At 44.0% G+C, this 108107-nt stretch overlaps 5 protein-coding genes across 12 annotated transcripts; 3 read left to right on the top strand and 2 right to left on the bottom strand.

Moving 5' to 3' along the window:
• Window positions 1-11460: 11460 nt before the first annotated feature.
• SETDB2 (SET domain bifurcated histone lysine methyltransferase 2) lies at window positions 11461-32377 on the top strand. 5 transcript variants are annotated; one of them, XM_061994468.1, is made up of 15 exons: window positions 11461-11795; window positions 11897-12120; window positions 14200-14322; window positions 15520-15642; window positions 17181-17246; window positions 17978-18080; window positions 19969-20541; window positions 22389-22508; window positions 23694-23863; window positions 24297-24516; window positions 26470-26554; window positions 27513-27621; window positions 28380-28711; window positions 30231-30319; window positions 32092-32377. In XM_061994468.1, exons 2-15 carry the CDS (start codon window positions 12087-12089, stop codon window positions 32207-32209), a joined length of 2265 nt encoding a protein of 754 aa, XP_061850452.1. In that variant the 5' UTR covers window positions 11461-11795; window positions 11897-12086; the 3' UTR covers window positions 32210-32377. The 5 variants fall into 5 exon arrangements, with proteins under 5 accessions (XP_061850452.1, XP_061850461.1, XP_061850469.1 ...); XM_061994477.1 differs by having other exon boundaries at window positions 11461-12120; window positions 19972-20541; XM_061994485.1 differs by having other exon boundaries at window positions 11461-12120; window positions 23721-23863.
• A 3230-nt stretch (window positions 32378-35607) lies between these two features.
• On the bottom strand, window positions 35608-37589 carry LOC133625299 (uncharacterized). Its single transcript, XM_061994968.1, has 2 exons — window positions 36980-37589; window positions 35608-36035 (listed from the first exon to the last, which is right to left on the bottom strand). The coding sequence occupies exons 1-2, from the start codon at window positions 37290-37292 to the stop codon at window positions 35608-35610; spliced, it is 741 nt and encodes a 246-aa protein (XP_061850952.1). The 5' UTR covers window positions 37293-37589.
• A 185-nt stretch (window positions 37590-37774) lies between these two features.
• PHF11 (PHD finger protein 11) lies at window positions 37775-65118 on the top strand. 2 transcript variants are annotated; one of them, XM_061994508.1, is made up of 12 exons: window positions 37775-37871; window positions 40820-40951; window positions 41516-41634; window positions 42505-42640; window positions 45360-45467; window positions 46889-47022; window positions 50049-50095; window positions 53215-53273; window positions 55011-55077; window positions 57204-57326; window positions 58458-58529; window positions 64255-65118. In XM_061994508.1, exons 4-12 carry the CDS (start codon window positions 42533-42535, stop codon window positions 64392-64394), a joined length of 858 nt encoding a protein of 285 aa, XP_061850492.1. In that variant the 5' UTR covers window positions 37775-37871; window positions 40820-40951; window positions 41516-41634; window positions 42505-42532; the 3' UTR covers window positions 64395-65118. The 2 variants fall into 2 exon arrangements, with proteins under 2 accessions (XP_061850492.1, XP_061850501.1); XM_061994517.1 differs by lacking the exon at window positions 37775-37871 and adding an exon at window positions 38053-38244.
• Window positions 65119-66215: 1097 nt separating this feature from the next.
• RCBTB1 (RCC1 and BTB domain containing protein 1) lies at window positions 66216-91760 on the bottom strand. Of its 3 annotated transcripts, XR_009818576.1 has the most exons (13): window positions 91636-91760; window positions 85584-85754; window positions 84942-85092; window positions 84296-84462; window positions 81504-81662; window positions 79684-79791; window positions 78746-78888; window positions 74840-75030; window positions 71314-71440; window positions 70692-70843; window positions 70061-70191; window positions 69840-69939; window positions 66975-67063 (listed from the first exon to the last, which is right to left on the bottom strand). XR_009818576.1 is itself a non-coding variant. In XM_061994434.1 (12 exons), exons 2-12 carry the CDS (start codon window positions 85725-85727, stop codon window positions 66923-66925), a joined length of 1614 nt encoding a protein of 537 aa, XP_061850418.1. In that variant the 5' UTR covers window positions 85728-85754; window positions 91636-91760; the 3' UTR covers window positions 66216-66922. The 3 variants fall into 3 exon arrangements, 2 of the variants coding, with proteins under 2 accessions (XP_061850418.1, XP_061850432.1); XM_061994434.1 differs by lacking the exon at window positions 69840-69939 and having other exon boundaries at window positions 66216-67063; XM_061994448.1 differs by lacking the exons at window positions 69840-69939; window positions 84942-85092; window positions 91636-91760 and having other exon boundaries at window positions 66216-67063; window positions 85584-85665.
• Window positions 91761-100689: 8929 nt separating this feature from the next.
• Window positions 100690-102082, top strand: ARL11 (ADP ribosylation factor like GTPase 11). The gene has a single exon (XM_010209624.2). It carries the CDS (start codon window positions 100930-100932, stop codon window positions 101464-101466), a length of 537 nt encoding a protein of 178 aa, XP_010207926.1. The 5' UTR covers window positions 100690-100929; the 3' UTR covers window positions 101467-102082.
• Window positions 102083-108107: the final 6025 nt, after the last annotated feature.

Below are 108107 nucleotides of genomic sequence, written 5' to 3'. Positions count from 1 at the left end.
ACAATGTGTGCGGTAGCAATAAATTACAGCAGCAGATGATAAACACGCAGTACATGTATATTAATTCTGCTCATTTAATCGCCCACTTCCAGTCTGTCTACCTCCTCCAAGATGACTTCCCGCATTCCAAAGCCCTAAGTAAACAAAAACAATTTCCCCCAAATTGCTCAACGTCAAGGTCCCAGGCCATCAAAATTCAGTTCTCCAGTGACAGGTTTAGTTGTGCAATACTGGATATCAAGGGGAAAAACTTCACAGTAATGAAAAGATTCCCTTACCCTCCAAAACCTGAAAACTAAAGAACAATGCCTCCCCCTAAGACTTAATCCTTACAGATGCCAAGATATCAATATTACGGCAGTTTATCAGGGTGAAGGAGGAACTAAAAACAAATTACTTACGTTATCTACATCATAAAGCTGTTACACTTTAACTCAAGGTATGTAGCTTTACGACGAAGCAATATCAAAAACTGTGACCAAAACCACTTCTAAAACTTCATAAGAGACTTTACGGTAACTTTGTGCTTCTGTGTTATTGTACGAGCCCGCAGATGCTCATTCTCCTCAGATCCCCTGCAAAAGTAGTGTAGCCAATCCAAATTAATGCCATTAAAACTCTTCTTCATCTAATCAATCATCAATACAGACATACACCAAAACCCTCACTTTCTCTCTTTCTCCCCCACATAATCTCAGAGGAGACTATCTCAGAACTGAGCATACACACCAGTCTCCCCACCAGCTTGGAAAGGCAAATTAACATTTGGCTGCTCATCAAAATAAAAAACAAACAAAAAAAAAAAAAAAGAAGAGCAAAAGGTACAGTCTACAGAGGGGCAGGTTGTTTTTCCTACAGCCATGTAAAAGGCAGCAAAGCTCCTGTCCTCTCTTGGGACTAGAAAATTGAAATTTCTTCAGTGAAGTGTGAGGGAACAGAGCAGTCAGAGGCAGCAGCTGGTCTGTAGCTGCATTTTAGCCGAAAGAAGCAGGAGGATTTAAATATATGCTCTGTGTAAGCTATTCCTAAAAACGCAAACACATCTTCAATGGTTTTCCCCTCTTCTTCCTCCTGGCTCCCTCTAGTGCTTTTAAGCACATACTACCTTTTCCTTCCTGTTTCATTTCATACAAATAAAACCAGTTTTAAAGAGCTGCCCTAACTCTTATAAATTGCTCAGGAGTTTTTACCGAACGTGTTATTCATACATACAACATTCCCACAGTCATGCACCAACACTGGCCCTTCTACCAGAAATCTTTTTGTATTAAATACTTTATGTACAGCATATTTAAAATTTTACTAATTTTAAAGGCATCAGTCCATCCTTAGAGAAAGCAAGCTAAACTGAATCCCTTTCCCTGCATGTTCCCACCCCTAAACAGGAATTACATCTGAATGGAAGGTTACTAAAGCCTGACAGTTGAAAAATAAAACAGATTAAAATTTTATGCCTTTATAGGAGTCACTTATAAAATGCATCCCTTACCTGCTGTGTCTCAACATAATACACAATTAAGAACCATACCTGCACTCCCAGTTTTATGAGTGGAGGAATAAAAACTCATGACATCATGCTTTTTAACTATGGACACAAGTGAACAGAAACTAATCCTCCAAAATCACTAACTCCCTGAAGAGCTGAGCAGGTGTTTTTAATATAATTAAAGCCTTTACCTCTCCAAACTGCTTCTATCCCAGGCTCTGTATAGTCAGACACTTCAGTCGCCATATTTTTTGTTTAAGATCTGTCCACAGAATTAAAAATATGAAAATGAAAGCTACTTTTAGAAGGAGCAACAAAAAGAACGTTGCTGAAAATCTAGAATTTAGCTTCTCATCACACATGTACCATAGGAGGCCCAATCTTACAGTACATAAAAAAAGTTCTTTACAGTAGCAACAAACAAAAGTTATACACAGAGAAATAAGCCCTCACTGTCTAACATGGTGGAAGATAGCCCCTCCATCACTGTAAGCACTTCTCTTCACCAGATTACAAAATTCTTTCACACATATAATAGCAGTGGCACAGGCTGCCCAGAGAAGGTGTGGCGTCTCCTTCCTTGGAGGTCTTCAAGACCTGCCGGGACGTGTTCCTGTGCGACCTGATCTCGGTGAACCTGCTTCTGCAGGGGGGTTGGACTAGATGATCTCTAAAGGTCCCTTCCAACCCCTACCATTCTATGATTCTATGATCTGCCACCTCCCATTTCTAAAATTATTCAAACAATATTAATGTATACTGTTTAAGTTTCCTTGCAAATATTGGATTTAGTTGGTGGTTTCCACATAACTCCAGCAAACAATTTTCTTAATGTTAGGCACAAATTAGTAGGACAGCATGGGGTACTGCAATGTGAACACATCCTCTTCCAACGTGCTTGCACATGCAATAGATCCTACATATGTTTCCCTACAACTTCGCTGGTGGTAAAAGGCAGCAGAGCACCTCTAACCAGAACTTTAAACTTAAAGTTCTGTAGCAGAACTTTAAACTTAAAGTTCTGTAGAACATTAGTTCATATTCATCTCACTAATGGTGATATGCAATGAAAATATTAGGTAGATCAACTGCCTTTCAATGACAGTAATTCATTTCTGCAGAATGTGTGGCCCTGCTTCTGAGAATGTGGAAGGCAGTTCAGGATTAAGATTTTCACTCTCTCAACTACTACTATAGATCAGCAGGATACACTGCTGATAGTCAGATCAGTACACAAGTACCCCAAAGTCATTCCCCCGACAAGAAATTAAGTGGAATCATAGAATCATTTCAGCTAGAAGAGACTTCTAAGATCATCGATTCCAGCTTTTGTCCCAGCCACTAGACCATTTCCCTAAGTGTAACATCCAACCACCTTTTAAACACCTCCAGGGATGGTGACTCTACCACCTCCCTCAGCAGGCCATTCCAATGCCTGACAACCTTTCCAGTAAAGAAATTCCTCCTCATATCCAGCCTGAACCTCCCCTGGTACAACCTGAGGCCATATATTCATCACTTGTCAGATGGCAAATACATTTGCCTTCCCATGACGGATACATGGTCAGTCAATGCAACAGTGGATGCTTGCACTTTCTGTCCAATGTAAGGATCAGAACATGACTTTAATGCAATCATTCTATCTGATGAGTGATGAATTGTCACCGTAGCCATGAATCCTCTACCACAAATTTTAGTCACATATTCTTCCAGTCCCAGGATGGAGCCTCCCGTTCCCTGAAGAGCTATATAGTCCATCCTGGTGAAAACTTGACTATATTGAGACAATTAACCTGGATGGTATTCTATGAAGTTCAATACTGTTATTCCCCGAGGTAACCATGTGCATTCCCATCCAATTAAAAAGCCATCCACTGTTTTCCCTATCTGTGTTGCCCAACAACCAACATCAAAAATTATTATATCACACACATACGATCACAAGGTGTCCGATTAAGGGCTCAGTTCCTTTTGTTTTAATTAATAAACCAGGTCATTCCTTGAATTCCCTAAATGGTAGCAGCTACACTGCAGGATGGCAGTTTTTAGCACAGGAAGTGTGTCCCGAACAAGGATAGCAATGTGCTTGTCTCTAGGACAATCTCTGTTTTGGAGGGAGAGCAGCTGAGGCACCTAGGTGTGCTTTGATCTAACTCTGCTCTCGCATAGCCTCAACAGCAAGGACCACTGATAGGCTCTGGATACCTAGAAGAAAATAATTTTCCATGTGACATAAATGGCAAGCTCTAGGTCAAATATACGGATGGAAATTTTCCTGGCACACATCACTCTTCTACACATCTTTCAATGGAATCTGACAACTCCTTTATTACACAGCATACAAATCTATATTTACATTGTAATGTTCTCTGGAAACAGTCCCAAGAAACAACAGCTTTTTCCTGCTAATCGTAGTTTACATATCTGCTCTCTTCCTATGGAAGTTAATGACAATTTTTCTATGTGTGTGGTTTTGCTAACAAAATCTACCCTTCTGAAGGGTAAAAGACTGTTCCTATACTCTTCCCAAGAAGCCAGCCCGTTTCCACCTCTCATAGATGGCTGCTTCCTGCCTGAGTTGTCCCAGCAGATCCTTGCTCATCCATAGAGGCCTTCTACCTCCTTTTCCTCCTTTCTTGCGCATTGGGACACACTGATCCTGGGCTTGGAGGAAGAGGTGCTTGAAGACTGACCAGCTCTCATGGGCACTTCTGTCTTCTAAAATCATATCCCATGAGATTCGTCCAAGTAGATCTATGAAGAGGCCAAAGTCATCTTGCCTGAAATCCAGGGTCATGGTCCTGCTTTGTGTTCTGCCCCTTCCACACAGGATCTTGAACTCTACCATCTCATGGTCACTGCAGCTGAGGTTGCCTCCAACCTTCATATCCCCAACCAGGCCCTCTCTATTCATCAGTACCAGGTTCATCAGCACACCCCTCCTTGTTGGTTCCTTGATCATGTGTGACAGGAAGGTGTTGTCAACAATCTGTAGGAACCTCCTGGACTGCGTGTGCTTGGCTGTGTGTAGAAGTGCCTTTGTACTAGATTGATATGGGGTCTTTAAAAAAGATAACCCAATGCAATAGTTGGCGTTCAACTATCCCCACATTTCAAAGTCCAGATACGCACCAGTACTTTCTTCCATCTTAATTACCATGTCTTGCAATAGGAAACAAAAGACCCAAATGTTACTGAGGTTTGGAGAGATTTTTTAAAACTCATGCTGTAAAATAATTTACAAATGCTGTTTCACAATTGATTAAGTTGCTCAAAAATTACAGTGCTGACAAAAAAAGGAAGTGATGGTCCTTACTGCCATCACCCCCCCTCCCGCCCCCCCCCCCCCCCCCGCATTCTAGGAATGGCATAACTGCAGAGGAAGACAGATCAACCTGCCAGGCAGCCTGAAAATTTCACAGTTGGAAAAAACCCAAGTCCCTCTTACTTCCCTTTAAAATCCAGCTTTTGGACAAGTGAGTGGAACAGTGGGCTTACTTAATGTAACTTGTGTGAAAATTTCTGAATGACCTTTATCATTCATTTCTAAAATGGACAATCCAGGCCACAATACTAAAAGAACAAAGGAAAAGAAAAATATCCCATGAGCACTTTTTTGGGGTGAAGGGGGTGTAACTTTAAAATATTTCTACAATATGTGGTGGCATAAAAAAAAGGAAAAAAACCTCTCATGCTACAAAACCACAACTCGTGTAACTGGTTCATCATAAACTAAGCTAACCAGCAGTATCTGGTGGACATTTTGGTTTTGGCAGATACACATGGAATCTACTTGTCTAGCAGCACTCAATCTTACCGAAGCTTTTGGTTGGTGTTTTTTTAATTAATGTCAAGTCTACATACAATCTAAATTTGTTTTGGTTTTACTTTGTAACAAATAGCATTTGAATCCACTTCTGTGAACAGAGTGCCAAATTCATACATTAGCATCACTTAAGCAATACTTCTGATGAAAAGGGGTTGCAAAGGTTTGGGCCCACGGCTCACTATGTTTATTCAGTACTGCTGAAAGGCTGTCTCTCACATTTTCAATATAGCTTCTTTGGTTTGAGTAATTCAAGAATTTTAAGGGGAAAAAAAATAACAAATTTAAATTCAGTCACCCCAAAAAGAAACTCATTCATATCCAATATCTGTAAAAAGCAGGAGGGGTTTTTGGTCTAGTACAACTGAGAACACAGAGAGGTCAAGGCTTAGGACAGCTCTGCTGTGCAATGAAGACCATCTACAATAGTCCAGATACAGTGTTCTGGTCATACTATCACTTTGCTTATACTTAAGAAGTAGTTGCAGAAACACTTATAAATGGCATAAATGAGACTGCCAAAATTAGAAAGCAATCCATCTATCTCTGGATGCTCAATTTTGTCCCTAGGCCACTCCTAGATTCCCCAAGAGAATCAGAAATACCAAGTGGCTGCACAGCAAATTAGATGAGGAAAGTTATTCAGATAAAATTAGTTCAGCCAAATGACACAAATGAACAGGGAAGTGCTATGAAGCACGAGGAGAACAGAACTGTTTCTTTCCTTGCCAATGTCAATTTTAAATGTTCAGGGGACTGTGGTTTCCCTGACCCTTCATAATGTTTACTAACAAAACAAAAGACAATAAATATTAATAGGACAATACTCCTTCACATCCTTGCACCTTCACTCCTTACTGTCGGTTTCCACATTTCTGCAGAGTTAGGCCAAAACAACTGTTGATGCAGCACAGTGAACTGGATCAGAAAAAACAACCCACTACAAAAATAAGGTTTTCTTCATCTAAGTTAGTTTCACCACAGGAGGCTGTGACTAAGGACTGTTTAGCCCAGAATATACTTTTAAGAGCCCTGTTGTTGAGCCTCTACACCACAACATGTATTTTTCCTATTTTCTATGGTTATAGTCAGATTCCTTTTAGTATATTTGAAACCTTATGAGTTTTGGTTTTACTTGACAGTGGTTATTTCATCTACACATAATAATGACTTCAAGATTTTGGCATATGCCTCCTTCTGATGGAGGAGGTCCAATTCTATGCCAGGCAATCACTCCCTTGCCTTCATACAACTTCTACCAAGAGCAGCACTAACTGATCAGCCTTACATGGGCTGGCATCACAAGTACAGCTTCCTTTGCACTTTGAGTTAAAAAAATAAAAGGTAATAAAAAAGAAGCTGTGAGCACCCCACAGAACATCTCTTTGAGAGTGGGAACACTGCAAATTCACTAAGTCCTGAAGACTGCCTAGGAATTTTTGTCTGTTACATCTTCATTTAATGAAAATACTTTGTGCACATACTTTATTCTGCATGCAAACCCACAAATAGAGCCCATCAAAAGAGTTAGAATACTTTACAGCCTCCAGCTTTACCTTAGGAGGTATCACTGCAAATTTATTTCCTACAAATACATAATTATGTTCACATGGAGAAATGAAGATAAAAGAGGGGTTTAGGCATCCATTTTTTGGGGTTCCTTTCATCATATAGACCTGCCTCAGGCCCTTTCAAGTTCAACTGTAATCACAGGCTTTCAGATCTTGTTAGTTCATCTGAGTCACCCAAAATTAGAGGACGTAGTTTCAGGTCTTGATCAGTGTATTGTGGGGCTGTGGCACAGCAAAGACAACACATGCTGCTCAACTTGGTCCGATATTATCTGACATTTAAACCAGTCCTTGCTTTCTGTGTTCATGCAACTGCCTGGAGTCTCATTGGCAATGAATACTGAGACTGTAAGACCCAAATACAGTTAAAATTGAAAACATAACAATCTATAAAGATGAAATCTGTTACATTACCAGTCTAAAAATGTCGATCGTGAAGGATATGCCAATTAGTGGATGGTTAAGAGTTTCTGCATATCAGGCCAGGCTCCAAAACCCTCAAGCCTGTTGGTAATTAACAGACATCTAGGTTCTCCACATGAAAGAAGTCTATTGTTTCAACAGTGACACAAATTTTTCCTTTCCTTTTCATAGCCAGTCTCTGCCTGTGTTTTAAGATTCCCTTAGGACCGTAACAGCCTATGATTTTAGAAGCTCCATTTCTCAAACAGACCATTTGTTTGACTTTTAGTTGTCAGGAATGCAAATGTGCTTACATCACAAGTATAACAAAATAATTTTACAGGCTTCTCAGAGATCTCAAACCTCTCCTTTATTTGATTAATTTGCTGGAAAAAATAATATCCAAATAACCCAATTAAAACCTAACATATCTAAAATAGCAACAGAATTACAGAACATACTGGGAGCCTGTAAATAGTGTGTGATCAGCCCAATTAGTAAGCAACATACCTATAGGCAATATTAGTCTGTCTTCATGAATAAGGATGTGTTACAGCAAAATTTCTACGATAAACCAAAAGGTGCTCCATTGAACACATTTTGTAAAGAAGCAGTAATCTATGATCTGTATAAAATCATCTGTTCTCTGATCTGTTATCTTACTCAAGATAGACTGGATATGTGAACTACAACTACTGCGTATCAACTAGACTTAAACTGATCAATGTAATAAAGGAGAACTTGATGTTAAAGTTTCACTTCAAAAGAATGCGGTATTAACACTTATGTATAAGGGAGCAAGTTAAATCACCAAGCTAAGATATTTAAGAAGAAAAGAGTCAACAAAACAGATCCAATCTTGTCAGAAAAGGACAAAAAGCTAAATGAGAATTATAAAGCATTTTCCAAATGCCCAAATAGCTTTCCAAAGTCTATGGCTTTGACTGCTTTGCTATTTCCTGGAAACTGACTAGTGTCTCTGTACCTCACCAAAGCCTGTCTGGCCATATGAGGAAACACACAAATTCCTACCCCATTTCAAAATGATAAAAATATCCCTTGAGAAAAGAACTGGATGAGATAGTTCCTTTTGAACCAGCTTCATCTCCTCCCACTCAAAGAAGCCATTTGCAGTCAGCCTGTCTATGCCATCGTTCATCGAAGGCTCTATATACGACCAGAACTGTAACACAAAAGCGTAATTCAGCAACATCACCATTTACTAGGACAGTCGACCCTTTTATTGTCACCCTAACAAAGGTGCTAACACATAAGTATGTGGAAGGGGCTATCCCCACCTCTAGATGCAGTTAGTCAAAGTCGAGATCCCCAAGAAGCTTCTGCTTCCAGAGGGTGCTGCAGGCAGGTTACCAGGATGTCAGATCACTTGTGAGCTTCTGCCACCTAACAAGTTTGGGAAGAACTGAGCTTACTGGCTCACTGGAAGAATTTGCTGTTACATTGCAGAAAGCCTGTCTGACAGTTCTAGATAAAAGCAAAACTGAAGAGACTCAGGTATGTTTCAAAACTGCCTCCTTGTAGTCATTATGTTTTGAGAAAGATTTATTTCCCATTCCTTCTGCTTCAAATAACAAGCAACATATATTACTAATTTCTTTTGTCTGAGGGGCATGCAGTCATGTGCTTCCAGCTTCTTCCATCACTCCCAGTTGCTAATAAAAGCTTTTGAGTGCTACTAGGGAATAACACTGATTACACCAGCGTTACCTCTTCACTGTGTCGCATTGACATGATGCACATTTATATATGTGTGAACACAACACTGATTTCAATCAGTTCTAGATTACATTTCAGAAGATTCCTTGCATTTAGCCTCCATAGATAGCCTTGGCAGCTATCACTGACCAGGGCCAAGCAAAAGACCCTGCTATGGCAGATGGAATAAGCCCCAGAACTTGCTCAGGGCACAGGGACACTTTCCTCAGTGTTGTGGGATAAGACCACTGACTGCTTCCAAGTAAAACCATCATGGTGGGCAGATTCCTAATACTTACATTTCACAGAATCATAGAATGGTAGGGGTTAGAAGGGACCTTTAGAGATCATCCAGTCCAAGCCCTTGCTAAACCAAGTTCACCTCAATTAGGCTGGACAAGAATGAGTCCAGGTAGGTTTTGAAAACCTCATTTCACAATGAATTTTCAATGAATTACTGCTGGCAAAAGACTTGAGCCCATTTGCTGCTCATGACCATGAAAGCATATGGCAATTTTTTCATCAAAAAAACCACAAGCAACCCATCACCCTAACCATATCAGGTAGGCAAACATATACAGCCCTATTACCCAATCATAAACATAATTAATTAAAAACACTCATTGTTTATTTGAGGTTGCTATATCATCTCAATACTGCTGATTAATACCTACCACATAGTTTCAAAGCCTGCAGGCAAACACAGGAGGCCATTTAGGAGGCACTGAGGGAAGGAAAACTTTCTGAGGAAATCATCTTTTAAAATAATTCCTAAAAAATCATGATGCTAGGCTCTCCTCTCCTCTGTATTTGGTATATTCCTCATATACAGTTTCTAACATCACAAGTGTTTCATAAAACTCAGTATACACTTCTATATCCTCATCTACAATCATCATCTCATGACGCAGATTTCAAGAGCAAGAAAAGCTTGTACTTAATTTTAAAATAACCAATTACAGGAGAGAAGCATCTCTTTTTAAAAACATAAACTACTATTTTTATTGGAAGATTTGTCAGCACTTTCCTAATGTGGAGCCACCCAGCTTCCAGCAATGTTACTGCTAGTTGCCTTATTTCCGTCTGTAGTTAGGCAGTGCTAATCAGGGAACTTCAAACACGGGCACAGATGTAGGCATGCCTATGTAAACATTCAGAAGGCTTTATAAAACTACAAAGCAGATGCTAGACATCATCATCTTCTGGAGGATCCTGGGTCTGTCCAGAGTGCCAAGTCATGTAAACATAGCATTCCCCCAAAAATAAATTTCTATCCCTCCCAACTAAAGGAACACTCCTAATAACAGCCACCAGAGTGGAAGTGCTTCGACAGTATCTTCACAGTTCAAAGTGGTGGTAAAAAAAGAAGTGACAGAAAAAGTGATGACAAACCACTCTCCACACTTTTTAACAGTGGGTTGATTTTTGCCTATCTGAAACTTCCCTTTACGTAGCCACAACGCAAACACTTGAAATGCTGCTAAAATTTTATAAGGTCAATGTAAGCGTCTTGCATTTTCACACTCTGAATTATGCAGGCTGTAATAATTTTACACTTCAGAGAGTGCAGTTGAAACTGGCAAAGGCAAATGTCAGGGGCTGGCAGTTAAAGCAGCTCATTCACTTGCCAAATTTGGCAAACTGGAGCCAACGGCCCCAACACCCCTCAGTCACTCGGTTTTACCCGCCCCTGCTTCCCAAACAGCCAGCTCAGCCTGCCGTCAGTACCCCTTGGGCCAAGGCCAGGGGGACCAGTCTCAGGCGGCTGCTGAGCCTCTCCCTGGGCGGGGGAAGGCCCTGGGGCTGGGCGGGAGCACGGCGAGCTACCTCACCCCGCACCACACGCGGAGAGAGGCGCGACATGCCCCCAGAACCTCGCGCCCCACCAGGCCCAAAACGGCGCCTGGGACCATCGCTGCAGCCTCACGCTCAGTCAAGCCGATCGGCTCCCTGACACAACCCTTCACCCTCCCTACCCGGATGGCGCTGTGCGTTGCCAAGATGGCAGCACTCCTACAACACCCACCCGACCCCGCCACCAAGGGGTTACGGCCCGGGCCGGCCCCGGCTCCGCCCCCGGCGCAGGGTCTCCCCACCCCAAGATGGCGGCCGCACCTCCCGCCTGCGGCGCCGCGCGCACGGTCTCCCCCGCCGCAGCCAATAGCGGCAAGCAGAGGCGCGCGCCCTGACGTGCCCGCCCACCCCCCGCGCGCAGCCGCTCGCTCGCGCGGCCCGGCCCCGCGCATGCCCAGTAGCGAGGAGCCCGGCAAGTTAGGCGCCCAATCACGGAGCAGCTTCCTGCCCCGCCCTGCGCCGCAGGGGAGGAAGAGGGGAGCTGTGGGCTCTGCGCATGCGCCCTGGCCTCTGCGCGGTGGCGGGGCGCTTACACGCACGCGCAATAGCCGCCGTGGGCGAGGCCGCTCTGGCGGGACGGCGCCCCCTAGCGGAAGGTCGCTGCGGCGCGGCGCGCGCTGCCGGCGTGCGGGAGAGCGCGAGTTGCGGCGGCCCGCGCGCTGCCCGTAGGTACCATTAAGCGAGACCGCGCTTAGGGGCGAATGCGGAGGAAGAGGAGCGCTGATCCTGAGCAAAGCCCCGGGAGGCCTGCCCCAGCCCCTGCCAGCGCTGAGGCGGTGGCAGGTAGCGTCGGGTGCGCCAGGCGGAGCTGCGTGGGATCCGGCACCCTGCTCCGCACAGGCCGGGGAACGCGTCCCTGAAGGAGGGCAGGGCGTGGAAACCGCATGACTTTAATCCTTCCCTCTCCATCCCCAGATGGGCTGAGAGAAGCGGTCCCGAGGTGTGTGGAAGGTGCTGGGACGAGGCCCCAAGGGGTTTACCAGTGGCCCGGGTCCGGCCTCTGGAGGTCCCGCCCTCACGAGAGTGTCTGCCCCGCCGCAGGTTCACCCCTAGTGAGCCGCGACAAGGTCTGGCGGAGCGCTCCCAGCTTAACAGGCAGCCCAGCTCCTGTCTACAGGCCTCTCCGCTGACTTGGCCAGCGCTGGCAGAGGACAGCAAGAACAACGGAACGCTCTCCTGCCTGAGCTGGCCCCTGCGCGGACGATACCCAAAGCCAGTCTAACAGCCCTCCATGCAGCTGCCCCAGAAGATGGAAGAGAAAAGGAGTAAGCCTTAAAAAAACCCACATGGTTTGAGTAGTCATTAGACAGGTTCTGTGAGGAACTGTTCTAGGTATCAACAGTCTTACCTTTAACCTCTTTCACCAATTGACCAAACAAAATTTGTGTGCCAGAATGAATGGAAATGAGGGGGGTTTTCTTCAGTTATAGCATAGAAAAAAAAAAATGAAGTAGCTGGCTTTAAGGTGTATTTCATGTTCTTTGTGTCATTGATGATGATAGTCAGAAATTTGATGTGGCCAACGTAGCTGAAGGATGCTGCCTTCCCTCTCCTTGATGTTATTACAGTGGAAATGTTTTGCTTTACCTTGCATCTGTCAAACAGATTCAGAAATATTTTACCTAAAAAGGCCTTGATTTTTTTTTCCTAAATAAATTAGTTTAGTTGTGTCCTGGTTTCAGATGGGATAGAGTTCATTTTCTTCCTAATAGCTGCTCCAGGGCTATATTTTGGGTTTATGCTGAAGAGAATGTTGGTAACACAGGGACATTTTGATTATTGCTGAACAGTGCTTGCAAGCAGCAAGGCCATTTCTGCTTCTCACCCTGCCCCAGCAGCAAGTGGACTAGGAGTAGGGGGAGTCTGATGTGTATATAAGAAGCTGAGAGGGAACATGTCTAGAACAGCTGACCCCAAGTAGCCAAAGGGCTATTAAAAAAAAAAAAGAAGCAGAAAGAAAAATGTGAGCTAACAGGAAGTGAGAATTATGTAGACAGCTGAATATGACACAAAGTATGGATTATCTCATGACAGCTTCATGCTTGAGGGATAGTAAGAAATTACTTGTGTAAAGCAATTTCCTCACAAAGCTTGTTTGAGTATTCTTCAGCTAGGTCTTGACAAGACATGGGATGCTTTCTGGAAAGGGGGATTATGATTTCACCACAATGTTTTCTCACACAGTGCTCCTACTGATACTGTAGTATTTACTCGTTTTAAAGTTAGAAAAGCTAAGTAGCTACAACTGTTTTAATTTCTTACCTGATCTCTCCCTTACTTGTCCATTCTGCACCTCTTGCAGTGCTCTGCGATTACTTTGAAGGGGACAATCTTACCAGTTCCAGGGAGGAAAGTACTGAAGGTAGCATGATTTGGATTTATGGAAAGAAAGAGGAAGGTAGTGTACAGAGGCAGGCTCCCAAGCTAGTAAAGGATTTGGAGCATGTCTCCTATAAGGAGCAGCTGAGGGATCTGGGGCTGTTTAGCCTGGAGAAAAGAAGGCTTGGGGGAGACCTTATCACTCTCTACAGTTACCTGAAAGGAAGTTGTTGCAAAGCAGGGGTCAGTCTGTTCTCCCTAGTAACAAACAACAGGACAAGAGGAAATGGCCTCAAGTTGTACCAGGGGAGGCTCAGGCTGGATATGAGGAGGAATCTCCTTACTGAAAGGTTTGTCAGGCATTGGAACAGGCTGCCCAGGGAGATAGTGGAGTCACCGTCCCTGGAGGTGTTTAGGAGATGGGTGGATGATGCACTTAGGGAAATGGTCTAATGGTTGATAGGGTTGGGAAAAAGGCTGAACTCTTCTTCCAGCCAAAACTATTCTATAGATTCTGAAGAGGGAAAAGAAGATCCTTGCAGAGATAATGGTCTCAGGCAGATTGTCACCAGAGAGCAGTCTGCACCATGAGTCATCAGCTAGTGAGATTGTTTTGAATGCTGACAAGGTAGATGCATAGAATCAGAGACTTATAGAAGGGCTTGAATTGGAAGGGACCTTAAAGATCATTGAGTTTCAATCCCCTGTCATGGGCAGGGACACCTTCCACTAGACCAAGTTGCTCCAAACCCCATCCAACCTGGCCTTGAACACTGACAGGGATGGGGCATCCACCACCTCTCTGAGCAACCTGTGGCAATTCTTCACCACCATCATAGGAAATAACTTATTCCTAATATGTAGTCTAAATCTCCCCTCTTTCAGTTTAAAGCCTTTATCCCTGTCCTATCACTACAGGCCCTTGTAAAAAGTCCCTCTGCGGCTTTCTCATCGTCCGCTTTAGGTACTGGGAGGCTGCTCTGGAGCCTTCTCTTCTCCAGGCTAAACAACCTCAACTCTCTCAGCCTGTCTTCATAGGAGAGGTGTTCGAGCCCTCTGGTCATCTCTGTGGCCCTCATCTGGACTTTCTCCAACAGCCCCATGTCCTTCTTATGTTGGAGGCCCCAGAGCTGGATGCAGTATTTCAGGTGAGGTCTCACCAGAGCGGAGTAGAGGGGAAGAATCAGCTCTCTACCTGCTGCACATGTTCCTTTTGATGCAGCCCACGATACAGTTGGCTTTCTGGACTGCAAGCACACATTGCTGGGTCATCCGCTGCTAAGTCATAAATGAGGAAATACTCTTCTAGCAGCTTTACATGGGCACAATATTTCACAACTGCTGGGGAGGTGTCACCTCAGCACTTTGGCCAACCAAGATTTGCTGTCTGAAAGCGGAATATGAACCTAGCATGATGACACTGGACTCTACCTCTAGAAATGGAGTAGGAAAACAGATTTACTTATTTGTGCTTGATCATTGAAGAAAAGAAATGTTAACCATGTGAGAGATTGTTCCTTTTTCATCTTTTCTGGAATTGTCTGTTGACACACTGAACCATACTCCCTTTTCTGAATCCTTGCCAAAGTTGCACTGCTAATCTTTTCACAAGAGCTTCCATGAATGGACTTATTAACTCAAAGGCACATACACTTGGAAGAGAAAAGGTTCTGAACCAACAGTTTAAAAAACATTTCTTTAAACAAAATGTGCTTTATTTATAGTGGAGAAGGGAGTCACGGTATAAGGAGTCTATTAATTATTGCAATTGATATCACTTGGTGAACAACATTTATCAAACTGCTTTTATCTAAAACTATTGAACATTTTTTCCTGACAAAACATACCAAAAATATTGATATTACAGGACAGTCAACTTTGTAGCTAAGGTTACAGCTATAAAAAAAATTGCCAAATATCTTTTGTTTAATAATACATTCAGTTCATTCAGGTGAAAGTATTCTCCTGTGTCACTTCTGTGAGTTTCAGTGGTGATTAATTTATAGCGAGACTAACTTGCTAGGGTTTGGAGAAAGGCTTCCACACCATCTTTGTAGATGTCCTTGAAAACTTACTTGAAGGAGCATCAGAAACAAGTCCAGGTTGTCATTTGGCTTCTATTTCACTTTCATGATAAGGTTTAGGAGTAGACTTCTGAAGATTTAAGTTTCTGGCTTGGGTTAAACCATGACAGGCTACAAAATAAGATGGCTGTCCTGACTAGTTCTTCAGAAGTGCCTCACGAGGAAATAGTGGGAGCCTTTAAAAAGTCGACCAGGAAACACTTGTGCTTTTAGATTTTTTTGGGAGCTGTACAGTCTTGTAAACAGAAATTTGCATTTCAGGTGATTTCAAGACTTTTTGGAAACAATTGGGAGGTAGAAGAGTGGACGTTATATTTGAGCAGGTGCAAAATGTGCTGCTGTTGCTAAAGCAAAAGATCAAGAATGGAACTGCCACAAACCAAGGTTAGAAATCCTTGTAATTTTAAGCTGGGATGCAGGAGAGCTGTGACCTGCTTTGTGTAGGGCTGTGTGATATCTGCCACAATGCAGCTATCTCTGACTGTAAAGTACATATTAGTTGGCATTTTAAAGCACCTGTTTAAATATATCAGCATTTTAAACAGACTTAATACTTTCAGGTGCATTTTGCAATTTTAGCCTTTTATCTGTATACTTTTACAAACAACAGGAAACTGAAACATTTGTTCTTGAAAAGTAATGTCTGCAGTGCCTTTTGTTTTGTCTGTCATGAGAAGTTTTAGCCTTTGAAGCTGATTTCAGTGAGGTGAATGGTGTTGAGATACGAATTATAGTCATATAAGGATTATTATTCCATGTTGGATACACCACTATAACTTGAAACATTAGTAGAAATATGTGACAGCAATGCACTTATTCCTATGCGATCTGATTTAGGTGAACCTGCTTCTGCAGGGGGGTTGGACTAGATGATCTCTAAAGGTCCCTTCCAACCCTGCCATTCTGTGATTCTATGACTTAAGGTTGTTCCTGATTTTCATGGAAATAGGTTTCTTTTATCTACGTCAAAATCGGAAGTCTGATAAGCCTGGAGCTGTATGCAGCTTTCTTTTTACTGGTTTATTTAATTGAGAAAAAAAAATCTTTTTTATTGTCACCCATGTAAATTTAATTTATGTATCTTATTGCTTTTTTGTGTGAGAAAATGTACAGTAGTGTGAGATGCTTCGCAACCTGATCTAGGTTGACCTGCTTCTGCAGAGGGATTGGACTAGATGATCTCTAAAGATCCCTTTCAACTCTACATTCTATGATTCTATGCTTTTAAACTGGTATAGCCACACACTCTGCATTGTACTACTTGCTCTAAATTGATAACACGATTTTTTTGTGTACTTGAGTTCCCATATCTTGATTTTTATGACGAACTGTCATAGCAGTACATAGATAAAAGTGGAACTTGAATCCCCAGATGATGCAATGAATGTGACATAGTTAAATTTGAATTTTTCTGTGCATTGTTCTGTAAAGATTTCCAACTAGAATATTCATGTGGATTTTTGCTGACATTTATCTTCCACCTTGTAATACTTACTGCATGAGGTAAGAGGTTGAGACAGAACTAGTCTCTCTTTTGTGTTCTTACTATCTGAAGGCTATTTCCACCAGCTTAGGAGTAGCATTAATTTGGTCTGATGAGATCCATCCCTTCTTAGAAGAAAGATGACTAGCCTGGTGAGAAAGTAATGAGAAAAACTTATAAATTGTGCTTATGTATATTATCCAGTGCTGGTTCATAACTACTAATATGAGCTGTAATTTTCTTGTAATTCATAGATGTGTCTGTTAAGGACTGTGGTGCAAACGTTTTCTAATAATATCAGTCTTGCAGTGCTCTAGATTAACATACTGAAGAAACAAGTGTCTCTGGAGGACTTAAACTTTGTTTTCCCTTTTAGTAATCCCCGGCACCATCGTTCCTCTTATAATTACTAAAATTACCTGTTTTGGTTCTTGCACAGAATGCTGGCAGGCTTGGGCACTGGTCAATGAAGCTAATCTAGGTGACCTCTTAACCTTGACAAAAGGTATGTGCATCTTGATTGTATTTATATGATATGTGGGTTTAATTTGTCTTGTTTTATTTGCCTGGAGCTTATTTCCCTTTGTTGAAATGAACAGAAGAGAACTGAGAAAGCTGTTAGCATTGCAAGGGAAAAAAAAAGTATTAGTTTCCTCAGGTACTGGACTGTGGACTCTAACCTGGGTTTATACTTTTGTATGTATGTACCAAGTGAAGAATTGGAACTAGTAAGACCTGATGATCCTGAGCTGGCTGCAAGAGGAATCATCTTGTGCATGGCTCCAGTAACTGTACTTTCCCAGCATCCTTTTACGTCTAATAACGAAGAGAGATCTGTATATGTGTTTCATATGTGTGTTATCTCCATGCACTTTGAAGGCCACATGGAAGATTTTAATGTGCAAGTCACCTTATGGTCTGTAAAAAAGGACACTTCTACCTCAAGTTCATCAATGCACACCTAAGTTTTTTCCCTTTTGGGAAAGGCAAGAAGAGAAAATGAGGGGGGGAAGGAGCAGGAGAGAAAATGTGAGAGTGAGTCATGTGTCAGCTCTTTACTCACTTGTACAGCTTCTTTTTTTAGTAGGATGCTTGCTGACATGCCTTTCATTAGCTCTTGTTCATAGCAATGCATTGTTTTTAATGCATTTTGGCAACTATCTCTGTGATAACTAAGTTTGATGATAAATTGAAATGTGGATTGCTCAAGTTTTTCTTGCATTCATTTTTTTTCAGTAAGTGATGTCTTTGAAGGAGATGGCATACAGGAAACCAAACCCAAATTGCAACGTCTTCCCACAGACGATAACACTGCAAACTCTGCAGAAGGTTCTCACAGGTTGGTGTATTTAATAGTTTATTCCCCTTCCTTATTTGACGTATTCTTTAGTGTATTTGAGGGGGATTTTAATCTCTCACTTATATTTCTGAATCCAATGTTTTGAATAGTACCAGTTTTCAAAGTGAAAGTGTTCTTAACTCGGGCCACATGAAAAACTTGAGGTTTTGAGCAGACTCGTCTAATTTACCATGTGAGAGTGTTGCAGAATAAAACAGAGCATTTCATAGAATCACAGAATAGTAGGGGTTGGAAAGGAACCTTTAGAGATCATCTAGTCCAACTCCCCTGCAGAAGCAAGTCCACATAGAGCAGGTCACACCGGAACATGTCCAGGCAGGTCCTGAAGACCTCCAAGGAGACTCCACACCCTTCCTGGGCAGCCTGTGACAGGGCTCCCTCACCTAAACAGTGAAATAGTTTTATGATTGATCCATGAGTATTAGTAGGATCATCAGGGTTAGGACTTAAAAATTTTTGAGTTCTCAGGCTTTCACACACCGTGCAGATTGTCAGGCATGTGACTTACTCTCCATATTTAGCTTCAGATGATGATTTGAAAGATGGGGTAAATATATCAATTCTTTTGTTTTGTTTCTAATGTCTTTTCTGTGTTTTAGCATGTACATTCTTTCTGTGAAGCTATTGCCCTTTTTTTTTTTTTTGAATGCTACCGAACATGTCTTGACATGATGTGAGGACAATCATACAATACAAACAGTGATACAGTGAAACCTTCGAACTTCTAGTTTTACTGAAATCTGTAACAGTAACACTCTCCAAACTGGTTCTATAGTTTAGAAAGCTGCCGTTAGTTTATTGGACTGCTGGGTGTGTGAGGGATCTCTCCTCCAGATGCATGCAACACCAAAAGATGAACAAACACTCCTTATATACATTACAGAAGAATGAACTACCCACCTCCCCATTATGCATGCAATGCAACAGATGTTTAGCATGATTTGGGGATCTTAATAATATTTACAAATATCTAAATGCTGGGTGTCAAGAGGTTGGGGCATCACTTTTTTTTATCTAGCAACAGGACAAGGGGTAATGGGATGAAGCTGGAACACAAAAAGTTCCACTTAAATATAAGAAAAGCCTATTTGACTGTTCAGGTGAGGGAGCCCTGGCACAGGCTGCCCAGAGGTCTCCTTCCTTGGAGGTCTTCAAGACCCACCTGGACGTGTTCCTATGCAACCTGATCTAGGTGGACCTGCTTCTGCAGGGGGGTTGGACTAGATGATCTCTAAATGTCCCTTCCAACCCCTACCATTCTATGATTCTATGATTTGGGTGAGAGTTGACGAACAGTCATGTATGTTTGGTGCTTGCTTTTTTTAGCTCATTATCATATTTAGGGGTGTCAAAGGAGTGTTAACTGCAATATTAATTTCATGGTTAATCACAGAATCTTAAGGACTGGAAGGGACCTTGAAAGATCATCGCTTTGGGCACTGTGGCCTTGCTGAAACTGTTTTGAAGTTGTTTGTCTGCTCGGTCCCACGGTCTATAGCCAAAACAGAACTGTTTTGCTGCCTTAAGGTGCCCTTAAGGCTCCCTCCCTCACCTGCTTCTCAGGCTGATTTCAAAGCCCTTCCTGTCACAGGTGTCTGCACTAAAGATAAGCAGGTACTGGCACTTTTAAATACTTTCAATCCTATGCTTGCAATTCTCTCCTCATGTAAATGAGGATAGGGATTTGGAGGGGTCTATAAATGAGGAGGCATCTATAAATGAGAAATCTCTGGAATCTGAAATCACTAGCAGTTGCCTATTTCTTTCCTGTGTTAACCACTGAAAAACCTGTGTGTTTTGCTGGTTGTCTAAGATGCTGCTCTTTTTTTATTTCTCCTTTTTTTTTTTGTTTTTGTTTAATTTCAAGTAGCAAAAACAAGGAGACAGAAAAAACAAGTTCAGAAACTAAAGAAGCATCTAGTAAAATTCAAGATTTACCTTTAAACCTGCAGTATCAGAACCACAAGTGCTCTAGTGCATGTCTTGCCAACAGAACAGCGGGCTCTGTCTACAAGGGTGAAAATCCTCTGAAGATACCAATCCTGTTTCACTTTCAGCGCCGACATGCAAAAGCAGACTGCCTTTCAAAATCCCTGGACGTCAACTACAAAGCTCCTTGTGGCCGAAGCCTGAGAAGCTTTCAGGACGTGCAAAACTATTTGTTTGAAACAGAGTGCAATTTCTTATTTGTCGATCACTTCTCCTTCAACACATACGTACTGTTGGGCAGGAACACCGTAAACCCCGAACCCCTCGTGTTTGATTTTGATATTAGCAATGGGGCCGAATCTGTGCCCGTTTCCTTCTGTAATGATCTGGACCGTGCCAGGTTACCTTATTTCAAATACCGGAGGGCGTCGTGGCCTCGTGGGTATTATCTCAACAATCTCTCCAGCATGTTTGTTGATTCATGTGACTGCACAGATGGCTGCATTGATAGGTAGGTAGAACAATTGAATCTTGGACAAGCAAGGCATGATGCCTCAGGAGTAGGATGGTCACGTGAGCGTGAAGGCGTGCAATACCTAACAGTGCTGAATAGCAAAGGACCAACAGTGCTGGAATATCTGTGGTAGTTTTCTTGTGCTGTGCTCTGTATTGTCTGATACCAATGTGTCTTTGCCTTCTCTAAAACTTGGGTGCTTCTAACAGTCCAGCCTCTGTTGCAGGGGAGGAAGCAATCAGCAAGTGCATTATTGTATTTCTTTCCCTTTCTTCCCAAATTATCAGCGCTTCTGTTCCAGATGGAGCTGGCAAGCAGATCTCTTGGCGGAAGGTTTGTTTTCCTGGCAGGCAGGGAAGCATCCTCCGTGACAACTTCTGCTGAAGCTCCTGCTGTGGGCTGGTATCGTAGAGATGGGGTGGGACCACCTGGAGACATTCAGATCACTCTCTACAATTACTTGAAGGGGAGTTGTAGTGAAGTGAGGGTTGATCTCTCCAGTAATGTATAATAGAACATGAGGAAATGGATTTAAGTTGCACCAGGGGAGGTTTAGATTGGACATTAGGAAGAACTTTTTCACGGAGAGGATTATTAAGCATCGGAACAGGCTGCCCAGTGAGATGGTGGAGTCACCATCCCTGGAGATATTTAAAAGACTTGTAGATGAAGTATTGAGAGATATGGTTTAGTGATGGGCTTGGCAGTGTGAGGTGACTGGTTGGACTTGATGATCTTGAAGGTCTTTTCCAACCATAATGATTCTATGATTTGGAACTTAGAAGGTTACTGAGGGCAGAGGAAGAAACATCCCTGTTACCAATCTCTACATCCCATCCTTCCCCTTGTCCAAACAGTAACTATGAAACCCTTTGGTCACAGAACACATTTATGTTCTGAACAGTTCAAATGGCGTTGCCCATTTCCGTGTTCTTCTAAAGCCCAGTAAACCTGGGCAGCATATTCCTCTGTGGGAACCCACTGTAGTGAACATGCGCGAGTTTGCTGATATTTTTTCACACTTCCTTGAAGGGTGTTTGTCTTTGATCTCTATTTGTAGGTGTTATTTGATGTTGAATTCATTTTGTATTATTGTAGCTGGGGCAATTGCATGTACTGGTATGCAGCATAATTGTCTGTGACCCAAAAAAAAGCTTGAAATCACAGCCTCGTATGATGAAGCTTCAGCAATAAAAGTGATTTAGTTTCAGCCGAGCGGTGGGGAGCACCAAGCACATAGCATGCTGCTTCTATGCACTGAACTCCCCTGAGAGCTGAGATGCTTTTGATGTGGAGTTTGAGGATTCAGGATTTGGACTCTTGCTGTGTGCACAAACACAGTGGGTGCGTGGAGACCGTAAAGACTAGCGTTATTGCTTGAGTTCTCCCCTCTGCATAGTGAAATTCTTTTCTTCCTGGGGGTGAGGGTGGGAGGAAAGTAAAAAAGTAGCAGCTAGCAGACTGGGGTGCTGCACCAGACCAGGTGATTTTCATTCCTTCCATCAATCCATTTGTCTGTGTCCTGTTTATAATAAATTTCTGTTGTGTTTCAGCTGTTTACATGTGCCTTCTAAGGAGCTTGGCAGAAGAATAGGCTTGGGGTGAAGAGAACATAATTATTGTAAAGCAGTTAGAGAGACAAAATTGTAAACCAGGCAAGAGACAAAGAGAAGGGTAGGGTGCCTGAAATAGCCTTGAAGAATAAAAGGGCTAGGGGAAGTACAAGTATATATAAATAAAGTGTGTGTGCCTGTATAGTCAAGTAGATTTTAAGTTATCTAGAATTATGTTTGGTTTATGCTGCGCCAAATACATTCTGAGATATTTTACTGTTATTTTTTTAGGTCAAAATGTGCATGCCTACAGTTAACTGCAAGAGGCTGTAGTAGAATTTCTCTATCTCCAGGTAGAAAAACATCCTATGGATACAGTTACAAAAGACTGGAGGGACCTGTTCCTAGTGGGTAAGAAAGGCCTAACTATTTGTATGCTTTTATTTTACTCCTGTAGTGTGCTACAGGACTAAAACAACTGCCCTTTCTGGGTTACTGAAACCTTTCATTTTTGTCAAAATTTTACTGACACGTGAGGATAATAAAAAATTATTAATGTGTCTTGACTAACAGGAGGAGAAGACCACATCTTTACTGCAGATAGTACCATTTTCACACCTTAGTTCAAGATCATGGAAGGCTGTGAGGAGTAACACAGTATAAGCTGGTCCCAGAGCTCCGGCTGTATCTGGCTTATGTGCCATTTCATTCCAGTATGCCAAGGAGAGAAGGGAGAGGGAAAGGAAGCCTGGCACAAGGGAAGGAGGTCTGTCACAAGATAGTTACAGCATACATCAGCCAAAGAAGTGGGAAGCAGTACTCACCCTTGGTTATTGCCCTGTATCTTGTCCACCCATTTGCTCTGTAGAACCAGAATCCTGAAGAGTTACCAGACAGCTGCTGTTGCCAAACTTGGTTATGTGTGACTATTCCAAGAGTCTCCAAAGCCATCCTGGCACTGAAAGTGTTCATCCTTTCTCTTATTCATCTCTCATGGATTAATATGTGTCCTGAGGAAGGTATCAGTAACCTCAGGTGTTCAGGAGATGACTTGTGCAAGGTAGCCTTCTGCAAGAGCCAAAGGCTGAAACCACAAGATTAAGGAACTCCTTTCCTTCCTTTGCTGCTGTGTAGTGTTACTTTATGGCTGGTGTGCAGAATTAAAGCTGCCAGTGAACCCAGAAACAAATGCCAAAACAAAAGCACAGTTGTGAATTCTTTTCGAAAGACTTTGTTACATCTTTAAACTCGTGACATCTAGATTGAGGTCCAGGCAGACAGGTTGTCTTTGCTAAAATCTGTCCCAATATAGAACGAGATTCTTCATTTCTGCTTCTGTGTGGTTTTCTCCTACGAAGTCAAAAAGTAGTATTTATCTTTCTTGGTTGCTTATATGGTGTTTGGCTGACAGTCCTAAAATTGATGAATCGAGAAAGTCATGAACTTCAGAGCACTGCTGCACAATCATATTTAGTCAGAGTCCTTGTCATTTTGGTCAACTGTCTTATTAATGCTCAGAATGATATTTAATAATAGGAACTCTCTTTTGGTAATGCAGCCTTTTATATTGTGTTTTGTTTTGCTTCCTCCTGACAGAATTTATGAGTGTAGTGTGTTGTGCAGGTGTGACAAGATGATGTGTCAGAACAGAGTTGTACAACATGGCATTCAAGTCAGGTTGCAAGTCTTCAACACGGAGAAGAAAGGCTGGGGCGTCCGCTGCCTGGATGATATCGACAAAGGGACATTTGTTTGTACTTACTCAGGTAACAGAAGGTGACCTGTGGAAGATGTGTTCCATGATTCTTCCTCTCCTGTGGCCTGTGCCCTGGAATATTTTTAAAAAGAAGAAAACAGGGAAATATGGAGTTGGAAGTGAGTCAATGTAATCTTAACTTGCAAGACGATCAAATAGACAGAGGAACCTTGAAGAGCTCTGCAATGTGATGGTGGTAGAGAAACAATCATTCTAGAGGAAAGTCTATTTCAGACTGTTGTTTTTTCCCTCACAGATCTGTGCATCCTGTGCCCAGGCTAGTTTTTCTTTGGTATAAATGTATTCATATTTTGCTTTCCCAAGTAATGAATGTTCTTGTCTTGTTTTTTTTTAATGTAAGTTTGAGCTGCTATAGTGAGTGTGACCCATCTTAGCAAACGATCAATTTTGAAAAAAATAATAAAAAAATGATTTTCTTCCAGGCAGATTGATGAGCAGAGCTGAAGTTCAAGTATTGGGAGATGCTAGTCAAGAGCAGAATGAGAAGAGTGACGGAAGCCAGGGATATTTTTCAAAAAAAAGAAAACTTGACACTGATTCTTCAGACTCTGGAATTGAACTAGTGCAGTGTGGCAAAAATGATGTTCTTGAGAAGCAGGAATCTTCATCTCAGACTGTGGATAATGAAAATAAATCAACCCTGTAAGCAAACTTAAGCATAACAAAACAAATATTCTGCTATTCTAGAAAGTCTTCGTAAAACTTAGAGAAGAGCTAAATGTCCTCAGATAAGGGTGGCTTGTTTTTTTTCCTTTCTCATCTTTTTAATTCCTGAGTATTTCTTCTAGTGGGATGGAATTTTTCCTCTGTATTAACTTTACTTACTCTGTGTGTATCTGGCATTTTCTAGAAATGCAGGTCATTCCCTGAGTGTACTTGATCTGTTTAGGGCATTAATCACTATACTAATCTGAAATTATTAAGAAAATATACTTTGGATAAACTGAAGGGTTTGATAACAAATAAGCAGCTAACTATCCTGTCCTTTGCTCCCAGTCTCTAAACCTCTTGTTCTTTGTAACATAACCTTTCCTGCTAGGGGTCCTAGCCTTTCCCATTAGGAGTCTGACAACACCTCTCTTTTGCAGCAAATTATGCAAAATGTTTTTGTTTTCATTTTACAGTCAGATTTTCATAACCTACCATGATTCCTAAAATAAAATTGCTGCAGAATAACCACATGGCTTTGTGAATAGCATGCTGTAGTCTTTTTGGAAGGAAGGTGGGAACTTGTTTCCTTAAAACTTTATTCCTTGCTCTCCCACACTACTTTGTAAGTACTGTCTTTGTACTACTCATGAATGAATGCAACTTTGTGCTCATTTTATAGCAGAAGATTATTGTGGATCTTTGGGAAGCACCATGAAATTGCAAATGGAAACTTTTTAAAAATACCTGCCAATATATTCTCACTTGCATTTCAGTATCTTGGAAACCCAATGAATTCATAGTTTTGTAAATTACAGAAGTATCAGCAATCACCTAGATTTGACTTTAATAAGTGCTGTTAGTAAAAATTGCAGGGCAGCACAGTTTTAAAGTTGTGTTTACTGCTCTGCTGCCTTAAATGTCATAAATCTCCTTTCCTGAGGATAAAAATGTTTCATGTGTGGGCTGTATAAAAAAATATGAGAGACAAAAAGGCTTTGTTGTTTTGCCTCTTAAGAAGTGACAGTTCAGCCAAGCTGAGAAACCTTTGAAGAAGTGTTCATGTGCTAAGTTTCACATGTTATTGACACAAACAGGTTGCCTTTAAAAGGACAAACAATGTAATCATGTAATAATGACACAGCTTGTTGTGGCTCCTGCAGCTTTTGAATTTGCAGAGGGGTTTAAATCTTAAGAAGCCTTAAAGAGTAGCATTTGTTGCCCTTATCAGTAACCCATTAAAGTACCATGATGTGTTGTGTCAAGAAAACACATAAAAATGTTTCACATTGAGAGTTCTCTTGAGCAAGAGCTGTTACTGCTAGACATTGTACAGATAGTAAGGTTAATTTTGAAACTGGTGTTTTCTGCTTTACTCCAAGTGTCAACGAAAGGAATGTCATTTTAGATGTTTTAAATGTATATGCCAGATACTGCTTCCCATCCTTCCCCAACCTTCTCCTGGTGTGCAGGAGTGAAATTCTTTCATGGGATAGTATTTTCTATATCTGCCATCTATTACCTGTCACTGTTCTTTGTCCCTGCAATGTCTTTACTTTCCTGTTTGAAAGCTGTATTGTCAAAACTCTTGCAAGTGGTAGGGGGAAAGAGGCAAAACTCTGTCTGTAGGTCCTCTGTTTTGAGATGATCTAATATAATAGTAAAGCAACAGAAAATTTGGTTCTCTGTAGGGGAACTGGGAAAGGATGTAAAAGCAGCTGCAGATCTCTCAAAAGAATATGAACAATTGGGTTTTTTACAAATACTATGGAGAACTAACCTAGGTCCTCTATTCTTAAAGGCAAAACAGTCGCAGAAATAGTCACAGAGCTTGAGGTATGGCCAGACTGCAGGCTCTGGTGTAGTTCTTTATGAACTAGAGACTGTTAGAGAAATATGTCGTGTGAGAGTTACTTACGGGTCTTTTTGTCTTTTATTTCTGTACAGGGTTCATCCAAGGAATTTAAGTATTGCAGCTACAAGAAGGCCTGGAACTAGAACAGTTGTTTTTCATAATCACCATCTGGAAATGGTAATAAGTGCCTTTAATAGATCCCATTTTCACTGTGCTAAATACATGTTAATTTTGACCTTTTCATCTTATACATTTAATAGTTCTAATAAGCTTACTTCATGAGATTGTGTCACACTGTGAGCTAAGCTGGCATGCTGGAAGCTATACCTCTTCCCTTCTCCGTTAGCAGTCCTCCAATGTGTTCCCACTAACTACTCTAACAACCTTCCCTCCTTCACCCTTCACTTCCATTCTATCTGTGAGTCTCTCACAAAACCATTCTCTCCTTCCACCCTCTCTTGTAACTAACTGCAGGGTTAAGGGGCCAGAGTGATGTCACTTTTGTGATGTCTCCCCAAAGAATGAGAGAGAAGGGAGAGAAGAAAATCTCAAGAGTTGGATACAGTTTTCTCATGGAGTGGCACAGTTGGGAGAATTTGATCTGACATAAGTGTGAAGCATTGCCTGCAAATACGTGCAAAGGAGGGAAACTGGGGTAAACTTACTCTGTAGGTTTCATTGCACTTGAGAAATGCATGTAAGATTTTCCTGCTGATGTTTGGCAGAGCTGTCCCTTCTGGAGTTCCCATGACTAATTACCGTTTTGTGGTGGGAAAGGAGAAATCCTGCCACATCCATTCATTTTATTGAAACTGTAAAAAGTACATTTGGGCTTTGGTTCAGCAACTTACACTAACATGTTTAAATTCTGGTGAAATTATTGTGATTAAGCACTTATTTAAATGTTTTATTGAGTGAGGAGCTCCTTCCAGGTTATTCTGAAGAATAATTTGAAATTAAGTTAAATGTTGCATTGCAGTAAACTTTTGAAACTCAGCTATGGCTGTGTATTACAGTAAGTTTGAACCTTCCAACCACAGAGTCCTAAAAGCCCCTTGCCATCTTGTGTTGACCCAGAGTTGCACACAGCAACAATACATCACAGCCTTTTTATTATCTTTTATTCTGTTTAAAGGAAATTGATACACTGGTGCACAGTGCCACCTCAGATGAAGATAATAGTTCTCAGATTCATCAGTCAAGCAAAACAAAACTAACCAGTGGGACAAAGAAAGGAAAAGAAAGTAGGTTTGCAGAGCTATAAATACTGCACTCTTAGTACACTTGTGCTCCATCAGGTGACTTAACGTGTAAAAAGTGATGGTTGGATGTGGGGATGGCCAATTCTCAGACAGAACGTTGTCTGTGTCATGCTTAGTCTGAACAGAACTCAGCTGGTACAGAAATTATTGCTGCCATGCATAATACAGTACAGGGCAGTCTTTAACCTGTAAAGCTGATCTTGGGACATGTCAAATAGTCCTGACAGCAGCTTTTCAAGTATAGTGCAATTGTGGGAAAGTCTGTCTTGCAAATCTTGTTGTGTCACACCCAATACATGTTCCAGTCAACAAAAATTGAACAGGATGTAATGCAGGGGCCTCAAGCTGAAGAGGCAGTGTGAAACTGGTGTTACTTGGGTGTGCATCTTCTTTCTGTCTTACTTTCAGTTTGTGATTCTCTCAGAAATTAAGGTGAAGAATTATGATAACATGCTATGTGGAAGAAATCCATCAGGAGTGGGAATTGAGAAGAATGAGAGACCAGGTCACTTGAGAGACTTGAGCAAGTGCTTTAGGCACTACAGCTGGAAACAGTCATTGCAGGAGGATTGATGAGAGGCATGGGAAAGAGCAGTTAAGTTATAGATTGGTAAATAGCAAGGAAGCTGCATACATTTTGGAGAACAAAGGGTGTGAATGGATAAGAGTTCAGGGCCAAATGAGGGAAAGGCTTTGCCTTTAATCTGGCATTGAAAAATAACTTATATATCCATTCACAGAATCCACTCAGCAGCAGAAGAAAGAACATCCAATGAAAACTGGACAGAATGAGTCTGCTGACATGGACAGGTCAGAATGCAAAAGAAAGAGTCTGTCTCTGCAGGGTGCTGATCGTGGCCAGTCAGGTGTGCTGGATGACATGTTTATTGTGAGGCCGTCCAAAAATGTACCACTAAAAGCTGACTGCAAAGAGGAAAATCACAGACAGTCAAAACAAGGCTCAGTTTGTGAGGAAGCTGATGGTGACAGGATGCTTCTGAAGAATGCTAATGAAGAAAATATTTATGTACTGGATGCAACAAAAGAAGGAAATGTGGGTCGTTTTCTTAACGTAAGTAAAAGGTTGTATGTGTTCTCTTAGTTGTCGTAGCTTAAATAAATAAATGATGGATTTGAATAAACTAGAAAGCTTTAGCACAGAAACCACATTTGTGGTAAGTGCACGACAAGGAAGGTTCTGTGGTGCTTCCTGCACTCTGAAGTGACAGAGCAAGCTGGGTCACAGGCTGTTAGTGCCTCCATAAGATGATGTGTGCCATGTCCTAGCTGTAGTTTTTAGCACTGCTGGGTTCCTGAGAGAAATATCCCCCAGCAATGAGTGATGTTTTTCTTCTAAATTTCTGAACAGCATTTTTTAAGATTCTGGAGAGCAAGTGGCACATTTTCTTGAGGCACATGCCTTCTCCCAGCCTCATTTTTTTATTGTTCCCCAACCATTGTAAATTCTACCTTGTGCTGATTTAGTAGAAAGTGTAGGATGTAGGATACTGTAGTAAATTTCTCTACTGTTAGGCCAAGACAGTGGTCAGTCACACTGTGTTAAATGTCTGCTAAATAGATTTCTCGATTTTGACTTGTCAAGAAACAGGAGTGAATTACCAGGTACCTCCAACTAAGACAAGTGTTTCATAGACACATCTGTATGTACTCTGCAAACTTATTTCTCTTCATTGCCATGAATATGTGTCTTACAGCAAAATCTTTGCATTTATTTAAGCTGTTCCTCATTACAGAAATAATACAATGTTAAGGTTAGTAATATGTCTTGCTTAAACCTTTCCTGCATCCACGACCACACACGTGTTCCCACGTACACCTGAATGGCCTTACACATCTCCTATCTCTTTGCCAACACAGGCAATCATTTAGTCTGACTCTTACTCTCTGGCACTGTTCCTCTGGCTGACAAGAAGATACATGGCACATAACTGATCATTTGTGGTGAATCCTGAATCGAAGATGAATTCTCACCACAAATTTTCTGGAGCTTGATATAAGATTTAGGCTTTCCTAGGCAAAAGCACTTTCATAATAGGACAGAAATAATACTTTAGAGATATAGTCACTGCAGAAATAAGTGTCAATGGCCCTGAGTAACAGACATTCTATGTGGGTTGGAGAAGAGAAGGAAGAAGCTTCCTTTAGTAGTGACAGATATCTGATACAAAGTACGTTCTTAAGCCAACAGGGAGTGTTTCACAGAATCACAGAATGGTAGGGGTTGGAATGGACGTCTAGAGATCATCCAGTCCAACCTCTCTGCTCAAGCAGATTCATCTTGATCAGGTCACACAGGAACATGTCCAGGTGGGTTTTGAAAACCTCCAGAGAAGAAGACTCCACACCCTGCCTGGGCAGCCTGTGCCAAGCCTCCCTCACCCTCATGGGAAAGAAGTTTTTCCTTAAATTTAAGTGGAACTTTTTGTGTTCCAGCTTTTGATCATTACCTCTTGTCCCATCACTGGATACTACAGATCAAGTGCCACCCCATCCTCTTGACAAACACCTTTTAGATACCTGTAAGTATTTAACAGTTTCATAGTTTCTAATTCAAATACTCTGTTTTACAGCACAGCTGCTGCCCAAATCTATTTGCTCAGAGCGTATTTGTAGAGACTCACAACAGAAGCTTCCCATGGGTGGCATTCTTCACAAACAGGTGAGTTTTCAAAAGTTTAGTGTTGTTCATTCAAGGCACTGGGTTAAAAGCAGTGCTTAGTTAGTAGGAAGTAATTAGGGTAAGGCGAGCAGGTGCTTAGATCATGAAACTATAAAGCTACCATCTTTTTGGTGACTTATATTGTGCCCTAAAGATTGAAGGAGTACAGCTGCTGATTATCAATAATGAATTTTTCTTCAGTTTGCACTGAAATACAAAGTGGAGAAGAGTAATTTTGAGGCATCCATTTTCATGATCTTCATTGGAAAAGTGGGGTTAACAGAGCATGGTCCTTTTGAAAGCCAAGATTCATTGATGTTGTGTCTAAAAGAATGGCTGGCAGATCTGGGTTCCTGTAGTGGTTTAGCCCTGGCTGGGTGCCAGGTGCCCAGCAAGTTGTAATATCACTCCCCCTCCTAAACTGGACAGAGGAGAGAGAAATGTAACAAGAGGTTTGTGAGTCAAGATAAGGACAGGGACATGGTTTAGCAATTAGGAGGGAAAATATTAATTGTATTAATTAAATTAGCTGATACATGTGCCAGTGGGAGTACTAGGTGAGAACTTTCAACAGGAGAGAATTCATTCCAGACAACGCCCCCCCAGGGAATGCTGACTATCTGTGGAGCCCTGCAATCCAGGCCCATACTGACACAAGTGCTGTGGCTTGTGCTGTGAGGAGGGCTTCTGGGAATTGTGAAGACAATGCTTTGAAATGTGCTTAGAAAAAAAAAAAAAGAGTTGGTTTAGTTGGAGTCTTTCTTGCTCAGGCACTTGGTAAAGAAGTGTGTACTGGGGACTGAGGCCAGTGGGGAGAGGTAATAGTTGTCAGCAGAAAACAACAAAGAAGAATTTTGAAGAAAAATTCTCCTGGCTGGCCCTTCTGTTTTCTGGCAATCACACCGTGCAACTTCTCTGCATTAAGGACTGCTTCTGAGTTATTGTATTTATTTTACATTTCTGGCCTCCAGAGCATTCTAAAGGAGCAAGTCCTAGGCTGCAATTATGTGCTGTTTGAAAAGTCCTCATTGTTCTCAGCCTGCTGCCTGGTAATTCACGGCATGTCCCTTATGTCACATCCAGCGAGAGACAGCAGAGAACTAGTTTCTTCTTTATAATACTCATGTTGTATTGTATTTTCCCTCAGTTGTCCCTTAGCATTTTAGCCTCAGGTATTTAATTTGGCATTCATTTTAGGCAATGAATTTCCTACCTTAGAAATGTCTTCTCTTTCATGTACTGTCATAGTGGCTGATTCAGGAGTTTAATTCTGAGCCTTAGGGTTTCTGCACAGAGATAGTGCAATTGCGTTAAAACATAGCTTGTTGGACCAAAGATAATAGTCTTCATCACCAGTGTTATCAAGAGATCTCTTCAAACCTCGGTGATGCGCTGTAAATAGAAAAATGTGTTCTCATTTCTATATATGCACTTATGTGTTTTTTCCCTTTTGTTTTTGTGGTTGATCTTTCTTTCCCAGAATTTGCCTCAAAGTTAGAGCAGCTTGTTTAGACTCCGACCCTATCATACTGCTTGATAAACTTTTTTCCCCTAGATGTGGGTATTTGCACTTTCTATAGCTGTGGTAGGCAAAGCAGCATGCATGTGCCAAAGACTCCTTCTATCTCTTGGTTCCTCCTGACAAGGTGCCCGTGTCATGTTCCCGGCTACCTACCATTTTGGGGTTTGCATGTGAGTCATAGGTGACAAATTGGAAGAACAATACTGTTTCACTTAGTTCAAACAAATTGACCAGGTGTTTTACTTCATAGGCATGTGAAAGCTGGAACTGAACTCACGTGGGATTATGGTTACAAAGCTGGAAGCATGCCAGAGACAGAGATTTCCTGTCAGTGTGGAGTTCAGAAGTGCAGGAAGAAAACCTTGTAGGAAGAGCTTTCCTACTGTCACCACATCAAGTACCTGGAGACTTACATGCTGGATGGGACTATAACACAGCCAACAGTACGCTTCAGTCTGTGGTGCTAATTCCATTCGAATAAAATGCCTTTCACCTGATCATTTTTTAAATTTACATTTAAATATCACTTTTGTATTTTACAGAGTTAACTGTTTGCCATAAGAACAGGCATCAAACTTCTGTAGTAATTTCTGTGTTCCTAGTCTTTTTTTCCTCCCTCTCTCTTTGAATTTACAAGCCAAGTTCACAGTGCACTTGAAGAACTCATGCTTCTGTGCCAGCTGCACCAGAGATATGGCTGATGAGGAACAACTGCTAAGTTGATGTTTTCTGTGCCCTTTCACAATGCTGAGTTAACAAAACTTGGTTTTCCAAAACTCAGTATGAATGCAAGTCTGTCTCTTTGAAGGCTAAGAATTGTTGAAATATACCTAAGCCTAATGGATACAGTGAGACAATCTTGAACAGAAGTGAGATAAATCAGAACAGTTTTGCAGAGCTGTGTTTATGCTAAAGTGAGCTGGGCAAGTCCTTGTGCTGCAGGGGAGAAGTGACTGGGTTCTGTTGGATTGCATCTCACTGTGTTTGTGAGAGAAATCCTTCAGAAATCCCATGTGCCTCATTCCCGTGCCTTATTGTAGTGTGAGACAGGTGGGCCACAGAAGTCTTTGCCATGTGATTTGTTGGTAGGAGAGAAACAAGCTATACTGGGTGACAGTATAAGCAGGAGGCAGCTCTGAAATGGAGGAAGGGATGGGTGTCCAGGTGTGTAGTTTTTGAATGTGTTGGAGCCTTGTGCAAGGAAGGTGGTGTCACAGAAGGGTGATTTAGACCTCTTGGAGAACTACTGCCAAAGATAACAGCAAAAGAGGCTTTATTGAGAAAGATGTTGTTAAAGTGAGACTTAAAAGTTCAGTGACAAGGTTCCGTCTGTTACTTACTGCATAGGATACAACAATGATTCAAAGTTACCAATACAAAAATCTAGTAGGCTATAATAGAGTTATGCGTGATCCCAGTCACTTACTAAAAATCTGCAGTGGTGTGGAGTCTCTCAGCCTTGAGGAGTAACCTGAGAGGAGTCCCAGCTCAAGGGGATATAACCACTGTGCAGCTGCTTAGCAGGGAGAGCTCACAGGTGTCTCTGTCAGGCTGTCATACTTACACAGTGAAGTGGTTGGGTCATGGTCAAATTAACTGTGATGGAAAAGGAAAGCCTGAGACTCCTGGTCATGGTCAAATTAACTGTGATGGAAAAGGAAAGCCTGAGACTCCTGGTACCCACAGATTTCTTTGTTCTTTGATAAATGAGTCTTGGAAGAACCAGCTGCTATTCATGTGTGAATGGCATAGCAGTGTTCCAGTTTGCAAGCCCTTATGCACCAATGCTCACTCTGTTCTACGGGGGTGTGATGGGCATGGTCAGAGAATGGGTTGGAACTTGAGAAGTTTTTGGCTTGGGTATGGCTAAGGCCTTTGCTTTTCCTTTGGATACTGAAGCAAACCACAGATAGTGTGGCCAAGAAGTTGAGCACATCCGTCACAGATGGATTTAAAGCTAGCCTTGTAGTTTACCTTACCTTACCTTCCTCAATTTGTGGGAGGCTGCACAAGGCAGATCATGTAGAATTATCTATTGGCATTTTCTCAGCCATTAGCAGATTTTGTTCTTGGATCCCGTTTTACAGAGCAGCAAGTTATTTGCAAGAGTTAGTAATGGTTTAGACAATTGTAAATGGGAATGAAACATACCTGTGAGAGTGTTCCATGGGCAGGGAGTAATGATTTCAAGCCTTACAACTATACTGCAAAATGAAAGAGAATCAGGATCCAGTTCTCGGCCCTGTGGCTTTTGTTTTCCTGTCTTAGGGTTAGTATTGTTTTAATTGGGTTGCATCTCTACTGTGTAACTGTGGACAAATGTGATATCTCTGTCCTTGTGTGTGCTTTCACCATACCTCTTCAAGGCTAAATGCAGAACAGTGGGGTCACCCCCAGTGCTGGTGCAGGATCCTTCAAAGGGTCAGAATCACCCATGACTGCCCTGATCAGTCCCCTTCTGCCCCTCTGTCACTGAGGAGCACCTCCTTGTTAGCAGCAGTCAACATTCAGCTCTGTTGCTGCTTGCTTCATTGAAGATCTGTCTCATCTCAGAGGGAATATGCGTGAAGATAACATCATGCAATGTAAAAGGCAAGTGAGGATGCAGAAAATACCTACCCCTAAGCTCAACTTGAATGTGGAAAAGCTGATGGGACTGTCATTAAAGCATCAAGGCAGGCAAAAAAAGGGCATGACAGTGCTGCTGAACATATTTCCCAACTTAGTGGTAGGAGTTACAGTACTAGGCAGGTAGGTGATGAAAAGCTCTGTTTCTTGCTGCAGAAAACAGACCTGATGTTTCAAAAGAAAAAGCAAGCACTTGCTCTGTGTGGTCTGCAAGCATCTGTGAGCCTGCTGTCAGCATGGATGTTACAGTGGGTATGTATATGAGAAGGGGGGTTTTTGGCTAGCTATGTTTATCAGATCTATCTTCAGGCTGGTGCTGGTTCATTCTTCTCTTCCATGTGAGAATACGCTAGATACAGTGGCTACAGCTTGGCTTCTAGTTCCTTCACAGTCTGATGCTCTCACTGCATCATAACCTGTCCTCTTGCAATCTTACCTGTGTTTTCCACTTGTTTTTGTAATTTTATTAGAATGGGTCCTGCTGAAGGTGGCTGGCAAGCATCCTCTGAAGGTCATGGCTGTTCCAGTTAAACAGACATTGTGAGAGTGCTCATCTGAACCTGCTCTCTGCTCAGTTATCCCTTTGCTTGCCCTTGCACAGGTCTGAGTTGGGTGTATTCCTGCACATAGCCCCTCATGCCACCCGTGCTTTAGTAAAGCATCATGTATAAGCACTGATAAAGGGCAGGTGGAAATGTTCCAAGCGAAACACTGAAGAGCACCTGTGGCATGACACCTTTTAGACTTGTCAGCCTATCAGGAGTATCAAAAAGGAGAGTGCCTAATGGGAATTAGTTGAATTGAGACATGAAGCCGAGCTCTGGAGATGCCTCAAAATAACTGTTTCTGTTGACCTGCAGAGGAGAGTATGTTTTACAGCATGTATGGAGGACCAGTAGAGGGGAATCCTGAAACCCATTTAGGCTTTTTCAGAGTGGTGCCTTGTTCCTGTGAAATGGTGTCATCCAGCCACGCAGTGTGGAAATTGCTGACTCTCTTACGGTGAGTGTGACAGTGAGCAAGACTGTCCCAAGGGAGGGACTGTAGGGATGTGAGGAGTTACTAAAGGCTTCATGACCCACAAGGAAAGAAATATTGGCACCAAAAGTGAACATACAAATGCAAAGACAGCTGAAGGTCACTTATGGCATAGGTGAAAAGAAACTGGACTGGTGCACATTACACTGGTTTGGGTTGGCTTTGTTTCCTGCTGATGCCGTGAAGAAGCCAGTAAGGACTCAATAGCCAATGTAACTATTAAGCAGATGTTCTTTATGGCAGCACTGGTGAACATGGGGGATTTCTCCACCAAACGTGCCCATCTCAGCCTTTGGATCTTCAGCTTATATTTACAGCAAACATGAATATTCATCACATTTCCAAAAAAGGGCCTGTCCGTAGTCCCAATTTGATCTGCCCAAGTTACACCTCCGTCAAGTTTCTTGCGGTGTCCTCTTGCTTCCTTCAAGTGGTCATTAGGGGTTGCTGTTGGATTAAGATCCGAATTTTCCTTTCCTTGTATCTTTACCCCTGGGTCCTTGGACAGGATGAAAACCAACCTAAAAGCTGTCATCCCAGATAACAGTTCTGTTTAGGGCTAGGCAGGCAGGCCTTATCAATGGGATACAATGACCAAATGTCCAAGTGTAGCACTAACGTAATTGCTTTGCCATCCTTAATAATTTTGTTTAGGAACATACCAGCCTTGGAACTATCAGCGCTAAGCAATAGTTATGTTACAAGGAGTAGCTGTGTCTTTCTAATAGGTCTGTTTGTGGGCTTACAAGGCTAGCAAGTTCATAAAACTATATGTGTCATTTTCTAACTAATATTGTAAGTCTTAATAAGCAAGCTTCCATAATCTAAACTTATCTATCTACCTATGAATCACTGCCAAAAAATACTAAGCACTAAATTCCAGCAGAACTGTATGGTTCTGTAGAGCACAGGTTTGGAAGAAGAGATCACAAGGGATTTACAGTTGGTTTTCCTACAGAGAATTAGTTTTCCTGTGTTGAAGAAAACACTTGTATTAGGAAAATTTTCCTAGTTTTAAGACTTACACACTTGTGAGGGTGCTAGAATCCAGTTGACTAATTCAAGTACCATCTAGATAATAAATTTGGGAATCAATGTTGTGTAGCAGTATCTGGCTAATAGATGCAACCTAATTGCAACCCTGGACACATGGACTAACCTTAGCTCTGAAATGCTGAGCAGGCACGGAGGGATTTGGGAAACCAGCTGGAATAATGCCACCAGTGCTGAAAACCCAAAGCTGTTAAAGCTGGTAAAGGGAACTCATATTAAAAAGGTGCGGCCTCTAGATGGGCCAGAATGGTTCTGTCACATTGTGACTGGTGAGCTGTACGGGGGTGGAGACCTAGGATTTATTTAACTATCCCTCACAGCACAGAGAAACTTCAGAGGCCTAAGGGTTGGTCTCGCTGGTACAATTTACCTTAAGCTGTGAGTCACTGATGTTCAAAGAGGTTGAAGAAACCCCATACCTGTGTGAAGCAGGAAATCCAGCAGTAGTGTGTGTTTTGTTGAGACTTGCAGAGCCACGAGCTTCTCCTCGTACTGCTTATAGCTTGTGGTTAGCAGGTGCAGGCTCGGCAGGTGCAGCCAGAGGGGATCAGCTTCTCTAAGAACCTTCCCGCTCAGAGGCGGCCAAGCACCAGCAAAGCCCAGCCACGAGCAACTGACACCACAGGACGTCGTACATCCCGGTTGCCGGAAGACAGGCCTGTCTTTAACCCTCTGACCAAGGAAAAGTGCTGTGCAGCGGCACTGGTCCTTCATGCGCTGGGAGAACGCCATGATGGCCAGGTACGAAGCCAGTGCCCTGCAGCCGCCTCCTCCTCCACTGCCTCGAGGAAGCGCCCGCTGGCTGCGGGAGGCCCTTTCCTGCCTACGTCCTGAGAACCAGCTGTCTGGTCAGATGCCGCCCTGCCAGCCCCGCACCGGCCACCACCCCAGGCCCCTCGCGTGCCGTCCTGCTTAAAGGCCGAGCAGAGACGAAGGGGGCGGCGACGAGCGGTTGCAGGCTGTCCCGTTCCCCTGGGTAAGCGCCTTGGGAAGCGGCTGCCCGGCGCCGGCGCCGGGAGACGGGCCGAGCGCCCCTCCTCGCCACGTGACCGGAGGGGCCGTGTCGCGACATCCGTCGCCACGCCCCGCCGGAGCCGCAGCCAATCAGCGCCGGGAGCGCTGCCCCGCGCGGCGCGCCGCTCCCCGCGGGCCCCGGCGCGCGCCACGGAGCATGCTCGCCCCGCGGCCGGGCACGCCCATTTCCGCGCGGGAACGCTGGCGGGGGAGGCGGGCGCCGCGGAGGAGCGCGGAAGCGGCCGCTGCAGCGGGCGGGCTGTGATGCTGCGGGTGAATGGTTCTCGCCGTCCCGCGGTAAGTCGCACTGCGAGGAAGGGGAACTCGGGCCGTTCCGTGTTCGGCGCTCCCTCGGTGCCTGACACACCTTCAGAGACTGCTTCCCCCCTCCCAGTCTCAGCGAGTGGGCCCGCCTGGAGGTCGGGGCAGAGCGCGGCTGCGGGAGGGGCTGTGAGGGCGACCCCGGGCCTCCCTCGGCGGCGGGGCGTGTGGTCTTGGAGACCGCCACTGCGGGGCCCGTCTCGGCCCTGAGCGGCCCGGGGCGTTCCAGGCGGCTCCTGCTGCATGACACCTCGCTTCGCTAGGCCTCGAAGCGCTGGGGCATGAGGGAAGGCAGCGCCTCCGCAGGCCCCAGCCCAGCCCTGCCTCAGCGCCCAAGCGGCCCACGGTGGTGAGTCCGTCTGTATCCTTCCTCTAGTGCTGCCGTGTGGCGCTTAGTAGTCTTATCAAGGTGGTAACCGTTAGTCTCTTAACAACGACACCCCTGTGGTTAGGGTCCTGGACGCGGCATGTCAGTAGATGATAAGGTGTTTCTCCATGAAGCTCATCAGGGAGCGGTTGGGGACCTCTAACAGCAGAAGTCCAAACGTCACCCACCTGGAGTGCCGTGTCCAACTCTGGGGTCCCACTTACCAGACAGGTGGGGGGACCTGTCAGGCGGGTCCAGAGGAAGGGCACAAATATGATCAGAGGGCTGGAGCAGCTCTCCTATGAAGACAGGCTGAGAAAGTTGGGAGTTGTGCAGCCTGGGGAAGAGAAGGCTCTGGGGAGGCCTTATTGCAGCCTTTCAATGTGTAAAAGGGGGTTATAAGAAAGACTGAGACTTTTTCTCAGGCCCCGTTCTGATAAGACAAGAGTTTTGAATTGAAAGAGTAGATTTAGACTGGACATAAGAGATTTTTTATATTAAGGGTGGTGAGGCAGTGGACAGGTTGCCCAGAGAGATTGTGGATGTCCTGTCCCTGGAAGTGTTGAAAGCCAGATTGGATGGGGCTTGGAGCAACTTTGTCAAGTAGAAGGTGTCCCTGTCCATGGCAGGGAGGTTGGGACTTTGGTGATCTTTGAGGTCTCTTCCAACCCAAACCATCCTGTGATCTTGTGAACAGGTGAGATTCTAGGTCTAATGAGGAGCCCTCTATTGACCCCTATCACTTGGGTCAGGTATGTTTACGTATACCTTTTTAAAGATTTTTTTTATATACATTCTTAAAAGTATTTCCCCTGTACAAAGTGAAAGGTGATCAGAAAGATAGGTTTCTTTGGTTTTGGTTCTAAAGCCTAACAAAGGCTGAAATGTATTTGTGTTGCATAATGACTTGGAGGAGAATTGAGAGGGGTGCTTCTATACGTGATGCCCACTAATCTAAGACCAGTGGTGCTTCTTTCCTCACAAAGTGCAAATAGAGGACACAGTGAGTGTGGGGTAATAGATGTGTAATTTCTTTCTTTATATCTGCTTCAATAGATTAAATCCTTCACTATACTGCATGAAGAGGAGAGTGGAGCAGGAGCTAGGCCAGTGGGTTTTGGTAGTGTGCCTGAAGTCAGGGGACTTGCGTTCTTTTCCTTCGTCCCCTACACATATGCTGAGTGACATTCTGTACCGTAGTTTCCTCCTGTGTAAAATATGCCTATTTATATGCAAGAATGCTTTCAGATTGGGTTCTGGAGAGGAAATATTTAGACAAACTGCTAATGTTTCAACAAGATGTAGTTGGAAGTGGCACAATGCCTGTGCAGTAGCCAGAAACGTTCCTGTCTCTTTTTACTTTCTGTTTCATTTCCCGTGTTCTTCTTCTTTACCACTGTTTCGAAAAACAAAACCAAAACAAACCTACTTGTAGGAAGCAGCACAGTACCAGAGAAGCAGCCAGAGGCACATCAATGTTTCTTTCCCTCAACTGCTTCTCCTGTCTTCTGTTCTGCAGCTGTTTGCTCTGTCCTTAATGGAAGGGCCTCCAGCTATTATAGTAGTTTTACTTTAGTCTCCTGAGGTTCCCACATTCAGCTTCTGTGGCAGTGAAACTGAAAGCTGGCTGTGAAGAGTTGCAGAAGGGCTTTGTGACAGCAAAGTGATTTGACTATGAAATAGCAGGTGAATGTCCAATGTTGACAGGTACAAAATGATGCATGTGTCAGAGCAGCAGTCATAACACCAATGCTATTCATTCTATCAGTGCCACTCAGGAAGGAGATCTGGGGAACTACAATATGTAGTTCCATGAGAGTGTCAGCTCCATGGTCAGTGGTCTAGGATAGGATTGAAATATTAAAAATCATTAAGAAGAGAAAATGCAGAGCGCTGTGGTGTCTTGGTACTGACTGTAAATGGTAGCCCACCCTTTTGAGGGTCGTTTTCTCCTCTTGGAACACAGCAGCAGTAGAGAGGAGGTTGAGAAGGGACAGGCACGATCCAAGGTGTGGAGTAGTTTCTGTACAAGGAACAGCTAAATACTTTCAGGTTCTTCAACTTGAAAAAGAGACAGGAGGAGAAAGTAACAGATCTGTGCTGTCACAAGTGTTACTGGAGGAGCAGAGTAAGGAAGAACAATTTCTTTCCTTTTCAAATGGGTTCTGGGGTGTCAAATGGAATCTGTGAGCAACAGGCTTAAGACCCGTGAAAGCAAGGGGTTGTTCAGGTGAAATGTAATTAAACTGTGGAACTGGAACTGTGCCCTTAACCACTCCCTTCTCACCTGGCAGCAGTCAGCCAGACCCATTGTCCTGTTTAGCTCAGGATCAGCTCCCTGGCAGTAACCTGGAGAAAGCTGGGGAAGAGCACAGGGCTGAAGCAGCGCTCTAGTGGCAGATGGGATACTGAGCTAAACGGGGCAGCGAGTGCAGGCTGGCTGCTTCTGCAGGGAGGGATGGCCAAGAGCTGCCCTTTCACCACTTCAGGACTCCTGCGAAGGTGCTGGAGTCACCCCAAAGCTGACCTTGCCTCAATGTCTTCTGTTCTCTTGCAGCACCAGGATTTCTCCTGAGCCTATAAGAACACCAGGGACTCCAGACTTCACCTTTAGCCTCTTCCCAGAACCCCTGGAGCTGGATTGTCTGACTAGGCCTGCGCAGGGCCTATGTATCTGTACCAATTCCAGGTACCAGCTTGCTGCAGAGAATGTATTCCTGAGTTCTAGACCATTCAAACTCTAGCTTGTTCTTCTTTTTAATTTCTTTCTGTCTTCTTTTTCTATTCTAGTTCTAATACATCTATTTCTGTTTGTTTCTATTGTATTTATTTAATGCTTCAGTTCTGAGACTGATGTGATTGTCACTGTATAAATGGACATTGGAAATCAGTCTCAACCTTGCTTACAAGAGGTAGAGGGATGAGGGGAAAAAACCTCCAGATGTGTGTGGAGATGAAGTGACTTACCTGTGATTACATAAATTCTCTGTCAGAGCCTGAGGTGAAAAACTACTCTGATGGTGTTCTCACTTGAGACCATCCCCTCTGTTTTCTGGGAAGGAGGTGAGAACTAATGAAAACAGAGATTGGCTCTTGAAGGCCACAGGAAGGTGTGCAAGATTTCCTGGACTGTGAGATTTCCTGCCTGCTTTGTACTTGGACCTTACTGCTTCTCTCTCACTAGAATAATTTACCTTCAGATCTTCTTATTTCTTAAAAGTAAACCCAAGCTTTTCTTACCTTTATCCTCCAGGAGTTTGTGCTGGCAGAGGTGACGTCCCTAGCAACGGGCAGTTTGGAGTATCTCACCTAGTAGGAGTTGGAAATCCTTGGAGATTTCTGCAGTGGAACTGCACAGAAACCACAGACAAAGTAAAACTTCTACTAATGTGTGTCGGGATGCTCTAAAACTACTGGTGGGGCACATGGGTAAATGCTTATCCAGAAGATTTAGACTGTTTTATGGCCCTAAAATTTTGCAGCTGCCGAAAGAAAAGAAAGAAAGAAGAAAAACAGTTAAGACTTGGGTGGATATGGCCAGAAAGAGAATGGATGTCTATGGGGCAAACCCCAGGGTATAGAGAACAGTTTGTTGCTCATGTTAGTGCTCCACCTCTTTGAGAGAGAACGTTCAAATCTGTCGTTTCTGACTCTTTGTATTCTGCCTGCTTTTATGTGCAAGCCTCTCCATCCTTCTTTGTTACATCCTTTTTAAAGTAAGGAATTGGTGTTTCTTTCCTGTTTTCTGCAAACTCTTGGAAGGCACTGGAAAAGTTTGGAGACAGCTTTTTCCCTCCTTGGTTGACCTGCAGACCCATATGTGGTACAACTAGCTTAAGAAAAGTAAAGCATTGCTATCAATTATTGTCCTTCTTCAAATAAGAAGGGTTTCACAGCTGAGGCATGATTTACTGTTCTGCTCTTGGGCCTATTGTTGGAGCAGATATTGCTGAGCAAGTTTGAAAAGTCTTGTATTACCCCTTATGACTTGTTAGTTACTTTCCAAGAGGAAGTAAACCAGTTTTCCTCCTCCTCTAACTGCTGAGGCACCTGGGAGCTGGTTTCCCTGCCACTGCTGTTCCGAGAGTGGGTTTTGCCTGTTGCTGGAAGAGGAAAGCACCAAGGTTCAGGAGATTTAGGTGAAGAAACGGTTAGAGGGCAAGTGCTAGCAAGCTCTTCTTTCCTCCCTTGGTCCTGTTTGGCATGTGGTAGTTGCATCAATTGCTTTGTGTTTTGTCCCAGTTTGCCCGCTCTAGGTGTTTTCTGGATAATGGCGAAGATGGTGAGAAGAACGTGTGCATTTTGTTCAGAAGGGGAGGCTGGTTCTGTAATGTATATTGCCAAAGAGAGAAATATTGCAGCTCATCAGGATTGTCTGGTGAGTGGCTTTTAGTTGTTTGGTACATAAAAGGAATGGAGAAGCAGGGACAAAGGGGAAGTTTCAACTGCTTGCTTATGTTGACTCTACAATGGTGTCTGAATTAAAAGGATGGTTACCCAAGCCAGAAAGCTTTTATTAGATTGAAAAGCTATGAAAACCAACACAGATTGGCCAGAATTTTGGAGAGGGGGAGGACACAGCTGCAAAGCTGGACATGTTGACTTGTGGTGTTTTCATGCATGTCTGTTCCTGATCAAGGATTCTGGACACACTTGTCAGTAGGAATAGGTCTTCTTGAGACATTGAATTGGATGGAGTTTCTCTGACCACAGAAAATCGTGTACTTAAACCTCTGCAGGAAAATATTGCCATGTTTTCATATGTTAAGGTGTGGTGGTTTAGCTCTGGCTGGGTGCCAGGTGCCCACCAAGTCTTAATATCACTCCCCCTCCTAAACTGAAGAGGGGGTGAGAAGAGGTTTGTGAGTCGAGATAAGGACAGGGAGATCACTCAGCAATTAGTGTTACTGGCAAAACAGACTCAGCTTGAGGAGAAAGGGTTTGAGTTATTAATGAACCATCAGAACAGGGAGATGAGAAATAAAACTGAATCTTGAAACACCTCCCCCCACCCCTCCCTCTTCCCAGGACTCTCCTTCCTTCCCCCTCAGATGGCATAAGGGATGGGGGTTGCGGTCAGTTCATTAGTTCATTACAGATGGACTTTGCTGCTGCTTCCTCTTAGGGGGAGGCCTCCTCACACTTCCCACTGCTACACTGTAGGGTCCCTCCCTACGGGAGACAGTCCCTCATGAACTTCTCCAGTGTGGGTCCTTCCCATCGGCTGCAGCTCCTCACGAACTGCTCCAGCATGGGGCCTCCCACAGGGGCAGCTCCTCACACCCTGCCCCAGTGTGGGTCACCCACCAGGAGAACAGTCCTTCAGGTACCAACTGCTCCGGCCTGAGTCCCTCATGGGATCATAAGCCCTGACAGCAAACCTGCTCTGGCATGGGCTCCTCTCTCCCCACAGACTCCCAGGTCCAGCCAGGAGCTTGCTCCAGGGTGAGCTTCCCACAGAGTCACAGCCTCCTTCAGGCATCCACCCGCACCAGTGTGGGCTCCTCCATGGGCTGCGAGTGGATCTCTGCTATGCCATGCTTCTCCATGGGCTGCAGGGGCACAGCTGCCTCACCATGGGCTGCACCACAGGTCACAGGGGAGTCTTTCCTTCAGGGCCCAAGCACCCTCCTCCCCCTCCTTCTCCACTGACCTTGGTGTCTGTGGAGATGTTTTCACATTCTCACTCCCTGTTGCTGCTGCAGTTTAGCAACTGCCCAGCAACTTCTTCTCCTTCTCAGATACGTTATTCATAGAGGTGTTACCTCAGTTACTAATTGGCCAGGCCTCAATCAGGTGTGGGGTCCATCTTAAAATTGACTGGTCCTAGCTCTGTCAGCTACAGGAGAAACTTGTGGCAGCTCTTTGTTTAAAGAAACCACCGCTGTAACCCCCTGCTACCAAAAACCTGGCCCAGGCAAAACCACTACACACAGTAAAAAGCTTCCCAGTCTGTGCCTTGACTAAAATAAGGAATAAAAATATCAGAATTTGAATATAAAAAAAGTATCTGTGAAGCCCTAAGGGTGCTGTGATCCTAGAGTATTTACTCTTTTTACTGTTAAAACGCCTCCCCTTTGTTCTGGAATCTGAGTTGAGCTGGTTCTTGGGGTGCAGAATCAATTCCAGGTGCTGTACTCTTCCCTCTGGTGGGGGTCGCTTGCTGCAGGAGCTGTGTCTGCTGCTGGAACAACTTTCTGGCTCTTGCTGTTCCACCTGCCAGCTTCTCACACGTTTTAACTTTATATCTTTATTTTTCTACTACTTTTTTTGTTTTCCTGAGACATTGTGCTACTTATTTTACAGCGTTACAGTGTTTTGTTAAGGCTATAATGTCATTTCAGTCTTGAAACTTTTTCTCTCTCTTTTGAATTCATGTCTCTGCCTTAAGCTTCTCCATTTGTTTTTTTTGTAGTTAGCTCTCACATGAGCAGGCAGACTGTGCCTGCCAGCTGACATATGGGTAGTTCACTTTTGTTTAGAATTAGTTGTATATAGTGGTTAGGAAGAAGTTGCTAAGATCTTTCCCTCTCGCTTACTGTCATGGCTCAGCACTTCCACAGGACTTAAAGTGGCCTGAATGTGCATGTGTACGATGTTTTTGAGGGTTTCTCCCAGGCTTTGCACAATGTTCCTGTGTTCCTTGTGCAATCAGCTGTTGTCAGCATTAGACTATGTGTAAATGTTGTTATAGAGAAACGTCGCATTCAGCTGTAAGGCAGGACAAACTGGGCAGATAACGGGATGTTCAAGGTGTGGAGGTCTGTCAGCCAAAGAGCTTCTGCTCCTTACTCTGGACAGGCTGCAGAAAGTCTTTTCGTCGTTCACACTTCTCACGAAGTTCACTTTCCCACCTTGTTAGCATTTCTTAGGTCACCTTCAGGCCGTGTGAAATCTATATATACAGAGGAACTTTTGACTGGGAAAAAGTTTAAGCATAGCAATTTGTTCAATGTAGATGAAACCTCTTAAAAACACAGAGAAAAATCAGCCTTCTTAGGTGGGGTGAGAAGAAGAGATGTACCCTTCCTCTCTTTTCTGCACTGGTGACTGAGTCCCTCTAGTAATTCTTAATATCATCTCTTTTGCCTTTATAGTTATTTTCCTCAGGATTTGTGGAATCTGAAGAGTATAACCCAGAAAATCTGGATATAAGATTTGATGTGGCATCGGTGCTGAAAGAACTGAAGAGAGGAAAGCGGCTGGTAAGGGGTTTCTTTCTGAACCTGCTCTTAGTCCCATCTCATAATACTGAAGGTTTTATGCTTGGGAGAAAAAAGTGCAGAAAAGTACTTCATCCTTCTGATCTACTAAGAGAGAAATTACATATTTAGAAGCATTGATTTGACATTATATGTGGTGAAATTTAGCTTATTTTATAATAAAATGTGTTGTTTTTCCTGGCCTTTAAGTCTTCAATCTGAGTTTCCTAAGAGACTTTGGGAAAGGACTAAGCCAGTGCCTGAAACAAACTTATATGATCAGAAAGTACAAAGGGGGACACCCTCTGGTTTTAGCAGGAGAAAGGTTATTTATATGAGATTTTCTTACTAGCTTTGTCTTCAGCTGCCCTTCTCCATTACATCCTGACTGTAACTCTTTTCGTTACAAAAGTTAGCCTATAAAACTTTAAAAGAACCAACACCAACAGGTGTTGAAAGAACTTGGGCAAGATTTAGGGGAGATGGGGAGGTTGCCTACTGTCCTTATGTGGCTCTTTGCATCATTTTTCAAATTCATCATTATGAAGTAGAGGTAAGAGAGCAAAAAGGTGTCTGAAGTAATGACTAAAGAGTAGTACAGGGGAACGGGACCTGGGGGTCCTGGTGAGCAGCAGGATGACCATGACCCAGCAATGTGCCCTGCTGGCCAAGAAGGTCAATGGCATCCTGGGGTGTATTAGAAGGACTGAGGGCAGTAGGTCAAGAGAGGTTCTCCTGCCCCTCTACTCTGCCCTCGTGAGACCACACCTGGAATATTGTGTCCAGTTCTGGGCCCCTCAGTTCAAGAAGAACAGGGAGCTTCTGGAGAGAGTTCAGCGCAGGGACAGCAAGATGATGAAGGGAGTGGAGCCATCTCCCTTCTGATGAAAGGCTGGGAGCTGGGGCTCCTTAGCTTGGAGGAGACTGAGGGGTGACCTCATTAATGTTTCCAGATATGTGAAGGCTGGGTGTCAGGAGGATGGAGCCAGGCTGTTCTCTGTGATGCCCAGTGATGGGACAAGGGGCAATGGGTACAAGGTGGAAGATAAGAGGTTCCAAAAAATACAAGGAGTTTCTTCACTGTGAGGGTAACACAGCACTGGAACAAACTGCCCAGATGGGTTGTTGAGTCTCCTCTCTGGAGACATTCAAAACTCACCTGGATGAGTTCCTGTGTGACCTACTCTAGGAGGTCCTGCACTGGCAGGGAGATTGGACTAGGTGATCTTTCAAGATCCCTTCCAGCCCTTGAGATTCTGTGATTCTGTGAGTTTGGAGGACTGAGATTGCCCAAGGAATTACATGAAGGTGACTTGCACCGAAAGCTTTGCTTTTCCTGCAGAGGGGAACATGTGCCTCATGTGGCAGGGTCTCCAGCAGCTGTCTGCAGCACTCACCCCCCACTCTCCCTCACCCTGTTGTAGGTGTGCAATTTCTGTCGCAAGAAGGGAGCCACAGTGGGCTGCGAGGAGCGAGCCTGCCGCAGGAGCTACCACTACTTCTGTGCCCTCTGCGATGATGCAGCCATCGAGACAGATGAAGTAAATGGAGTCTACCGGTACTTAACCCAGTGTTTACTAACTAGTCAGTGTTGAGCTTTTGGTGTTGGTGTCAGGAAGAAAAACTTAACAATTGTGTCGAGTTTTAAGTGTTTTGTTTTTTAAAAAAGGAAGTACATTGTCCTCTTCAAGTGAATGCTTGTTCCTCTATTCACAAGTAACAGGGGAAATGTTTTCCTTTCACAGGAAAACATCACAACTGTGGAAAGGAATCTAGTCAGTGTTTGAGACTGAAATATCCCTAGAAGATCAGTAGGCCAAAACTGAGGAAGCCAATCCTTACTGACTGTTGAACTTGTCTTCAGGGACCAAGTGTTTTATTCATGTCGCTCAAATTGGTTCAGAAGCTTCAGTAAAAGTGGTGTGAGCACAGAGCAGACTGTAGCACTTCTGGGGCAGTTCACCCTAAGAAATTTTCAGTAATTTTCCCTCCATATGCTAGCAGAGAACTTTGTGTTCCTGCTGAAGACCTTGTATTTCAAGTACTTTGCTAACGTTAACATAACTAAACAGATTTAAAGTTTTCTGTCCTAATCACACTAGTCCCAGTGTCCCCTGACCTTGGGCTGCCTGCATTGATACTAGTAGATGGAACAAGTTGTTTAGAGGATGCAGATGGATTGGTTTAGAAATTGGGACTTTAGGGGCCTTTTGAAGTGCTGAATTTAAAGTCTGAGGCACGTAAAAACCTCCCCTGTCCATTTTGGTGCCAGGCCAGAGAGCTCACATGCCTTGTTAGTCTTAGATTAATCTATTAGACCATCTCATCACTACTTGTTTCCAGAAGAGGTGGACTAGTGGGTCTTCTTGTGTCATCCTGGCTGCTTCACCAGGCTACTAAGTCCAAACTAAACACATCTTTCTGCAAGACTGTAAGCCAAGCAGTATAGCAAAGATAATATGTTTGGTTTATGCTTATGAAGCCTTTGGAAGTCTGAAAAGCTCGTGAAAGAGTGTAGCTAGGGAGGTGGAAGCTTTCTGTGATCACAGAATAAATGGCTTTCATAATACAGCTTTAGAAAGGATATCTCAGACTGGAAAAGATTGAACTTCTGAAGATGTTGAGAAATGAACAGGACTACCACATTCTAGATGCAGACTGGTGAAGAAGTGGTTGAATATATAGTTGGATTTGGTGAGCTGGTGACTTGAGATGTTTGGAAGGAAGGACCCTTGAAAATGCCTTGTATTGAGTCAGTCTATTAAACTAATTGCTTTTCCTATATAGAAATTTAGGAAACTAGGCTATAGCAATGTGAGAGATGATAAAGGAGTGGCTTAGAGAGAGACAGTGAGACAGACTTCAGGGATTTGATCCCAAAGACTTCTGCACAGTATTGGTGGCACAAAATTTGTAGCTAGCCTGAAATTATTAGAAAGAAGATGAACAAGACTAGACAAACAATGGATGTGGATTGTCAGCCCCCTGCATTTTTTCATGGTGAAATATAACACACTGAAAAACACATCAAAAGAGAAGAGTCCTTCAAGAGAGAGCAAGCTGGGGCTTTTAAATTCCAAGTTGCTGCTGTTGTGACGATGAGCAATGATTATCAAAACAAATAGATCAGAACAAAAAAAGAAGTCATTCAGTGCTATGGAAGTGGCTAATAAGAATAGGGGTGGGGAAAGAAGTGTAATCTATACTGCCAATGGGAGGGAAGTGCTTCCAAATAAAGCAGCCTGAGTAGTAAAAAATATTGTCTGTTCTTTAAAAGACATTCTTGTACTTAGGAAGGTTGTTTTTAACTGGGAGAGAATAGAATTAAAAGGAGAGGAGGTAAAAACCAACTTCCAAAGGTATTAGAAATTCAGGGATGCAAATGAAGTGCCTCCAGTATTTAGCATTCTGATTAAACTGCTAGGTGTTCATAAATCTGGGGGTTTGTGCAGCAGAATGAACTTCTGGCAAAAAAGCTGGCTTGTGAAGGAAACAGACTGCATTTCTAAGGTCAGTGCTTCTGTTTTGTTAAAATAAAAGAACAACCATAATTGGAAAACTTCCTGGTAAATGCAATTCCCTTTAAAAATTGCTCCCAAACACTTGAGCATTAGTCTTGGCAAAGAGATTTGTAATGAAGAGATCAGCTAAACCACGCTCTTGACAAGGCAGTTTTACTTAAAAAGTGATTTGGGATCCTTCTGTAAGAAAGGCTTATTATAGAAGCTGACTCATGTTGTCTCCACATTATTGTATCCAGAAGACAAGGACTATTTCCAGCAATACTTGTTGTGTTTTGCCTCTTCTGAGGAATTCACATTGCTCTCCTAGAACCAGAGAAAATATTCCCATCTCTCATGTTACCAAAGTCTTTAAGGAACAAATGGCTTTGGCTTGAGCAGCTGTAAGCTACTGGATCTTGAAGAGGGTGCCCTGCTTGCTCAGGATTTGGGGACAAGCTTGTGAGCCATGCGCAGCAGGGAGAGAGGGACACAGAGGCCTCTAAACTGGTGGCAGGTACTGTGCATGGTGGCACGGTGCTGCTGGCTCTGCCAGGGCTCAAGGACAAGCTGGCTGCTGAGCAGGTGTGTCTAAAGAGGTTCTGGCTCTGGTCTGAGTGGCACATGGCAAAGTGGGCAGAACTGCAGTAGCTGTGATTGAGCAGTATTAGTGCTGTGGTATTTCATCTTGATAGCATTCATCTCAAAGCTGTTCTGAGGCATTTCAGTAAGAGTACCTGTGCCACAGTGATTGCCACAGCAGCTGAAATGTGTCTGACTCGGGATCTGAACAGAGTGAGTCCGAACACAGTGGGTTAATGTGACTTGTAATTGAAGGTTTCGGTGTGCAGAGTCCACTGAGGCTCTGAAAGTACAAATACAAGCTTGTGCATGTATGTGACTTCACAACAGGTGCTTTTTAGGAGGGTGATGCTGAACAAAAATCCTGATAATTTTCTTAAGGTTCTCTCAGTTTACACTCAATGAAATGAGGAGGAAATGTCTGTTGCAATCAGTCAGCATAACTGTTTATGTATTTATTAATACTTTTTCTCTTTTTCTTAAAATTAAACTTAAATTTTAGAGTGTTCTGCCCAAAACATGACCCAGGCAATAGGACCAATCACTATGGTGAGTTTCTTTAATGGCTTCATTGATTTTGTGTGTTTTAAAAGTTTGCATCCTACAGTCGCTAACACATTTGAACAAAACAAATGTTGCTCCACCTTTCTATCAAGCAGTGGATTTCTAATCCTGCAGGAGGGGTTTGGCTGAGATCCACGTGTATGCATGACAACAAAGACCTTGGTTTTTGTTGAAAGGTCTTGAAGTAGGAGATGTTTGTATTTGATCTTCCCTAAGGCTCCCTCAAAACAGACTTAAAGTTCTGTGGATCTGGTCTTTCATGGAACTGTTGTGACTGTGTGCAGGCAGATAGGCCCAAACAGCTTGTAAGATCTGTGTGAGATACAAAATCCACACTGAGGAAGGATGCACAAGCTCACACTTGACTGGCAGAGAGAGAGCTGTTACAAGAGTGATCACTTCGGGATTTTTACCTGTAGTTACATTAAAACATCCACATTTGCACCTTTCATATTCACTGCAGTAATCTTTAAAACAAGGCCTTTCATCCTGAAGGATCCCAAAGAGCTTTTCAAGTGTAACAAAGAGCTTTTCAAGTGTAACAATCCTGTTTAAGGATTCCTTCCTTTGCTACAGAAATGCAGCTTCCTTTGGCAGCCTCAGTCCTTGCTGATTCTGAGGTAGTCAGGAACCTCACTGAGTTAACCACCCAGAGCTGTGGCTTTGTTAATCTAATGCATGCAATCCTGCTGAAAATGACTTGGGGCCTGGCCTGGACTTGGTGTGGAAAGTTATACTCTGTCAAACCGTGAGCACTAGTACTAAGAGCAGCGCGCTCCCACTGCAGCCTGCTGAGCTTTAGCACCATCTGGCTCTGCCCTGCTGCTGCCCAAGGGCTGGGTTAGGTGGCTGTCATTTACACTTCTAGTCAGAGGCTTCATAGCTGGATGTGCAGTCCATTTAACACCCGATACTGCTGTGTTTCACTAACCAAAAGGCAGCAGCTTCTCCTGCCTACTAGTTTTCCTTTTTACTTATCTATAGTTCTGAGGCCTGACATTCCCTCCCTTTTAAAAATTCATTTGATTTCTGTGCTCTGATGGTTGTCAGTTTGCTGGGTCTGTCCAAGGTGCCAGGTGGTCTCCTGCCCAAGTACTAGAAAGGCCAGGATTGTTTGTTTCCACTGTGAGATGAGGTTGAGACATTCGGTCCAGCCCTGTAGACCACCTCCTTTGTAAGGAAAGCTCAAATCTTAGGAGGCTGGTGTTAGTGTTTTGAAGTGCTGCATATGCAATGTATGGCCTGTTCTCTGAGAGGAGAGTTTTCTTCTAGAGGAGATTTTTCCAGAGGCACTTGATTTGGAGACCCTCTGTTTCTGAGAGGGAGATGGCAGTGTGTGTCCTGCCTCCTGAATGAGCTGCTTCTGCTTCTGTCTGAGGAGTGTAGCTGTACCACAGGAGATCGGGAGCAGCTCTGAGCATTGGGTAAATGACATCTGCTTCCCCAAGTCCAACGTCTCCTGCCTCTGAGCAGCTCCCAAGTGCACAGCTGGTGCTCAGAATAGCCAGGGATATCAGTTGGTGGGCTGGCTGAAGTAGCAGAGACTGTGTCTGGGCAGGCAGGGGACACCTGAGGTGAGTGTTTGCAGGTGTGCACAGAGCAGGAGTGAGACAGGCTGGGCTGGAAGCACTGTGGCTCCACAGTAGTTTTGTCTCTTGGGATCCAACTTGAGTAGTTCTGCTGCTCCCTCCAGACAGGCTGAGTAGCGCTGGGCTGGGTGGGAGCAGGAGCTGATGCCCAAGGGCTGCCTCTCCAGACTTGTTTTCCCTGCTAGCTCAGAGAAAATGGAGGGAAGAAACAAGCCCTTGTTCTTGGTCCAGTCAATATTCCTGTGCTGTAATGTCAGGACTCTGCTCTTTGGCTGGAAGGGGATAGGATGCCTGTAGGGGCTGAGAAGTCTCCTTGCAGCACAGTGCAGCAGTGATGAGAGCACAGTTTGGACTTGAAAACAGGCTCCAGCCTCTGCTTACCTGGGAATGTTGGATGTGCCCAGAGTAAAGGCTGACAAATGTAGAACACTGTGGGGAGCTGGAAGAGTTGAGCTGCTCTTCAGACTGTGTCCCTCTTGTTTTGTAAAGAACTCCTAAAGCAAATGTCAGGAAGACCTGAGCAAATCCTACCATGGTTCAAAGATGTTGTGCCTAAGCCAGCATCTCCTAGCCTGCCCCAAGTTAGGCCGTACAGCTTTATTTTGGATGAAGTATTGATTTCTTGGCTAGGACTTCTTTTCAGGCCATGAAAAATGCAAGTGTGCAGCACCAGTACCTAAACCCCAGATTTGTTTCAGCAGCCTTCTTGTACCAACAGTAACTTCTCATTCCTCTTAGTAAGATTATTCCTAACAGGAAAAACCTTACAAAGTGCTGCCTAAAGGATGTAGAGTTATGTGGGAAGGGGGCTTATATCACTTCATTAAAAACCCTCATGTTTTGATGGATGCTTGAACTCTTTGTCTTTCTGTGCTCCTGCCATGTCTTCCTTGCCAGAGTTACCTTTCTCTGCTTGTGATACTCTAGGTGTTTTCAGCAGCTGCCAGTTAGGATGTTGGACAGAGGCTAGTGCATGCTGATAGAAGGAGCAGAGAGATGGCAGGTGATTTTGCAGAAGTCTCATACCACATCACTAAAAACACCTTGTAGTATAAATGATATTCAACTCACAAGTTAAGTTGTTTCTGGAGATCAGTATATCAATTAAGAATCAAATGCTATTTGTATGTCTTTGGGACACCTAAAATAATTCCTATTGTGGTCTTAGTTCTGAGGGTGTAGTAACGTAAACAAGAACTGACTGAAAACAACCACTATCATAAATCTTACAATCTAGGGTTTGCTTTATGCCAAGTTTAAAAGGCAAGCCAATATCTTGATGCTGCAGCGATTTGCACTCACTCCTTCCTAATGGTTCAGGCTGGGAATTTTTCTTACGTGGAAATAATGTGCTTTCCGTTGAACTGACAGGTGTTTGGGGAAGCAGATACATACTCTTGCCTTGCCACCCAAAGTGCTTCACTTTTGTAGCTTTTTGGGGAGAGAACTTGAATGATGTGAAATCATCAGTCTGAGGTTGACGCGTTTGTTGCTTTGTTGTTTCCTGATTCCTAGGTGCAGCTAATAAGAGGAGAAGGCATGCTCTGAAATCTCCCACCATCATGGAACAAAGGGTAATTCTGAATTTAAGTAGTTCTAAAACAAGGACGTACATCTGCTACAGCAAAGGACTTCTTTAGTCAAGTGTTTTGACAGTGCATTCAGAAAGAGATTTCCTCACAGGATCAGTACTTTTTCCTTTACAGCTGCCTTGGTTTGATCTTGTCATTCTGTTGAAACAAACCAGTTTGCATTCAAACCAGGTTTGCACTGAGGGCTGCTTCAGGCAGAACCAATGCTGCCCTCAGTGAAAGTGACACAAAGGTGGTAGGAACCTCTGAAGCAGGCTTTGATCTCGATGGGACCAGAAGAAGCTTCCCCTTGTGGGCTTCTTTTCTTTGAAAGTTCTGCATCCCTCAGATTTGCTTCAAGCTTGCCACAGTTTCTATGGGAAGCGGCTTTTGATGAGACACTCGGCCTTTTAAACTGGCACTTACTCATTTGTGAGCCTGTGCTCATGGTACATGGGGCAGATTTTCATTGCAGATGAGGCGGTTCCCAGCTCTGCTGGTGAAGATGGCCTTCCCAGGGGCTCAGATCTATCAAGCAGAGCATCCCCCTGGCTGCAGGGGGAGTTGTTTTAGAGGCTGTCGTTAGAAAACCTGTAAATACAGCGTATTTTAAGTTGTGAGGCGATTCTCTTGGCTCCATGGCAATGTGCCTGGGAACTCCCATTGACTTGTGGGGAAGTGTCAGGTGATTAAAGGGAGGTCGTGTGAAGGCACGTGGACGGTCTTTGCAGCTTTTATGGAGTACTCTCATAAGGGCAAGTTATTTGTCTCCAAGAAATTCTGGGCTGTAAATCCACTTAAACGTTCCTGGCGTCATCACTGAGATCCATTTGACCCATTACCCCCAGTAATGTGCCGTTTCTGCTCTGCAGTGCTAGTGATCTCAGAAATCAATACAAACCCTGCAAATCAGCAGCTGAGGGGCTCCAGGATTTATCACCAAGGGATAAATTGTTTACCATTGTGTAAGCAGTGTGTTTTTACATCGGTGGAGTTGTTTTTGACAGAGATTAAGAATGATTTATGGTACTGTGGTGTGACGTGGAACACCAGAGAATGACTGTATCCTGTTCAAAGGAAAAGAAAAAACACTCTCCCTTTCCTCTCAAATCCTTTCTAGCATTACATCAGGTTTAGGGAACTCAAGGTCACTTGCACAGGGAGTTAGCAATGGGCAGCTGGTAACATCTGTGCTGAGAGCAAATGCAGTAATTCATAGAATCATAGAATGGTAGAGTTGGAAGGGACCTTTAGGGATCATCTAGTCCAATCCCCCTTCAGAAGCAGCTTCACCTAGATCAGGTTGCGTAGGAACATGTCCAGACAGGTCTTGAAGACCTCCAAGGAAGGAGACTCCACAACCCCTCTGGGCAGCCTGTGCCAGGGCTCCATCACCTGAACAGTGAAATAGGTTTTTCGTATGTTTAAGTGGAACTTTTTGTGTTCCAGTTTATTCCCATTACCCCTTGTCCTGTTGCTAGCTGCTATAGAAAAAAGGGATGTCCCAACATCCATAATTAAATGCAGTGGTGTCCCAGAGGCTGGGCTCTTTTTTTTTTGCTTCCCTTTTTGAAATTGGAATGTTTGGAGAAGACCATCCTTAGCTGTACAGAAGAAACAGCTGTATGCACAGAAATACAGGCTGTTTTTTATCTTTCTGTTGGTATAGAGGTCAGATAATGAAAAGAAGCAGTAAATGTCAGCATGATGTAAAAATAGGTCTCTTTGATTTTCTTCCAGGGCAGAGAAGAGACAGCAGAAGACGACAGTTTACGGATACTCAAAAGAAAAAACAACCTGCATAAAGGTGTGTCTCACTTCCTAGAGCAGGAGGTGCTGGGGGCTGCTCTGCTGAAGTTCAGAGCTTGGAGAGGGCTGAGGGCAGTGGTGCTGCAGATGTATCTGTGTTATTCTCCCGAGACAAATGACTCTCCAGGCTCTGGCCAGGGAGCAGAACTGTGCAGGTTCTGATAACTGTGCAGCAGCCCAACCTCTGTGCTTTGGCCAAGACTTGCTGTGTGGTATGAGTTGGTGACTGCCCCAGGGCTGCCCCTGTGCTGTGGGGCTGCTCCAGTGATGGGTGCCTCTGCCTGACCTCCCACCCTCCTCCACATCCAGGCAGTTAAACAGGGAACCAGCCGTCCATGCCCTCTGCCAGACGGTGCTCAAGTTGGGGTTAGGAGAGGAGATGCTGTGAGGAGGGGCATGAGCAGGAGCCCAGCAGTGTAAGAGGGGTTCAGTGCAGCTTGAGCAGCAACTCTGCCTCTGAGTGGGAACGGGGCTCTGAACAAACACTGCTGCAGCTCTGCTGCCACTGCCTGCTTATCTAACCTTTTGGACCCCAGGGGTACACAGCATGCTGAACACGGTATCATATTTTACTGCATAAATGTGTTACTGCAAACACTGAAATCAGCCAGGCATCCTTCAGTTCTGCAGTCCTTCACCTTACCCTGAAGGTCCCACGGCAAGTGCTTGTCAGGACTATGCTGTTGCTTGGAAGTTTGGAAGGTGTTAGCAGTGTTTGTTCACCTTCCCGTGGCCATGCTTAGCATGTGGCCATGCTGCTGTAACTGTAGCTGGCTGCCTAATGGGGCTTTTTCTGAGCTTTTACTACTACTATAAAGAACAGGGAAGCTATAAAGAATCCTGGAATACTTGTAGGGCATCTGGTGTAAGTGAAATGACACTTGCTTTCTCACAAATGTCTCCTGTAAAAAGAAAATCATTTTTAATGGAGGCTGGCAGGTTTCTGTGAGCTGTCTGAGAGCTCTTTCCTTTTCAAAAGCCCATTGAATTGCTCTTGCTGAAACCTGCTGCTGACCTGCCACTCTGAGATAAACAAAAAATAGGTAGTTGTTTCCTTAGCAGTCCAAATGTGACAAAGCAAGTGCGTAAAATGGGCTGTAAGAAATCATAGAATCAAAGAATGGTGGGGGTTGGAAGGGACCTTTAGAGATCATCTGTTCCAACCCCCCTGCAGATTTTAATGCCTTGGAGTACAAGTAGCCTTAGTTTTCTTACCAAACCCAGTACCGATTCACTTCTTGCACTGTTTTCTGTCCTTTAATCTGTTCAATCCATAGTGTGGCCTTAAGGACTGGAAGAAAATAAAAAAGCCAGCAAGACAAATAGCTTGCTTTCTGTTGTGGTTTAGGCCCACCAGGGAGGGAACAAAGACCACGGTTAGCCTCAAGTGCCAAAGACCTGAGGATTGCCAAAGGGCAGGGAGAGCTTAATTGCTGCTTAAGGTTCAGGACAAAACAGAGCAGGCTCCTTGGCTTGGGGAAGAAAACAGAATAATTTAATGCAACACCAACTAAAGCATGACCATAAAACCCCAAAATATAACCAAATAAGGTCTAATGCTCCTCCTTCCTTCCTCCTTCTCTGGCTGAAGGGTCCACGTGATCGCCTCCATCTTGTATCACTCTTACACCTCCTGCCAGCACTTCAAATCCCCGTCCCTAAGTAGTGATGGCAGAGGCGCCAGATTGGCCCAGCCGGGCCGGAGGTGGGTGTGAACCCAGGAGCCGGGGGAGGGTCCAAAAACTCTTTACCAGGTCTTCACTGCAACCCGCTCCCCCTGTTACCAAGCAAAAGCCGCTCCTTGCTAAACCAGGACACTTTCCTAGCCCAGGGGGCATGAGCAGGCTCCAGGAGTGGTGCATTTAGGTGTTTGGTGAATGAAGCCAAACCTAGAACTTAAGGAATTTTATACCCTCAGTGCAACCTTTGCATTTGCCTGACTGTTTATGTTCCCATGGGAGAGGGCTGAGCAGGCAGCTGGAGGGGTCAGGGATTTATTAAGTATTGGTAAGTATTTGTTACTGAAAGGGGGACTTTTAGCCAGAGTTTTAGCATGTGAAGTGGGCGAGTAAAGCCTCTTCAGAGACCACTCGTGGGTAAGGGTGTGTTTGTGTGTTTCCACAGTCCGAATAGACTTTGTTAGGAAATGCAAGCAAGCTGGGCTGTTGGATGACATATTTGAAGAAATGCTGGACACTCTTCACCTGGCACAGGAAAAGCTGATGGATGACAACACTTCAGAAACAGGTAGGGAGCCCTGTGGGGGACTCTGCTGCTTTGAGCCCAGGCTCTGGGCCCTGGGCCGCTCACCAGATACCTCTGCAGTATCAAAGAACTGGGTCCTGCCTGAGGGAGTGTTCCTCATGTCACCAGAGCTGCCATCTCACTGTACTATAGTAAGACCTTCACACTTGGAGTTTTAAAGCCCCCTTTTACCCTTTGGCATGAGCATTGGAAGGTTCAGCCTGACCTCCTGGGAGATGCAGGGGAGAGAGGTCCTGAAGAGAACCACATGGTTTTATTTGGATCATAAGCCTGTGGTAGTCCTGCAGCTTAATGGAAGGACCAGTAATCTGTTAATACCAGTGTTCTCTTTTGAGGCAAAAATCCTCAAGTATGTACATTTTAAGTCTTTCGATGATTAGTCAGAATTTTATTGTCAACTGTTAGTGTGTATTTGGGGTTTCATTGACTTTTAAGTATCAGCTTGTTCAAAACACTCCATTCTTGGAGGATTCCACTCTAATGTTGCTTTGCCCCAGCGCAGTTAAAAAAGAAAATGTGGAATCTTCTCCTATTCTTCTCCCAGCTTTACTGAGTTATGAATAATACCTCATTTATGCAAAGTAACTGAAGCACAGGCATGGAAAGTGAAATGTCCCACCTGGCTAAATCTTCCTCATGAGCTGGTTGTGTGTAACAGGAGAGCAACTGCAGAAGCAGTAATGAAGTCCAGGAGACATTAGAGGTTCAAAGTCTTCACTGTTAAGCAGCACTCTTGCAAGCTCTGTAGGTGTTTAGTAACTATTTTGCTTCATTGGAAGCCTCAGTTAAGAAGTTGAGGCATGATTCTGTTGCTCATTTTCACATGAACTGTTCACATGGTGCAGACCCAAAAAAGGGAATTCACGGTAGTTCCCCTTCCCTATTTTCTGCATGAAACTAAAGAAAAAAAGTAGAATTGACAAGTTCCTCATCCTTCATCCTCAATGTAGGAGATGTATGAGAAGGAAGAAATCTTGAAACCTCAGACAGTCAGTGTGATAGAAAATAAGTAATTACTGTCTCGTGCTACTTCTGCTGTAGGGCTCTGCGTTAACGTGAGGGTTCTGTAAACCTTTACTCAGTAATGTTAACTCAAGTGATCTCTTCCCCCAGAGTATGAAGAGACAGTCATGTCACTCTTCGACTGTGGACTGTTTGAAAATATACTGACAAATATTCATTCAGGTACGTGGAAAAGAAAAAAGCAGCAGCCAGTGATGTGTGGTTTGCCTTGAGGTTATTCTTCAGGGGGTTTCAATGAACTGTCCGTTGAAAAAGAAAACTCCAAGGAGCTTTTTTGTCAATGTTATATAAATAATTGACCAAATGGGCCTTTAGGAAGACTGTACGTTGGATCTGACTGTCTAAAGGGAAAGGGGAGGCAAGTCACAGTTCCACAGCTGTAGCAGACCAGAGGGTCTCTGCCTCAGAGGCAGTTCCGTGTCCTGCAGGGAGCCCTCCTGCCCTTCCTTCTCAGCAGCCTCCCTCCCTCCCACTGCCTGCCTATGTTCCAGCCCTGCTCCTGCTGGGCAGTTGTTGTGTCTCAGTTACAGCCATGTGCTGAGCAGAGCCCACCTGCACCTGATGGCAGTTGTGACAGGCTTTGAGACACCAGCTGAGCGTGCCCAGAGTACAGGGAAGACAAAAGCAGGAGTGGTTGCTTGGAAGGACACAGAGAAGGCAGTTGCTGAATGCCTTCTTCACCTGTGTCTATACTGCTGGAGACTGCCCTCAGGAGTCCCAGACTCCAGAGGAAGTCAGGGTAAAGGAGGAGTTTTGTTTGGTTGATGAGAACTGGGTTAGGGATCAGTTGAGCAGTCTGGATGTACATAAATCGCTGGGCACCGATGGGTTGTACCCACAGATGCTGAGGGAGCTGGTGGGAGTCATTGCTAAACTACTCTCCATCATCTTCAGTAAGTCGTGGAGAACAGGAGAGGTGCCTGAGGACCTCCAAATGTCACTCCAGCCTTCAAAAAGGGTGAGAAGGAGGAGCCAGGTAACTACAGACCAGTCAGCCTCACCTCCAGCCCTGGGAAGGTGATGGAGTGACTTATCCTGGGTGCTGTCTCCAGGCATTTAAAGGACAAGAGGGTCATTAGGAGCAATCAACATGACTTTACCAAAGGGAAGTCACGTTTGACCAACCTGATAGCCTTTTATGAAGATGTAACCAGGTGGTAGTGCAGTGAATGTAGTTTATCTTGATTCCAGTAAAGCATTTGACACCATCTCCCATAGCATCCTGACAGCAAAACTGAGGTGATGTGGGCTGGATGATCAGGTAGTGAGATGGATTGTTAACTTGTCGAAGGGAAGAAGACAGAGAGTAGTGATCAACAGGGCAGGGTCTAGTTGGAGGCCTGTGTCTAGTGGAGTCCCTCAGGGGTCAGTGCTGGGACCAGTACTGTTCAATCCATTAATATACAAGCAGTAGAGCAAGCAATGGAAACGGCCTCAAGTTGCACCAGGGGAGGTTCAGGCTGGATATGAGGAGGAATTTCTTTACTGAAAGGGTTGTCAGGCATTGGAATGGGCTGCCCAGGGAGGTGGTGGAGTCATCGTCCCTGGAGGTGTTAAAGAAACAGTTGGATGTTGCACTTAAGGAAATGGTCTAGTGGTTGATAGGGCTGGGACAAAGGGTGGACTTGATCTTAAAGGTATCTTCCAGTCAAAACAATTCTATGATTCTGATGACCTTGCTGAGGGCACAGAGGGCACTGTCAGCAAGTTTGCTGATGGTACTAAACTGGAGGGAGTGGCTGACACACCAGAAGGCTGTGCTGCCATCCAATGACACCTGGACAGGCTGGAGAGTTGGGCAGGGAGACATCTAATGAAGTTCAACAAGGGCAAATGTAGAGATTTGCATCTGGGAAAGAATCACCTCATGTACCAGTATAGGCTGGGGAATGAACTCTTAGAGAGTAGTGTAGAGGAAAAGGACCTGGGGGTGTCGTGGTTTGGCCCAGCTAGCACAGCAGCACCACAACAGTCTCGCTTGGTGCTCCCATTCACCCCTACCCTTGTTAGGATGGCAGAGTCCCCAGCAAAATGGGATTAAAAGATAAGCAAGGTTGTTGTGGATTGAGACAGAGGCAGGGAGGGCTCACTGCCAATTATGGTTCTGGGCAAAACAGACTCCAGTACTCGACTTAGAGAGGAAAGTAGGAAAGTTTATTCTACAAGAAACAGAACGGAATAAAAGCAAAAGGGGAGTAGGATGATGAGAAAATTACAACCAGCACTTTAAGATCTCCCTCCCCCATCCCTCCTTTCTTCCCGGGCCCAGCTCACTGCTCCCGATATCTCTACCTCCTCCCCCCCCAACGGCTCAGGGGGGCAGGGAGTGGGGGATGTGGTCAGTCTCTCACAGATGGGCTCTGCTGCTTCTGTCTTCTCAGATGAGGACGACTCCTGGCATTCTTCCCCTGCTCCAACACGGGGTTCCTCCCCTGGAACACAGTCCTTAACAAACTTCTGTGGTGTGGGTTGTTCCCAACAGCTGCAGCTTCTGCCGATACAGGTTCCCTCACACGGGACACAGTCCTTGGTGAATATCTCTGGTGTGGATTCTTCACCGCGGTTGCAGTTACAGGGTCCCTCTCTCAGGACAAGGCCTCTTCTGGGCATAAGTTTAATGAGCTGCTTTGTCGTGGGTTCCTCCCCACAGTTACAGCTGTGGATATTGGGTCCCTTCCTCGGGACACAGTCTGCTCCGACCATAGTTTTAAAGAAGAAAATCACTGCCCCTGGCTTGGGGTCTGCAGTGAAGTGGTTGGGTCCCCCCCACAGGACACGGCCTCCTCCGGCCATGGTCACTGTCCCTGGCTCAGGGCCTTTAATGAAGTGAATCGCTGCCCCTGGTCTGGGGCCAGCTTTAGCAAAATGAGTCTCTACCGCTGATGCGGGGTCTTTAAAGAAATGAAAATAAATCTCAGCTTCACCAGTTCTCTCCATAGAATGCAGGGGAGTCTCTGCTCCAGCACACCTCCTCCACTCTTTCATCACTGACCTTGGAGTCCACATGGTTGTTTCTGTCACTGTTCCTACTCCTTGCACCACCACCAGCTAGAAGAAGAGGAAGGGCAGAAGAAGGAAGAAGATGGAGGAAGAACCCTCTTCTTCCAGCTTCCTCTTAAAAAGTGATCATGGAGGCATCTAATTGGCTCAGCCCCAGAAGTGGGTCTGGCTCAGAGCTGGGCAGAGTTGTGAGCAACTTCTTACAGGAGCCATCTTTACAGCCCCTTACCAGAAAAGGTTGTCATGTGAAACCATGACAGGGGGTCCTGGTGAGCAGCAGGATGACCATGACCCAGCAATGTGCCGTCGTGGCCAAGAAGGTCAATGGCATCCTGGGGTGTATTAGAAGAGCTGTGGGCAGTAGGTCAAGAGAGGTTCTCCTGCCCCTCTGCCCTCATGAGACCACATCTGGAATATTGTGTCCAGTTCTGGGCCCCTCAGTTCAAGGACAGGGAGCTGCTGGAGAGAGTTCAGCACAGGGCCACCAAGATGATGAAAGGAGTGGAGCATCTCCCTTCTGATGAAAGGCTGAGGGAGCTGGGGCTCTTTAGCTTGAAGGAGACTGAGGGGTGACCTCATTAATATTTACAAATACATAAAGGGCAGGTGTCAGGAGGATGGAGCCCGGCTGTTCTCAGTGATGTCCAGTGATGGGACAAGGGGCAATGGGTACAAAGTGGAAGATAAGAGGTTTCAAAGAAACACAAGGAAGAATTTCTTCACTATGTGGGTGATGGGGCACTGGCACAGGCTGCCCAGATGGGCTGTGGAGTCTCTTTCTCTGGAGATAGTCAAGACCCACCTGGATGAGTTCCTGTGTGACCTACTCTAGATGGTCCTGCTCTGACAGGAGGGTTGGATTAGATGATCTTTTGAGGTCCCTTCCAACCGTTGAGATTCTGTGACTGCTAGTACAGAAGGAAACTCTGGGCCTTGGGCTCTAGTCTCAGCTACTGTAAGCAGGAAAGTTAAACCTGTTTTTCAGGGAGGTGACTCTCTTGCTCGCATTTCCCTCTTGAATGGTTAGCAGCCTTGTCCTAACTTCTGCTGTGGTTTATCCCTGTGGAAAGGGATCAATGAGTTGTCACCGAGGTTCAGTGCGTGAAGGTGGTTTACTGTGTCTCCCCTCACTCACCTGGAACAGCCAGACTCCTCTCTCTGGCCTCCTGCTCTCACATTTCCATTCCCCTTTGGGAAAGGGGAGCGACCAGTGTGGCAGTTATCTAACACAAGGTTCCACCAGGGCCTCACCCGAGGACCCTAAAGCATCTGTGCTCCAAGCTCCTCATGTGACACAACCTTGGCTCACACTTGCCTTTCACAGCTGCATCAGTTATTTCATCCTCTTCTCAGCTTACAGGAGAAATTCTTGATATTGGCACCTACGCGCCCACAGCCAACCGTGTGATGCTCACAGGTGAAAGTTCTCCCCTCTCCAGTGCTTGTGCAGCTCAGTCTTTCCCCTACCACAAAACCTTATTTTCCGGTACCTTCAGCCTACTTTTGATGTCAAGGTCCGTAATGAAAACACACACTGAGGTTGGTTACAAACTGATCCCAGAGGAGCTCTTAAAATGGACCACTGAGGAAGGAATTAAAACCATCTTGGTAACAAGTGAAACTGCAGGGAGGGAAGGCAATCAGCATCCTGTTTTTCCATTGTCCTAATCAGCCTTCCAGGCTCTAGCCAGCAAGGCTGTGTGATGACTAGGGTAAATACTGTGTCATCTTTTGCTTCTTACTAAAATCCAAATTCTGGCATTCTCACTGTATTTCTGTGACTTTTACAGAGGGTAGGTTTGGATTAGATATTAGGAAGAAGCTCCTTCCTGTGAGTGTGGTGAGGCACTGGCACAGGTTGCCCAGAGAAGTGGTGGATGCTGTGTCCCTGGCAGTGTCCAAGACCAGGTTGGATGGGGCTTGGAGCAACCTGGTCTAGTGGAAGGTGCCCCTGTTCATGGAAGGGGTGGGATGGACCTTTCAGGTCGCTCCCAACCCCACTCATTCTGTGATTCTATAGAGAAAAGTTGTTTGCTGTTCAGTGCCTGCCTTTGGTGCTCAGGAGTGCCCCAACGCCGCTGTGTGTTTTGCTCCAGAACACAGCACATGCTTCATTTAGGAGGTGCAGTGAACAAGGTGGGGTTCTGGTGATGCCTGGGGGCTCGGGTGAGGCCGTTACTGAGCTCTCTCTGGCTGCAGGAGCCTTAACCACGAGGCAGGTGGCAGCAGGGGAGAGCAGCAGCCCCGGGGTCAGGCAGGGCCTGGCCAATGAAGGACCTGTTGTTACTGCCATCGGCCTTCTGGCAGGAACTGCTTTGCAGCAGCCGGCCTGGGAAATGCTCACACTGTGTTTTTGAGAACTAAGCTGTTGTGTGCAGCTGTCTAAACCAGCTCTTTTTAAGTTGGATTTTATCACTGGCTAAAATCCATGAGGCTTGTAAGTGTGTGTGATTCAGAGATGTTATCTTTTAAAGATCTTAAATGCACCTTTATTGCCTGAGTCCCCACACAAACATTCTGCAAACGGAACTGGTGAAGCTCACAGGCCCAGTCACCTTGGATTAGTAACTAAACTAATGATTTCTGCAACTGCTGGGATGGTTTCAATTAAGTCTCTACCAGAGCTAGTTTTGAGATCCCAGTACAGGGATGACAAGGTGTTACTGGGCTGTGGCTTGACACTGGGCATCAGCTGGTGCCTTCCCCACCCCACACAGCCCTGCCCTTCACCAAGGGGCAGAGCCCACAGGGGCTGAAGCCAGAGGCTTTGCTTCAACAAGGAAGGCAGAGGTTTCAGTGTAGGCCAAGCTAAGCCTCGGTAGCCTCTGCACATGTATTTGAAGTACCCGTTACATATAAATAACAGCTTTTTTCTTTCTCCTACTAGGAACAGAGGAAAAAATCCAGGAACTTTTGGAAAGCAGAAAAAGACTGGATACCAAGATTGAGCTACTGCAGGACTTAAAGGGAGTTGTGCTTCCTACCCCAGAGAGCAGGGCTAGTACATCCAGCACCGTGTCTGAGTAGCCCTGAGCCTGTCTGTGATGTGTCAATGTTTAGGATTTTCTAAGGGTAGAAACCATAGAGCACGTCGGGTTGGTGTCTGTGTAATTTCCCCCCCAAGACAGGGACACAGGACAGAACTGGGTGTTTTATTCATTTTGATACCTCACTGTTGCAATAATTTTAAGTTGTCCCTCCCTTTAAATTTTGCTACAGATCAATGAGTGTTATACACCCAATTTAGCTTTTTTGAAAGCTCAGCAGGACCCTCCCCTAAAGCCTTTTTTCTCCAAGCCAAGGGTGCACCAGCAGCCCCAGGGCACTGGTGCCCGTGGCCGCTGCCTTCTGGCGGCATCCAGGCGGGAAGGGTTCAGGAGCACATTGCTGCTTTGGCTTTCCAAAGACAAGACAAAAATTAGCAGAACTTGCACTCAAAGCAGCCTTCTGAATTATAAACAGGAGAGTGGGTTTTTGTAATTCAATGACTTGATTGACTGCTTTATACGTGTAACAAGTTCTGCTCTAAGGGCAGCGGTGAAAGTGTGTGTTTGCAGGCAGACCAGACACAGCTGGGCATCATACCTGAAACATTTACAATGTAAAATGGGTCAAACCATGGACTGTATCTTCCTTTCTCTGTTACGAAAGGATACAACTTCCGCGTGTTCCGTCTTAAATTGTTTGACTACAGAAAGGCATTGCTTAGTTATAAAAGGGTAAGTTAATGAAAATAAACCTTTCTAAGAAAGCAGTGTATTTAGTCACGCTCACCAGCCCTGCTCTTGTGTGGGCTACCACTGAGATCCCACTTTGTCCCTCAGCAGCAACCAGAAGCCGGTCAGAGCACTCCACTTTTCTCATTATGTCAGACACTACGTGTCATGACAAGCTGCAGTGTTGTCCTCTCCCCATGAGCAGTGATCATCCACAACTTGAGCCTGCTCTAGGTGAAGGGAGACGGCAGTAGGCCCAGCATAGCTGTTGAAACAAGCTCCTGGAGTGGGGAGGACCTCTGCAGGGTTCCAAGCTGCTGGGGCTGGGGCTCAGTGCCTCTCACAGCCCTCCTGCCACACCAAAGCCCAGAGGGGTTGTGGAGACTCCTTCCTTGGATGTCTTCCAAGACCCACCTGGACATGTTCCTATGTGACCTGATCTAGGTGAACCTGCTTCTGCAGGGGCATTGGACTAGATGATCTCTAAAGGCCCCTTCGAACCCTACCATTCTGTGACATGGAACAGGGGTTTATCCCTCACTAGGGAACAAAGAACAATGCAAAGCCACTGTCACAGCACAGACAGAAGCTCATGGAAGCTCCTTTTCCCTGTAGCAGCAGCTGAAGTACTGAAAGGCTTCAGAGCAGCTTACAGGGAGAGGCCTGTGGAGATCACCCTCCAAAATTAGATCTTGTGGAGGTCAAAATGTGGAACCATTTTGCCAGACTCACCAACTCCCAGGGCCATTCTGGGCTTTGTGAACGGAGTAGTTCCAGCCCCCACAAGCCATACCTCTGCCTTGCCCCTGGTGTGGCTGTGAGGGCCCCTGGCACGCGTGAGGGGCACTGGGGCTGTGTCCATACATAGCTGCTGAACAGCCAGAGCCAGGCAGGCACGCTCTGGTGAACAAAAGCTGAGGCACTGGCTGCCAGAACCAGGGCCTAAATTAGTGCTGACAAATACATTTGCTGTTTTCTACAGGTGAGAGCAGGGGTATTTGTCAAGCACATTGAAAGCAGGAAGATTCAGGGGCTTGTACCTTTGGGATTTGTTTAAAAAAAGGACTTACATGAAGCATGGAACAAAAAGCTCACACTCCTCAAAGTCCACAGAAGGTTGCTAATGAACAGGTACAAAAAGAAGTGAATTTTATTTTGTGTAATTTAAATTTATACAACACTTAAATGCAACAGCCCCCCTTTTCAGATCACCTCTGAGGTCACGGAAGAGGGAGCTGTTGCCATTAACCGTTACAAATATTGCTTGTACAGACTACACCGAGCAGAGGTTACAACTCATGAAGGTTTAAACAGAGCTTTACGTGCCCTGGGGCTGGCTAGTTAGTTACCCTTCTCCAAAGCTACATGTATAGGCTTCAGGAAGAGGGTATTTTTGCCCCCCCTTGCTAAGCGTTGACTATGCTGCGTTACTGACACTATTTGCTGGCAGCTGTGCCACTGTAGTAAGAGCTCCATGTGCCCTACCGGCCCAGGGAGCTGATGCTCTCGGGGACGTCAGTCCATGGCTCAGGTCTGACTATTCTCCAGCCCCAAGGGGTACAATGTCACCAGGCAGTGCTGGCACAGACAGCCAGGCTGAGGGGAGGCTCCTTCCTCACAGCCCCACTGCCTCCTTCCGTCGAGAGCTTTGTGGGTTCCACCAGCCACGGGTGCTAAATGTTTCTACAGCAGTTCACTTGTGAGCAGAGAACCTTCTTGTTTTGTTTTCACTGTGGCCTTCCACATCTTGTGGTACGAGAGAGCAGGGAAGTGGTGCTTTGAGCCGCAGAGCCCGGCCGTCCTGCAGCCCCTGCAGACACCGTCACTCACAGACTCGGCTCAGTTCTTAAAGGCTCCGCATTTACTGGCTTTAGCAATGAATTCCTTTAGCAGGGGACCATCCATTTGCCAAAACGCTGTGGTTTGTGTCACTTCTGTCAAATGATTGACACAAAACTTAAAGCAGAATTCTTCCAAGTCCTGAAGAGGGGGGAAAAAAAAAGAAAAGCCGTCTCATGATCTTTGCTTCCAGCACAGCAAGTGCCATTCAGGCACAAATGCCTGTGTGTGCTCTATTTTTGCAGAGAATTCAAACACCCAAGCCCGGAGGCTCTCAATAGTGTTACCCTACACAACTGTTATGTAAATGCAACAGAAAACAGTCATCCTACCCACGTAGTGGGGGGTGCAAAGAGAGGAGTAGCCATAACTCTGCTTCTCACTAGATAGCTGCAGTCCACCAGCTCTTCAAGCTATATATAAATGTATATAAAAGTTCTCTCATCTGAAGTTTCATCTGCATTCACTGATGGCTAATAAAAAACAACACAAATAGGAGACCCTGGGGTAATGAGAAACAACCAAGACAGTGAACCACACAAACTCAGCTCTTTTATTCTGTAATATAAGCTCAAATCTACCCCATAATGTTGCTCAACTTCCTGCTCTGCTCAGGCCCTAACTAAGCCTTGAAGCTGCATGACAGCAGGCTCAAGGCCCCTACGCACTAGGGTGGTTCTGAAGCAAAGCTCAGGCAGAAAGCCTTTCTGGGCACTGCAAACACACTCATCTGGCAAAGCATTTCACAGACATCCCAACCATGATTCCAAAGGAGTGCTGTGGCACAATACAGCACTGCAGTTCTTGCAGAGAGTGGAGTCTACTTGGAAGTGCCTTCTATTTAACAGAGGAGTCTCACAACCCTTATTGCAGCTGCACAACATCAGAAAGGATGTCTAAAACAGACACAGTCTTTGTCAAGACAAGGTTGACTACAGAACACTTCCCACTCGGATTGTTTCTGGCTCCTCTTTTGAGGAGGAAATCTCCTCTTTGTGCTGCAGAGCTAAGGTGGATTCTGCAGCCCTCTGAGAAATCACAGCAGCGTTCTTTCTGTCTCACACTATGTTTGCAGGACTAGTCCAGTACAGGTGGGAACAGGCCCTGCCCCAGCAGCTTGACTCAGCACTGTGGGAAAGCAAAACATGGCTGCAGAGCTCTTCAAAGCCACCTGAGGTATGACAGACATTAACTATTCACGCTTTCACTTCTGGTCAACACTGACAGCTAGAGAAACTATGTGCCACGGGAAGTTCTTGACACAACAATCATGTACAAATACACCCTGGCCTAACACCAGCCATCCAGAAGCTGCAGGTCTTGGCTTGTGTGGCATCTGTGCAACAAAAAAAGACAGGCTTATTAGAACTGAACACCGGTGGCTTGATTTCTTTTAAAGTAACAGAACGACCCCGCATTTTAAACAAAGCTACATCATACACATCACAATGCTTTATTTAAAAACCTATCATACTCCAAGTGAAAGCCACAGAAGCACACAATGAACAGAACTACTGCAGTGGTAGTAGCTTGGGAAAAACTGGAAGGCTGCATGAAAAAGGCTGAACTTGATTTGCAGATGGATGCACTCCCAGCAAACTGTGCTTAGTATGGGCTTCAATGAATAAGACACAAGGCACACCCAAGGATGATTTTAAAGGCTACAATAAGAAGCCAGACCTGACCTGATTCTAGCACTTCAGTTCAGTCACCAAAAGAAAGTACAGGAGAGTTTCATGTTATATAGGTATTTTAAATTGGTGAAGCAGTTTGTTAACTATCATCTTCCAGACACACAGTGCTCAGTGAACTACAGCACCCAAACAATTCCAAGCCCCTATCTAGCACTACTACACAGAAGAAAACTCCCTTTTTACTAAACCTCAGCCCCTCAGTGTCACCCATTCTCTCCTCGAAAGCCTGTGGTTCTAACTTCATTGAGCTCGTGACCTACAGCCAAGGCAAAGTAACTGGGTTTCTGCTGTCTACCCTGTACAACCAGAATCATCCACATACTGAAGACCCATCCTGCAAACAATCTCCTAAGGCCAAAATACAGAAATCTCCCTATTTTCCATAAACTCCCACCGAAGAAGTGGTTATTCACAGCAGAGCTGAAGCCAGAACTGGGACACAAACACGGCCCTTTGGGTAAGGTATATCAAACAAGGGACACACTGCAAGGCTCTGAAATGAGTTAGGACACCTCTCTGCCAGCTGCTGAGTATTAAGCATAAGAAAAAGCAACAAGTTGATTTACTGAGCACCAGAACTACCTTATAAGCTCAAGTAGTAGCTAAAACCTCACCAATGGCAAAGCTGCACACACAATGCAGAGGTGCTATGCCGAACACGAAGAGCCACAGCAAGCCCAGGAACACATCCTGAGCAGCTCCTGAAGCAGCATGGTAGTGATCTAGTAGTGAAGTCAGATGTTAGGCACTAAGGGAGTTTCACCAGCCTTCCTCCCTTTTCACACACAGTTTCTCTGTCTTCATCATTTATTAGGCCCACAAGGCAGTTCATTACCCGTGGAGGCTGACTAGATCTGACTGCAGCTAAACAGGATGCCAAAAAAACCAGCCTCACCCCACCACCAACACAACCCCAAATGCACTCAATCCCCAAACCCACCACTATACAGCATCACACACAACCTTACAAGCAAGTAATGTAAGGCTTACAGGACTGGTTTTTGTTACCCTACAGTTTTTGCTTTGTATTTAAACCCTTCCCTTGTATCACAGTTACTGTTTTCATCTCCAGAAATTTCGTGATACAGGTTTGGAGGTTTTTTTCATTAAATAGCAATTCCTTAAGCTTGGCACAGCAGCATCACCTTTTACCATGAAACTGGGCAATGCAAACACTGACAGACATGGGGCTTAAATCATCCTAAATCATACTTAAACCATACCCGTGTACTGCTTTCAAGCTCCCCAGTACTGGCTTACAGAGAAAAAAAGACACATCTCTCATGGCAAATACAGCTTCTGTAAGTCCCACATTCTCAAATTCTGAAAATGGCAAATAGTATAGTGAGAGAGCGCTCATGTGAAAATACAACAGTCTGCTTTCCTCCATGGTTTAAGTCAGAAAAGAGCCACCTATTTAAGAGATCGAAGTTTAGAAGTTTACCTCTGCATCGTATCTGACAGCAGCAGAGAGCAGTGAAAACGCATTTTCCACAGCAATTCCTCTCTTGATAATGTGTTGACACAGTTTTTTCAGTCTGTTTTCACAGTATGAAGTAGCCAAGTCCAAAAGCCCTGCAATTAAAACACCACTGTTATTTAGCCAGTTGTAAGGAACACCCCTCACCCAACAACTGTTTTTGCTCCTGGGGTGCATCCCTAACTGCCTGTGAGAGTGGAACCGTCACCAACAGTCACTACCACCTCAGCAAAAAGCTACCACAATAAAAATCTGTGCTTGAACACAGCTGGTTCTTTGCTCTGCTCTCCATGTTTCCCCATTAGATCTACTGAGGTCCTTTGATATTATCAAACAACAACTGAATCAATTCAGTCAAATATCCAAGCATTTTAACCCAGAGAAACAGTTTATTTCCCAACCTCAAAAAACCACTCTCTATTTCTAAACATGCACCATTTTCTGCTGTAGTGAGTTTGCTACAACAGTGTTTTACAGACAGCTTAATTAATCACCAATAAAATGCATTACAGACTAGAGCAGAAGCCTGTATTCATACATTTAGTCTCAGTTTCTCTGGATGCTGTCTCTAACAGGAAGGGATCGTAAGCAATACCTATCGCATCTTCAGGCGGAAGGTCAACGCTGTCTGTATACAAGTACTCAAGAAAGGCACGATACACAGGGTAAGAAAACTGGTCTACTTCTATCACTTCCTTCATATCCTCATTCCAGTAGGACTGAAACATGGTTCTGAAGTGTTCACACCTAAGAGACAAAAGACATCATCTGGAATGCTACTGAATGAACATAGGCATGTTACATGACAGTCCCCCCAAAACATCTCCGGGGGCACTCAGTGACACAAACATTTGGCTGTACTCCATCACAGCCCATGGCCCACATTTGGGTTCCTAATACTGTGGGCATTGTTACACATATGCATCAAGGTAAAAACTCTGATCTGTGCTACAGAAACACCTGAACATCCACTGAAATCAGACCAACTTCATGGAATTTATCACCCCAGGAACAACAAACAGGCTCAGTGAAAATTCAACATGGACCACTTTAAGACTGAGTTTACAATCACTTCATGTGAAGTGATTATGAATACACAGATAATATATACTACAGGTTTAGAGGTCCCTCCCTGCCCCTTAATTCCCCCCACCCCCTTAGATGTGATACCAAGAGGTTACTCAGTACAAACATGAGCTGTGAAACATGACCACTACCTGATCTTCAGAACAGCTTTGTGGACATGGATGTACTTTCCATCCACACGGAACTTTAGGTCTGAGGTTTCTGGGCTGTCAAACTCTTTCTTCAGAGACTCTGCTACTGTTAAAAAGTCTTCATGCTCTAAAGAAACAATTTTAAACAAAAATCTTAAGCATTTTAAACAACACACATGACTTACTAAAGCTAGCAACTAAGAGCATATCGGAGAAAACAGGTCAGTATTGGGGCTCCATTGGCTTAAGGAGTGAAATGAGAAGAATGCCATTTTCTTTTGTCAAGGACAGCTCCACATTAGCTATAGGCAGCAGTGGGCAGCAGCTCCCCTTCCACTCACCACACAGAGGCAGAGCAGCATCCAGCAAAGTACCTGGAGAATTCTTCCGGTTCTCTGCCTGGGCATCATCCCTGAAATTGCCATCCTGGGGCTGCTCAGCCTTGCAGCCTGCAAATCAGTCCTTGGGGCCAACCTGCTGACCCTGGCAATGGGAGCCTACAGCACCCTGTATCTGCAGCTTGCTGCAGATACAGGGTGCAATGCTTCAGGTGCACTGGCACAGCCTGATCTGAACCTACAGACTCAGAAAACAAGTTGCCAGCAGGATAGTCTGGATAGTCTGCAGTTGCTTTTGAAGTTCTTTGCCAGGGCTCATTGACACAAACTATCCCTGACACCATTATACTCAGTTTATTAGTTAGCTGCAGTGATACAAAATCCACCAGCAGTGATGTTGAAGAAGAGAGAAAGTAGATACTGTGTACTCGTGACTTCAGCCATTTCGGAAGTGGATTAAAGCTGAGCTACCACAGGTCTCTATTAAGGCCTATGGCACTGCTCACACAGAGGTCTCACTCCATATCTCTAGAAGGCATAAAAGAGTTGCAGCACAAGCTGGCTGAGGCTTGTAGTAAAGCAAGAACTCTGACATTTTACAAAACAGAAGCTTCTGTTGATGCATTTTAAAAGTGTGCTTCAAAACACGTGGCTTCTGAGAAGCAAAGTAGGGAAAAGTGTGCTTCCATCATAAGGGGATGTGGGTCTGCCTCCTGTTCCCCACAGGGCTGCATGTTGTTCATCCCTATACAACCCACAAGTTACTCTTCACCGTTAGGGACAGCTAAATTAGTTAGTATTTTAAAACAGATACTGCTGTAATGAGCTGCTGTAACAGACAAGTCACGTTTGTGCCACAAAAGACCACGAACGCCTCAAATTTACACGGATCATCCACAGAACATGCATCTGACCAGGGCAAACTAAACCACGCTCCAATCCCCTTCCATTCACTCATGTGATCTCTTTCTGGGTCACAAGCTTAGATTAAGCTGATCCAGTAGCTCAACTTTCACTCCAAATGCCTTAAGTTCATTCCTCAAAAAAGGCTGCAGATTCGTACTTCACCACAGACAGTCCTAAGTGATGGATCCATTCTTTTGGCAAAGTTGTAGTCACAAGTGGAAGTATGACAATAACCTTTATGCAGAGTTAGCTCTCACTAAGGAAAACAAAACCCAGAAAAAATACACATTTTAACAAGCACTTTTTTAAACTATGTGAACAAAAAAAGATGGGGAAAGAAAATTGCATATGGAAAACTATTCAAATGCTCCCAGAATTAATCCTTTTCATTTAAATACTCAGTAAGAAGGATTATCAGAATAAGAGAAGAACCTCCAAAGGCTAAGAGGAATTAAAATGCAGGTACAAAACTCAAATACCTTGTTACATTCAGTCTGGGAATACTTCAGAAATATCAAGAACCTGAAGGGTGCCGATAGCAGGGAGATGTCATTTAAACAGCCTTCACTATTAGCAAAGGCAACAGACCAGGAGAAGCAGCAGAACTCCTCCAGAGGCTAGGGCAAGGCTAATACATATCACAGAGGATTAGAGAACAGGGAAAGTGAGAAGTGGGATAAAACAAGCCTTGGATTTACCTAGAGGCAGATCACTCCAAACTAATCTCCTCTCTCTTTAGTAAAAATTTTCCTCTGCAGAGGAGATGCTGTTATCTGGACCTCTGCAAATGGGGCAACATGCTGAATGAGAAGCAGAGATGGAGAAGCTGGGTAAGAACAAAGCCACATGCAAGGATGAAGTCAGAGTCCAGAGAAAGGCTACTTAGGATGTAATCCTTCCAAGAAACCAATTTTGTACAGAGACTAAAACAATTGGGACCCGTTGTCAATATGAAAACAGACTGGATCTCCTACATGATCAGGGGACTGGAACATCTTTCATACAAGGAAAAGCTGCGGGAACTGGGGCTGCTTAGTTCAGAAAAGAGGAGACTGAGGGGAGATCTTATTAACATTTATAAGTATCTAAAGGGTGGGTGTCAGGAGGTTGGGACATCCCTTTTTTCTGTTGCGTCTAACAACAGGACAAGGGGTAATGGGATGAAGCTGGAGCACAAAAAGTTCCACTTAAACATCAGAAAAAACTATTTCACTGTGAGGGTGAGGGAGCCCTGGCACAGGCTGCCCAGAGGGGTTGTGGAGTCTCCTTCCTTGGAGGTCTTCAAGACCCACCTGGACATGTTCCTGTGTGACCTGATCTAGGTGAACCTGCTTCTGCAGAGAGGTTGGACTAGATGATCTCTAAAGGTCCCTTCACAACCCTACCATTCTATGATTCTATGATTCTCAGAACTGAAGTTGCAGATCAAGGATGGAAACAACTTCACATTTTGAACATGAAAATGCCTTCGTCTTTTCGAGGAAGTGCAAGCCGAGTGCTTTATAGCATATTTGGGGTCAAAGAAGAATTAACAGCATGTGAATCAAAGATAATCCAGTGGAAAAGCTTGGGCTTATTTGTTGGTTGCAAAGACCTCATCCCAAAGTGTAATCCAAGGCAGTATAAGAAGAGAGATACAATAAAAAAAATAGGGTCTTGTTTTACAGGGACTATTATTTACAAGTCTGCCTGTCTTTGGGGAAAGTCAGACTAAATGGAGTTGGGAGAAATCCTCTCCCAAAATGAAAACCTGGAATTCTGTTACTTTCCTAACATGGAATGTAAGAGATTTGTTCCTTCACATTCACATTGGATGGGTAAATACCAAGGAGAGAGTTATAGACAGATAGGATTGGGTAACTGGAAGTACCAAGCATTGGGAGAGGTCTTGCAAGTCAGAATAGTTTTAAGAGGAAAAAAAAGTTATATGTAATGATCCAGAAGACCTTCCCCAGTCCCGAGCTTGAGGTCAAACACTTCAGATGTACAAAACACACAATATTTCACAGTGCAACAGTAAAACAGGATTCTCTCCACGTGTACACTGACAAACACCTGATCTTGTAACCCCTATTCTGTATCTTTAGCTGCTGAAGCAGACTGTTTTCTACGGACAAAAAAAACCCAAACCCCCAAACAAACTGGCTATAAGAGGTAGTTTAAATTCTCTTTAAAGCAGGAACCATTCTGCCATGAAAGCAGTATCCTGCAGTCACCATTAATAATGCCCAGAGATGACAGCACCAGCTGCAGCCTGGGAGCTCCTTCTCACTGGTGCTCACCTACTGAGAGCAGGCGCCACATGACAGCAGGGGTAGCAAAGCAAGCAAAGACGTCGTCAGTGCAGGCAAAGTGAGTGAGGTGGGGAAGGATGACGGACTGGCCCCGGCACTGGCCCCACATATACACCTGCCCGCTCTGCGTCTTGGCGGCCGACGTGTGAGCCGAGTGGCAGGCTGCAATCTCCACAACCCTGTGAGCAGAAGAAACCTTGTGAGATACTTGCAGGTATGTACTGTTTGAAAGGATATTTAAAATGACAATGACATTTTCAGATTGCTTGTAGATTTTATTACGATTAGATATTGTTTTAATTCTGTCACTATCATTAGGTGACGTTCCTCCTTTTCTTCCACAACTGTGGGAGAGGGACAAAGAAAAATGAAGTTTTGTTTTTCCCCTTTAAAAGCAACACACATAAGAGATATTCTCAAGAAGAAATGCTCACAGAGCTTATGAAACTTCCAGTTAGGAGACAGGCAGGCAAGTTATACCACTGAGACTTTTGCAGAGCGTTTTTCAGAACTTCTTTCAAACAGATGTTGTAAAAATTCTCACTTTTTGAGATTAAGCTCCCCAGTATTTTTCAATAAATTCTTTATTAAGAAACCCTTCTGCCCCCTTTTTAATCTGCTTTTTGTATGTAGACAGGGATCTGATCTACTGCTTGTATTTCTGACATCTTGTGTTGCTGTTAGTTTCCCTTCCTCAACACTGAAATTCAGCATGAAACATACACTGTCCTTCACGTGAGGAGAGGTGAATACACACACTTAACTCCACATTCTTGAAGAGCTATAGTTGTTTTTTAAATAAAGTCTATCTAGTATTTTCACCCACCTCATGTAGTTCCTTAAAATATTAATGCTGCTAATGAACACTTATCTATTCTGTTCTCCAGTGTTCAGGCAATCCCCGTGTCATCACAACTGAGAAGAATCACACTTCCATTAAAGGATCACACAGACATTTCCAGTGTCTCTGATCACACAATGAGCAAAAACCAAGGGAAGTTCCAGTGTTAGTTCAAAATAAAAGCTCCTGGTTTTTGCTCCATGCTAAAGATGCACCAGAGGATTTCATGCTTTTTTTCCCAGAAACAGATCAACTGGGACAAATAAATGTCTTTCCAAGCAGTCTAAGAATACACACATCAAAACTTTTGCTTCTTTATACAAAAATATCTGTAATTTTTTATCAGATGAAAAACTAATGAGTTGTTTTACACCATTAGCAACTTAAAAAACTCTGTGCAACATCGACTTCTTTCAGCATCTCTGCAGGAGGCACCATTAGGTAACTATGTTAGGGACAGCTTACCTTCCACAATAGCTATCCCACCTTAAGTACATCCTTCCCAAAACATTCTTAACTTAGCAGAACATATTTTTACGGCAGCTATACCTAAGAAGTATAGCAGAACATGTACTGTAACACACATCTAGCACACATATCATATACATACAGGACAAGTTAAGCATACACTCAACATCAAAATTCATGAAGCTGACCTTCACTGCTGTTCCTCCAAGTTAACATAAAGTCTAAAAGTTGCTTACAAGCCATATTGCACTATTCTTCAAGATAGCATCAAATACAGCCTCCAAAGGAAGTGTCACCAGCATTACAAATAAATGACAAAAGAGTTATATAAATGGAAAGACCTCAAGAAGCAGCAGTGATGTGCTTCGTGGGAAATGACAGCTCACTCACTTAATGCACTGTTTCCAAGGGAGCCAAGTCAAGCGAGATGATTAAGTTCAAGTGACTTATCCCTCCCTTAAACTCCAAGCAGAAGTTCTACGGTACGTTCTCCCTCCTTCAGTCATTGACTAAATGCCAGTTTTATTACACTCCCATGCTTGAGTTCACATACAGTTCTAAATGCAACAGTTACCCTTAGTTCACTCCAGAAATAAACTGCTAAGAAACAAAGTTGATCTCTTTGCAAACATAAGCATTTATCTTCCAGTGCTTTTTAAAGCCTATTTCATTTTGCTTTGCTAGTGTCAGTTCCTTCACTGACGAGCCTGCCTCACCTCAGTGGTTTCTATTGTGATGGCTCCTTTCTTCCCCTAACCCCTCATCCCCTTTTTTAAAGCTCTTAAATAAAAAATAAATAAATAAACAAATTAAAAGTTGCAAAGTATTAAGTGCAAGAAATGGAAACAAATAGGAACAGTTCAAAAATGGAGAAGAAAAACAACCACAAGTGTTTCCCTTGTTAAGAGGAGATTACAAATTAAGAGATTTACAGACTAAAGGGTTTCCAAACTGAGCTACATTCATCCATAGGTACACATATTGGCCCAGAGAATGGAACTGAGATACAAGTTTATAAGTGAACAGCAGAAGAACCATCCCAAACACGAGGATGACAAAGGTGCTGAAAGAGGGTAGAGGAAGGTTAAGTTCTTTTACAAGCCTATGAAACTAAGAAACTAGAGCTACTAACTGGCACCACTGATAAAAGCAGTATTGTTTGCTCTTAGCTCTAACAACCTTGCAAATGGAGTTCTGTTTGGTGGTTGGCTATTCTCAGATTTTCATCCTGACATTTCACATCTTACAAAGCTGGTGCTTACTTCTATCCTCTTTTAAAATGTAGGCCTCAAGGCAAGCTTTTAAGCTGTATTATCAAATTCATAGCTCCGAATTTTTAACCAAAAGCACAATATTTGGAATAGTCTAATACTTAGTCACTCTTCATAGAATCACAGAATGGTAGGGTTGGAAGGGACCTCTAGAGATCATCTAGTCCAACCCCCTGCCAAAGAAAGGTTCACCTAGATCAGGTCACACAGGAACGCATCAGGTGGGTTTTGAAATCCTCCAGAGAAGGAGACTCCACACCTCCCTGGGTGTGAAAAACAAAACAAGCCTTCTCGTGAAAGACTCAGGTCAGACTCTGCAGTGAAGCACTTTTATTAAGCGTTCTTGCAAGAGCTGGTGTCCTAGCTAGTAGGCACACCTGACAGGTACAACATTTGGCTTTTTATTCCCTATCCGGGCTGCAGGGTCCCTCCCTTGTTTCCACATTGATTAGGTACTCCAAGATTTACAACTTCTCGAGGCACCTAAAAACCCTCCCCAGAGGATGTCTGGTTTTTGTATCCTATCTTGGATTCCCCCCACAGTCCTAAGATTTAAACTCTAATTAACACTTCAAACAAACAGATGTTAGTTGCTACACAGAAACAGATAACAGTCCCAAGACTAATTCACCAATTTGTTCGCTGATTAATACTATACAGAAACCGATAACAGAAAAAAACCAATTCTTTGTCTTCATTTCTTTTCTAATTCTGCAAAAACAACATCAGCATTTCTCATACTGGGCAGCCTGTGCCAGGGCTCCCTCACAGTAAAATAGTTATTCCTTATGTTTAAATGAAACTTTTTGTGTTCCAGTTTCTTTCCTTTACCCCTTGTCCTGTCACTAGATAAAATAGAAAGAAGTGATGCCCCAACCTCCTAGCATGCACTATTTAGATATTTGTAAATATTAATGAGATCCTCCCCACCTTGTCTCCTCTTCTCTAGACTAAACAGCCCCAGTTCCCGAAGCCTTTCCTCCTATGAAAGGTGTTCCAGTCACCTGATCATCTTGGTGGCCCTACACTGGACTCTCTCCAGAAGTTCTCTGTCCCTCTGAAGCTGGGAAGCCCAAAACTGGACACACTCATCTTTCAGTATACAAAGCATGTTTACTTTCAATAATCACTACAGAGAGCAAAACGGGTTCAGTCTGCAGCAAACAGTTAAGTTACTATCCTTTCCTATGCTTTTAACATTAGGAATAGAAAACCACTCCACCAAGCCCTACACATCCATGCTTCCAGTGCTAGAGATTGCTTTAACACATGCTCAAGACATAGCAATCCAGAAACAAATTTCAGTAAGATTACCTTTCTTTCTCCATCATGATCTGCACCGGGCTTAGCTGGTTACTTTTATTGCCAGTTCCCAGCTGCCCATAAGTGTTAGCTCCCCAGGCATAGAGCAAACCCTCATCTGTTAGTGCTAGTGTGTGCGCATAGCCACAGGCAATCTGTAAGTAAACGTATAAGCATTACTACTAAACAAAACAGAGGCAAGAGACAAAATTATCACACACATTACCTTAGTCTAGCTGATATTAAATACCTCAGCTGTTCTTCATTTACCACTACGATGTGTTACTTCTCAGTACTTCAAGCTAACACTAAGCAGGTTAACTGCAGGTACTGTAAAGTCTCAGCTTCATTAATTTAGCGTTCATTGGTTACTCCTAAATAAGTTACTTTTCCCTAGCCTTTACTTCCAGTCAGTTGCAGACTCTTCACACAAAGAACAGTGAACTTCATCATCACATCTTGTAGCTCTGGAGTACTCTCAGAATTTGACATTTTGAATGGTATACAAACTATGAGGGCTGCAGTTCAGCACCTAACAACCGTTCAATCCAAGTTACTACATGAAATTCTACCCTTGCTTCTGAAGGACTAATTAGAATACTGAAGTGGAATCTACTCTGAGCATCCTGTGCCTTCCATTTCTTGTCTTTGCCAAGTGCATTGCATTCATTCAGCTTTGTAACAAGGATGCAATTTGCAGCAATAGCATAAATTAATTCTGTCTAGTTACACCGTCTAACCTGAAATCATTCATACCACTCACAAAAGCAAGTATTTCACAGCTTATTTGCACTTTTTATAAGCCTGATATCATCTATAGGAACTAAAAAAAAACCCACATAAATCAGTATTCAAACTGTAAAATCTCTAAGCAGGTATGAGATTCCAAAAATACAGTTTTGTTAGCTGTAAGCAACATGAATGCCTTTTTATTTCCATGTCAGACATACCTGGAGCACACACACACCATGTAAGGCTGCCACTCTGCACGGGGTTAGCTGATTACCGTTGTTTCCAAGGCCTAGCTGACCATTACCATTGTAACCCCAGCCATAAACCTGATCACAGGATGAAAACAAAATTAAGCCACTCCTCTGTAGAAGTAGCAAACACTTAAGACTTAGTATCAAGCACAAGATAAAAAATAAATCTTATTAAAAACCTTTATTCTATTTCAAGAGCAAGACAGAGGAGGCTGAAAGATATTAAATATACTGCAACAACTGACTACAGTCAACATTTCAATCCTGCATTTACCTTTTAAAGAATGGTTTAGGTTGGAAGGAACCTTAAAGATCCTCTAGTTCCAACTCCTCCTGCCATGGGTAGGGATGTCTTCCATTACAAGAAGCTTTCTCAAACATTCTAATGTTTTTAAAGTACTATGAATTTTGCAGTAAATTTACAATACACCAAAATCTTTCCCATAGCATCAACATTTGACTTTTACACCTTCTCTTCTCCTTATGATTTTTTCTTTTTTTAAAGAAAACAACAAATTACCTATCCTGACAGTGGGTTAGATATTGGATTAAAACTAAGTCCCCAGTTTAGCTCTAATTTTTCATTTAGTTTTGTTATGATGGGCACATGAAGACACAAATAAGTATAATGAAAGCTCATCTCAGCCTCAGGGATGTTATATTCCCTCCAGTCACCAAGAAAAGCTATGCTCCAGGTTTGGTGAAATGTGTAAAGATTGAGGTTACAGCTCATATAGCACCACAAACTTCTGCGAAACTCAACAGTTGCACAATAAAGCAGCAATGTTCAAAAGCTTGTTTTGGTTTTCTTGCTGACAATTATGCAATGTGTTTAAGAACCAGGACCACTCTACTCTTGCAGAAACAGTAACTATTTAATTGTGCATGCTGTCAAAAAACCTAGTTAAGACATATTTTTTTAAAAATCTATTGAAATATGAAGACAGACATGCTTAATACAACGGTTCAAATTCTTGTAGCTATAGATTCAGTAATAATTATGTCCCAACACAGTCTTTGCTGTAAGAAGGAATATTTAGTGTAAAGATAATCTCCAGCTGTCCTGGTTTTGGCTGGGATAGTTAATTTTCATCCTAGTAGCTAGTACAGGGCTGTGTTTTGGATTTAGTGAGAGAATCATGTTGATTGCAGCAACCGAAACGTCAGTGTACTACACAGTGCTTATCCTAAACTAAGGGTTTTTCACTTTCCCATGCTCTGCTGACAAGTAGGAGCACAAGAAGCTGGGAGGAATCATGGCCAGGACAGCTGACAGCAACTAGCCAAAGGGCTACTACCATGGCCAGCATATTAACTGGGGGGAATTTGGGAAGGACAAATGGCTGCTTGGGTACTGGTCACTGGGGGGTGATCGTGCATCACTTGTTTTTTTTCTTGGGCTTTATTCATCTCTCTTTGTTATAGTCATTTTCTTTACTATTATTATTTTTATTATTATTGTAACTATATTTTATTTTTATTATTTTACTGTTCTTATCTCAACCCACAAGTTTTACTTTTGTCTCAGATTCTTCTCACCTCACTGGGAGGGAGAAGCGAGTCAGTGGCTGTGTGGTGCTCAGCTGATGGAAGCAATTAAACCACACCACCAGTTAATTGCAGTGTTTCCCTTAAACTGGTGTCAGAGAAGGTATCAACATAACTCTAATATAACTCCAGCAATACAAATCTACAACTTGAGCACTCCCTGCCAGCATTTCTCCATTTCCAGACATTAAGCTCGTGAGTTTGGGTAAGAGAGAAGGTGAGAAGGCAGTGATGCTTACCTCGCCGTTGTTCACCACAGCCATGGAGGAGGTCTGACCACAAGCAATGCCAACTATCATTTTACCCTGTAAACAATTTGAAACTTTACGAGGAGTTGGCTGGTTTGCTGTAGATCCAGATCCAACTTGACCACAGTTATTATAGCCCCAAGCATATAGCTGTCCATAAAAAAAACAAACAAAAACCTGCAGTTTACATCTTAGCACGGGTAATGACAGCAATCAATTATAATCTTACTGCAGTCAGCATCAGATTGGCTCAAATATTCTATTTAATGAGCTAAAATGCATTACTTTTCAACAGCTAAAAAACCTAACAGCAACAGGACTGATCTAGCAAATATGAACCTAGCACTTTTTTTTTTGCTTCTTGCTATAGAATCAGAGCATCTGACTACAATAGGAAACAAAAGGAACATATTTCCATATTAAATAGAAGTCAGGCTACAACACAAAGAGCATAGTGAGTGGACCATCTATACTTCCATGATGTTGCAAAAAGGAATCCAAAACAGAATGTTGTCTCCCAGATAAGCTGAACTCCCCAGTTAACAGCTCTTTAGTTTTCCTTGTATTTCCTCTAAACCAGGTTATTGCTGGACACTCATTATACCTCTTGTATATCTTTTAAGAGCCATGAAAAGAGACAGCTCTGTCAGCCCGAGTTCCACGGTTGCAAGGCTCTCTTACACAATGGCATTAGCAAAAAGGCACCGTATCTCTGACAGTTCAAACTTTGCCAGTAGTGAACTATAAATAATAAAACCAGAAATACTGGTTCCTTTCATCTAGAAGTCCAGAAGACTGGGAAGTACTTTGCCATTAAAAAAAAAAAAGTTTTATAGTTTTGGTCCCTTCCATTTTTATTAGGTGTGTGCACACTCATAGCTTGGCATCAAACTACTTCTGATGGCTCATTCTCTGGTGCTTCATCCTGTCAGAAAATTTGGCCTCTTGGAAGCACTCAGCCACAGACACACTAGCCAATAAAACACACTGACAGACACCCTAATGTGAAGCCCGCACATCCTTTGGCACCAGAGGCTGTCTGTTTACTGCAACATCAAACCACAACTCAGACATTAGAGACAAACATCTCCTCACCACAGAAATGAACCCCAAACAAAAACAAACCAAAACCCCAAAACACTAAAGACAAGAACAAAAAAAGTCCCATCAACGCAAGTCATTTACCATGTTTAACAAACAAAACAAAGCATCAGTCTTTCAGCATTTGCTTTTTGCTACTTCTGTTTGCTGGACCCTTAATTCCTACTGAATATTTGAAGGTGCTCTATAAAATACCTTAATTTCAACAGAAAAAAAATTGAGGTAGAGCATCTGAGAAGATAGATCCAAATGCCAAAAAGCTAATCAGTTTTGTCTCTCAGAGAAGCACAAATGTCTGTAGTCCCTTCAGTCTATCTTTAAAAGACCTTTTTCTATTTGCCCTGTATCAAAATTGCACTGAGCCAACTGTACAAAGCAATTACACCAAGTATTTCCACTAATAATTCCAACTTCAATGACTTCCTGAAACTGCAGATCTATCAAGTCATGTGGGGTTTTGCAGTCAAATTTTTCTGGAAATAAAACTCTACATAACACATTTTATTGCTTTCAGTGTAATCAGTTCTGGTTCAGATAATGCCTCTGAGCACAGACAGACTCAGCTGCTGCAAGGTACGCCAGGGATGGATTTATAGTACATTAACTAGCCACAATGGCAAGCAAGCTGCAAATACCAACTCCATGGTAAATACAAAGACATTTCCCACCTCCATTGAGATTTCAAGCATGTTACATTTACTACAAGAGACAGCACAGCCATCATAGGCAGCTACCACCCAGCAGCTGGCACCACTAGTTTAAGAAACACATGAACATCCTCTCCTTTCTGCACAGACACCAAATTATATGCTTTAATCAGAGTTGAACATGACAGCATAATGATCTTTCTTAAGTGTAGGCCCTCCTCTCAGAAATAATACTCACCACTTAATTTAACCCAACATCTCCTCCCTAACCCTCAAAATACTGACTTGCTACCTTGTATTACTCTTGTGCTATGACTCCCTCCTAAACCATAAGACATGCTCAGATTAGCAGGATGAAAACAACTGCAGTTTCCATGTTCATTGTTAGGAAGGTTTCACAAATTAGAACTCTTTTTTTACTCAAGCAGAGCTGAAACCAGGCTTTCCTCTGTGCAGTAACATGCAAATCAGATCCTAACTGGAAACTAATTGTAGGTGTTTCCCATGACATATAGCCTTAAGCCACACAAAGGAGCGTAAAGCAGACTTGGATATAAACCAAGCGCTCTTTCATTAGCTACACACAAAGGTATTCAGAGGTGTGCAGAGCAACATTGCTTCACATTACCACTGTGGAAATCGTGAGACTGAACGCTAAGCAGCAAGTAAAAGCAACTGGATATGCCCCTTAAAGAACACAACTGCAGGCAAATAACAAGGACATCTTTTGCACCTTGCAAACCATTATTTGACCTGTAAGAGGCACAGCTTTCTGGTCTCATCCCTCTCAGACATACAAAAAAATGAAAGACACTAAAGTTTACTAAGCTTTTATTCCCTTGTTTTTGTGTTTGAGTTTTTGGGGTTTGAGTTGTTCTCACATCTGCTCTGAAGAAAAGGACACTCTTGTTTGAGATAGGAGGAGAAAAGGTTATGTTGAAATACACTGTAGAGAAAGACAACATTTTAGGCTGCAAGGTCACTCACACTATTCACTTCAAGGAGATAAAGAGACTTGAACAGGTTTCAACTTACATCCCCATCCAATGACAATGCCATGGAATGATGAGAGCCACAAGCTACTTCCACCACTTTCTTCATTAACATATTTGTGCAAACTTGGACAGGAGTCATGCCCTGATTTGTTGTGCCATTCCCAAGCTGGCTGTAACCATTATGTCCCCATGCATACACTTCACCATCTGTAAAAATATTTCAGTTTGTGATAAAAACCAACAAAAATTCCCAGCAAGTTCAAACAGAGGGAATTCTAAAAAACTAGTAAATGAAACATAGAAGTGAAAGGGCATTAACAAAGAACTACCTTTACACTAAAAAATGATGTACTTTGCATACAACTGTTTTACACACAACTGCTTCACACACATATATCACAGTATAACCTCTAGATTTCTTGCAGAAATACATGCAAAGTGCACAGGTGAGACTGAGTATGTCATAAGTGACAGTGAAATCCTGCAGTCCCAATGAAATGGAAATGTAAACTTACCTTACCTATTACACATTACTTTTAGCTGCACTTAACATCAGTGAGAACCCCTCAGTGTACATTACCCGATTAATAAGTTAATACAATTACACCTTAATCCATTCTTGTTAAATCCAAGTGGAACTTCAAATCTGTAAACTTCTGTTTCTATACTAAATGTTAATTTTCTACCTTCAGTGCAAAGTACAACATGGGGTCCACTTCCATAACTGAGACTGGAAATCTTCTTTCCACATAAGGCTTCTAATTTCTTTGGTACTATTGTGCTCTGATTATCTCCAGTTCCCAAACAATTACTGCAATTCAGTCCAAAAACAAATACCTGAAAAACAGAGGAATATTCACCTTATGTGATTTATACTCAGGTATGCATGGATGTGGTAATGTCCAGATCTTCACAAAACCAGGACAGAGTTTTGCCATGGACTCTCAAGGGCCAGAGACTTCCCTCATGAAAGTTAACAAGCTCAAGAGTCAGCATGGGCAGACTTTGGAAGTTAACTGATGAATCAGTTTAGGATCAACCAAGATGATCAGCAGACTGGAGCATCTTTCTTATGAGGAAAGGCTGCGGGAACTGGGACTGTTTAGACTAGAGGAGACTGAGGGGGGGATCTCATTAATATTTACAAAAGTCTTATTCAACACCTTCATCAATGACTTGGAACGGCAGGGGTTGGAAGGGACCTCTAGAGATTATCTAGTCCAATTCTCCTGCTAAAGCTAATTTGAGTGGAACCCCCCTGCTAATGTATGAGTGGACTCTGAAAATGACTAATTGTAGAGCGTATGTTAACTTCATTACAGCCTTACCTCATCGTTGTGTGTGATGTATATAGCTTCATTGGCTGATGTACCAAACACACATGCTTTCCGAATAGATGCTACTTCTTGAGGTGACAGTAAGGTAAATATTGGCCATTTGCCTACATCCACCATGATGCTGCTGTGTGTCATGATGTTTCTACAAGTAAGACAACATTGCTGTAAGAAAAAACAAAAGCATATTAAGAAGTTTACTGTGCACTTCATCAACAGGCAAAAAGATAATTCCCTTTAAGTGAAAGACATGTTGTGTCTCAAAGTGAAACATTCTATTCTACATGAAGTATGTAATTACATTTCCAAATATTAAGGTGAACAAGTAGCAAATCGCTGGCAGGACTTAATAAATGTTCTGTTTTCAGCTGGGATAGAGCTAAATTTCTCCCTAGTAGCTGGCAAAGGGCTGTGTTTTGGATTGAGTGGGACAATAAGGCAGGTAACACACTGACATTTTAGTTTTTGCTAACTAGCATTTATCTTAAGCGTCTATCTTTTCAGTTCCTCATGCTCTGCCTGTGAGGAGATGCACAACAAGCTGGGAGGAAGCATGGCCAAGACAGCTGACCTGAACTTGCTAAAGGGCTGTTCCATACCATAGGACATCATGCTCAGTACAGAAACTGTGGGGAGCTGGTGGGGACGGGCAGATCACTGCTGGGGCGCCACTTGTCTTTTCTTGCATTTTATTTCTCTCTCTCTTTGTTATATTCCTTTTCATTTTTGTTATTATTATTTATCATTGTTAGTTGTTGTATTTTATTTCATTTCTGTTATTACACTGTTCTTTTCTCAACCCATGAGGGTTTTTTTTTTGTTCCTAATTTTCCTCTCAATCTCACCGGGGGGCAGGGAGGGGAAAAGTCAGTGAGTAGCTGCACAGTGCTTAGTTGCTGGCTGGTGTTAAACCATGACACTGGATATTTAAATGAACTGCATTCAGTACAGCTCGTTCTACAAGCAAACTTACCAAAAGTTTGTGATCTAGCAAATATCCACCAGTGGCAGAGTGGCTTTGAGGAAATTTTCAGGGGGAATTTCATTTATAATTCCCACTTTTAAAATTTTCAGTTGTGAAATCTTTTTGTAGACTTACAACTTAGATATGCCATGTAGGCAAGATGTTGGTGTATATACGAAACTTGCAAACAAACAAACAAAAAAGCTGGGTCTGTTGAGCATATGACCCAAATCTACCATCTCTTGCATAATCAAAAGCTGTTATTATGGTCAAAAACTGTTTGTCAAAGCATAAATGTCTGAAATAAACTCATAAGTTTGTACAATTAGGCACTGAAAGACATCAGAAAAAAAAAAAGTTATTAGTAAAACTGTCATAGTCTGTTACTTGGAAACAAGCTGGATCACATTAAAAGCTCAAAACATGACTGACTCAGTGAACACAGATGTATATGTTCCATCCTTCCACAATGCTCCCTCTTTCTTGTTTCCTCAGGACAATTGTACTAGCTCAAGAACAAAACTGACAGCACAAACATACAGAGCTTATCTAGGCCTTCAACCCTCTGCATAAAATTGTAACACTCCGAAGGGATTCTGCCACTGACAATCTATGATCCATGCTCAGGAGTATCAGCAAGTTTTGTGAAATCTGAAAAGCATGAGGTTGAGAATTCCACAGAACATCAGTAAAGTGATACAAATCACAATACACAATTTTAAAAAACCCAAACAACAAAAATTCAAACAAACCTACAAACACCAAAAAAACCAAAACAAATAGAACCCTGCTAAGGAATCATTCAATGGGAAGGTAAGAGAGAAATGGGAAAGAAGCTGTAACACAAACAGTTCCATTTAAACATAAGGCAAAGTTGTTTTACTGTGAATGTGAGGGAGCCCTGCCACAGGCTGTCCAGGGAGGGTGTGGAGTCTCCTTCTCCAGAGGTTTTCAAAACCTGCCTGGACACGTTCCTGTGTGATCTGATCTAGGTGGACCTGCTTTGGCAGAGGGTTTGGACTGGATGATCTCTAAGTTCCCTTGCAAACCCTACCATTCTATGATTCTATGAAATGCAGTCTCCATCTAGATGTCATCTTCTAATCAACATATAGTTCCTTGTCAGTTGTTCGCTCCAGTCCTATCTCAGCCCCCTAATTTTTGCTCTGTGGCTTTCAAGTGTTAAGTATGGACAACAGTGAGAACACAACAGAGCCTCTTTCCTCTGTTTCTTGCTTGCTTCTCAAAACTGTGCTGACAATCAAGACATGACTTCAGAAAGCTACTCAAGACCAGGAGTCAGTTCTAACACATAGGTTGTTCAGTGCAGATCTTTCTTGGAAGGAGGTAGCTTATTATTACACAAAAAGTTTGAAAAACACTGAGGTCACAGTGGAAGCATATGTACAAAAAAACCCCAAAACACAAAGCCCAGACTTGTCTGCTCATTAGATTTCATAACCTTGCTCCAACAAACTCAGATCTGCTCTACAGGCCTCTCACTAAGCCTGACTTCCCTCTGTATTTTGCATTTGAAGCAAGCCTTGAAAACACCTGAAGGCTCCAGATGGCACATTCATAACAAAATCATTTGTAGAACAGCGTTTGAAAGTCTACCTGATGGCAAGACCAGAGTGCATTCTACACAGCTAAACAGATTTGAATGCATTTAAGCCTTCTTAATTTCTAGTCCAGTTATACGCTGAGGCTAGTTAGCTGCTAAGATTTGTTACCTCACTTTGGCAAATCTGTTAACATACGACACTTTCAATCAATTACAAGGAGACGGCGATGACTTGTTCTTTTGAGCAGACCCAGCAATTGCCTCATATAGTATACAACTGACAACACACAATTGTGTCAAACTGGCCATTAAGAAAAATAGTTTCTTCACTGAAGTTCTTCCCACGTCTGAAATTGACACATCCTGTCAATTTAAGATAGGAAGACAAAATGTTATTTTGATGGAGAAGGTGCTAGTGAATTAACAAGTTTTACCTATTCTACTCTAAAAGCAACCAGTTTAAAAAGTGCTACTGTACCTTTCCCTTTCTGGATCTGTGCACTAGGTTTTTAATCCGCTTGCCTTTTTTCACCACTGTATGACTCAGTTAACCACTCCCATTAGACACAAACTTCCCCAAGAGCTTCCAAAACCTACACCAGTTATAGTGCATTTCCCATACCTCAAAGCTCAACAAAGACCTCCAAACAACAGAAAATATCTTTTGCCTTTCAAATAGCACATACCATTTATCTCTGTGATGATTTTGGCTAGGATAGGTTAATCTTCACGGGAGCCAGTATGGGACTCTGTTTTGGATTTGTGCTGAAAACAGCATTGGTAACACGGGGATATTTTCGTTACTGCTAGCTAAGCCTTGCTACAACAGCCTGGTTGAGGAGGCTGCAGTCATGCCATTGCAAGCAGTGGCACAGACATAGAGTGTCCTTCACTCACCCTTCCTGTACTGCATCAGTAAGAGTGTTTACTTCTGATAATGATGTAGAGGGCTGGACCCCACTACGTTACGTATTACGTATCAACTGTGCCTTCGCTCAAAGTTTGTCAGTGCAACCTAAGAACAAACGTACCGAAGTAATGAAGTTACTTTAATGTGTATGCAAACAGTTGCCTCAATATATTAGCTCTCAAGCTATTGTTTAGATTCTGTATGATGCATGGCAGCAGCAGACCAAAGGAGTACCTGTCATTTACGTATCAACATGTTGATTTTAAGGGAATTGCAATTAAAAGCCTTCTCAGTATAAAAGTTGTAAGCTGAAACCTGGTGCTCCAGTGGACAGCTGCTTTCAGAAACACTGTATGTCACTGCTTTTAACTGTCTTTTAACTTCTGTTGCATGACTCGGTGATGAACTACTACTAAATTCTGTGTAGCTGTATTTGTGCTGCAGCAGTAACCAGCAGAGGGAGCTTGGAACAACAGCATTTCTGCCTGCTTTGACATCTTTGGAATCATATGATGGTACCGATATATAAAGAGGAACAGAAAAAAACACGATTCTTTGCATTTCAGTGATGTTAAATAAGAAAGGAAGGATGACTTTTAGAGGAGGAAAGTGAACTGGCCACATGTTGTGGTAAAAAAGAAACTGAACTCTGTTAGGGAAAAAGCCCTGCTCACAACATCAAAAAGCCACATTTTCAGAGCCTCAAGGTCTTCAAAAATATCTGTGCTAAACTGCTGTCAACTTCTCACTAATTTGCTTTCTGAAGAAAAATTATGCAGTGATATTGGTAAGGAAGCACAACCCCATAAAGAGTGTTTACCTAAAATCAGTTAACAAAACATTTCGTAAAGTTCTATAGAGTCTGTAGTTCAGCTAAACAAATCCATGCTACAGAGAACAATAGGCTAACATAACATCCTACCGGGAAAACAGTACCAATTGTCACCACAAGAAAAAAATACATAGTTAAGTACTCAAAGATTATCCCTGCATTAGTGAAGCCCATTTGAACACAATTGCGTGTTTGTTTGGTTCACTCTTTCCTCAGGCTCCAACGTTGCAATTTATTCTAGCTGAGCAGATTTACTCCTGCACAGAAAGAAACTGAAGGCTCAGGTCTCCATTTCTCCTAATTATCTGTGGGAATTGTAAATGGCAGTGAGAACACAAGAGCTGGGACATCTGGCTTTACAGCAACAAAAAATGACTGGTGCATCTATCCTTTTTTTTAAGCACACATCAACAAAGACAGAGTCAAATCCTAGACATAAACTGGAGAATACATGGGGAAGATTAGTGTTACTTTTGTTCCTTTAATCTCATATTTCAGTATCAGGGAAACAAAACATCCTATCGACATTAATCAGATGTGTGAACCAAGGGATTTCATTGCAGCTTTCTCCCTGCCAACAAGAAGACACTGCACTGCCTGAAATCATGTGCCTTAACTTACTTTCCTTAGACCTTTCAAAAGGCAAGATTTGTATTACAAAATCCATGCGTTCAACCCTCCCCATGATTTTTTTTATGTATTTTATAAGCAATACAGGGAAAAAAACCACCCTGGTGATCTAAAAACTGATAACCAGACCTTCTATTTGCTTTAAGTACACAGCTGAAAGAGATAGAGGCAAGCACAGGAATACTGCTGAACATAAGACCGTTTAAGCCATAGGAAAAAACTTTAGTAGGATGACAGTTACCCACACACTGCAACAAAGCTGTAATTCCGATCACACTGTGCCCCCTTTTTTTTTCAAAGCTGAGCCATTACTGCAACTTACTGACGCTATTTAGTCAAGACAAGACATCTTCTAAAGCAATACCTATATTTCAATACGATGCATACAGAGATTGGCATTCACAGGAAAACATCCATATTAAGGCTTTAAAGAATTATTGCATCGTCCAAACACCGTTTTTCCTAAAAAACTTTGTGCTCCAAATGCATTTCCATTTATGAGGTTTATTATCTGTTTCCTAACTCCACTCCTTATTTTAACGATTAAGGCACATTTTACCCTTCCTCAGCAGATGACGTGTTTCCTGACAGAGGTCGCTTAAACCGTCTAAACTAGAACTCTGAAAGCTGCTTTTAAAATAGCAAATATTCCCTTCATAGTTAATTTAGAAGAACGGAGCTGAAAACGGAATAAACACTGATCACTCATTTAAAGCCCAGGGAGAAGAATAATACGTTGCCGTGGGCCCTGCTTTTTCAGTACGTCAGATCTCAGCCTTCAGGAAGCTGGTAACAAAGGGAAAGATGAACCGAAGCACCACGAACCAGAAAAACCCCCCCTGCAAGAACAGCCTGCGAGCTACGCCAAGCAGGAAGACAGACCTCGGTGGGAGAAATTCATAGGCGGACCAAGAGAACGCCTCGCCAACTCGCTCGGATGAGGAGCCCAAGCCCCGCTTAGGGGCGAAGGACCCCTCTCTCCGGGCGGTTGTCAGCATCCTTACGCGCCCGCCCGCTGCCGCCAACCCTCAGCCCTCACAGCGCCCTAACGGCAGCGCCGGGGCCGGCGGGAGCCCGCGGCCCCGCGCAGGGGACGCCCACCTTGGCGCCCACCCCGACCCCGCTACCGCCCCAAGCGCCCCTCACCCGGCCGCTGCCGCATCCCCCGCCAAGCTCTCACGGCCGTTCGGCGCGGTGCGCTGGGCGCTGCGCCCGAGGCCGCGGCTGCCGTCAGGACCGCGGCTGCCGTCCGTTGCCTGAGGCTCAGCGCGCGCCAGCCCGCGCACGTGACACCGCCGGGATTGGGGGGGGGGGGAGGGGCCGGGCAGCTGCGCGTCACGTGACACCGAGCCCCGGGCACGGGGCGGGAGGGAGCGCTCCTCCCGGCCCCTGGCGGCTCGCGCGCGCCGTCACGCGCCCGGCGGTTCGGGGCTGTCCCCTTTCCTCACTGCCCAGTGGACGCGGCGAGCGCGGCCACGTGACGCGCGCCGCCGGGCCGCGCTCCTCCCGCGGGGCCGCTCCGCGTCTCGTGCCCTCCGCGCCGCCGCGCAGCCTCGGGCCCGGAGGCTGGTCCCTGCGGGGGCTGGTGGGAGGCCCCGCTGCGGGGCGGGCGGCAGCGGGGGTACGCCGGCGGGCCCCGGAGCGCCCGGCGGGTGTGAAGCGCAGGGGAAGGTCAGGTGGGGTTGCAGCCTGTCCTCAGCCGTTCTGCCCTGCCCTGGCCTGGCCGCAAAACCTCGTAGGCTTGTGACAGCATCCGTGCTGGTTATACTTAAGGCTAGGGCACGTAATGTGTAAAACCAGCTGGATCCCGGCGATAGAGATAACGGCCTTCTGACAGTCACGTAAAGGCTTCTCTCCCTGCAGGGGATTTTAGCCAGTTTTAAAGAGCCGTTTAAAACTTAACCACTGACATAATCGTGTTTCTTTACAGCTCTCTCGATGTCCGTTGTTACAGCTCAAGTAGGAGACAGAGCTGTGGGGGAGGATCCAGGAAAGGGAAGATTTGAGACCAGTCCTCCCAAGAGAGCTCTGTGGTTACACAGAGTTGTTACCAGGAAGTGGCTTCCGCTTTTCTTAACATTTACTTGTTTTCCCGACTCTGTACAGGGTCAGAAGGCAGCTGGGGTTTGCAGTGAGTGAGTGAGTGTAGAGCTGATGGATCTCAAACATGAAACATAACGGTAGAGCCTGTATCTGATGAAATTTGGGACAATGTAGTTTAAAGAAGAAATTACGATAGATGGGAAAAGAAGAATAAGTTTCTGTACCCAGGAATGGAGTGTGAATGGGTTGCTTTGAGATGGAATCAGTGATGCTGAAGAAATTCTGCCTTGGATCATGAGGTGAGGAAAGCACAACAGTAGGTCCAGGGCAAAACTATTTTTCCCTGCCAAGTTCCTGCTTCCCGCGCTGCTGAGTGACTTCAGCTGGCATCAGGGACGAACTGCGGAAAAGGTTGTGCAGATTCTGGAGGAACAAAAAGAGGAAGCGTAAATAAGAAGATAACCATGTGGAAAAGTGTCAGCAGAGCCTCCACGAGAAGCCTTCAAAGAGCCAGGAAGAAGGGAACAGTGTTTGTGGCTCTGCAAAGGAATTGTCTGTCACAAACAACTGCCTTTCCTGACATTGTGAGGAAACGGTGTGGAGATGGAGCTCTGAAAACAGAACATTGATCCCGTTCAGTACTGTAGAACAGACTTGCTTAGTTAGGATACACAGAAACCCAGTTGTTCTAACAAGCGCTGGAACACAAGCCCCCAGCTGGGTTTTTTATTCACATGAGTTTAAGTTTCTTGATATTAGTTACCACTAATTAGTTTTCAGTGTGTGAAAGAAATCCTTAAACAGTCATTGTAAGCAGTTTATGCTGTGCCTGAGCTTCACAATCGGCTGAAACAGGTGAATGGAGCAGAACTGCAAATTCAGTTTGGCTTGCTGTAACAGCCAGCAGTGATAAAGAGCAACCTTCCTCCAATGTTTTCTTCTAGTAGAAAAGGGAACATGAAGCCTTATATCCATCTTTGAAAAGTTATGACAGGCTGGAAATGTTATGAAAGCACTGAATAGGCCAACCAGGCAAAGCGATCATGTTCAGAGACAAGTTTTGTAGGATAAAAGGGGTTATTGCTTAAGATGTAACTCCTTGCTGACTTTGGTGGATCAGCTCAGATGTTGATCTCTCTCACGCTGATCGTTCTCAGCTTACACATCTTTGGATAACTGCCAGGTGACCACTGAGTGCTTTTCTCAAATGACCAAACTGGGAACATTGGACATTCAAAATGGACAGTAGCGTGGGATGGAATTACACCCCAACTCCTAATGCAACCTAAGGATGTGTTTCATTTCTAAGGATACGTTGTTGAAACTGGACATCACAAAGGTGTACATAGTCATAGATCAATCCAAGTTTAGGAGAATTGCACACTAAAAAGCCTGTTCTGCATCTGCAGCTCTTTAAGTGACCACAAACAGCAAAGAGTTGTTGTGGCAACTGTCAGGGTCCTGTTAAAGGATATTAAAATAAGACAATTCTGCAAAGCATTTTTCCTCATTTTTCCATTAGTTGATTATCTATTTTCATTCAAACTGCAGAGTCCTGGGATATGATGCCAGCTAAATCAGAAATGAAACCAATCTGGAGCTAAATGTCACCTGCATGGAGTAGGCATCTCATTCCAACTCCTCAGCAGGCCTCACCATCAGCTTTTATAACACGAGTTATATCTATAGCTGTTTTTCAGCAAAACCTATTTCAAAGCCGTCCTGCTGCAAAAGGGTGCCAAAGGCGTAAAGCAGGAGCTGTGTCATGTGCAGTGTATCAGGAGCCGACTCCGCTGGAAGGGGGGGGGGGGGGTTTCTGTGTTGAGGAGGTGCGGGGTAACACTGACACACTGCGGCCAACTGCGTAAAATGCAATGCCTGGCATTTTACCAGACATAAAGGGAGTCAAGGTCAGTTTATACCTCTCCTGCTTGTTAACGATTTCCAGTATATTTTGGAGAAATTTCCTTTATTGTTATAAGATATCCTAAACGTGCAAGCTAGGACAAAAACTGAAATAATAGAATCATAGAATGGTAGGGTTGGAAGGGAGCTTTAGAGATCATCTAGTCCAACCCGCCTGCAGAAGCAGGTCCACCTAGTTCAGGTTGCAAAGAAACGTGTCCAGGTGGGTCTTGAAGACCTCCAAGGAAGGAGACTCCACACCCTCCCTGGGCAGCCTGTGCCAGGGCTCCCTCACCTGAACAGTGAAATAGTTTTTTCTTATATTTAAGTGGAACTTTCTGTGTTACAGCTTCATCTCATTACCCCTTGTCCTGTCACTAGCTACTATAGGAAAAAGGGATGTCCCAACCTCCTGACACCCACCCTTTAGATATTTGTAAATATGAGATCCCCCCTCAGTCGTCTCTTTTCTAGACTAAACAGCCCCAGTTCCCACAGCCTTTCCTCAAATGAAAGATGTTCCAATCTCTAAACCTTTTATCCAAAAACCCCGAAGCCGAGGAGTGTTGAGAGTGAAACTCCTCTGTTGCTCTGTTACAGTGGTATAGACAGGAGAGGACAGATCATTGCCAACTGATGTGAGAAATAGATGAGTCCATGAAGAGGACCTGCATTCTGGTAAAATTCTAAACAGCTTTGGAAATTAGGAATTCAAAGACTGGAGTAATGACATTTATGGAAAATACAGTAGTATACAAAGGTGTAGTAGTCAAAAAAGAAATCAAAGCAAGGCAAGTACTTTTCCTTATCAGCTGTTGTAACATCTTCCAGCTAAGGGATGAGAAAACGGCGGGGGGGAAACCGTTGCTCTGTGCCAATCTTCCCAAGGTAGAGTCAAGTCAGGGTCATGTAGCCAGGACACCAAAAAAAGCATCAAACCTTTCCCAGGTACCCTGGAACATATACCACGTCTTTTCAGCTGTGCTGTGGACAAACAAAGCAACACCATGTCATGGTTGACACTATTTCAGGCAGTGCTGGTCAGTCACAACAAGGATGATATCACTCGTGAGAGTTCAAATGGAGACTCAATTTGTACCTGTCCTGGGCTCTCTGGCATTTCCAGGTGTGAGGAACACTTATTGTGTCTGTTCAACCTGCTGTGAACACTGAGCTCGACCACAGAACTTCCTGTGGTGGTTGCTGGAGGCCATAGCCATATGTGGAGAAGGTCTTTAACTGAGTTTTCCCACCTCGTAATTTTCAGTCCAAACCTGTGACATGGGAGGAAACTTGTGTGGTTGTTCTGCAAGGCAGAGCTCAGAAGTGCTTCTCAGAGCTTAGCCGTGGCCAGTTCAGTGCTCCTGGCCAAACTGTTAGGCACCACGGGCTGTATTTCTCCTGTTGCAGTCTGCCCATCTCACTGAGAGCAGGGTGCTCTGAGATGGAAAGCAAACCTTCATGGTGCCTGACTGTGCTGAGCACAAAATAGCATGTCCACTGCCAGTTGTGCTACCAAAAGGCATTGTCCTTCATCAATGTTAGTCCCAAGAAGCAGGGGCAAAACAGAGACCACTGGATGAGCTGGGCAGACAGAACAATGTCCTATTTCCAGTCCTACTGGGAATGCTCTGAAGGTACCAGCACCTCTCTCAGAGTGCTTGCTGAGCACCTGAAGGGTGGGTGCTTAACACTTGCTGTGCATTTTGTTGTGTGAATCTTGTCACTCTCAACTTTTAGGAGTAGGTCAACAACATTCAGGAGTCATCACCACAGGCAGGCTTTTCTCAGGCACGTCAAGGCCTGTGGCTGTATTGTGTAGCTTTCAGAGTGTGCTGAGCCAGCTTTCAAGCTTCTGGGATTTCATCTCAGGAGAAAGCAGCTTGCTTTTAGCTGCCAGCTCTCACAGCTACCCATTGGCCCTAATGGCAGCTTCCCAGCCACATGCCAAGCAAACCAGCATTAGTCTGTCAGCAGGAGAGCACTGGGGAACAGTGTGAGGGTAGTTTCCTATGGGGATATCAGAAATCAGGGGCAGAACATGAGGAGCAGACCAGGATACAGAAAAGGCTGAACTTCCCTAAGGTTCAGCCATTGTATTTGGCTTTGTTGTGGCTTTAGATTGGGGTCCCAGCTATGCAAAACCCAGTGTCCCCTTCAAGATGTCTGCCAGCAGGTAGATAGGTGGGCTCTTCAGGTCAACACATCAACCTGTGTCCAGGGGCTATTCAGGCTCCCAGCAGATTTCGCTCCAGCTGCTAGTCTGAACATCCCCTCTGTCAGTGGTCCTATAGTGAGAGGATCCTGCAGGACACACTGGCAGGCGGGGTGAGTACTGCTTTTGGTGTTTTTCCTCAGAGACACAAGCAAGTCTGGATCAGGAGGCACAGTTTGCCTTTGCTGGACTGAGATCTACTTGATGGCAGATGCCATTAGGATAAACACTCATGGTGAGGGCCAGATCTACTCCTGTTATTCCTGTCTCTTCTGTTAAGGGTTGTCTCCCCTGGATCTGCCTTCCAACGAGGTGACATGGGTTCGATCAAACCTCACCTCTAGGCAGGAACATGCCTTCTGGACCATGCGGGTCAGAGGGGTGGGCTGGGGGGAAAGAACCTGTCTTCTGAGCTCCACAGCATCACTGCTGAAGACAGTGCTTGGGAACACTACAGGGGCTCTCCAAGAGAGGCTGGTGAGGGCCAGTGAGGCTCCTCAATGCCCTCGATGCCTTGAGGCACTCACACAGGTATTGTGAATATTGTTTGGGTGAGATTTGTGAGGTTATTTAGAAATGACCTGTATTGTACTCATATTATCTACAAAGAAGTTCAGTTTTAGATGAAAAAACTATTTACAATGAAAAACTATTTACTGTTTTAGTGAAGATAATCCTTTGGTTTTAGTGGCAAGAGGAACTAAGCTTTCACATGCTTCTAATTAGCTCTTTGATGCAAAGGTCACTGCATGTCTAATGGAAGAGGCAGAGTAGAGTGGCTGCACGATGCCTGTGAGGCCGTTCATGGGAAGTGTTTTGCACTAATAAACAGGAAGGATTGATGCACAGTTCTCTTGGAAGTTTATACCTTGGTTTAGGGATATTTCTAGTACCTTATATGTGTAGTAAGGGGCACTGCCTTCTTGAGAACTCAGCCACACCCTTGCTGCATAATTAACACGAATTTCCAGTGAATTGGTTAGAATTAGACCTACCTACTTCAGAGCTCACCTGTTTTGGTGTATGGCATCACAGTCATGAAGACTACCTTGACAGCCATGCTAATAAAAGCATTGCAGTCTGAGCCTGAAATGAGGTGGTCACCATGGAGAACTACCAACTATCAGCTTGTTCTACAAAGCTCGTGTCACGTGTCCTGCTGCAAGGCACAGAACCACAGGATCATAAAATTGTTTGGGTTGGAAAAGACTTTTACACCTCATTGAGTTCCAACACCCTGACATAGGCAGGGACATCTTCCACTAGACCAGGTTGCTCAAAGGCCCATCCAACCAGCCCTTGAATGCTGCCAGGGATGGGGCAGCCACATAGCATCCTGCTCCAGTGCCTCACCATCCTCATCATTAAAACATATCTTCTTTGTGTCCAGGATAAACTTCTTGCAGTTTCAAGTCTCTTTCTTCCTCCTGTCTGTGCTCCATGGAGTGAGGTCAAAGTGCTTTGACCGTGAGTATGGTGATCAGGACACAATTCCAGTTGCTGGAATATTTAGGGCATGGGGAGGAGAAGGGATTCTATGCTCTAGCACTAGTCCTGATTATTGCTCATTGTGATGAGCATTTAAGAAGCAGGGGGAATGTATGCCTAACCAACAGCAAACACATAAATTGACTAAAATTCAGTGAAATTATAGATGTCCACTGGCTTTGCCTCAGTGAATTCAGAGACAAGATACACAGGTCAAGAACACTTGTTCTGCCCATGTAAGATGTAGCTGGGGTAAGGGCTGTCCTTCTCTCTGAACACAACTTGTGAATTATTTAGTATACAGCCTTTGTGTTCTGGCAGTAGACTCGCTCAGAGCTCATCTTGTCTGCTTTTACTTTCTTCTCTTTCATTCTTTCTTAAACAGACTTGCAATTGCTCCCATGTATTATTTATAGGAAATTCTATGCTTTTGTAACATGGTGATGGGTGGAACAGACCCCGTAGGCACAGTTTGCACCCCATATTTGAAATAATTGACAGGAAGAAAGAAAATAGGCTGCAGTTCAATACACAGGGTATGAGAATGTAAAAAAGAGCGAAAGAATACAGAATTGCTTCTATTTGCCCATGAATTACTCTATTCTGCCATAGAAAACCTGAAAGCAATCTTCAATAAAACTGTACCCTGCACTCTGTCTTCTTTTCCCTCTCCTCTCCTCTCCTCTCCTCTCCTCTCCTCTCCTCTCCTCTCCTCTCCTCTCCTCTCCTCTCCTCTCCTCTCCTCTCCTCTCCCCTCCCCTCCCCTCCTCTCCCCTCCTCTCTCTCCTTTTTCCTGAAGCAGGCTACTTCTGTAGCATGTTAGAGAGTGATGCAATAAAGACTCCATCACATCATATCTTAAGTACTCAGTTATTCATTGAATGGTAGAATCTTCACCTGTGCTTCCTATATCTACGTTTTAGGTTACTTTTACAGGAAAATTCAGAGCTATGAATGTGTGGTCAGACGAAGCAGATGTGTACCACAGTCTTCTGTCAAGCCTCAGAGATGACAAGCAGTAGCAAAGGGAGGAAGAACACAAAAAAGAAAATGAAGAAACAAGTCATTTGACCCACTGGTATGTAAACAGTGACTACATTGATCTTGCAGTACAATGCAATAAAGGGAGGAAGGTTTTCCCAAAATGCAGAAAAGGCCAGACAACAGTTTAACTTATTTTTAAAAATGAAGAACTGAGACAAATGGATACCTCTGGGTTGGCAGCAGAGTGTGCAAACACCTCTCTGAAGGGTCAGGACACAACTACACATTGTAGTTCTGTGTTTTTTATTCCTATCTGGAGAACTTCCTGCCCTTTTTCCATTTATAGACTGGTTTCAGAAAAGACCGCATATGAACATACACTGCGTGATTTATCACATGTGGGTGGGGCTGTGCATTCATACTGTGAGGTTACCTCTGCAACAACTGCTCACGGTTTGCTTTGGTTCTCATTCATCTTCCTTTCTTTATAAGATGGAAAAGTGACACATCTTGCCCCCAAGGTAAGAAGTACAACTTTGTTTAGCCACCAGTAACCTGGTCACTGACGAGACAGTCCCTTCCACAGGTTGAAGTTCATCACTAGCAGTGATGTCTTGTGACATGGAGGTGCCACAGGGAGATACCACAGGGGAAACCACATCTCCCACAGACACGTGGAAGTCCTCCACAGTCCCAGGGAAGTGCAGATGAATCACATTTCCTTCTTCATCCTCAAATAAAGGTGGCTGGAGAGCAGCTCTGCGCTAATGGTGTGATGTGGTATTTACAGCTGCTTTCAGTTCTGCACACCTCTGAACAGCATTTTAGGAGTAAACCCCAAGCAATAAAGAAGGTAATTACTGACTTTGCTGGGCCTCTGCCTGGCTGCCAGCAGCTGCTCTGCACAAGCAACTCTGGGAGCTGTTTCAGCAACATATTTTTGCCTCTGGCATGTAAAGTTCAGGCGGCGCTGTCTTGTCAAACATTTTTCTCTTCTTTTAAGAGTTTTTTTTACCCTCTCAGCCACAGAGGACTGATTTGGTTCACTTACAAAAGTTAAAACATAGTAAATACCTTGACATAAAGAATTTTACAGTTTTTCACCCCAGAGAAAATGTTTTGACTGATCATATTTCAATGAGACATTAAAAAACTATGCTTGTGTGCACTTTATAAGATTGCTGTTGTTACCGTCTGCACCAGGTAGTGAAAGCTGACGCTACAGAGATTGGTTCTGTGTATTCTACTGTGAGACTGGCAGAAAAAAATGTCTGTTCTTTTGTTGCTCATGTTTAAGTCCACACCCTTGAGTGGTGATTCAGCAGATTCCCAGAGTAACTCTGATCTGAAACCCGGGTTCCTTCCTTGTGTGTCCTGCCGGGGGTGGATTTCCCCTAGAGAAGCCAATGAGCAAAGCCCATTTATTTCTGTACGCGATGAGGAGGAAATTTGCTCCACCATCTCTCCACCTCTTCCTGCAAAAGGCTGGCGCTTTTTTTCACATCAATCACTTCAGGTCCTGAACGAAAATGTAAGTGAGCAGCAGCAGAGCTGGGATATAGAAACTGTTGTTTCAAACGGTGCTCCCTGGCTCTGCTCCACACCTCATAAATAACAGCTCTCACCTCACCTTTAGCTACGGAAAGAAGCAAAAGCAAGCTGCTTGTTTCTTCAGCAAGCCTAAGGTGCTCTCTTGGAGAGGCAGGACTGAGCACTCTATTATTAACTGACATTATTGAGGAAATACTCTTGCTTTCTCTTTTTGGCTGCATTTATTTTTTTGCCACGACTGTGGCAGCATCTTGATGGGGAAGCTAATCTCCAAAGGCCAGCGCAAAAGGGATCCTCGAGTTGTCATGCTGGGGCTCGACTTTGCTGGTAAATCCACCCTTCTGTACAAACTGAAGAGCGGCCAGGCTGTGGAGACCAGCCCAACGGTGGGCTTCAATGTGGAGTCTCTGCAAACACCCTGTTACATATCCTTCACCCTCTGGGATGTTGGGGGACAAGGCAGTCTGCGGATAAGCTGGCCTCACTACCTGGAGGACACCAACGCTCTCGTCTTTGTGCTCGACAGCACAGACACAGCCCGGCTGCCTGAAGCCCTGGCAGCACTGGAGGAAGTCCTGAGCCACCCCAGCATGGCTGGTGTCCCCATCCTCCTCCTGGCCAACAAGCAGGAGGTACCGGGAGCACTGGCTCCTGCTGAGCTTGGGGAGAGGCTGCCTCGGAGATGCCTGGCCGGGCACCGCTGGGTGCTCAGAGGGTGCAGTGCCCACACTGGACAGGGCCTGCAGGAAGCCCTGGCTGTCCTGGGAGAGCTGCTGCGGGGTCCAACGTAGAGCTCTCCATCCCAAGAGCAACCCCTCGCAGGGCTGGCAGGGAGGTGACAAGCCCTGGGGCAAACCTGAACCTCACACGGACCCTTCCCACATGTTGCTGCAGAGGATCCCAGACTCCAGGTGCCTCCTAAAATGAGCAGCTGGCACATACCATGCTGAAAAACACCCAGCTCCTCACCACCGAAACCCACCAGGGAGATCTCTGAAAAAAATCCTACTGTAGAGCATTTTTGGCTCCATCTCTTGGGCTCCCATTACCTGCTGCAGCTTGCTCTGCAGTTACCAGGCTCTGCTCATCCACTGTGTGTGTCCAGTGCTTCAACAGGGATGCTTTTTGCCAGAGACGCAGCCAAGGACAGAGGGATTTTTTCCTTTCCATGGCTCCTGGCCCCAGTGCAGTTATCCTGATGGAGTGATCCCCGTGGAGGAGTGTTTGAACATGCCCCATGCCATTTCTTGCTCAGCTCAAATCATGCAAGCTGGAAAAGCAGCTGCTGCTAAAAGGCAATGGCTGAACTGAAGCAGCATAAAGGCAGGCCTTCAAATAGTCAACAGCTCATTGATTTTAATGTGGCATCTATGATTTTTGTCTTCAAGCCATGGACATAAGTCAGGATTGGTGGGTGTAATGAGGATCAAGGATGTGTATATATCCATTTCTGCATTTCTTGTTTTGGTTGTTCCATTTGTTATTTTTATCACATACTGATTTTGTGAAAATGGTACCTTGTTTTCCTTGCATTATATCTAAACAGAAGGAAATCAGACCTGACTTCTAGGTACCTGGAAACACATCTGCATGGCCAGTCAACCTCTAAATATCTTCATGGTGGCTTGAACAGACAAGATGAAGTCCCATCCCTCAGGCTTTTTGAAACTGGGTGAGATCAGTCTACAGGAAATGGTTTGTTAACCGTGGGCACCTATGGGCACAGGCAGGTTGGTAACCAACTGCATCCGGGGCAGCCAGAGTGCTCCTGGCAGCTGATGATGGGGCTGGGTCCCTTGTTGCAGTAATGGTCTTTGTCCAGTTCTGCTGAGCCTGCCACTGGAAAGATGTGTGCCTGAGGGCTCCCTGTACCCAAAATCCTGTTATTCAGAGAGAAAATTAAGACATTTCACAGTAGTGCCTGCTTTATTATGAAATGAGTTAAAGTAGTAGGGGAAGGGGAGAGAAAGGACACAAAATTTTCAGGCAGCAGAAGTCAGCTGCTTTCAAGGAAGAACTTATTCGACCTAGACAGCCGAGGAGAAATACACAGTGAAATCCTCTCTGTTCATACCAGAGCATTTTACAGTTGTTAAAGAATTAATCATCCAGCTGTTACTGGTGCTGTTATTGGCCTCATTTCATAGAAGGCAGCAGCTGGAATAGAGAGCTTAAGTGGTCATGAAGAAACAGAATCTGACATTTATAGGAAGGTTGCAATAAAATAAATCCTTCCCAATGGGAAAAGTCACATTTTTTTGTTAGCTGTGTTAATGCAGAGGAACTATTGCAGGCCATAAAATAGTGCTCCAGCATTGATCTGGCCTAAGTGATTGTGGTTATGAGTATAACAAAGTGTTATACAGTTACCAAGCTGTGTGCATGGTAAGGAGGGGGCTTTAAATCTTTGTGATTAACATAAGCAGGTTCATCTGGCTTTGCCTTGTTGTAAGTGGTTGTTGTTTGCTTCCAACACACAAGCCTCCAATGCACATGTTGGGTATTTGACTATCAGTGGTGGGCCAAGCAGTGTTTGTGAGACAGCACACATGCTTGTATCTAGGCAGAGATGAACAAACTCAGGTCATCTATGCAACCCTGTGGCCAGGATATAAAAAAGCCACATCGTCTCAGTGGCCCATCTGGCCATTTTGAACATGGGTCCTAGAGGCAAAACGCAGAAGGCTTTGTGTTGCATTGCCACGCCAAAAGATTTCTCACTGGTGTTTCACTCTTGTGTCTCATCATGCAGATCAGAGTATTGTACATTAGAGAGGGGGATCAGCAATAGTTTAAACTCAGCACAGATGAAGGGTTGTCCTGATGACGTTTTACTCTTAATTGGTTCTTGATGTGTTCATTTGACTCCACAGGACTGTCTGCCGGTGCTTAAAAAAAGGCACTGAAGCCTTCCCATACCCCTGTGAGTGTTTTTTAAGGCCTTTAAAGAGAAAAAAATAGGCTCCTTTTGCAGAAAATGGAAGTAACCACCTTAGTAGGTACCAATTAAAAATTAAAAGAGTGAGGTAAGAGGAGAGGAAGAAAAGGTTGTTCTTGGCAATGGGAACCTTGAATGCCGGAAACTGATGAAGCAACGTCCCAGTTACTGCAAGTGTTCTCACTTCCCCTGAAGCAGTCATTTGGCAAAATACCCCATCTCATGGGGCATCATGTGATTTACCACCCTTGCTTTCAGGAATAAGGCTTTTCTAGATGCTCGGTCACATTACTCATCTCATTTATGCCATTGTTAAGTCTGTCAAAACAATGGTGGGTCATAATATTTGAAACAGCAACATGGACCTTTTCTCCTTTTGCCTGTGTTGGAAAGCATGTTAAAACAAGTCCCTGCACTGCTCTAATCAAATGCTTGCAGGACACTCACCTAACAGCACTTAAATGCTTCAGTGTCAAAACTCCTGCCCAGTTCAAAGGGAGCATTGTGAAGGAAGAAGCCAGCTCTAGGGAGGGAAGTTTGTTGCCTCTTTTTCTTGGTAAATCTGTGGGAAAGGCCACCACATGAAGCAATATTAACCCCTTAAACATCTGTGCTTACTGACTGTAGTCAGGAGGGCACCTTCAACATCTTCCTGAATGTGTGATCAGTGTCACAGCCTCTGTGCTAACTTCTAAAACAACACAGATTCTCTCTCAGTAGCAGGCAAAAGAAAAACCTTATGGACACTTCCTTGTTTCAAGTTCCTTACAAATTTGAAGTATCCTTGGGTTACTGGCCCCAAATCCCACTCTGATTGCTCAAGATACCGTTTTATCAGCTTTTCTCGGTACTAAGTCCATCCTCTTGCCACCCCTGACGTTGGCTGCAGGAAGATGTTTGGAACAGCTGGCTATTTCTCTTTTATTTCCTTTTTGGTATTTTTCAGGAACAAGTATTTATTTGTCTCTCTTACAAAGGAATAGTATTGCCTGGGAACAGTTCACTGCTGGTTTTTTTTCCCCCACTACACTTGCTATAACTTGCATTCATAGAATCATAGTATTCATAGTAGGGTTGGAAGGGACCTTTAGAGATCATCTAGTCCAACTCTCCTGCAGAAGCAGCTCTGCCTAGATCAGGTCACATAGGAACATGTCCAGGTGGGTCTTGAAGACCTCCAAGGAAGGAGACTCCACAACCCCTCTGGGCAGCCTGTGCCAGGGCTCCCTCACCTGAACAGTGAAATAGTTTTTTCTTATATTTAAGTGGAACTTTTTGTGTTCCAGCTTCACCCCATCACCCCTTGTCCTGTTGCTAGCTACTATAGAAAAAAGGGATGTCCCAACCTCCTGACACCCACCATTGAGATATTTGTAAATATTAATGAGATCCCCCCTCAGTCTCCTCTTCTCCGAGCTGAACAGCCCTAGGTCCTGCAGCCTTTTCTCATAAGGAAGATGCCTCAGTCCCCTGATCATCTTGGTGGCCCTGTGCTGGACTCTCTCCAGAATTTCTCTGTCCCTCTTGAGCTGGGGAGCCGAGAACTAGACACAGAACTCCAGATGAGGCCTCACCAGGGCAGAGTAGAGGGGGAGAAGAACCTCCTGGCCTCCTTGACCTGCTGGCCACACTCTTCTTGATGCATCCCAGGATGCCATTGGCCTTCTTGGCCATGAGGGCACATTACTGGCTCATGGTTAGCTTATTGTCAACCAGGACTCCTAGGTCTCTCTCTGCAGAGCTGCTCTCCATTCCACCTCCAGACTCTGCTAGTAGCTTTCTACAGATGCATCAGCTCTCTTTAACTGACCTGGTGAGTATTTGGATGTTAACATGGTCTACTTTTCTGTGATCTTTGTTGTAGAAGTATCCAATAGGGCTTCTCCCACCAAGTCATGAGGTTTGGACTGGACCCTCTTGCTTTCTAACTCCTGAGGGGCATCTAGGTTCAGCTGGATCCAGTCTTAGCCCCTGATTGTAATGAAGAGCTTGGACTCTGGGTTCTGGCACAGAGACAGTTTATTACCGCTTGAGCTGGACTCCTCACAACAGCAGTCTCAAACAAAGAAATCCCTCGGTTACTAAGTTCCCCTCTCCCCCTTTAATGGCTTGTTCCAATGTTAATATTTGAGTCTGGTGTCTTCTTGTTCCTTTATCCACCTCCAAATGGTTTCTGTTCCTATCTCAGAAGTTGCAGTTCTATGTAGATTTAAAGTCATCTTAGCTTATCTGCACTTGGGTGTCATCAGTGTCACCAGGCTTTTGTTAACTTCAGGCAAGATAATTTCTCCTCCCTTCTAGTTTATATTGTTTAGCACCAGACGACTTCCAGGGCTTTGTCATCATGAAGTTTGTGGTCTCAGGCCTCAGCACTCAAAGTTGTCCAGCTTCAGCAAATCTCTATTCATCCTGGTTTTGCACAATTAATTCTAATATTTTACAATCAAGTTATCTGAATTCCCAACATCTTGAATCTTGTGGCTGTGACCTAAATGTATTGGCAAAAGTAGCTGACTCATAGCAAGGTTTGGAAAGGAGATTTGGTCCAAAACCCTGCTTAAATCAGGATATTTGAGGCCTGGTGCAGCAGTTTTTAACACCTCCAAGGATGGTAGTTCAACAACCCTACGCCTTTAGAGGCACACTGGTATGTATTTACCTTTACAGTAACATAACCAGAATCTATAATTGTGCATTAAGCTTCCCAGTCACCACTCTACTGAGAAGAGCCATACTGGTAAGTATCTGCCCTTGCTTGGAGCTGTCAGAGCAGCCTCCTTGCCCAGAGACTTCATCTCCTCCAGCCCTGGAACCTCCCATCTCTTCACTGCTTTGCAGGGACCACTGGAGTGGGAGCTGTCCCTCGGTCCTACTGCCTCTTTTGAGGACGCTGAGATACTTTAGTCACCTTTCATACATTTATGAAAGGACATAGCTAATTACTCACTGATTTACTAACCTTTCTCTGAGGGACTAGTTTTTAAAGCAGCTTCAACAAACCCTTTTCATGACTATGAACCCAGCACAGATTTATGTTTTCGTTTCTTATAAGGAGTTCCTCATCGGCCTCCAAAAGAAGGAAAACATCAAGCTGGACAATGAATAACCAGCATGAACAGCCAGTGTAGGAAGAACAATTCACCTTTTCCTCTTCACCAGTACAGTTTTGTTTACAGTTTTCTGTACTCTTCACCAGTCCAGTTCTACTTACCCTGTAGCTGATTTCTGCTCTTGGCACCGTTTCTTTGTTGTCTGATGAAATTACATGGCATTTGCCCTGCAGTTACTGATGGGGTTTCTCTGATGGGTTTCACCATGGTATTGCTGAAGGGTTTGAGATCAGAAGGGGAAGCAAGCGATCCCAGGGCCGCAGAGTGAGGGCATGAACAGTTGCCAACAAACTAAAGACAAACAGGCAGCTACAGAGCACGCGAGAGGGAGCTGTGATCAGCTGTAATGCTGCTGGCAAAAGTGTTAGGGCAGCAGCCACAGACCTGGGAAAGGCCTGGGGCAAAAGAGGGTCAACAAGAATTCTTTAAAAATATAAGAAGAGCTTTCTTTTTGAATACAGCATGAAAAAGAAGATTGCCAGAAAAAAAAACCCCTTTAATTAGGAGACAAACTGTATAATACAGTGAAATATCTTGATGATCGCTTTAATATACCTGATGTCTGTAAACAAGTTTCCTCCTCATAAAGAAACCCTGAAATAACACCTATAAAGATTCACTACATGTAGCTCACCAGGAAAGCAAAGAATGAAACCATGTGTGATGCTACCTCTTAAAAAAATATAATACCTTTGCCAAATGGTATTTAAAAACCAGTCATGCAACTAAGTTACAACTAAGGCAAAAGACAAACTACAGTTCAAGACATTACAGCCTTCAATGGGTCAATTAGCTAGCTTTCACCTAAACTTTCCAATACTTGATATTTTGGTGATGTGTTTGCTTGGGTAATAGCCCTGAGCTTGCTGTCCAGATAGTTAAAAGCACAAGGTGAAAGCTGATGGCTGGGTTAGAGTCATCAAGTTTGACCACTTAGGACCTCACTGGGACCTCACATGGCTGGGAGCGCATCATGTCCTCACCTCATACTTCACACAAGGTGATTTGTGTAAAATTTCTGCAATTAGAAAAAAAAAAGCAAGTTAAATGAGCCAACTGCTGTGAAAGGCAAAGCCAACCCCATACCTGTCACCTGAATCAGTCTGGCACCATCCACGCCTTGTCTGCTAACTGCTGTGAGAAACAATTTGCCAGGAGCTCCCAGAACTGGTGAGCTGTTCTTGAATTCCCCCTTAGACCTCAGATTTTTACTAACCTTTTTTAGCCCACACTGGCTAACCACATTTGGATGTGGCAATGAGGGATTTTTTAGCAGGCTACAATCACCGGCAGAATCAAAACCCACTCAGCAATTGGTGACTGTCAGCAACGCTCTGCTTTGCCCCAGATGCAGGAGCAGTATTTTCTCTGTAGCCAACCCATG

Source organism: Colius striatus, chromosome 1 (genome assembly GCF_028858725.1).
Source record: "Colius striatus isolate bColStr4 chromosome 1, bColStr4.1.hap1, whole genome shotgun sequence".
Classification (NCBI taxonomy): domain Eukaryota; kingdom Metazoa; phylum Chordata; class Aves; order Coliiformes; family Coliidae; genus Colius; species Colius striatus.
The sequence above is the reverse complement of the archived record's forward strand: the minus strand, read 5'-3'. Positions and strand labels throughout refer to the sequence as shown.

Excerpts from the sequence above, each read along its gene's own strand:
- SETDB2 (XM_061994468.1), top strand. The coding sequence starts at position 12,087 with ATGCAGCTGCCCCAGAAGATGGAAGAGAAAAGGA. Across the intron at positions 20,542-22,388 it reads ACAGATGGCTGCATTGATAG|GTCAAAATGTGCATGCCTAC; the intron begins GTAGGTAGAACA and ends TTATTTTTTTAG. Across the intron at positions 28,712-30,230 it reads ATGTGGGTCGTTTTCTTAAC|CACAGCTGCTGCCCAAATCT; the intron begins GTAAGTAAAAGG and ends TCTGTTTTACAG.
- LOC133625299 (XM_061994968.1), bottom strand. The coding sequence starts at position 37,292 with ATGGCGTTCTCCCAGCGCATGAAGGACCAGTGCCGCTGCACAGCACTT. Across the intron at positions 36,036-36,979 it reads GGATTTCCTGCTTCACACAG|CTTTTAGGTTGGTTTTCATC; the intron begins GTATGGGGTTTC and ends CTGGGATGACAG.
- PHF11 (XM_061994508.1), top strand. The coding sequence starts at position 42,533 with ATGGCGAAGATGGTGAGAAGAACGTGTGCATTTTGTTCAGAAGGGGAG. Across the intron at positions 47,023-50,048 it reads GAAGTAAATGGAGTCTACCG|AGTGTTCTGCCCAAAACATG; the intron begins GTACTTAACCCA and ends CTTAAATTTTAG. Across the intron at positions 55,078-57,203 it reads AAAAAACAACCTGCATAAAG|TCCGAATAGACTTTGTTAGG; the intron begins GTGTGTCTCACT and ends GTGTTTCCACAG.
- RCBTB1 (XM_061994434.1), bottom strand. The coding sequence starts at position 85,727 with ATGACACACAGCAGCATCATGGTGGATGTAGGCAAATGGCCAATATTT. Across the intron at positions 78,889-79,683 it reads ATGGTGTGTGTGTGCTCCAG|ATTGCCTGTGGCTATGCGCA; the intron begins GTATGTCTGACA and ends GTTTACTTACAG. Across the intron at positions 70,844-71,313 it reads AAAGCTGTTCTGAAGATCAG|GTGTGAACACTTCAGAACCA; the intron begins GTAGTGGTCATG and ends TTTGTCTCTTAG.
- ARL11 (XM_010209624.2), top strand. The coding sequence starts at position 100,930 with ATGGGGAAGCTAATCTCCAAAGGCCAGCGCAAAAGGGATCCTCGAGTT.